The sequence below is a fragment of the Corythoichthys intestinalis genome, chromosome 7 (genome assembly GCF_030265065.1).
Source record: "Corythoichthys intestinalis isolate RoL2023-P3 chromosome 7, ASM3026506v1, whole genome shotgun sequence".
Lineage (NCBI taxonomy): Eukaryota > Metazoa > Chordata > Actinopteri > Syngnathiformes > Syngnathidae > Corythoichthys > Corythoichthys intestinalis.
This window is the reverse complement of record NC_080401.1, coordinates 10,050,230-10,162,474: the sequence shown is the minus strand read 5'-3', so window position 1 is coordinate 10,162,474 and position 112,245 is coordinate 10,050,230. Positions and strand designations below refer to the sequence as shown.

Sequence of the window (112,245 nt, the reverse complement as noted above, 5' to 3'; positions counted from 1 at the left end):
AAAAAGCCTACAAATTCACCTTTTATCAAGTATATATACAGAATGTCTTAATCATGAGTTTGAGTTAAATGAGAATGAAAATGGAAAAATATTGTCTAGCCTGGCAAGCCACCCTGACTTTTGCCATGAACAAAATACAAATCACTCAAAAGGTTCTTGGGTCAATTAACAATCACAAAGTTTATTCAGGCATGAAAATGGGTCAGGGGTAAAAAAGGTGAGAAGGGTGTGGGGGAAATATGTTGCGGTACACTGTACAACTAGGGCTGTCCCAAACGACCAGATTTGTCAGCCGACTGTTTTTAGGATTAGTCGACTAATCTAAACCCCCCCCCCCCCCTTTTTTTTTTTTTTACTACTAATTTAGCATTTTTGATGACGCTTATTAATTCACAATAACATTTTGGACCACTTAAATTCTTTATTAAAGTACAAATAAACACGTAAATAACAATAAATTGCAAATAAACAATGAGATCAAATGCTCATAGCATTAACTTGTGCAAAAGATGGAATGTAAACAGATTCAGAACACTGACTTCGCCTTTCCAACATGATTGAAAACAATTCTTAAAAAATATATATCTAGCATTAATATTATAATATACTACTATATATAATCATACTAGAATAATTATTCATTGCAATCTGATTTTTCATAAAGGGTGTCATTTTAAAGCTACTTAGTGTAGAATCTGAATTCTGAAGTATGTGGAATTACCTCCAGAAATAGTTATTTACAGTGCCTTGCAAAAGTATTCGGCCCCCTTGAATCTTGCAACCTTTCGCCACATTTCAGGCTTCAAACATAAAGATATGAAATTTAATTTTTTTGTCAAGAATCAACAACAAGTGGGACACAATCGTGAAGTGGAACAACATTTATTGGATAATTTAAACTTTTTTAACAAATAAAAAACTGAAAAGTGGGGCGTGCAATATTATTCGGCCCCTTTACTTTCAGTGCAGCAAACTCACTCCAGAAGTTCAGTGAGGATCTCTGAATGATCCAATGTTGTCCTAAATGACCGATGATGATAAATAGAATCCACCTGTGTGTAATCAAGTCTCCGTATAAATGCACCTGCTCTGTGATAGTCTCAGGGTTCTGTTTAAAGTGCAGAGACCATTATGAAAACCAAGGAACACACCAGACAGGTCCGAGATACTGTTGTGGAGAAGTTTAAAGCCGGATTTGGATACAAAAAGATTTCCCAAGCTTTAAACATCTCAAGGAGCACTGTGCAAGCCATCATATTGAAATGAAAGGAGCATCAGACCACTGCGAATCTACCAAGACCCGGCCGTCCTTCCAAACTTTCTTCTCAAACAAGGAGAAAACTGATCAGAGATGCAGCCAAGAGGCCCATGATCACTCTGGATGAACTGCAGAGATCTACAGCTGAGGTGGGAGAGTCTGTCCATAGGACAACAATCAGTCGTACACTGCACAAATCTGGCCTTTATGGAAGAGTGGCAAGAAGAAAGCCATTTCTCAAAGATATCCATAAAAAGTCTCGTTTAAAGTTTGCCACAAGCCACCTGGGAGACACACCAAACATGTGGAAGAAGGTGCTCTGGTCAGATGAAACCAAAATTGAACTTTTTGGCCACAATGCAAAACGATATGTTTGGCGAAAAAGCAACACAGCTCATCACCCTGAACACACCATCCCCACTGTCAAACATGGTGGTGGCAGCATCATGGTTTGGGCCTGCTTTTCTTCAGCAGGGACAGGGAAGATGGTTAAAATTGACGGGAAGATGGATGCAGCCAAATACAGGAACATTCTGGAAGAACACCTGTTGGTATCTGCACAAGACCTGAGACTGGGACGGAGATTTATCTTCCAACAGGACAATGATCCAAAACATAAAGTCAAATCTACAATGGAATGGTTCAAAAATAAACGTATCCAGGTGTTAGAATGGCCAAGTCAAAGTCCAGACCTGAATCCAATCGAGTATCTGTGGAAAGAGCTGAAGACTGCTGTTCACAAACACTCTCCATCCAACCTCACTGAGCTCGAGCTGTTTTGCAAGGAAGAATGGGCAAGAATGTCAGTCTCTCGATGTGCAAAACTGATAGAAACATACCCCAAGCGACTTGCAGCTGTAATTGGAGCAAAAGGTGGTGCTACAAAGTATTAACGCAAGGGGGCCAAATAATATTGCACGCCCCACTTTTCAGTTTTTTATTTGTTAAAAAAGTTTAAATTATCCAATAAATTTTGTTCCACTTCACGATTGTGTCCCACTTGTTGTTGATTCTTGACAAAAAATTAAAATTTTATATCTTTATGTTTGAAGCCTGAAATGTGGCGAAAGGATGCAAGGTTCAAGGGGGCCGAATACTTTTGCAAGGCACTGTATATGACAAACAGGGATTAACTCCAGAAATATTTATATGACGAACATGACGTGCTATTATATTGATATTATATTTATATTCACCGGAAGTACGTTCGCTTAACCACTAACCTTAAGCTTTAGACTCTGCAAAAAAAAAAAAAAAAATTTTCATTGCATGTGGTGTCAGTAATACATTTTTTTCATTTGCAAATGCTGTTAACCAGCAATTATTCGTGTTTGAAGTGTCACCTTTTAACCGCAAGTTTGCATTTTGGAGAAGACTGCCAATGTTTTATAGCAGGCAGATTGTCTTTGTTAGCCTCAATGAAGCAATGCTAACATTTCCAGTGTTTAATATTGATGTGTCTCCTTATTTTGTTTTTTAAACTTTAATTCTACAGCGTGTTGATGACCAATAAACATCTGTGAAAAGACCTGGAGTCTCATATGCCACCAACCCTCATGTGTACACGCATGCACAAATGTACGCATGCGACGATAAAATGCAGCCGTGAAAATTTTTGCCAGCTTGTCTCCTGTCGTCTTCCAAAATTACAACTGGGTGACGGAGCTTTAGGTGTTCATTCACTGCCGACTTGCAGCCAAGCTTGGCATTGAAGAGACAGGACACAACAGTGTACCCTCCATTGTTTAGTTGAAAAAAGTCAATGTTTGGCTTTGTGCCGCTTTCCCCGCTTGCATACCAAGCGTCTGACATTCAGTGGCGCCTCCAGAAATTTTTCATAGGGGTGGCCAGATGGGGCCACTTAAAATCTTGGGGTGGCACACCAAAACTAAGGTGCCGTTTTACATGGTGACTCTCCGAGAATACGAAAAATTTCAAATATGCATTTGCATTTGCGTCTCCATTTGAACAATGTCGCAATTTTGCATGAAAACGATGTAGTATTCATGCCAGACCCTAGGGGGCAGTGCAGATTTACAGGGTGACAGAGAATGATGCACTTTGACCCCACCAAGCTCCCTCAGCCCGGAAAAAAATATGCCCGCCCACTCGACGCAATGTCATTTTTCTTTTGTTCAAAGAGGCAAAACATTTGAAACGTTCAACATATTTCATTTAAAGCAGTAAATAAAAGCAGATATTCCACCATATTTGCTGTTTTTAATGTTTAGTAGCACCACTGCGCACGCCCAACGTGACGTGTACGAGTGCTGACGTTACGGCGCGACACAAGAGCAAGAGCCTTTGATACGCATGCCGAGGAAGCCCCCCACAACCGGATTCTTCCACTGTGGAGGCAGGATTCAGAATTTTTCGTCTTCGCCGACACCATATGCACGCGAGGCAAGTCCGCTACTCAGTCATTGCGTCTTTGTGTCGCAGAGTCGCCATGTAAACTGCCCCTAAAAGCCATGATTTCAGGTTTTCATTATATTATTGCAGTAAAAAGGTCAGGGGAAAACTATCAGAAAAATTTAAGGACACGGCTACTGTACTGATATAGTTTGGTGTATTGTGTAATATTTGATGTTACTAATGATTTAATGTGCATTGTCCATAACTGTCCAGTCAACATTTTGAGTTCCACAACAGTTCTGTTTTACTGTGTTATGTACGTATATATTAGGCATAAGGTGTACATTTAACAAAACAAAATAATTACTGGGGAAAAGCAGGTGCTGGCAGATTTGCATTTGGGATGAAAATGCATAACTGATGCTACAACAATCTAACGATATACTGGCAAGCGGGGTGGCCAGTGGGGTGGCCAACAAATTTATAGGGGTGGCTGTGGCCACCCCTGGCGGCGCCACTGCTGATATTAAAAAAAAAAAAAAAAAAATCTCCCAAACCCCCTCCCCCCTTAAAATTTTCTCCTCGGATCTACACAATTCACATAGGTCCCCCTTTTTTGACTTCAAAACGGCGAATTTTGCCGCAAGGTGAGAGATTTTCATGCCTGTTTATTTATCAACAAGTTCAATGTAACACTTTGCTCAGAATCCATTTGAGAACAATTCAACATAAAAAAATAATAAAAAATCACATTATTTAATCTATAATTCCCAATTCCTATCTATGGGTCATATAGAAATAAAAATCATTAAAAGGTTTCTTGGGAAAATGGCAGAGCCCAGATGGCATTTGTCCACATAAATTACATTTCAAACATTCAAATAACAACACTAAAAACTACAAAAACATAAATTGTGCTTCATATTTGTCAATACTAAATTGTTTGGATATATTTCAAAGGACAGTTTTAACATTCTTGACAGGATACGGTCCACCAGTAACATCGATGCATCCAGTAGCAGCAGCCTAAAAATGTCATAGATTAATTCAGATATAATCCTACTAAAATTCGGATGGCATTCTTAAATTACTGTGGGTGTATTTTTTGAGTATTCGCATTTAAAAACTGAAATGTTTCATCCTGAATATTCCAAATGCAGGGAGGAGCAGAAGTATTTGCACCCCTTGTGAGTTTACCCACTTAGAAAATTTGTAAAGGTCTGAAATTTAAATCAGAGATGCATTTCCACTTATAGAGACATAATCCCCCCCAAAAAATCCGGAACTCACATTGTATAATTTTTCAATAATTTAATTTAATAATAATTTATTGTAAATTACTGGGTTCATAAGTATTTGTGCACCAGAGAATCAGCAAAGAGCTGTGAGTCTACCTTAAAAAATGTCCACCTTTACCCAATGAATAACCACCCACCCACCACCCGTTTCAGCTCAATATTGTCACCTGTGCACTCCAGAGTCAGTCATAATCCAACTGCTACCATGGGTGAGACCAGAGAGCTTTCGAAAGACACCAGAGAAAAAAACTGTTCGCTCCACAAAGCTGTAATGGCCGTATGGGCCATTCGGAAAGCAGCTTAGTGAGAATAAATTAACAGTTGCAGCAATTGTTAGAAAATGGAAAAGGCTAAACAGGACATAATCTACCTCGGTCTGGGGCTCCATGTAAAATCTCTCCTTGTGGGGCATCACTCATGATAAGAAAAGTGAGGGCTCAGCTTAGAACTACATGGCAGGAGCTGGTCAATGACCTGAAGAGAGCTGAATGCACAGTTTCAAAGGCTACTGTCAGTAGAACACTACGGTGCAATTGTTTAAAATCATGCATTGCTCAGAAAGATCCCCTGTTGAAGGCCCATCTGAAGTTTGCCAGGGACCATCTGAATGATGCAGAGGGGTCATGGGAAAAAGTTATGTGGTCAGATGAGACCAAAGAACTTTCTGGTGCAAACTTTACTCGTCATGTGTGAAAGAAAAAGACAGATGAGTATTCAAGAACACCATCCCTACTGTGAAGTATAGGGTGGAAACCTCATACTTTGTGGCTGCTTTTTGGCAAAGGGGACAGACAACTGTACCTCATAAAGCAGAGGATGAATGGTGAAATGTATTGTCTGATTTTGAGCCACAACCTCCTTTCCTCAGTCAGAGACCTGAAGATGACTCGTGGATGGATCTTCCAACATGACAATGATCAGTAGCACATGACCAAGTTGACCAAGGAGTGGCTCAGTAAAAAGTATATCAAGGTTCTGGAGTGGCCAAGCCAGTCTCAAGACCTCAATCCAATAAAAAAATCTTTGGATGGAGTTGAAATTTTATGTTTCTCAACGACAGCCCCGAAAGCTGACAGATCTAGAGAAGATATGTGTGGAGGAAATCCCTGTTTCCATAAGTGGAAACCTGGTGAAGAACTACAGAAAGCGTCTGACCTCTGCGATTGCAAACAAAGGCTTCTGCACTAAATATTAGCACCGATTTTCACAGGGGTACAAATAATTATGAACCCCAGTAAATTACAAATTATTGAAAAATCATACAATGTGAGTTCTGGATTTTTGGGGGGACTATGTCTCTATAAGTGCAAATGCATCTACAGGTCCTTCTCAAAAAATTTGCATATTTTGATAAAGTTCATTATTTTCTGTAATGTACTGATAACATTAGACTTTCATATATTTTAGATTCATTACACACAGCTAAAGTAGTTCAAGCCTTTTATTGTTTTAATATTGATGATTTTGGCAAAAAAGTCGTGGTAAACCGTAAACCAAAAATCTCTATCTAAAAAGATTAGCATATCATGAAAAGGTACTCCAAAGAAGCTACTAACCGAATCATCTGAATCAACGAATTAACTCAAAACCCCTGCGAACGATTCCTGAGGCTTTTAAAAACTCCCAGCCTGGTTCATTACTCAAAACCGCAATCATGGGCAAGACTGCTGACCTGACTGCTGTCCAGAAGTCCATCATTGACACCCTCAAGCAAGAGGCTAAGACACAGAAAGAACTTTCTGAGCGAATAGGCTGTTCCCAGAGTGCTGTATCAAGGCACCTCAGTGGGAAGTCTGTGGGAAGCAAAAAGTGTGGCAGGAAACACTGCACAACCAGAAGAGGTGATCGCACCTTGAGAAAGACTGTGGAGAAGGGCCGATTCCAGACCTTGGGCGACCTGCAGAAACAGTGGACTGAGTCTGGAGTAGAAACATCCAGAGCCACCGTGCACAGGCGTGTGCTGGAAATGGGCTACAGGTGCCGCATTCCCCAGGTCAAGCCACTTTTGAACCTGAAACAGGGGCAGAAGCGCCTGACCTGGGCTACAGAGAAGCAGCACTGAACTGTTGCTCAGTGGTCAAAAGTACTTTTTTCAGATTCAGGAAATTTTGCACGTCATTCGGAAATCAAGGTGCCAGAGTTCGGAGGAAGACTGGGGAGAATGAAATGCCAAAATGCCTGAACTCCAGTGTCAAGTACCCACGGTCAGTGATGGTCTGGGGTGCCATGTCAGCTGCTTGTGTTGGTCTACTGTGTTTTATCAAGGGCAGGGTCAATGCAGCTAGCTAGCAGGAGATTTTGGAGCACTTCATGCTTCCATCTGCTGAAAAGCTTTATGGAGGTGATTATTTCATTTTTCAGCATGACCTGAACCCCATAGAGAATCTGTGGGATATTGTAAAGAGGAAGTTGAGCGACATCAGACCCAACACTGTGGATAAGCTTAAGGCCTTTATTGAAGCATCCTGGGCCTCCATAACACCTCAGCAGCGCCACAGGCTGATTGCCTCCATGCCACACCGCATTGAAGCAGTCATTTCTGCAAAAGGATTCCCAACCAAGTATTGAGTGCATAGCTGATATAATTAATTCAAGGTTGACTTTTTTTGTTTAAAAAAAAAAACTCTCTTTTTGTATTGGTCGGATGAAATATGCTATTTTTTTGAGATAGGGATTTTTGGCTTTTCTTGACTTTTTTGCCAAAATCATCAATATTAAAACAATAAAAGGCTTGAACTACTTCAGTTGTGTATAATGAATCTAACATATATGAAAGTCTAATGTTTATCATTACATTACAGAAAATAATGAACTTCATCACAATATGCAAATTTTTTAGAAGGACCTGTATGATTGAAATTTCAGACCTCTACCTAAGTGAGTGAACTCACAAAGGGTGCAATTACTTCCCTCACTGAACGGGAAGTACCTGAGAAAATTCTCAGAATGTGAAGTTTTAATGAAATTATTTTGACTCACGTCTGTGCTCTGGTAAATTTGGGGTTGGTCCTGGCTGTCATGTGGATTATCGCCCTCTCGGCAGCTCTCTCTCGTTTTCTCCTGACATATACTTTCTCTTAAAGGAGTAAAGAAGAATGCCCAAGCGCTCACTCATTTAGCTTTAATTTTTTTTTTTAATGTGATCATCTTACCTGTCAACCACAACCGTCTCACTTGATGTCTGGTAAGAGAGCAATTTAATTTTGTGTTAAGCAGGAATGGAGTATTACATCATCAAACTGTGCACACAGGACGGAGGTGGGTAGTAACTAGTTACATGTACGTACTCCTTTACATCTACTTGAGTAACTTTTTGAAAAAAATGTACTTCTATGAGTAGTTTTACCAAGCCATACGTTTTACTTTTACTTGAGTACATTTGTGAAGAAAAAATGCTATTCTTACTCCGCTATTTTGGGTTACACAAGAGTCGTTTCTTCTTTATATTAGATTTATTTTTTTGCCAGCAATGACAAGAGTAGCTCTAATATTTTCATCAACGAGATGTCGCAACAATGATCACATGACTCCATTACACCAATCTGACGCAAGTTCGCCGGTCTATGATCACGCCAGCCTGTTCAATCACGAGGATTCTTTAAAGCACTGTAAAAAAAGAAGTATTTGAAATAAAGCGCTGCCCTGGACATGACTCGAAAGCGCGGACTTAAACCTCTTTCCCAGTTTTTATTTGGCACCGATTAACCACGGAAAACCGAGATATGAGCCTTTTAATTTCATGATAGTAACTATGAAGGAACTATTCACTATTCAAACTAGGAACTATTTTCTCCACTAGAGGGCAATCATGCTCTTTGGACAAATAACGCTTCATTTTTTTTTCTCTCGCCGGAATTCAATAATTTGTTTTTGTATTTCTTTTGCTTAATGTGGTTATTGAATGAGTTATTGTACAGTATCATAACAACAGTTCATGTAAATATTTTTGGTATTTTTTTTCTCTCAGCACATTGGTTACAAAAAAAACCAACAACAAAAAAACAGTTACAGTATTACTCATTACTTCAGTATTGTTTTCACTGGATACTTTTTTTACTTGTTCTTGAGTACATTTTTTGGATGACTACTTTTACTTGAGTAATATTATTTTGACGTAATGCTACTCTTACTTGAGTACAATTTTGGCTACTCTACCCACCTCTGACACAGGATCATATTGTAGTGGCTGATGATTTTGTCAATGGGACTAAAATGGAATATAGCCAAGAACAAATACACAATAATTAAATGATTTTAAAAATGTAAAAATAAAAACCTGCAAGTGGTCATGGTGACTGAGAATATACAAGGAACCCTGTCCTGAGATCCTGAGGACCTGCTCTCCAGTCCAACCTTCCGCAGGTGTGATTGGGATGAATAGAACCTGCTGTATGCACTGTAAAACATTGTTTAAACTTACGAGAATTTTTTTACATACAATTTGCTACACCACAGTTTCTGTAAGAGAAAAATTCCATTATTTCATTTGTTTTCTTTTTTTACTTCAAAGAGTAGAGGTCAGTATAACACCTCTTTAAAAACTTTACAAAAGTTATTTTCTATTTGTCAAAAAATGGTAAAAAAACGAAGAAGAAAAAAACAAATCTACACAATAGAGGACATCCAGTAAAACACAAGACCTGTAAATATGTGAAGGAAAACTTTTGTCCATCCTCTTTTGCAAGTCGCCCTTGGAAAAGCACCACCAAGCGGCTCTCCATCTGTTTGGCTGACCATTTCCGATCAATGGTGATCCTGGCGGTCATTCCCAAGGCTGAAAGAGCTGATTGCTCTTCCCCTTGTGGTGCAATGTTTCTGTGAAAACAAAGAGGCATTTCTGTATATTGTTGTTCCTGGCAACCAGAGATGGGTAGAGTAGCCAAATATTTTACTCGAGTAGCGTTACTTCAAAATAAGCAAAAGTAAGTCATTCAAAAAATGAACCCAAGCACAAGTAAAACAAATATTGGGTGAAAAGAATGCTCCAGTAATGAGTAACATTGTGTGTAAATGATTAAGATACAGTTATCTCTCATTTTTTGTGGTTAATGGGGGCCAGAGCCTGCCGCCTTCAGTGTAAAACAGCGAAGTAGCGCCCCCACCCCAAAAAAAACAAAAAATTTTTTTCACTCAACACTCAAATCCGCTCACGCTGCTCACTTACACACAATGAGTTGCCACAGCAAGTGTTTAACAAGCTAAATGATGATTGACACATGCGGCGCCTTGAAATTTCGACTTCCAAGGTTCTCTGGCAAGATCAAACATGAACGCCTGTCAATCATCGTTAACTTTAACAAGCAACTCCAGTGCACTGCCTGACCAAGAAAAGCAGCAGGAGGGAGGGTGAGACTAAGTGATCGGATCGGGACAGCTCAATAAAATACTGCAGAGTGATCCCGTGCTACTTCATGCTTCAAACTTTGCGCCCTCAGTCCATCGCAGATTTTTTTTCTTTTTTTTTTTTTTAAATACAGATAAGCTGTCCTGAGCCGATTGCGTAGTCTCACTCTCCCTCTCCATGCTCTTTGTTAGTCCGTCGTGCAGTGGAGTTGCTTATTAAAGTTAACAATGATTGACAGATGTTTGGGTTTGATGGTGGCAGAGACACGAAATTCAAAGCGCCGCATGCATCAATCCTCCTTTAACATGTTAAACATTATGTGTAAGTAAGCAGCTTGAGCGGATTTGAGTGGACTCACTCAATGAAGCATTTAAAAAAGCTACTTCGCGGTTTTTCACTTATCGCGGCAGGTTCTGGTCCCCATTAACCACGAAAAACGAGGGATCACTGTATTTTATTTATTTTTCAGTTGAAAAAAAAAATCCTTGATGGACTGAGGCCGCGACGTTTGTAACGCTAAGAAGCGAGGGATCACTGTATTGCATTTTTTTTTCTTAAACAATTTTTTTTCTCAGCATAAAGTTATCTATATGAACAGTTATTATTATATTGTACTCTAACCACATTGTCAAAGAAATTAAAAAAAAAAACTGAATTCCGGCGAGACAAATAAAATGTATAGAAATGAAGCATTATTGATCCAAAGAGCATGAGTGCCCTCTAGTGGAGACAGTATATTTCCTATTATGGAATTAAAACGATCATCTCCGGTTTTCTGTGGTTAATCTGTGCCAAATAAAAACTGGGAGAGAGATTAAAATCCACACTTTCGAGTCATGTTGACGGCGGCGCTTTATATCAAATACTTAAATTTCTTATGGTGCTTTAAAGATGGCAAGTGATTGAACAGGCCGGCGTGATCATAGAACAGCAAGCTTGAGTCTAATTGGTATAATTGTGTCATGTGATAATTGTTGCAATGTTTCATTGGTGTAATTGGTAGAGCCACTGTTGGAGTCTCCAGCAACAACAACCAATAAATAAATAAATAAATCTTAATATGTAGAATAAAGAGGAAAAATGTAACGACTAGTGTATGCCAAAGTAGCGGCGTAGGAGTACCGTTTCTCCTTCACAAATCAACTCAAGTAAAAAGTATGGCTTGCTAAAACTACTCTTAGAAGTATATTTTTCTCAAAAAGTTACTCAAGTAAATGTAACGGAGTAAATGTAATGCATCACTACCAACCTCTGCTGGCAACATATAGGCTACATGCAGCCAATTTGAGTCTAGGTCAATGTTGTGGGTGCTTTGCTGTTGTTCTTTTAAGATTTGGAATAACTCAATTTCGTGTCTTCTGGTAGTATGGATACATAACAAGGGCGTAGGTTTGCATAGGAAAGGTAAGGAAATAACACTAGCAACTTTTCAGGATGCTCAAAATGTCCCTACTAAATTTTAAGCAACCTTATACGCAAGATATAATGAGTTCAGTTATATAGGTAATTTCGATTGTCTTCCCAAATGTTGTAAGGATAGAACTGACCCTACCATTATTAAGTGAACCATTTCAAACTTACATTTACCCTATTTCACTTGCTGAATGCGCCGGTCCATATACATGTCAAAAGCATGCCACCTCCACCACCCCCTTCGAAGAGGAGGGATATTAGAAGTTTTTTTTTTCGGCCAGCAGCACCCACTGTAATTGTTTTAAAAAGACGCCAATGTTGTGGAGGTGGGGAACACACCACTAATTTTGCTTCTGAAAGTCCAACCTACATCAGAGTTAGCATGACATTAAACTGTGTGAACTTGCTAACCTGCATAACACGAGTAGGAAGCTGCTGAGAGAGAAGTGTCGTTCTGTTTGTGTTTTCTACAGTTAACCTAAATTTAACTGTGAGGAATGTAATGAACTATGCGGCACTATACAACTAGAAGAACATGAGCAAGAAGCTGCTTAGCGAGAGAGGGGTGCTGCATAACCTCATATGTAGCTCACACAACACAACATACACACAACAATCATAATTATGTACATTTTAAAAATGTGGGGAATTCTGCGAGCTACCCAAACTAGATTTGCGATTGACTGGTCGATCGTCATCGACGTCATGAGCACCCCTGATTTAGCATATCAATTAATTAGGTTCATGTTTGTGAGAATTGTAGCTCTGACACCGGTTCACCCAATTTGTTTGGTCTCATTAATGTCCCATCCCGAGCAAAAAGTGAACATGTAGGTTATGCTGTTATATCGTCCCTACCAATGTTGAGACCAAACCCACGCCCTTGATACATTATGAATGTGGCTTAGACAGTGGGGGCAAAATGACATGACTTCTAGTTGCATGACAGATAGAACACATGAAGCCAGATGTTAAACATGATACAATACAACAAATGTTTTATGGATTTTAGCAAACAGAAACAACAGCTCTCACTTTACATCTTCTCACCTCATGATTTCTTCATTGTAGTAGCCTCTTGGTAAACAGAGAACGTCTTTAACCACCAGCCCAGTCTGCTGTGGAGTCAGTCTCTTCCATTTCATTCGCCTTGCTTTGTGTGAGGTAGCTTCATGAAATGTCTTCAAAGTGGATCAACATTGATTGGACCATTAGTAAGAAGCTGATTTTGATTCTGATGTCGATATTCTAACAAAGTCTGGATAGAGGTTCAAAAATAAAAATAAATGTATGACTTATATGACCAATATAAAATAACTAATATTCTTGCAATTATTGAAATCTCTTGCTTTGTATAGTATGGGATGACAGGCACTTTGGCATTCATTAAAATGCCTTCATAAACATTCTAATTCAGTGGTTTTTAACCTTGCTAAAGATATCGAACCCCACAAGTTTCAGATGTGGATTCACCGAACCCTTCGGAGTTAGATAATAAAGCAATTTTTTCAAATTCGAAACCGATATGCCGTTATATTTGGACTATAAGGCACACCTGACTATAAGCCGCCACGCACCAAATTAGACACGAAAACGATCGATAAGCCGGACTGGACTATAAGACAGCTGTCCTCACTGTATTATGGGATATTTACACCAAAAGATATAAACCGGTAACACTTTAATCAACAGCGGAATCATAAGATGTCATAAAACCAAATGAACCACCATGAAGCTTTGCAGCCAATTGGTTCAAATCATTCATTGCTTCAAGAAGCTTCATTTAGCCATCACTGCTCGCTTGAAGGACACAGTCAATCTCTGCTGCCAGCTGCTGTAAACACTATTGTCGTCCAACATGCCTTCTAGCATGCATTGCATCATTACAGATGTAAATAATCAAAATTCATGTTCTGTGTTAATTATTTCTTCAGTTACTGTTCTAGTTGTTTCATTCATTGTAAATTGGGGTATTTGGTAACATTTTATTTGACAGTGCCACCATGGAACTGTCATAAGACCATCTTAATTATTACATGACACTGCCATGAGTATTAATGGATGCTTATAACAGATGTCATTTTGTGTCATCTGGCAAATTATCTAACTTTTTGATGGATGTAAAAGATCTGAGCCTGACATAAATGGAGTTAGTATGACGTGGCTGTCAAACAAAGTGTTACTTATTAACCCAATAACCTGCACTGGACTGTAAACCGCGGGATTCAAAATGAAGGAAAAAAAGTAGCTGCTTCAAGTCCGAAAATTACCGTATCTAAGCTAGCAAGCTAATAATTTAGCAAATTCCAGTTCAAAATTCTTCATATTTTGACAGAATATTTTATAAACAGGTCAAAATTTGAGACCACACTGCCCTTTGGTCTGTTGTATTCCCTCATAACAAGTGCGAGTCAGCCTTCCACTGAGCAAACCAGTTCCTCTTCCTATCCAATCGAGGACTAGCAGTTAAAACAAATGGATTAAGCCTGTAAACTGGGACCAAATCAGTCCAAAACCTGGTCTAAAAAGCCACTTTGCCTAAATTTAAGCGTAAAAAAATAGGGCTCTGCGTTTCTTTACCTTCGCCGAACCCCTTAGAACATGGGTGTCCAAACCTGTCCGCAAGGGCCGCTGTTGGTCCTGGTTTTTGTTCCTACCAATCGAGCACAGACAGTTTAACCAATGAAGTTTGTGCTAAAACAAGCAGCACCTGACTGCAATCAACTGATTACACTTGTGAGACACCAGATTGGTGAAAAAATGTAATCTTGTTTTGTAGGAATGAAATCCAGCACCCACTGCAGCCCTATGTGGAATAGTTTGGACACCACTGCCTTAGACTTACTCACTGAACCCCCGGGGTTCGATCGAACCCAGGTTAAGAACCACTGTTCTAATTCTAGAAATCAATTTGAAATATGAATTTATTTGAGAACTACACTTATTATATATAAAACAAATTCTAAATGAACTTTAATTATGGTATTTACCATGCTAGTCTTTTTTTCTTGATTATATTCTTTTTCAATATATAAATTAACCATCACTGACCAACTGAAGGAAATCACTCTCCTTTTCAGGTCCAAGGAGGCTATTAGGTATGTATTCGATTTACAAAATCATTCAACAAGGGACAATTATGCTACGTCTACACTAGGATGGATAATGGCCTTAAAAGTGTAATTACTGTAGTTGGACTATACGGCATGCCGGCTACACTTATGGGCCTCTTATCAGTGCAAGAACTTACACAGATAAACTAGCCGGCTAGTATTACCCGCCTCTTAATATAAACTAGTGTCTCTGTACAACAATCAGATACCGGGGAAGTGACGTCATGGAGCGTACCATTGCCATTTTTAGTGCGGCATGACGGCATTCTAAATAATGGAGGCGGATGATCGAGAGGTGGCATTCCTGCTCCTTTTTTTTTTTCTACAGTCATTGTTTACAGTTTATCATCTAGAGCGTAGAACTGGTATTAGGAACCTATGTCTTCGCGAGTAATTTCTGGCTCTTTTGATGAGTGCATCTGCCTCTCAGCCAACTCGTAATTTTAAATGTGGTACCGGCCGGTTCTCTGGACTTGAACGAGATGTGAAGAGCTGATAATGCAGTCACACATTTTTCTTCAACCTTCAAAAGTCACTTAGGAGCCAAATATTGTTGTGAAACAGACAACAGTTTGAAAAACAATTTGCATTGATTGATTGATTACATCACATGCACAGTTGTGTTCAGATAACAAGCAAGACAAGACCTTAAAACCTGTCCGGTTCAGCAGTTTGACTAGGAGAATGGAAGTTCAAGTGTCCGGTTGGTCTGAACAGTTTTGATGTTTCACATTGAGAGCATGACATACTCCTAATTGTGATTATTCAACATGCCTCATTTATTATGACAAAGCAGGAAGGGGTAATGAGGGGACAATAAAGGAAACACAGGAAAATAAACACAAACAACGACAACAAGAAATATATTGAACCCCTACACTAACTATGAATATGTTGGTGGTATCGTCAGCTAGATGTATTTCCGGTTGACACTATGTGGGGGGGGCACATGACCAGTGAAAGAAGGGGAGGGGTGGGGGAGTCTATAAGCTAGGTGATTGGGAGGGGTGGAGTGTACAAAAATCAGCTCTGTGATCTAGAAACCAGTAATCGCGTGAACCCCCTTGTGAGTGTAAGCCTGTCGGCAACCTACCCTACGGCACCCCACCGCCAATCCCGGCACCGGGGCCCCCCACCTTAACGCGCCCAAACACATCCGGCTGTTCGCGAGCCCCACCAAACACGCGACTGCCATGCAGACGGGGGGAAGATGCCGCGCGGGCGCCTCCCCAGGGCCACAGCCCCCACCCAGCCAGCCCCTTGGGGGGGGGGGGGGGGGTGAAGCCCATCACTCCTCCTGGAGCCCAGCAAAGGAGCCATTGTATTCCTCCCGGTATCCATTTAAAATAGGAGAGCTCGGCTTGTGGCAGTGAGACCGCTGCATGGAATTTCTACCCAGCCGCCCGTCCCACCGCCCTTTGCTCGAGCTCCCCCTTGGAGCATGATGTGTGTGGTGCGTTAAAAAAGGTGTGGGAATGGCTGGGCCTGCCGTGAGGAGGTAACCGTGAGAACCCCGCCCTAACAAGTCGCATCCCTCCCACAACCTTGGTGTGTGAGGGGGAAGCCGGGCTTGGACTGTATGGCCCCTTCCCAACTCTCCCTGGAGGAATGAATGAGTATGTAGGTGCCAGGGTGAAAGATATTTACAGTGCAAAGTGAGGAGTGCGTGAATTAAGATGCAGACTCCGCAGGCGTGGACCTGTCCGCCAGAGCCACCAGCCGCAGGGCGGGTGAAGCGGCAGGGCCCCAATCAACCCCCGCCCACCGGACCACCCCGGGCGCACCCGCATCCGGCCACCCCTCCCCCCACCGCCTGAGCACCCACCCCGCACCCTGAACAGGTGCTACACCAAGCGCCGGAGACCAGGGGATGTCCCCCCTACTGGCGAGAGACAGCAAGTCCCACCCAAGGCCCCATGGGCCCCAAGAGGCCCCACCGTCAGGAGGACAGTGGCAGCTGCCGCGTCCAGAGAGGCGGACAGGGCCGGAGACAGACCAAGGGGATGGAGGCGCGACCCCCCCCCAACCCTCTTTGGGAATCAGCGTGTCGTAGCTACTAGGGAAGGGAACTTCTGGGTACCATACAGTACGATTTGATTTGCAGAACAAGGCTCACGATCACGATTATTTCACTGTATGGCGAGATAACAATTATCGATACATGGGTCAGGAAATAATTTTACAATACTTTACAAATAATAAACAGAATAAAACATGTTCTTTTCATCCTTCTGCTGTGAATTGAATTGAGTTTATCACTAGTAGACGTCCAACTCGTTTGAACTGGAAGGGTGGCAACGAATGAACATTCATTCGCTGCCACCCTTCCAGTTCAAACGAATGAACATTCATTCGCTGCCACCCTTCCAGTTCAAACGAGTTGGACGTCTATGGCGGTCAATGGCAACCAATGAGTTTAATTTTATGGCATTTCAGATCTAGTGCCGTCAATGGGAGAAAATGAGTTAACAGAGACAATATTCTAGTGGAATATTTTGGTAGCAGCTTGTTGTTTCCTTTTCTATTTTAAACTGTACACCTTTTGAAACGATGTATGGATTCTTGGCAGGAGCATATCGATAACTTTTTGGGATACAAAGTAGCACAATGTATCACCATTGTGATATTTTGTTAAACCCTTAGTAGCTACAGTAATCATGCTGTAGTATTCAGTGAACATCAATAGGTTTAAAAATAATAATTTAAAAAAAATTGTAAGGAGAATTACCGGAGTAGTAAGATCCACAAGCCGAGCCTCAAACGTCATAGGGAGAGGAAACTCCTGAGACAGAATAAGCAAATCAATGTTGGTTGGTTTTATGCATAGGCGGGGTTTGACTTTTGGGGCAGGGGGGCACAACATGTTGATGACCCCGAAACGCAGTGACAGCAATAAAATTAACTTACATTATATATATATATATATATATATATATATATATACATATATACATATATATACATATATATATATATAATATTTTCTTATATTTATAATAATAAGTTGACAATGAGCATGTTTTGGTTTCCCATCATTCTTGAGGGGAATTCGAAATCAGGCTGCTTAGGCAATACTTTTCACCAAGATCATCATCCATTGAATATGGTACACCCGCCGGTGTCGTGCCAATGTAGTTACTGCAATCAAAAATTGTATCCCCTGGACGGAGCCACATGGAGGTAGATTTGTGTCTTTATTATTCAATCATTCAATCAAAATATATATTTTCAACCCCAAAAAAATGTTGCTTCAATCAAAAAAAAAAATGTTTGAATGCACAACTAAATCTGAAACTCCAAAAAAAAAAAAAAAATGCATGTGAAAGCTATTATTCTTTGACTGATTTTTTTTTTGTTTTTTTTTTTTTTTTTATTGAAGCAACTTTTTTGATTGAAGTAATGGTGATTTGTGTTTGGGCCACGTTTTGGCTAGGACATTTTTGTCTTTATTATTCAATCAAAAAATATGTTGCTTCAAAAAAATATATAGATTTTCAAAAAGAAAATCAATCCAAAAAAAAAGGAAAATTTCAATCAAAAAAAAGTTTTTGAATTAATTTTTAATTAATTTTGAGTTAATTTTTCATTGAAATTTTCATTGAATTTCCTTTGATTGAAGCAATCCTTTTTGTGTTTAGGCCATATTATGATTAGGACATTTGTGGCTAGATCATACAATCCCCAAAAAGTTGATTCAATCAAAAAAAAAAAATCGATATAATATAACGTATATTTATAATATATTTTTTAAATATTTTTTTTTCTAATTTTTTTTTTTATTATATGCAAAGCAAATGACCGTCTAAGGTGCTCGAAAAATAATTTGATCCATTATAAAAATATATTTTTTTGTTCATTTCATTCATTTCTGTTGCAGTTTTATTGCTTTACAACTTTTATATTTACTAGTATAGGCAAGTGAGTTACATGCAATGACACTTTTAGGCCACCGGGGGGGCCTGGACCCCCTGGCCCTCCCTTAAAATCCGCTTATGGTTTTATGGGAAGGAATTGAATTTTGACAGAAGAATTATTGAGGGAACAAAAATAAGACGCACTTCTTAAATAGAATATTTGCTTCAGCTCTCAAGTTTGTTATTACATTGTGCAGGTGGTCATCCTAGACAGTGTCTTACCTCCATTTCTATTTCTATGTCCTCCATGAACACTGGAGGAGGGGGACGGTGGTCAACGTTTTTATTTACCCTGGAAGGGGTCACTGTGTTGGGTTTGACCTTCTGCAATGTGTCTTGCATCTCCAGAGTTGGTTCTTCCTCACAAATAACTAGAGGATGCTCCAAGTCCTTCTCCATTAAAAAAATAAGGAAAAATATAACCATCATTGTTAGTTGTAAGAGTAGAAACACCACTCTGATATTGGTTGCCTCTTTGCACTAATATGAAGGCATGGTGGACACTACTCAAATAGAAATGCATAAACACATACTTTTAATTCTGGTTATCAATTATAGTTGGAGTGGGAACCTCTTGTCACCTCATGATACGATACGCGATACAAAGATCACGATAACGATGATCTGACGATATGGCAATACAACGATTATTGATACGTTGCTCAGGAAATCATTCTAGGATATTCAACAAACAACTAATATACAGAAAAACAAGCTTCTGCTGTGAATTGGAATGTGTTTATCACTAGTAGACGTCCAATCCATCTGGGAGGGTGACAGCGAATGACCATTCATTCATTCGCTGCAACCCTCCCACTTCAAACGGATTGAACGTCTATGGCTGTCAGTGGCAGCCAATGCCAGGCAATGAGGTAATTTTGGACCATTTAAGGTCATTAACCGGTTGATTTTCAGTTCAACCTGTTGATTTGGGGGTATTTTATGGGTCACTTCCTGTTTATTTTGAGTTACAGAACAGGAAGTGGCCTGGGAATCACCCAAATAAATAGGCAGTGACTGAAACTCAAAAGGAATGTCCTGTAAATGCCCTGAAAATCAGACAGAATGACTGCGAATGCTCTGGTTTCGAATGAACGAATGTTTCCAGTCTAAATGGATTAGCCGTCGAGCACCGTCACTGGCAGCCTTAGAGTTAACTGAGATACTATTATGGTGTAAGATTTTGGTAGCCATTTGTTGTTGTTGTTGTTTTTTTTTTTTTAAAACATTGACACCTTTTTAAAATGATATCTCGATTCTTGGCAAGAGCATATCGATAAGGCGGAAAACAGACAAGACTGAAAAAGCAGTTTCTGCTCTTGCACCCTTTAAAAAAAAAAAAAACTGCTGTATTTTAAGCCAAAAGAACTTTTGCGTTTGATAGAACAATATGTCTATATGCTACCATAGCAGATTAATGGCGCACTAAGCCTCTAAACTATTTTTAATTTGTCTATTTCATCCTGAAAACCCCCGTTTACAGACGTCGCACAACCACTTTTGTCTCAACCTAGCCATCAAAAGAAGTAATTATATTTATCATTTAAAATGTCTGTGATTTTTAGCTTAGAATCATTAATTGATGTCTAATTTTTAGTTTAAAAAAAAAAAAAAAAAAAAAAAAAAGACTTTAAAAATTATTCACTAACATATTTTAAACTTTTAAACAAATTGCGTCACAATGAAAAATTTGGCGTCTGTAAAAAAGTCAGGGATATCTACCTCATAACTGTCGCTTAATTTTTTTTTTTTTTTTTTTTTATGTTATTGTCACATTTTCCCTGATGTTAGATGATGAATAATTGATCCAAACAAAAAAAAAATGTGAAAAATAACGTTTAAAAGGGTAACTATATGAAAAAGAAAATCTCAACCACTCCTTGTTGTCTGCGATTTCTGCATTGCAACTCTTGTTTTATCACCATGTTTCACCCATAAAATCCCCCCAAAATCCGGCTGTGGCCATTCACAGCTGTGTCTTGACACACGGTGATACATGCTACATGGAGTTGTTGGATCAAAACAAGGCAAGTACGCGATCTCATTAAAATCGTGGCGTCTTTAATTCTGCTCTCGCCTCCAATTAGGGCTTTGCTGTTTAAAAAAAATATATATATTTTTTTTTTAAAATGCCCTCCTATTCAATATTGTTGTTCCCACAGAAAATTGAGATTTTTAGCTTTCCAATGATATATCACACATGCATATAGGAGAATTTTGAAATTTGGCCAAATTGGGGGTCTCAGAGCAAACTTCAAGTCACCTGAGTGTTTTCCGCCAGAACCTTTTGGGATACAAAGTATCACGATATATCACTATTTCGATATTTTGTCACACACCTAATTATAGTAAATTATACACTGACATTTTGAAATGAGTATCATTCTGTTATTATAGTTGCATCTAAGCTTTTGAACCATCTACAAATGACCCTATGATTCGCTCTTTAGTAATCGAAATGCAGTAGTAATTATTTAAAAACAGTTTTAGGGGTAAGCCAGGTATTTAAATGTATGGCTGACGTGATTCCCAAAACAAGATCTAATTTTGAGGGTAGGAAAGATCACCACATACCTTATAAAAGTAATTGTCTTCCTTCAGCTCTCCCGCCGAAAGCAACTCACAGGATTCTTCAGAAGAAAACAATTCCATCTCAATGTTTTCCTTCATCGCCAACAAAGTCTTCCTTTCATTTGGCCTCATTCTATTTGCAACAATGGCAATTTACTAGCATGAGAGATACCTTTTTTCATTTACTTGTCAGGACAATGTATTTTATCCTTACACAGACAGGAATTTGTGATAAATGCTCAACATGTTTTACTTTACACTCTACTTTTCTATGAAGTTGACATTCCAAAACTATGGCCAGCTCATTATTTCAGCTGAGCTCTATGACAGGCTCCAGTCATAATTGGTTCAAATTTGCACTCGTGGACTGTGATTGATTGGCTAAGAGAATGTTAGGTATTCCTTTAAAGGGAGGTATTCTAAAACTGATTGGACAATGGTGACATTTGACTAAGCAAACAATGCAATATTGAGTAACGGCATCTTTGATGACTGTTACTGTTTAGAGTGACCTTTGTCACTCATCTGTTTGGCCCATTGATTTCAAGAATCATGACTAGTTCAGTAAGGCAAGGCAAGGCAAGGCAAATTTATTTATATCGAACAATTCAACACAAGGCAATTCAAAGTGCTTTACATCACATGAACACCATAAAAATCACATTTAAATCAACACAACGTAAAAACCAAGACAAAAGATCGCATTTAATCACAGAATAAAAATAAATAAATAAAAATAAAACAAAAATAAAAATAAAGCAAAAACTACTACTAATAATAATCACTGAAATCAGCAATGGAGATAAGCACAAGAGGAATAGAAGGCAGGTAGATTGAAATATATAGACAGTTATGGATATGCAGTGCTAAACAAAAGCGTTTTTAGCCCTGATTTAAAGGAGCTAACAGTTTGAGCATACTTCAGACGTTCGGGTAACTTGTTCCAGAGGTGAGGAGCATAATAACTAAATGCTGCCTCACCCTGCTTGGTTCTTGTTCTTGGAACATGCAGAAGACCCGTTCCAGACGACCTTAGGGGTCTAGATGTCTCATAGGAATCTAACAAGTCAAGCATGTATTTTGGTCCAAGGCCATTAAGTGTTTTGTAGACGAGCAGTAGTATTTTATAGTCTATCCTTTGACTCACTGGAAGCCAGTGTAGCGATTTCAAAACCGGTGTAATGTGGTCCAGCTTCCTTGTATATGTGAGGACTCTGGCTGCAGCATTCTGTACTAGCTGCAGCTTCCTGATTTTTTATCAAGATCTGTAAATATACCGTTGCAGTAGTCCAATCTGCTGAAAATGAATGCATGCATAAGTTTTCCCATGTCTTGTTGAGTCAGAAGCCCCTTAATTCTGGTTATATTTTTTAGGTGGTAATAAGCGGATTCAGTGACGGACTTTAGATGGCTATCAAATTTTAGGTCTGAGTCAATAATTACGCCAAGGTTTCTGACTTGATTTGTAGCTGTAAGTGACATTGTGCTAAGTTGGCTGCTTATCTTTGACCTTTCCTTTTTTGGCCCAAAAATGATCACCTCTGTCTTCTCCACATTTAACTGGAGAAAATTCTGGCACATCCATTCATTGATTTGATGAATGCATTTACTCAGGGAGACTAAGGGTAAGGGACTATACTCATGTGGGGACACAGAAATGTACAGTTGTGTGTCATCTGCATAGGCGTGATGTCATACTGTTCCATTATCTGAGCTAACGGAAGCATATAGATGTTAAATAACAGTGGTCCAAGAATTGACCCTTGAGGGACTCCACACGTGAATTTGATTCGTTCTGACTGATAGTTTCCAATTGACACAAAGAAATCCCTATCATGTAAATAGGATGTGAACCACTGAAGAATAGTGTCAGTAAGCCCTACCCACTGTTCCAATCTGCTGAGTAGTATGTTGTGATCAACCATGTCAAATGCGGCGCTGAGATCCAATAGTAGCAGAACAGATGATTTGCCTGCATCGGTATTCCGACGAATATCATTTAGGACTTTGATAAGCACGGTCTCGGTGCTGTGTTGTGGCCGAAATCCAGACTGAAATGAGTTAAAAAGATTGTTTTGCATCATAAAAGTCTGGATCTGTTCAAACACAACCCTTTCGATAATTTTCTCCAGGAATGTCAGATTTGATATTGGCCTGTAATTACTAATGGTTGAGGCATCCAGATTAGTTTTTTTTTAGGAGAGGTTTTATTACTGCAGTTTTTAAAAGTCTGAGGAAACTCTCCTGTTTGGAGGGAAGTATTTATAATCTGAAGTATGTCTGGGGCTATGCAATGAAAAACAGTTTTGAAAAAGTTTGAAGGAAGGATGTCAAGGCAGCATGTTGTGGGCTTTAATTTCTACAAAATTTCTGTTAAAGTGGCATAGTCCAAGAGGCTAAACTGTCTAAGATTGACGTGGGGGACATTTTGGGAGGCGTTTAGTGTAACATTTGTTAATCCGGAGTTGCACACAGTCTGTCTAATCTTTAGTACTTTGTGTATAAAGAATGCTGCGAAATTATTACAGGACACCTCAGATGCCAATTCCTGAGGTATTGATGCATGTGGGTTTGTCAGTTTGTCAACAACAGAAAATAGTGTGCGAGTATTGTTGGTGTTTCTACTAATGATCTCTGAAAAATATGATTGTCTAGCATTTTTCAGTTCCTGGTTGTATTTGCGAAGACTCTCTTTGTAGATATCATAAAAAACTAGGAGTTTGTTTTTTCGCCATCTGCGTTCTGCTCGTCTACAAACTTGCTTTTGTTTTATAGCTAGTATGGCATTTCTCCAGGGTATAGAACACACTAATAACGCATATGGTATGAGTCAAGCACGGGTATTTTACCCCAGAAATAATTTTAAAATAAAAAAAAAAACATTCTTGATTGAGAATTAGAAGCTCAGATAGCGGCTCCATTGTACATTGCTGGCCAAAAGTATTGGCACCCTTGCAATTCTGTCAGCCAGTGCTCAATTTCTCCCAGAAAATGATTGCAATTACAAATGCTTAGCTAGTAATATCTTCATTTATTTTGCTTGCGATGAAAAAACACAAAAGAGAATGAAAAAAAAAAATCATTTTCATTTTGCACAAAACTCCAAAAATGGGCCGAACAAAAGTATTGGCAGCCTCAGCCTAATACTTGGTAGTACAACCTTTAGACAAAATAACTGCGAACAACCGCTTCCGGTATCCATCAATGAGTTTCTTACAATGCTCTGCTGGAATTTTACACCATTCTTTGGCCAACTGCTCCAGGTCTCAGAGACTTGAAGGATGCCTTCTCCAAACTGCCATTTTCAGATCTCTCCACAGGTGTTCCATGGGATTCAGGTCTGGACACATTGCTGGCCACTTTAGAAGTCTCCAGTGCTTTCTCTCAAACCATTTTCTAGTGCTTTTTGAAGTGTGTTTTGGGCCATTGTCCGGCTGGAAGACCCATGACCTCTGAAGGAGACCCAGCTTTCTCACACTGGGCCTTGCATTATGCTGCAAAATGTGTTGGTAGTCTTCAGACTTCATAAATTCACAGTCAAGCAGTCCAGTGCCAGAGGTAGCAAAGCAACCCCAAAACATAGGGAACCTCCATGTTTTGACTGTGGGGATTGTGTTCTTTTCTTTCAAGGCCTCGTTTTTTCCCCCTGTAAACTCTATGTTGATGCCATTTCCCAAAAAGCTCTACTTTTGTCTCATCTGACCAGAGAACATTCTTCAAAAACATTTTTGGTTTCTCAGGTAAGTTTTGGCAAAAGGTAAGTTTTGGCAAACTCCAGCCTGGCTTTTTTATGTCTCTGGATCAGAAGTGGGGTCTTCCTGGCTATCCTACAATAGAGTCCCTTTTCATTCAGATGCCGACGGACAGTACGGGTTGACACTGTTGTACCATCTGACTGCAGGACAGCTTGAACTTGTTTGGATGTTAGTCGAGGTTCTTTATCCACTATCCGCCCAATCTTTCATCGAAATCTCGCGTTAATTTTTGTCTTCTGTCCACATCTAGGGAGTTTAACCACAGTGCCATGGACGTTACACTTATTGATGACACTGCGCACGGTAGACACAGGAACATTCAGGTCTTTGGAGATGGACTTGTAGCCTTGAGATTGCCCATGCTTCCTTACAATTTTTGTCCTCAACTCCTCAGACAGTTCTTTGGGTCTTCTTTTTCTCCATGCTCAATGTGGTACACTCAAGGATAAAGGACAGAGGTTGAGCCAACTTTAATCCATTTTAACTGGCTGCACGTGTGATCAAATTTTTGCTACCCCCTCTTATGTGCCACAGGTAAGTAACAGGTGCTGTACTTACACAAATTAGAGAAGCATCACGATTTTTCAAAGGGTGCCAATACTTTTGACCAGCCCAATTTTGTAGTTTTGTGTAAAATTATATTTTCCCCCCCATTCTCTTTTGTGTTTTTTCATTGCAAGCAAAATAAATGAAGATATTACTACCAAAGCATTTGTAATTTCAATCCTTTTCTGGGAGAAATTGAGCATTAGCTGACAGAATTGCAGGGGTGCCAATACTTTTGGCCAGCAGCGTATGTGCCAAACACAGGTATTTTACCCCCAAAATAATTGATTGAGAAGTAATTAGTATCTCAGATCACAGATCCATTGCAATACAACAATTTAACGGCTGGTTTTCTTTTTCATGACACCTGTATTGAAATAAATGAAATAATCTGTATACAAAACTACTTACTCCATCATTTGTAATGAAAGAATACCAACAGTGGATAATCAGTGATTGCTAATTTATACACAAAAATAATAGTAATCCAGCAACCCAAAATCTACAAACAGTTTAAAATAGACAAAGACAGCTTTTATTTTGATTAGTTGAGTGTATGTGAAATAATTTGTTGTTAGTTCCAGTCCTATCTGATTGTGTTTCTACATAACAATAGATATAAAGATTTCAATTATAAAAACAAACAACACTATTAGGCAATAGGGGTTGAACTTTTGACATGTCTGCCTGACTGAGGAACCCCAAAAAGGTTCAAATTAAATAACATTTTGAAATAAAACAGACTTTAAAAAATGACATTGTGTAATATGGCCCTTAAATTGTAAAATAAGGCAATAGTATTATGAAAAAGATTTTACTATATAAAAAGCGTTTTTCACAAAGTATTGTTTTTTTTTTCTTTTCAAAATGACAGCCAATAGCAGTTGACGTTATTTACCGTTTACATTGACTGACGCTGGGCTAATATAAGTGTGTAAACAGACCAGTAATGGCGGCCAACCACTAGAGGGCGACATACACAAATCTCTACTTGGATTAGTCAGTACGTAAGAGACACACACCATAATCGTGATAAAAATGTTTGGATCAATAATGAGTGGAAGAAGAAGAATATTCACATCACAAAACACAATCAACATCACTTCAATATGTTGTAACAGTACAGCAAATGGCCAGATAATTCTTCAAGCATGTGGAAATATCCCAATCATTTGTGAAATACAGAAGACAAAAAAAAACTGTGAAACAAAGAAATCTAAATTTTTTTGGAACCGTGCTAAAATGTACCATCGTACAAGATGATACCATTTGATACAGAACAAGACACCAAGATAAAAACATGTAAAGGGTTCCAACTAATTACAACTATGTTCAGCACAATGGTAGTCTGTATCTATATTTGTTTTTATTTATTTTCTATTCCAGTTTATCGAAACAATAATCACCATCCATTGCAGGTATTACGCATGTCCTGCAATGAGTGTAATACGCAATATAGAAAGACAATATCTGTTTTACCGAGACATAGCTGACAATTTACATAGATCATGCGCAAATATATACATTATAACACTACAGTCGTTGCTTGGGAAAAAAATAATAACAATAATAATTTAATTATAATAATAAAATAATAATTTGCACGATTGCAGGTCTGTAAATTTGGAATCTGTGATGGATGTTTTTACTAGGGCTGTCAAAACTATCGTATAACGGGCGGTAAATAATTTTTTAAATTAATCACGTTAAAATATTTGATGCATTTAAGGCACAGGCCCGCTCAAACAGATTAAAATGACAGCACAGTGTCATGTCGACTTGCTACTTGTGTTTTGTCGCCCTCTGCTGGAGCTTGGGTGCGACTGATTTTATGGGTTTCAGCACGCTCTGCTGACGTGATTATACAGTGCCTTGCAAAAGTATTCGGCCCCCTTGAATCTTGCAACCTTTCGCCACATTTCAGGCTTCAAACAAAGATATGAAATTTAATTTTTTTGTCAAGAATCAACAACAAGTGGGACACAATCGTGAAGTGGAACAACATTTATTGGATAATTTAAACTTTTTTAACAAATAAAAAACTGAAAAGTGGGGCGTGCAATATTATTCGGCCCCTTTACTTTCAGTGCAGCAAACTCACTCCAGAAGTTCAGTGAGGATCTCTGAATGATCCAATGTTGTCCTAAATGACCGATGATGATAAATAGAATCCACCTGTGTGAAATGAAGTCTCCGTATAAATGCACCTGCTCTGTGATAGTCTCAGGGTTCTGTTTAAAGTGCAGAGAGCATTATGAAAACCAAGGAACATACCAGGCAGGTCCGAGATACTGTTGTGGAGAAGTTTAAAGCCGGATTTGGATACAAAAAGATTTCCCAAGCTTTAAACATCTCAAGGAGCACTGTGCAAGCCATCATATTGAAATGGAAGAAGCATCAGACCACTGCAAATCTACCAAGACCCGGCCGTCCTTCCAAACTTTCTTCTCAAACAAGGAGAAAACTGATCAGAGATGCAGCCAAGAGGCCCATGATCACTCTGGATGAACTGCAGAGATCTACAGCTGAGGTGGGAGAGTCTGTCCATAGGACAACAATCAGTCGTACACTGCACAAATCTGGCCTTTATGGAAGAGTGGCAAGAAGAAAGCCATTTCTCAAAGATATCCATAAAAAGTCTCGTTTAAAGTTTGCCACAAGCCACCTGGGAGACACACCAAACATGTGGAAGAAGGTGCTCTGGTCAGATGAAACCAAAATTGAACTTTTTGGCCACAATGCAAAACGATGTTTGGCGTAAAAGCAACACAGCTCATCACCCTGAACACACCATCCCCACTGTCAAACATGGTGGTGGCAGCATCATGGTTTGGGCCTGCTTTTCTTCAGCAGGGACAGGGAAGATGGTTAAAATTGACGGGAAGATGGATGCAGCCAAATACAGGAACATTCCGGAAGAAAATCTGTTGGTATCTGCACAAGACCTGAGACTGGGACGGAGAGTTATCTTCCAACAGGACAATGATCCAAAACATAAAGCCAAATCTACAATGGAATGGTTCAAAAATAAACGTATCCAGGTGTTAGAATGGCCAAGTCAAAGTCCAGACCTGAATCCAATCGAGAATCTGTGGAAAGAGCTGAAGACTGCTGTTCACAAACACTCTCCATCCAACCTCACTGAGCTCGAGCTGTTTTGCAAGGAAGAATGGGCAAGAATGTCAGTCTCTCGATGTGCAAAACTGATAGAAACATACCCCAAGCGACTTGCAGCTGTAATTGGAGCAAAAGGTGGCGCTACAAAGTATTAACGCAAGGGGGCCGAATAATATTGCACGCCCCACTTTTCAGGTTTTTATTTAAAAAAGTTTAAATTATCCAATAAATTTTGTTCCACTTCACGATTGTGTCCCACTTGTTGTTGATTCTTGACAAAAAATTAGAATTTTATATCTTTATGTTTGAAGCCTGAAATGTGGCGAAAGGTTGCAAGGTTCAAGGGGGCCGAATACTTTTGCAAGGCACTGTATGTCGACGCGAACTCATACCAATACAGTGATATACAGACCAGCTAACGTCTGCATCCAGTATTCAGTGGCAGTTCTCGCTGTCTCATCACACTGTCTCTTATACATGCATCACTTGTGAGTTCTATTCTTTCTTTGTATATATTCATGAGCATTGTGTAATTATTGGTGATGTACATTTCATTTTGTTTACATATATGGTACAATGTAGTTACATTATTTGTTGCTTGTGAGCTAATTGGCTAGTGCTACTGCTAAAATGGAAACGTGTGTGTATATTTTGTGTTATTTTGTGACTTGTGCAAGTTATTGGCACAATGTTTATTATTTTCAGTTTTACAATAATCAGAAACGTTCCCCTGTCAAGAGAATTGATGACTACAGTAAAGCCCATTCAACTTTGCCTCAACGTCTGATTCCTCTTTAGAGCTTCTGCTGTTCGCTATCTGTCAATTTGTGTACTCACACACATTGAGGACAGAATACAGAGCAAAAATAGTATTTCTATCTCTCAAAAAAATAATGTTCACAAAAAGAAAAGTGCTTCTATCTGTATTAATGATGCTCAGACTTTGGAAAAACTATTCAAACATTTCGTTTAGCTGTTGTTTAGCTCGACAAATTCACTGGATGGCAATATTCAGTCACAATATACAAACGATCAGAGGTCTCGTACGTTGTGAAGCCAGCACTCAAATGATGTACAATGGGTGGACAAGTAAACAGGGAACTACAGCGTCGGTCGAGGGACAAAACACACTCATTGGCTTGATTTCCAAGTAATTTAAAACTCGCCATTGACACCTTGTGGTATATTTCAATCACTACCTTATGTAGTTAAAGACACTGTGGAAGAACGGCAGGGAGCCCATGTGACGCTACCGCTCAGCGACGTCAACAATGGCGAGCTACTAGTTTATTTTTTTAATTGAAAATTTTACAACTTTTATTAAAACGAAAACATTAAGAGGGGTTTTAATATAAAATTTCTTTAACTTGTACTAACATTTATCTTTTAAGAAGTACAAGTCTTTCTATCCAGGGATCGCTTTAACAGAATGTTAATAATGTTAATGCCATCTTTTTGACTTATTGTTATGATAAACAAATACAGTACTTATGTACAGTATATTGAATGTATATACCCGTCTTGTGTCTTACCTTTCCATTCCAACAATGATTTACAGAAAAATATGGCATATTTTATAGATGGTTTGAATTGCGATTAATTACCATTAATTAATTTTTAAGCTGTGATTAACTCAATTAAAATTTTTAATCGTTTGACAGCCCTAGTTTTTACCTGCAGAGTTGTCCTACATTAGTCTCCTAAAATAAATATTTAGTCGCTCAATGTTGTATGTTAATATAGTTGCATAAAGTAAAACACTCTGCGCGCCTTTTAAGCCAGTAAGTGTTTCTGGCTGCAGGTCAGCAAGTGAGGTAAGAAGTAAGAAGCTGTGCCATCATCGGGTATCAGCTCGAGGAATTGTGTAGGACTTGTCTCCATGGCAACAACGACCAGAGTCTCTGTTGGAAGAATTTGTTAACATGCATTGCAGCTAATGAACAGAAAAAAAGAAAAACTGACTTTATGTTTACTGACAGAATTTGAGTTAAAGCTTCTACCTTTGAGAGCAGCCAAAAGAATGCTATTGTCTGATGCAGATCTTGTGCGATTGCAGAGTTCTGGGAGCAGCTTCTGCCACCACAAATCCTATCAATTTAGACAAAAGGGGAAATTATTAACTAGCAAGACACATAAGAGACCAGTACCGTAAAGGCATTACAGTGGTATGAAAAAGTATCTGAACCTTTTCGAATTTCTCACATTTCTACATAAAATCACCATCAAATGCAATCTGATCTTTGTTAAACCCACACAAATGAAAATACAGCGTCTGCTTCAACTAAAACCACCAATACATTTATAGGTTTTCAAATATTAATGAGGATAGCATGCAAACAATGACAGAATGGAGAAAAATAAGTAGCGAACCCTCCGCCTAAGGAGAATTAAAGAGCAATTGAAACCAACTTTTACCAAACATTTTAAGTCGGGTGTCTGCCCAATCAAAAAGCTGACCTGCCCACTATAAAACACACATCTGGTAAGAAATGTCTTGATGAGAAGCATTGTTTGATGTGCATCATGGCTTGGTCAAAGAGCTGTCTGAAGACCTGCGATCAAGGGTTGTTGATTTGTATAAAGCTGAGAAAGGATACAAAACCATCTTTAAAAGTCTGAATGTTCATCAATATCCAGTCAGAGAAGTTGTCTACAATTGGAGGGAGTTTATCATATATTTTAGCAAATATTTTGTGAACTGATGAAACCAAAGTTGAATTGTTTAGGAGTAACACAAAACGTCATGTGTGGAGGAAAAATGGAACAGCTCACCAACATCAACACCTCATCCCCACTGTGAAGCATGATGGAGGGAGCATCATAAATTTGGGGCTGTTTTGCTACCTCAGGGCCTGGACAACTTGCAATCAGTAATGGAAGAATGAATTCAAAGGTTTATCAGGATGTTTTGCAGGAAAACCTGAGGCTGTCTGTCAGACAGTTGAAGCTAAATAGAAGCGGGATCGTGCAACAAGACAATGATCCAAAACACAGAAGTAAATCAACTTCAGAATGGTTTAGAAGAACAAAATACACGTTCTGGAGTGGCCAAGTCCAGAGTTGAACTCCATTGAGATGCTGTGACACGACCTAAAGGCAGCAATTCATGCCAGACATCCCAGGAATCTGACTGAACTACAGCAGATTTGTAGAGAAGAGTGGGCTAAGATTAGTCCTGATCGATGTGCCAGACTGATCTGCAGCTACAGGAAGCGTCTGGTTGAAGTGATTGCTGCGAAAGGGGGGGCCACAAAATATTAAATGTGATGGTCCACTTACTCCCCCCTCCCCTTCTGTCATTGTTTGCATACTATCCTCATTAAAATACGAAAACCTATGTTTTGGTAGTTTTAGTTAAAGCAGACACTTTTTTCATCTGTGTGACTTAGACAAAGATCAGATCACATTTGATGGTGATTTTATGCAGAGATGTGAAAATTTCCAAAATGTTTAGATACTTTTTCATACCACTGTACAACCAAAAATTCAATACAGGGAACTCTTGAAATGATCTGGGGTATGCAAACTTTTTCCTATCACTGTAGTTTCAAAGAGTGAGGTACTTTCTGCTATCGGTACACTAAACAATAAATGTCGTGATCTTTTGAGAAATTTCAAACCCACACAATTAAAAAACCCCACACTTCCATGTTGGGTAAAACAAAGAAGCAGTCATTTTCATGTACAGACCATGTATTCATCTTGCAAGTGATGATTGGCATAGGCTATAATAGCCTGCGGGCATTGGTCCAGAAGCTCTTCAATGCTGGTATCGTACTGGCCCTTTCTGGTAGCACAGAGAAGGTGCAGGCTGAAGCCCCATAATGTTTTGTCTGACAAACTTTCCAACAATGGCGTGACTGAACCCACAGAAAGGGATGGTCCACAAAGGAGAGACTGTTGAAAATTCACATTGTCAGCCACACAGGTGTACAAAAATATGGTGTGAGTGTGCAGTAAACACCATAAATAATAATAATAATACATTTTATTTGTACAGTGCTTTTACCAATGCTCAAATACGCTTTACAGTTGAAACAAAAAACAGCAAACAAAGTGAACAAACAGAACAATTAAGAAAATAATGATAAGTAGGTACAGCTTGCCATAGCAATGATGTGTATGGGCCTAATTCTTACCTGCATTTTGTGTAAAGCCTCCTGGTGTTGGAAGCCGGTACTGTAAGGCGGGCAGAGAACAGTCAGCCACGGATATAGAGCACCATAATGGGAGCAGGAATTGATCTGAAACATAATTGACCAGACATTAAATATTCATGAGGAAATTTAAACGCAAAATGATTCATTCCTGAAAATTAAATATGGCTTCCCCACCAAATGTAAAGCTTATTAATGACATGCATATTTTACAAAAACTTTGTTCAGCCACATTACCAGATCGTCAGCACTCTTTAGTGACTTGCGTGCTGGAGGTGCAGGCACATGTTTGTCTGTGCTGGTGTGCATTAGACGGTCAATATAGACAGAAGACAATCTGAAAAGAAGCTCTTGAATGACCGCTTCCTGCGATGAGGCCATTAGCATTGCTTCCCAGAAATCTACTTGTAAACTGTTTTCACAACCCAGCACCTGCAGCACATACACATCTCAATGTCAATGTCATTCATTTGCAGACTAAAAAATATTAAATGTTCATTGATTGATGACGTACTGTATGTACTGTATTTGTGTAACAAATTTTAAATTTTTTATCATGCGTTACAGTGATCCCTCGTTTTTCGCGGTTAATGGGGACCAGAACCCGCCGCGATAAGTGAAAAACCGCGAAGTAGCGCATTTAGCATTGGCAAGAGATACATATAAGACATGTTTTTTCACTTTTTTCCCGCCAAAGTATAGTTTAAAAAAAATATGTACAGTATATGTACATGTATTTTAATAAATGCTTTTTCAAGCACTTCAAATGTAATAATTAGTTTAAAAATTTTTAATCGAATCGAGTTAATCACAGCTTAAAAATTAATTAATCGTAATTAATCGCAATTCAAACCATCTATAAAATTTGTCATATTTTTCTGTAAATTATTGTTGGAATGGAAAGATAGGACACAAGACGGATATATACATTCAACATATTGTACGTAAGTACTGTATTTGTTTATTATAACAATAAATAAACATCAATGCGTCAAATATTTTAACGTGATTAATTTAAAAAATGAATTAACGCCCGTTACCGCGATAATTTTGACAGCCCTAGTTTTAAACATGTTATTGTCCCACTGAATTATTTTTAAACAAGAATAAAGTAGGAGAAAAATGCTTGGCTTTATTAAATGCTTCACTGAGTGAGACTACTCAAATCCGCTCGGAGATGCTCACTCACAAAAAATGAGTTGCCACAGCAACTCTTTAACAACTTAAACGATGATAGAAGCATGTGGCACTTCAAAAATTCGTGACTGGCAAGATCAAACACATTCATCTGTCAATCATCGTTAACTTTAATAAACAACTCCGGTGCACGTGCACTGCCTGACTGACAAACAAAGAGCAGGGAGAGGGAGGGAGCGAGAGGTAGACAGCGTGATCGGCTTGGAACAGCTCATCTGTATTTCTTTTTTTTTTTTTTTTTATTGAAAAAAAAAAATCCGCGATGAACTGAGGGTGTGAAGTTTGAAGCGTGAAGTGGCGAGGGATCGTTGTACGTGGAAAAAGAGGCTAGATGCATTAAAAAAAATGATCAAACAACGACTTTTTACACACATGAACGTGGTCAGTGGCGGTTTTAGGGTTGGGGCCACAGGGGGACTATAATGATATAACATACAATAATACATATACATACAATAATTTTCGCACTATAAGGCGCACCCAACTACAAGCCGCCACCCACCAAATTTGGCACGAAAATGCCATTTGTTCATAGAAAGCCGCACTGGACTATAAGCCACAGCTGTCCTTATTGTATTATGGGATATTTACACCAAAAGATATTAACCAGTAACACTTTATTTGAAAGCAGCATCATAAGACCAAATGAACCACCATGAAGCTTTGAACCAATTGACTACAAAGCTTCATTGCTTCAAGAAGCTTCATTTGGCCATCACTGCTCCCTTGGGGGAGACAGTCAACCTCTACTGCCACCTGCTGTCAACACTTTTGTTGTCGAACATGCCTCCTAGCATGCATTGCAGCGCTACAGGTGTATTTATCAATCAACCTTCATGTTCTGTGCTAATTATTTCTTCAGTTACTGTTCCAGTTGTTTCATTAATTGCTAATTATGGTATTTTGTAAGAGAGACTTTCATTAGACCATCATAATTATAACATGACACTATCATGAGCATTAATAAATGCTTATAACAGACGTCATTTAGTGTTATCCGGCAAATTATCTCACTTTGAATGGATGTAAATGATCTGAGCTGGGCATAAATGGATTTAGTGACATACGTAATTTGCCCAATGATACATTAATGACATCTGTCACAAGCATTCCTTAATGCCCATGATGGTGGCATGTCATAATTACAGTATGACAGTTTTATGGCACTACTTGAGTAATTTTATTCTTAGATACTTGCACTTTTACTTAAGTATTTTTTTCCCCCGGCATCTGCACTTTTACTGAAGTAAAAAAGTGAGTACTTCATCCACCACTGCCCAGAATTAAATCCACGCACCACAGAAAGAAAACGCAAACTTGTTTGTCGCTCAATTTATTCACTGAGAAAACTGAGTTTCCCCATCGGAATCAAGATAAATGCCTTAATACCACTGTATTTTATTAATAAGAAAAGAAACCTGTACATGTACTGTACAAAACGCTAACAAAAACAATCACCAGGTATTTGCCAACAATGAAACGAAAAACTCCTCAAATGGGCCCCAGCACATTGATATACTACAGATGACAATAATCTTTAGAATGACTGAATTAAAACATACCTGAAACATGTGGTCTACTTGCTCAAGCTGAACTTTGTTGTTCTCATGGAGACCAACCATGGCAGCCACCAAAAGGCCAGGCTGGGACTTGGCCATTTGTCGGGTTAATGCTGTGGGACAGATGTTTGTGTGCTGGCCTCCACCTCCACCATGCAGCAAGAGCCTTGGCTCCTCAATGAAGCCATAAACGAATACCATCTAAAAAGACAAAGCAAGCTGCAGATTTGATATCAGAATTTGTGAAGAAACAACTTTTAAATGAATGGGATATGCCAATTGCTGGTAAACGTAAATGCTGCTGAATCTTTTTTTTTTTTTTTTTTTCTTCAAACACATAAAATCATACTCATGTGTTAACATTTTGAACACTTTTGAAATGTATGCTGAAGATGCTGTCATCTTCATTAGCGCAAAAAATATTCAAGACGCAGCATGTGCTCTCACATTAGCTATGGTTCCTATAAATGAATGGCTTTACAAGTCTTGCCCACTACTAAACACAACTAAAAAAGTGTATGATTTTCACAAAATTGGGGACATCAAACATTCAGTTGTATTTTTGGGAGGACAGGAACTACAAATTGTCTCAGTACCTGACACTTGATTCCACACTGTGTTTCCACACGGTGTTTTAAGAGCCGCATTAAAAGTATACAGTGGTACTAAAAAGTATCTGAACCTTTTGGAATTTATCACATTGCATAAAATCACCACCAAATGTGATCTGATCTTTGTCAAAACAACACAGATGAAAAAAACAGTGTCTGCTTTAACTAAAATCAGCCAAACATTTATACTGTAGGTTTTCATCTTTTAATGAAGATAGTATGCAAACGACGACAAAAGGGAGAAAAATAAGTAAGTGAATCATCACATTTAATATTTTGTGGCCCCCATTTTGGCAGTTATAACTTCAACCAGACACTTCCCGTAGCTGCAGATCAGTCTGCAGCTACGGGAAGTATCAGAACTCATCTTGGCCCATTCTTCTCTACAAAACTGCTGTAGTTCAGTCAGATTCCTGGGATGTCTGGCATGAATCCCTGTCTTTAGGTCATGCCACACCATCTCAATGGGGTTCAACTCTGGACTTGGCCACTCCAGAACGTGTATCTTGTTCTTCCGAAACCATTCTGAAGTTGATTTACTTCTGTGTTTTGGATCATTGTCTTGTTGCAGCATCTATCTTCTCTTTAGCTTCAACTGTCTGACACACGGCCTCAGGTTTCCCTGCAAAACATTCTGATAAACCTTTGAATTCATTCTTCCATTAATGATTGCAAGTTGTCCAGGCCCTGAGGCAGCAAAACAGCCCCAAATTATGATGCTCCCTCCACCATGCTTCACTGTAGGGATAAGGTGTTGATGTTGGTGAGCTGTTCCATTTTTCCTCCACACATGACGTTGTGTGTTGCTCCCAAACAATTCAACTTTGTTTTCATCATTTCACAAAATATTTTGCCACAACTTCTGTGGAGTGTCCAAGTGCCTTTTTGCGAACATTAAATGGGCAACAATGTTTTTTTAGACAGCAGTGGCTTCCTCCGTGGAGTCCTCCCATGAACCCTATTCTTGGCCATAATTTTACATATAGTTGATGTGTGCACAGAGATATTGGACTATGCCAGTGATTTCTGTAAGTCTTTAGCAGACACTCTAGGGTTCTTTTTTTACCTCTCTGAGTATTCTGCGCTGAACTCTTGGCATCATCTTTGGTGGACTCCACTCCTTGGGCGAGAAGCAACAGTGCCAAACTCTCTCCATTTGTAGACAGCTTCTCCGACAGTCGATTGATGAACATCGACTTTTAGAGATGGTTTTGTGTCCTTTCCCTGCTTCATACAAATCAAAATTCCTTGATCGCAAGTCTTCGGACAGCTTTTTTGAACGAGCCATGATGCACATCAGACAATGCTGCTCATCAAGACAATTTTTACCCGGTGTGTGTATTATAGTGGGCAGGGCAGCTTTAAACCACTCATCAGTGATTGGGCACACACCTGACTTAAAAAATGTTTAATAAAAAATTGGTCTCAATTGCTCTTTAAGTCTCCTTAGGCAAAGGGTTCAATTACTTATTTTACCCCCTTCTTTCATTGTTTGCATGCTATCCTCATAAAAATATGAAAACCTATACAGTAAATGTTTGAGTGGTTTTAGTTAAAGCAGACACTGTATTTTCATCCATGTGATTTTGACAAAGATCAGTTTACATTTGATCGCGATTTTAGGCAGAAATGTGAGAAATTCCAAAAGGTTCGGATACTTTTTCATACCATTGTATGTTATACAATAAAATTTAACCTGAACAATTTTATACAAATACGACATTTCGTAACACTTGGTGCTAGAGCGTTTCAATGATTTTATCACACATTGAATATTACATTAAATGTTGGCAACTGGCAGATGTAAATACATGCTATACCATAGAATCACTCTATTAAAAAATTGTTAAAGGTCTTTGCCAGAAAACCAATGTAATTCCATGTTTGTCACATTAAAAAAAAAAAAAAAAGTACAATTAATCGACCCTTGAGAATTTTAACATTTTTTCAAATGGCTTGTCTCATATACAAGGTCTCGCCCCACCTCCCATGTCGGACTCTTAAAAAAAATAAATAAATAAACTCACAGCGGTCTCAGGAACAGGTTCTGAACTAGAGGCGAATGTGAGGTCCCATTCAGAAAAAAAAGACTTTCGGTCAAAACTCTATCCCTGTAAATGCCAGTAAAATCTGGAACAGTCTACCCCTCACCATCAGGGAGTATCCTTCATTACAAACCTTCAAAACTCACCTCAAGCAGTGGTTGAAAGTAAACCAGTCCTATATCCACTAACTTTTAACTTCTTAGTAATTTACTGTACTGTGCTGTGTTTTATTGTAACCTCTTGTTATTTCTTGTGTCTTTCTTTCTGTTCCGTTTTACTGCCTAGGGAATGCGGATGTAAATTAGCAATTTTGCTATAATCCGACATATTTACATCTTTGAGATGCATCTAAAAAGATGTTCATTAATGTGCACTGTCCCTATCGTATAATTTGAAATACATATAATTTCAATTTTAAAACTTTAATGATTCACAGGAAGTATGATTAAATCAATAAGTAATTAAATTAATGCTGTGAGTGCTAAACACTGCACCACTGTTACCTTCTAGCTTAATATTTGTAGAATCTGACAAAAACATGTCCTAACCGCTAACCTCAGCATGTCTTTCCATCAGCTGTGTGTACTGTGGCAGATCATCCAAGCGCAGCAGCAGGGTTGCCATGGTGATTGTCATTGCAACAGACACACCGGCACTGTCCTCCAGATGTTGCAAGATTCTGAGTGTCCGGGTAGGATTGACATTTTTCATGGTTGGGCTGGCACACACGCTGATAAGTTGGGAGGGCTCCGATTGGCTTAAAATGTCTATGACCTCATCCGCTGCTTCCTAGGGAGAGTAAGAACAGATATGGCTTAACAGATTACTCTGAAAACAATATAGTTATAAAACACAACAGGTGTTTTACAGCAATGCATGATTTCACTCGACACAATTTGCAAAGTTTGGAACTCACATCTGCAGTTGATGGATTAGCTAGGTCAGCTACTGTATTGGCCCGAATATAAGACTGTGTTTTTTGCATTGGAATAAGACTGAAAAAGTGGGGGTTGTCTTATATTCGCGGTCCAGACATTATACCCATTCACGACGCTAGATGGCGCCAGATATCATTGAAGCGAATGCTGAACTTGAGGAGTAATGTTCTGTCATGACAGATCTCAGCTACTCTCAAGTTTAACCAGTTTGCAGTATTTTATTGCAATGATTTTCCTTATTCAGATTTGTTTCAAGACTACAGTTACAGTTAGACCTCACTTTGATGGTTAATGCAGTTATTGCAATTTTTCTGTTTTATCACAATGGATTGGTTTATTTACATTTCAAAAACCAGAAGCCATTCATTTACGAATGTGATTGCATTTTAGTTTACATATTTAAATGTGCAGATATTAAGATTTGAATGAGGCAAAATAGCATGCTTTTTCTCACAAATATATTGTTATAATCATTTGTTTCAGATGTACTGTAATTATTTTCTGAAAATTTCTTTTTCTTTTTCTTTCATGAAAAGTTGTTAACAATGACATTGGAACGAAAAACTAGGCTTTAGCTGCCGTCGCTAAAAGTGTACCAGGTAAAAATACAGTATTTTAAGTTTTAATATTTTCAAATACTAAATTATTAGTTTTTCCAATCGCTATCAATGCTGTTGTGTGGAGTCGAGAGGCGTAAATGTAAGATAACTACCACTCAGGCACCTGAGATCGAGGTGAATTTCTGCCTCTGGTTTAACTTTTATGGTCAAATCTCCCCGGAATCACGTTCTTCGGGATTTACTTCCTTCTGACGCACTTTCAATTACTGTAATTTTCGGACTATAAGCCGCTACTTTTTTCCTTCATTTTGAATCCTGCAGCTTATAGTGCAGTGCTTATTTGTTAAATTATTTGGGTTCATAGGCAACACATGCTTCCTAGCATGCATTGCAGCGCAGCAGATCTAACTAACAATCAAAATTCATGTTCTGTGCTAATTATTTATTCAGTTACTGTTCCAGTTGTTATGGTATTTAGTAACACTTTATTTGACAGTGGTGTCATAAAACTGTCATAAGACGGTCATATTTATGACATAACACTATCATGGACTTTACTGAATGCTTATGACAGATGTCATTAAGTGTCATCTGACAAATTATGTTACTAACTTCATTTATGTCCAGTTTGGATCTTTTGTATCCTTTCAAAAGTGAGATAATTTGCCGGATAAAACTAAATGACATCTGTTTCGTTAATACTCATGTCATAGCAATGATTTTCTAATGACAGTCTTATGGCGCCACTGTAAAATAAAGTGTTACCAAATACCATAACTAGCAATTAATGAAACAACTGGAACAGTATCTGAATAAATAATTAGCACAGAACATGAATTTTTGATTGTAGCACTGCAATGCATGCCAGGAAGAATGTTGGACAACAAGTGTTGACAGCAGGTGGTAGCAGAGGTTGACTGTCTCCCCAAAGGGAGCAGTGATGGCCAAATGAAGCGTCTTGAAGCAATGAAGCTTTGCAGCCAATTTGTTCAAAGCTTCATGGTGGTTCATTTGGTTTTATAACACTCTTATAATGCCGGTGTCAAATAAAGTGTTACCCGTTATTATCATTTGGTGTAAATATCCCATAATACAGTGAGGACAGCTGCGGCTTACACTCCAGTGTGGCTTATCTATGAACAAAGGCCGTTTTCGTGTCACATTTGGTGGGTGGCGGCCTATAGTCAGGTGCGCCTTATAGTGCGAAAATTACGGTACGTATTGAGACCCGTTGCAATATAGTCAACGTGTCTTTACTGTATACTATTTATTCCCATGTCTTCTGCCGGAATCCTTGCCTTTGACTGGATCATCGGTCACAACAATGCGAAGACAAAGTTATTTTTATTGCACAATTTCAATAGTAACGGTTCTGTGTGAATCTTGATCATTAATTTTTGAATACCTGTTGAATACTTTTAGAAAATATTGAATCATTTAATTAGTGAGAAAAAAACAGCGATAGGGGGACTTTAAGCATAGTATCAAGTGCCAAGTGTTGGGATTACCTGACTGAGATGCTGATCAGTCTCTTCTAGAAGGTAATGCTTCAGGTAAAACAAAAAGCCAGGGCCATAAGTGTGTGAGGTTCTTGAAAGGGGGCGATTCCTGGCCATGACTTCAGTGACTGCCAGGCCAGACATTCTGTAGTAAGGCAAAGCCTGATGACAATGTCTCTGGTTCCCCCTTTTAAAGACAAGAACAAGGTAATTACCATGCTTTTCATGCTTGTCAATTTTATTTAATAACACATTTCCAATAAGAATTGGTAAATATTTAGCAACAACCGACAGCATATTGGTTGGATGACTCAGACCCACTTATTAAGCCGACTAATATCAGCTAATCAGTTGATTTGCAAGGCTTACACTCGCATTGTATTCAACTCCAATATAAGAAGTCAATCAGGCCCGCCACAATGATCATACTCCGGTAACATGCACCCAACTTAGATTCAACTATACACTAGAGGTGGGAAGCTCCGGGTCCCTCACAATACGATACTATTTGCGATACGAGGCTCACGATAATGATTATTTCACGACATAGCGCTACAAGAATTATCGATACATGGGTCAGGAAATCATTGTACAATATATTGATTTTTGGTCACTTTCTGTTGATTATAAGCATTTTGGGTCATTTCCTGTTGATTTTGGGGCATTTGCAGATCACTTCCTGTTGATTTAGGGTTACTGAAAAGGAAGTAACCTGGGAATGTCAGCAAATGAATAGGAAGTGACTCAAAATCAACAGGAAAAGGCCTGTAAATGCCCTAAAATAAACAAAGAGATCTATAAATCACCTCAAAACCGGGAAGACTTGCTGTGAATGCTGTTTCAGTGCCACTGACGGCACTAGACAGCCAATCAAAATGGATTGTATATCTAGCGCCGTCAATGGCAGCCAATGAGCAAACACGGACACTATTCTAATTAAAGATTTTTATTAGAAAGTTGTTGGTTGCTTTTTTTTTCGTACAGTCAAACCTTCTTAAAACAATATATCGTGATACATAAGCATTTTGATGTATTGTCACACTCCTACTATACAAAATAGCATTTAATACCTGAGAAATTATGGTAACTAAGGAATTTTTACGAAACTGAGCTGACACTTCTGTACATGTTGAAATTAGATTAATGATGTATTACTTGCTGAAACAGTCCCCCAGTTGAGCACAATTTTCCCGGAATGCTTCCTCCATCTTTAGTCTGTCTGTCTGAATAGCGACCTGTCCCTCAGAACGAACGTCTGCGGCGCCGCCATTGCTCCGGCAGTGCTGCACTTGTGAAGGACGTAGCAAGGCTGCGCGGAGGAGGAGGTGAGCCTCACTGAGGAGGTGCCAAAGACTCTGGGCCTGCTGGTTGTTTTGTGCATACTGTTGGCTGTATTCAACCTTAGACATGGACACATTCAAACATATCTCATTGAAAACGTTCATATTCAAACATTTGTTGCACTAAGGCAAAACTAAATGAAGTAACTAAGTCTGTATTACCATCTCTTGGTAGAGCGTTAGCAAAGGAACAGTATCAACCACGTAGAGGTTCCATCCATGTCCCACAGCGCTGGTCTCCTTGGGAGAAGACATTGTCCACTTCCTGCTTCTGAGGTCAAAGCCACACAGACAGGAAATTGGAAATACATTCAAGAAGAAAATACCGGCCCCTGGTGTCTGCTCTTATATCAAAAAAGCCTGAAACAAGGTCTCTGATACAGAACATACTTTTAAGTTTTTAAGAACATACCCTTTAAAAAGAGAGCTGTATTTGGAAGCACTAGGGAATCTATATTTCGCGAGCCATATCTGGCTTTCTGCCAAGCAGTCATCTTAAATATGGAACCTGCATGCTCGCTTGACATGAACGAGCTGTGAAGACTTTATGGCGCATTCGCACATTAGCGCATCTAACCCTAACGCACATTAAACGTGTGTTGCAATAATATGCTTCAAAACAATGCAGAAAAATTCACGCGTTCGTTACATCTAGATTGGATTACTGTAACTCCTTACTCGCAGCTTGTCCTAAAAGTTCCCTAAAAGATCCAGTCCAGAACGCAGCAGCAAGACTTTTAACAGGAACTAATAGAAGAGAGCACATCACGCCATTCACTGGCTTCCAGTCGAGTTTAGGATTAAATTTAAAATCTGTCTTCTTTCATTTAAGACCATGAATGGTTTGGGGTCATCTTATCTCACAGATGCTCTGGTTCCATATGACCCCAACAGAACACTTCGTTCTCAGAATGCAGGTCTACTGGTAGTTCCTAGGGTCTCTAAAAGTACAGTAGGAGCTAGAGCCTTTAGTTACCAAGCTCCTGTCTTATGCAATCAGCTTCCAGCTAATATTAAAGAGGCCGACACAATCTGTATATTTAAGATTAGACTAAAAACGTTTCTATTTGACAAAGCTTATAGTCAGGGTAGTTGATAACAGGCTGGACTCACAGTTCAGTCTAAGCTGCCCTAGGAGCTATAATGCTGGGGGGAAGCACAACCACTGAGTCCTATCCCGTTTTTCATTATACCTACTACTTGTCTTTACTTTATTTCTCTTTTCTAATTCTAATATCTAGTTAACTAGTCTCTTCATTACTAGTCACCTGGTGTCCCCTTTCCCCCTCCCCTCTGGGGGAGAGGCTCCTTTTTCAGCCGCAGCCACCTGACTATCCTGACCCCTGGCTGGATGGACGTCCTCATTGCCCCCCCCCCCTCATCTGGCTAGTTGGACCCCCTCATGTTCTCTCATCCCATTGCATCTCTACAAACTGGAACACCTTCTGCTAATACCCATCATCAGTCCCGGTGCATCTATAGCCTGTCCATCCTGGGAGTGAATCTCTCCTGACTGTGGTTCTCCCCAAGGTTTCTCTTTACTCACTGGGTTTTTTGGCGTTTTTCCTTGCCACGATGGAGGGTCTAAGGATGGGGGATGCCCAGGACATGAACTCATCTCATTCATCTACTGTATCTGACAGTGTATCAAATCGACTCTGTTAAGCCCTCTGAGACAACCTTGTTGTGATATAGGGCTATACAAATAAAATTGAATTGAATTGAACTCTGTGCCCATAGGCCAGAGGTCGGGAACCTTATAGACAGAGTGAGCCAAAACCCAACATATTTTAAAATGTAATTCCACAAGAGCCATACAGTGTTTGTCTATGTGTATGTATGTATATAAACACACGCTGTATATTCTATGTTCTTTTGCCAGCTTGTTCGAGTCCGTTTTGTGAGCAGTGTTTCTTTCGTGAACGCATTTAAAGGCATTACACGGGTGGCAGAAAGTGGTCACGCTCTTCTTTTACGAGCAGTCCCTGAGTTGCGATTGAAATAAATCTTGAGAAAACGACAAAGAAAATCTGACATCGTTACTTGGGTTGTTACAATCGTTGCACAGGTGTGCACTCACCACAAGGAAAATAATAAATATAAACATGGTGTGGTGCCGCGTATATTTCCTGAAATAGGAAACCACAATTGGGGACCACCAGGGGGACGTGTGCGTGACAGTGGCCAAGACAGGCGGAGCCTTTCGGGGTGGTCATTTCGTGAGCTCTCCTGGAAGTGGCGACAATTTGACATTCCAAAAAGTCACATAAGTGAAGCGCCAGTGTGACTTGGGGTACCAAGCGGTTCCCTTTCGTGGTTTAATTTTCCCCTATGTATTTTTTATATACTCCAGTTCGCTCTGCATCAAGTCGGGAGGGGCTGACCCCACCACTGGCTGAGTGGTGACTTAAGGCATGTGGCAATCTCGCCCATCTCCACATGACCCGACTTGAAGCATTTTATTGCGAGGCACATTCGAAGTGTCCAAGATTAATGTGCGAATGCGCAATCAACTCATCATAGCTGGCTCATGTCAGGTGATCCGGCGGGTTCCACATTTAAGATGACGGGTTGGCAGAGAGCCATAAGCGCTCATCATAAGAGCCATATATGGCTCGCGAGGCATAGGTTCCCGACCCCTGCCGTAGGCGGTCATCTGTCATGGGTCATGCAATGATAGGCGAGATCGCCTTGCTTGTTAAGTCGCCGCTCGGCCAGCGGCGGGGTCGGCCTCTCCCGATTTGATGCCGAGCGAACAGGAGTATAAAAAAATGCATAGTGGAAAATTAAGTCACACAGGCATGCAATCACTTTCATGACTTTGTGGACTGTCAAATTCTCGCCACTTCCAGCAGAGCGAGACTCACGAAATGGCCGCCCGAAAGGCTCCACCTGTCACGGCCACCGTTAAGCACATGCCCCCCTACATAGGCGATGCCACACCATGTTTCAATTTTGTTATTTTCCAAGTGGTTAGTGCGCAACAATTCTAACATCCCAAGTAACGATGTTAGACTTTCTTTAACGTTTACTTAAATTCATTTCAATCGGAACTCGGCAACTGCTTGTAAAAGCAGAGCGTGACCACGTTCTCCCTTGCATGTGTTGCATTCAAATGCATTCATGAAAGAAACAGTGCTCACAAAAAGAACTCGGACAAGCTGGCAACAGATCATAGAATGTACAGTGAGCAAGTATATATTTATGTATATATATGACATAGACACACACACGCACACACACACTGTTTGGCTCTCGTGGAATCACATTTTAAAATATGTCGGGTGTTATGGCTCTCTCAGTAAAAAATGTTTACCTGCTCTACAGGGTGACCCAAAAAAAAAGTTTACACTCAGTTGACTGCTTGTTTAAAAGCCATTGAAACATATCTAAATAGGTTGTCATGCTTAAGTGATTCATTAAGGTCACTCAATGCAGCTGGTAATCTCTCGTCTCTACAATTCCTGTGCTTCTGCTGAAAATGAAGAAAACTTTAGCTGTACCTGAATTGCTGCGTGCCGGTCTGACACCTACTGAGATTGCAGCAAATCTGAGAATATCCAGATGTTAGAAGTTAAAAAGAAGCTGAAAGATACTGGAACAGCCTCACGAAAACCTGGGTCTGGAAGTGCCCGATCTGTGGGGACCAAAAAGTTGATTGACAAAGTGATATGTGGCCACCCAGAGTCCAGATTTCAATCCCCTGGATTATAGCATATGGGCAACTGTGGAGGACAGGGCCTGTAAGAAGCCACAAACTTCTGTGGCAGCCTTGGAGAGGTCCATTGTTAGATCTTGGGAAAAGATGACAGCATCCTACATAAAGGAGACCTGTCAAGCGTTCCGCAGGCGCCTGGAGACTGTTGTGACACTTAAGGGAGGACACATTGAAAAATAGAGTGTACTGCACATGTTCTTTACAATAATGTATAATTTGTGATTAAATTATAATTCTAAACTGAATAAACATGGCATTTAACTTGTATTATGGCAGTGTAAACTTTTTTTTGGGTCACCCTGTAGGTGAATGTCTATGAGTGGCCTAAACAAAGCATTGACCTGAATACGATTGAATATCTCTGGAGAGAGCTCAAAATTACTGTGCACCAATCAATGGCTGCCATTCAACTTCATGAAGCTGGAGTGCTGCCATAAAGATAAATGGCCGAAACAGTCCAAATATGTGCCAAACTTGTTGGATCATAGACTTTAAACTGTGATACAGGAATTGTCAAAGCTAGAGCAACACACGCTACAAACACTTAATGTATATACTTGATGTTCTTGTTTTTTTAGCATTAACAAGTTTGCAAAGCAAAACTAACAAGCAAAAATATTGTAAAACTGGGATGTCCCGATATTATCACTTGATCAGAATTTTTCAGAGGATCGGAATTGGGTGAAAAGGATCAGGTTTTTAATTTAAAAAAAATATGTTTTTCTTCTTAATGCTCGTACAGCGCCACACCCTCCCTCCTGCTCAGCAGTGCGCCCAAACTGTCCAATGTAGCTTGGGTTTGGTACTTAATGTTAGCGATGATTGACTTGTTTGTAACTTGCCAGAGAAGCTTGCTAGCTCTACGATCAAAGGTGCAAATGTGTCAATCATCGTGAAACTTGCAGCCCAGTCATAAGTGGGCTGTGGCAACTCATTGTGTAAGTGAGAGGCTGTTTCTTAGCCGCGTGAGGGGATTGGAGTTGACTCACTCAATGAAGGATTTAATAAAGACAAGCATTTTTCTAAGTTATTCTTGTTTAAAAAATAATTCACATTACGAAAGCACCGCTAGTCATGCAGACACATTACTAAAGATTGAGATATGATAATGTAATGTCTGTAACTATGTGAGGCTCCTTTAAGAGACGCTCGGGACATGAGGGCTGTGATGTAGGGGGAAGCGAGCAAGTGGAATGAGAGCGAATGGGCTGGAAGTGACAGCTAGTGATAGCAGTCGCACTCCGCAGCAGTGCAACTGTATTATTGTTTTCATTGTTGTCACATTAAAGTGAGTGAAGCTATTCCCCTCTCCTCTGTCAGTCGAGGGCATTATAGTATATGGTATAATATATTTTTCGTACAGACACTGGTTGTGTGCTGGTTGTCACGTTACATCTACTAATTGATATAAGGCGAGCGGCTCGCTTAGCTTGTTAAACAGGTGGGACAGGGCATTTGGCTAATTTAGAGAGTCGCACAGAGACAAAGGCTACTTCACGAGACATAGTTAACTGAGGTTTAGGAGGGCACATACACACTATTTGTTACCTCTGTGTAGGGGCTGCAGGCAGGGGTGAGGAGAGGAGGTGGATGGAAGCAATTGTACTGTGCTGTGGCGTGTTACCACATTTGGAGGACAGAGGGCGCTGTCACAGCAATTATGGCTGCGGCAGTTGGGGGGCACATGCATTACTAACATATTAATGATCATGATTTAATAACCTTGATATGGGTTAGGGTTTTTTTTATTGCTCAGTTAAAAGGGAAAGGGCCAGTGCTTGAGCACTACCTGGACCTGGCGTGTATGTGTGCCAGATCCAGGTAGAGCAGGTACTGGCGTGTATGTATGAATTCCGGATTCACTGTCTATGAGTGAAATGTTAATCTACTATTCAAGACGGGGAAAAAAGATTGAATTTCTAACTTTATACTCCATACTATGAAGTCTGGGAGTACTTTATGCAAAATGTATGCTGGGTGCTGTAGCTGAACAGCCCAAAAATTGAAAACTAAAATTTGCAAGAAAACAATACTCTTGATTAAAATATATTTGCATGATTATCAAAAAACTTTGGGAGTGTAATCCATATCTCCTATAGCTTACTTATACATCCTGTGAAGTTATGTTTTTTTGTGTGTGTGTCGAGACATACCTTTACCTGTATCAAGCCAAAAAGTGCAAATGATATGTTACTGTATGTATTGATGCTATGTATTTCTTGATCACTTAGTGAGCAGAATTAGTAATAAAAATGATTGCACTGATTTTCATGTTAATTGTAGAGCACTGACAAATGAGTTAAAAAGAACCAATTACTGTAATTTTCAGTATATATGCCACTACCCCCCCCACACACACACACACACACACACACACACTTTGAAGCTTGCGTGTTATACTCTTAGTCCAGTGCAGCTGATTTATGGATTTTTACACGCTAATAAGCTGAGTATTTTTGGTATGTTTACCATGAGACAATGTGGACATATTCGACTTATAGTCCATTGCGGATCATATATTAACAAATATGCTTTTTTTGAGCGGCTCATACTCGAGTGTGCCTTATAGTCCAAAAATTTGGGACACACATTAAGTGTGTATAGAGGGGTCTACCCGACTGTATTTTCAATTATGATGGCTTAGTGCAAGTGCTGCTGAATTAGAGTATGTGTGTAGAGCGGTCCAAAATGCACATTAAGTCCTCAAATGGCCAGTTAGTTCCTGGAGCAATTAACTTATTGTCACCTCCACAGCCAGCAGGATTTTTTGGGGGGCCCTTCTAAAGGAGGGATTTTCTGGCATGCTACTCCCACTACTAAGGACATCATACAATTAGCAAGCAAACTATGTCTAAAATTCCAAAGTAATGTTACTTCGGGAGGTAGTAGCAAGGGATATGTAAATTGTGGCTGAGAGAAGTGATTCTCCCCGAACACGTGCTTGCGAAGCCTCACTTGCATGGAAGTGGGGGAGAGGCGTGCCAAAAATGTGGCCGGGAGAGTAGCTTAACCTTGTGTCCATGCACTCAATAACCCCCGCTGGCATGGTAAAGTAGTTGTGTTGGCATAGGAAAGTAAGGGTAAAAAAAATGTTACATTTTAGTTGAAACTATTAGTCTGTCAAGCTAAGGCACATAATCTTGAGGTCGTTAAGGTTGTTAAGGTTCAATTGGTTTAGGAAAGAAAAAAAAACTGCTGTCACGATAAGCCAAAGCTGTAAGCCAAAGCTTCCATTTTGTGATGTTTCGGGCGATGCAATTTAATTTTGATGTTAAACTAGTACTATGATTATGTAACTGGAGCCAATTTTGTCAGTTTATTATCCCATAAACTAGTGCAGTGGTTCTTAACCTGGGTTTGATTGAAACCCAAGGGTTCGGTGAGTAAGTGAAGGTTAAGACACACAGGGCCCTATGTTCATACTAAAGGCCAAGTGTAGTTTTAGACTAGGTTGCCGCCAATTTACAGGCTATTTTCCATATCTTTGAACTCCTAGCCCTATATCTAATGGGAAGAGAAACTGGTTTGCTCAGTGGAAGGTTGACTCGCACTTCATATGAGGAACTATACCAGACCAGGCAGCATGCACTGCGCAGATAATTAAAAAAAAAAAAAAAAAAACATGCATCACATTTTATGCCATGAAAATAGTATACAAGGATGCGACCATAAAATGAGTGTAGAAATATTTAACAACCACAATGGGCGTATATCAAACTCCCATGTGATACATTAAAGCTGTTCAGACCAAAGGACACTTTGATTCCAATTCTCCGTGTCTAAGCAGATGGACAGGTTAAAAGTAAAATAAATAAATATAAAATAAAAGAATGTAGACAAAAAAAATATTTAAATGCAAAATACCAAATTTATTTGTAGTAAATTTGAATACATTTCAACACGGATTTGCTTGCTAGCTTAGCTATATCCGTTTTGAATGGGGGGGGGGGGGGGGGCTTCATTATTAATTTTCAAAGGGTTCGGTGAATGCACATGTGAAACTCATGGGGTTCGGTACTTTTAGCAAGGTTAAGAACCATTGAACTAGTGTTTATTAATTCCATTATTAATAATGTCTGTCAGCACTTTAAAGGATTTGACATTGCAGCTTAGACTAGAAGTGACAGCAAGTGGCAGCTAGGGGTGGAGTAATCTTACAGTAAGGGACGTGATAGAAGGCTCTCCAGAGCTGGTGTGGTGGTGGGATCAATTCCCACCGCAAGGAAAATACCAGTCAGCACGGTGTGTTCTTTCAACATGCTAAAACGTATAACACACACACATTAAACAGTTTGACGCACACATACTAAAATTTCTCCATTGTTCTGTGACTAAAGGATTGACCATGTAGCTGCATTTCTTTTTAAGTATAGTGTTTTGCTTCAGTGTGACATACAGGCCTCGGCGTTGTGCGTTGCGTTCAGTCTCCTCAGGGGTCTCAGTGTCAGCGGTAGACAACAGAATGACGTGACAGCCGCACACGCACAATGAGCGAAGGCCAATAAACAACTGCATCCTAAGGGCACACACCTCAAGGCTGCTGGGCGGACAAGCCTGTAAACACACACACACACACATCATTATTAAATTAATCCTTAATGGGGGTTTGAAACAAAATACCAGTAGCTAGGCTACTAGGGGTGGTAACCTCTGGGTATCTCACGATGCGATATGATTTGCGACACAAGGCTTACGATAACGATCTCACAATATGGCAATATTATCTATATTCTACAAAAGAACTAATAAACTGAAAAAATAGCTATTTTTATCCTTCTGCTGTGACTTGGAATGAGTTTATCACGACAGTAGTAGGCATTTAATCCACTCCAATTCTGGGAGAATGGCAGCCAGTGTTGTTTTCATCAACAATGATGATAATAAAAATAATTCGTCGACGAACAATTTTTTCATGACGATGGCATCACGATGACGAGCTACAAACGTGGCTTGGGAGACAAATGCCAGTCTTCGCCTGACGAGACGAAAATGCAACATAGTTTCTGTCATATGTTCACAATGCGTGACATTTTCTTTAGGGGTGTGACAAAATATCAAAATGGTGATATATCGTGATACTTTGTATCCCAAAAAGTTATCGATATGCTCCTGTCAAGAATCGAGATATCGTTTTAAAAAGGTGACAGTGTTTTAAAAAAAGTAAAAATAAAAAGAACCATCAAGTTGCTACCAAAATCTTCCACCATAATAGTGTCTCAGTTAACTCTAAGGCTGCCATTGACGGTGCTCGACGCCCAATCCATTTAGACTGGGAACGTTTGTTCATTCAAAACCAGAGCGTTCACAATCATTCGGTCCGATTTTCGGGGCATTTACAGGCCACTTGCTGTTCATTTTAGGGCATTTACAGATCATTTCCTGTTGAGTTTGAGTCACTGCTTATTTATTTGGGTGATCAACAGGTCACTTCCTGTTCTGTAACTCAAAATAAACAGGAAGTGACCCATAAAATACCCCAAAATCAACAGGAAGTAAATGAAAATCAACAGGTAAATTACCTTAAATGGCCCAAAATTACCCCATTGCCTGGCATTGGCTGCCACTGATGGCCATAGACATTCAATCTGTTTGTCAGCGGTGTCAGCGATGAACATTTGTTCATTCGCTGCCATCCCTCCCACTTCAAATGGATTGGACGTCCACTAGTGATAAACACACAGCCCAAGGATGAAAATTGTGGTTTTCTGTTCATTCGTTGCTTGTAGAATATCCTAGAATGATTTCCTGACCAATGTATCGATAATCATTGTATCGCCATATCGTCAGTTCATCGTTATCGTAAGCTTTGTATCGCAAATCGTATCGTATCATGAGGTACCAAGAGGTTCCCACTCCTAATTTTCATATTGTACGTGGAGTACGTCAGCTTGCGTCGTAGCAGTGCTTGGGTCGTGTCACTGACAGCGACTGATCATCACCACTATTCATTTGCATCTTTCTATGGATTCATATTCCAGTCTTTCAAAAGATTCAGGCTGCTTTGAGCATTATAAGCAATTAGGCTGCAACAACTAATCGATTAATAAATTAGTTACCAACGAACTTTATAATGAATTTTTGCGGGCAGCAGTGCGCAGTCCCGTTTGGGTCCTTGTTTGCGTGTAGTGCAAGGCTGCACGAGTGCCAATGATTACAGAAAGACAGAGAATTCACTGCTAAACTTAGGTTTAGTTGCTGAATGAATAATATTTAAACAAGAGTTAGATTGTCTTGAGTCGTGTGGGTTTTTAGATTCAGTGTGTCTCCGTCTGAGGTGAGTAAATGAAACCAACTGTATTGTTTGTAATTCTTTGTTGATGAGCGATTATGCTAATTAGTGTCTTGAGTGTCTGTTTATATTGTGTTTTGGAGAAGCATATCAGCACTTGAGTTGTTAGATAGTAAAATTGCCTCATTTCTTTTTATACAGAAACCACAAGCATAAACACAATCATATAATAGTCTCCTTTCAATACAAACTCAAACGGTAAATTGTCATACAAGAGAGTGTGCTTTGAAATTGGATTGGATTTATGAACAACTGTTTGATAAAGAAAACTGACATTACAGACTGCCACCCCCTTATTCGATTTTGTTGCTTAGTTTGTTGGAAGAAAATGAATGTGTCACTGACACAATTTATATCAGCGCTTTGCCCATAAGAAAAAAAATTTCAATCAGCAGCACTTTATTGTAATTTCAATGAAAAGGTCTTTTGTCTGATTTGTGAGCTGAGAAAATATTTTTATGTTTATACTCAGAACCCTTTTTAGAAACTTTAAACAAGTTTTATGTACTTAACAGTACAGTTGTAGGCCACAGCTAAGTCAGGAAGCTTTAATAAAATATTATTTTTGAAGGCAATAAGCAACCATTGCCTTCATTGTTACTTTCCATATGCCTAAAACAACTTCAAGGTAAATTGTTAATGTAATTGAAAACAGTTCAGTTTAAGTAATCGATTAATAAATCGTCCCATTAATCAATTACAAAAATAATCGTTAGTTGCAGCCCTATTAAGCAACAAAGGTTATGCTGTCTCCAATGTAAAAATTGTCTCCAGTGCCTCTGCTTACATCACACCAGTAGACCACATTTGTTGATTGTGCCAATGAAAACAAGCTGTTTTAGGCATTAGTCATTATTTACAGATTGCTTCAAAGATGATTGATGAAAATAAATACCAATTTTAAATCCCTAAACAACAAATGGATATGGTGAGTGTCAGTGAAAAATGGACAATTTGGGTAACAAGGGAGGTATTTTCATCATTCATACCCTCATTGTGGTATCGATGTAGGGGTCCTCAAACCTGGCTGCAACCGCTGCACAACGAACCGTGAAGCATTGCAGAGCATTCCTAATAATCAATCAGACAAAAATACACAAATAATTTAATAGTTGATAATCAAAGTAGCATGATTAAATTTGATTACTTCCATCACTATGCAGTAGGGGTGGAAACCTCTGGGTACCTCGCAATACCATACGATTTGCGATACAAGGCTTACGATAAGGATGATCTCACGAAATGGTGATTAAACAATTAAAAAAGCTTTTCAAGTGATTTCGAAGGGCTTTCGCAGTTTACAATGTGCTTGTTGTGCCTTGTACCAATCAATATTTTAAGGTAACTTTTCATAGTGGTTCAAGAATCATGCTGCACAAAAAAAATATGCCTGGCTACCTCTACCGTATTTTCCGCACTATAAGACGCACCTAAAAGCCTTCAATTTTCTCAAATGCAGACAGTGCGCCTTATAATCCGATAAGCCTTATATACGGAACAATATTGATTCATCTTGGTATGACATTCCCTTTAGCGCAGCTTCATCCAGTGGTGGCATAACATAACCCCAACCAACACCACTACTACTACTATTGCGGTGCGTCCTATATACGAAAAACCATTTTAATATAGGCCATTCATTGAAGCTGCGCCTTATACTCCGATGCGCATTATAGTGCGGAAAATACGGTACATGCCGTTTTATACTTCATTAAACAGTTTTTATTTAAGTGTTTTACTAGCTTATTCCTTCAAGCCCGTTCAAGTGTGATGCATGCGCACTAGCTCGCAGTCTAACACATGCTGAGCAAACTGACCCGCATGCGCAGAAACATAAAAACAAATTATAAGCACACATGCTGGCTCTACGTTATTCTAATGCAGGGGTCAGCAACCTGCGGCTGCCCCAGAGGCTCCTTGGAGCTATTTAAACCATTTGAAACCATTCATTTTATTTGAAAATGGAAAAAGATTGGGAGAAATATATTTTTTGTTTTAATATGATTTCTGTAAGAGGGCAAACACTTCACTAATATTGTAATGAAGTTAAATTTGAGGCGGCATCATACAACAGAGTAGTCACGTGGCACGTCATTCTCGATAGGATACACTGCAGGGAAAATAAATATTCAATCATGAAGACTCATTACGTATTGTGTTGTGCATCATCAGCCATACATCATCAGTAATATGACAATTACAATGCCATACAAATACATACAAGAAACAGTACAACTATTCAGAGATTGAGGCAGCTGTTCTTTCTCAATGCTGTAATGTCAGACAGTCCTCCACAAACAGGCAGCCCTGCCCTGCAAACACTCAAGATGCTAATTGGAGCAATCCAACCGTGTGGTTTTGAGAGTGTGAATGGGAATGACTAATGAGGACCTCAATGCTCACAAAAGTTATGCTGAGTAGAGTCAAATGACCCTTCGCTGGATACAAAAGTGATTTGTATCAACTAAAGTTGCACCGATACCGATACCAGTATCGGCAGGGGCACCGATCCGGCCCGAACTGGTGGTATCGGTATCGACGAGTACCAACATTTAGGGCGCCGATACCATCTACTGGCATCACTTTAGAACTGTCCTCCCCACGTGAGCCAACTTCCCAAATCCCGATGCATGATATCTGTATGTCTTTGTCTCGAAATTATTAAACGAAAATAACATCTTCGTTTTGTAACGCGTGGCAGGGCAGGATGAGTGCATAAAAGGTAAAAAAGGGAGTAGACGTCCACTTATGCACTTTTAATAGACAAAAATAAATAAATCCAGCTCAACCACTCGTCACTCGGGAGTGCAACGGACCATGCACACATGATCACACTTTACTCCCCAAAAAGTAGGTAGCAACTGAAGAAGAAAGTAAACATACAACATAAAGCGGCGCCACCGTGTGGTGGAGGTCCAAAGGAAGAAAGAGGATCACAGAAGTGACCGTTACATAGTCCCCCCTGATGAGAAAAAGGCTGTCCACAGCCGTACACAGCTGAAGATGAACCATAAAACAGCGAATACTATACATAGACGACTGTAAAGGCTGAAAGGCACATAGGGCAAAGACTATATGAAAGATAAGAAAAACAAATGCACAGTGGTTTTTACTCTTTGAACTTCAAAAGCTTTGAAAAACATGAACCTCAATTTCAACAACAAACATGGGCAAATATGGTAACCAAATCAACACATGACAAACAAAGAGCAGCACAAAACATGGCCAACAACCAGAAACGGCTCACTCCAGGCCAAGTCTGTCAGTGTGAAAGGCATCGGTCCATTTATGATTAGCCCAACCAGACGCCATCCTGGGGCAACGTCTGGGCCTGAGGTCGTATCGCCTTGACGATCCAGGAAATAGACGGATCCCAAACCAATGTCGAAACAGCGGTCGGACCATCACATCCAAGAAATAGACGGATCCTTCTCACGATAATATCGCAGCCGCGGTCGGGAAAACTCCGATCCTCAGAGGCACAGGAATCGCCAACCACCATCCACGTGAGGCAGTCGATGTCACCTTCGAATCCAAAACACGATTGAGGTCCAAGGAAAAAATGTTCGGGCGCCATTTGTAACGCGTGGCAGGGCAGGATGAGTGCATAAAAGGTAAAAAAGGGAGTAGACGTCCACTTATGCACTTTTAATAGACAAAAATAAATAAATCCAGCTCAACCACCCGTCACTCGGGAGTGCAACGGACCATGCACACATGATCACACTTGACTCCCCAAAAAGTAGGTAGCAACTGAAGAAGAAAGTAAACATACAACATAAAGAGGCGCCACCGTGTGGTGGAGGTCCAAAGGAAGAAAGAGGATCACAGAAGTGACCGTTACAGTTTTCAATATTAAGGATGTCCACTACAACGCATATCCGCAATGTTATGCTGCTTTTCTAACATAGCATTCACAAACGATTAGCATGCTTAAGCTAACGCATGCTGATGTAGCGCCAATGGGATCAGAAAGATTAAGACCGTGAGAGACTAAGCAAACTCATGGTTTAATGATGAACAATGAGTGGCAAATTACGAGCGCCGTACTTCAAAATCGTCCTGTTTATGAAAGTCGATTGCCATATGCTGGTGTTGTGCTTGTGCAGTAATGAGGAGAAGTGACTTCTGTGGGCAGAAAACACTCAAGCGGCGCAGCGCGCACACTAAATATCATCAGATAGCAACCTAGATGTCCTATGTTAGATCCCATGCCAACCCTCGCGCGCACACACTAGATATCATCAAATAGCAACCTAGATGTGCTACAATAGATCCCATGCCATTAGCTGTGTGAGCCCAGAGCGACGCGTAGTCCATATACTACATTGATGAATTAGAAACCGCCATGACTGTATGGAAGTTAAGCAGGCCAAATCAATCCATATCAGTGACTATAGATAATGCTGCAAATACTGTTAATTCAGCACGTTACAGATGGACTTGGACCACAAATAGGATGTTTAAATATAGCTGCTAAGAGAGCTGCAGCAATCAACAGTGTGCCCCACTTTACAAACAGTAAAGATTGTGTCAGCACTTACAGTATATACAAAATTTCTTCAGGTCAGTAAGAAGTAAGCACATAAATATTATGCACTAAAATGCTTGTTTATATGATGGCACTGTTATTTTTGCTTGTTAGCAAATAAAAAAAAAATTAAATAATAATAATAATAATAATCAGTTGTATTTTCTGTTTCAGAGCATTAAATGTATTGAATTTTATCGAAAATCGTACCGAACCGCGACTTAACTGTATCGTTGCATCCCTTATACATACACATAAATATATATATATATATAAATATATAGATATATATGTGTGTGTGTATTTTTTATTTATTTTTTTGCAAACAGAGTGGTATCGGAATGGTATCGGTATCGGCCGATACTGCACAGCCAGGTATCTGTATCGGTATCGGGCCCAAAAAATGGTATCGGTGTAACACTAGTATCAACTGATCCACCCTTGGTAGTTGTTGCGGTATGAACCTAGCCTTACAGTAACTATAACCTTTTAAACAAAACTTACTGTGTAATGACATGTAGCAAGTGGTCTGTCAGCACCGCTTCCAAGACCTTCTCTGGATATTGATAAATTGAGATAAGCTCAACTCCGCCTTTGAGGCTGTACAGGTAGCCAGTGGTGGGAAGAGAAAAGAAGCAGAACACACAAGTTGGTTCTTCGACCGGTGACTGGCAGCCTGCATAGACAAAGATACACATGTAGTACAAATGACACTGATAAATATCCTCACAGGTTTTCTGGGTATTTAACTACACCTTTCACAGTTAGTGACTTAACCGATACTCCATTCAATTCAACTCACTTGTAAATAATGGTTGGAGTTTGAGGGAGTGAAGGTGCGTCTCCTCCACACTGCAACCCTGTAAGTAATCTGGAGTAAAACGCCTAAGGTAGGGTATATCACCAGAGGAAAAAAAAGATAAAATTATTTTTTTTCTGAAGAAGAACACACATACACACACGTACCTGAACAAAACATAGGAGAAAGTATTTTGCCCTCTCTCCTCAAGCCCCGCTTTCTCGATGCTGACAGGTATGTCACAGTCTTTAGCTCGCTCTCCGAGCAATTCCTGGTGTCTTGGAAGAATTAGGAAATCAGCCTGGTCTTCAGTAACATCTGCGCACAACATTGTTTAATGGAGAAAAGAAAAGAAGCATTCTTAATTTTACAATACTGTACGTTTATTAATGTGGTTGAATTTAATATCTCTGGTTCTTGGACTAAACTTAAAACAGCAATAGCAGCAACCCACTTTTAAACAATTTTAGCTAGTGTATCAAAGATAACCCACAGAGAGCTTTGTATTTAATCACCATCTTTTGGTTCCTCCGATGACTCTTCCAGCTCCAGTTCATTTTGCTTATAATTAGCTTCCAGTTTAAGGACCAGCACCTCCAGGTCTGTTTGCACAGCAACATATCCTGCACAGAGTGCCACCTTGAGGGGTGCAGGAAATATTTAAATTAATCAAGCTGTAGCACGCACAGACCAACATAAGTACATTTCTTTTAGCTCAGAGGCACACTTGACTAAAAGAGACCTGCCCCATGTCTGCAATCTATGGTACCAAAGCAATGTTGTCATTGAGAATTTGTCTTTTTCTATTGACTGGTGATACTGCATACCCCAGGGGTCTACAACCTGCGGTTCCAGAGCTGCATGTGGCTCTTTTATTCTTATGCTGTGGCTCTTTGTGACTTTTAAAATGAACTCTTTCATTGCCATTGACAATACATATCATTTTTCTTGTTCTGTGAAGTTCATTGAGCTGATCACTAGTAAACAGACGTCCAATACATTTCAATCTGTGTTCTGTTTATTTGAGATCCTTTTCGAATTAAAAATTTGATAATCATCTTAAGTTTGTCACTAAATCTGCTTATTACCACCTAGAAATATAGCCAGTATTAAGGGGCTTCTGACTAAACAAGTCTTTGACAAACTTAAGCATTCATTCATTTTCAGTTGGTTGGACTATTGCAACGGTATATTTACAGGTCTTGATTTTTTTTTTAAAATCAGTCAGGAAGCTGCAGCTAGTACAGAATGCTGTTGCCTGAGTCCTTACAAATACAAAGAAGCTGGACAAATTACACTGGTTTTGAAATAGTTACACCGGCTTCCAGTGAGACAAAGGATATACTATAAAATACTACTACTCGTCTACAAAACACTTAATGGCCTTGGACCAAAATACATGCTTGATTTGTTGGATCCCTATGAAGCATCTAGACCCTTACGGTCGTCTGGAACCAGTCTTGTATGTTCCAATAACAAGAACCAAGCAGGGTGAGGCAGCATTTACTTATTATGCTCCACACCTCTGGAACAAGTTACCTGAAGGTCTGAAGTGTGCTCAAACTGTTAGCTCCTTTAAATAGGGTCTAAAAACGCTTTTGTTTACCACATCATATTCATAACTGTCTATATATTTCAAATTTCAAGCTATTGTCTTTTTATTCATTTTCTGTTTTATTTCCATTTTTGATTTCAATTATTATTAGTTTTTTAATTCAATTAGTGATTTAATGTGATTTCTATCCATAATTTAAAATTTTGTTAGACATATATATATATATAAAAAATAATAATAACAATCGGGATTTTATAAGGGAACGACTTTGAATTTTTTGATGCCGCTGCTCATGGAGACTCATATATGCCTAAGGTAGGTGCCTGGTTTGGTTTTAGGTCGGTAGCAGCTTTGGTTTCGAAAATATTTGAATTTGAAGTTTATTAACATTGGTCCCCCACGGATCGGCCCTGCGCCCCGTGTCATGTCAATATATTATGAAGTCTATGCTCTGTATGTAGAGGTACCGCTGTATATAAAACATTGAGCAGGGTAAAATTAAACAAAAGTGAGCTGCATGGTACCCCAAGTTACACAGATGCACTATCAGCTTCATTTTCATGACTTTTTCGCCTGTCAAATTGTCGCCACTTCCAGGAGAGCGAAACTCACAAAACTGCTGCCCTGAGAGGCTCCACTTGCCTTGGCCGCTGTTATGCACACGTCCCCCTGGTTGTTACACAGCACCTCACCATGTTTCTATTTGTTATTTTCCAAAAACATCCCAAGTAATGATGTTATGCTTTCGTTGTTATTTTCTCAATATTTATTTCAATCACAACTCGGTGACTGCCCGTAAAAACCGAGCATGACCTCACTCTCGCTCATGTCTGATGCGTTCAAACGCATTCACAAAAAAATAAATAAATAAATGAAATTACATTTAAAAATAACAATGCTTACAATCTTGACAAGCTCTCAACAGAATACTGTATACTTAGAAATATATACACGGACAACCACACAAGCACAGTCCATGACTCTAATGGAATAACATTTTAAAACATGCTGGGTGTTTTGGCTTTCCCGACCCCCTTGTTTAATGATTGATTTAAATGCTATTACACTTAGAAGTTGTTCCTAAGAAGCAGTTGTAAAACATTAATTGTGAATCTTTTGTACATGAAGTTGAATACAACTGAACTACGCTTGGCTTAAAAAAAAAAAAAATAATAATAATATTTTCTTCAATCTTTCGCGTACCACTGGTGGTACTCATACCACATTTTGAGAACCACTGATCTAAGATAACAAAACTATTTTAATAACAATAATAGAAAACAAATGCCACAACACCTGTACAGGTTTAGTTGCAGGAAGATGCAGGATGACAGAGCGTTCAAAGTCAAGAAAGTTGTGGTTTGAGGTCTGATCTGGAAGTAAAACATGAGATGTTAGAGTGAAAAACATCCTGACTCATTAGATATAGACTATTCAACATTTTATTTGAGTTAGGGTTGCGACAAATGATCAGTTTGATAGTCGACTGATCACTCATTATTTTAGCCACTGGTCGAACATAATCTGACAGCACATAAAACAACACATCATCGTGCCAGCAAACAGCTGTTCGCATATAACTATAATTAGCTTTCAGCTTGAGGTATTTCAGGTAATTTTGCGCACACTGTAAATCAAAACACAAATCATAGTTCAATCCATTTTTATTCAACTTTTCTTTTCCTGGACTAGTATTTCTGAAATGTTTATAAATGAAGATGCACATTAAATTCAAAGTGATACTCCAGCCTAGCTGTAAATGTGCATTGAAACCAAGAGCTCTGCATTATGAAAAGTTGTGCTATGCTACTATCTATAATGTGAAAAATACATACTTTAAAATCTATTTCACTCTTTTAAGACATAAAATAGTTTTTAAATGAAGGAATATACAGTATATAGTGCAGCAGAAAACTAAAATTAACACGTGAAGTTTAGTTTTGCTTTTTATTTTTCATTCAAATATATGCAGGGATGGCAATTGAGAATATTTTAATTTGTAATAGCTTTGATTTCCTTCGGTTGTGCATTGACTATCGCAATCACTATCTGATGGTGAAGTCTATGAGTTGTCTGTATAATTTAAAATAGTAAATTAATTCATCAAACTTCAACGTATTGATAAAAATGAAGATGAAGGTAGTTTTAACTAGTGTTATAACTCACAAGACAAGTGTTGGTCTAAAGATCATATTTTCAAGTTCTCCATTTTTTTTCAAGACCAGCACTTCAACTTCACTCATGTGATTTTCAGCAAACACACTTGGTCAAACAAAGAATACAATAAATGTTTTTTGCTTATATTTCAATGACTGAAATGAATGAAATGAAAGAAAAGCACGGAAACATAAACGGTGATAACACTTATAATATTAGTTATCGACAGGCCTATCGTGATAACAAATTTTAGCAAATTATTGCCAAAATTGTCAATTTTTTTTTACCAACTCAACCACTAATGTAGTGACAATACTATGTGATAAATCACCCATTCAAATGCAATAAATTGTTATTCTTAAATAAAACTACTGTATATTAAAAGTATATTTTTTAAAAAAACAGACACAATCCATAACAAGTCATTTGAAAGCTAAGTGCAGAATATGAAATAGATGAGAAATCCAATGCTATTCTGTTCTCTGCCAATCAGAGCCAACCAAATGTGTTTATTTGATCCCAAATGACTGTCATCTTGTCGTGCAAAGTGCGCATGTCAGCAAATTTGAAGCCAAATTATTGATTGCCAACCGTTTTTTCATAATTGATGTCATTTTAAAGCTATTTTACTTTAGAATGTGAAGTATGTGAATTTCAGAAATCTTTACATGTTGCACATGATATGCTTTTATTTTTAAATGTACACCGGAAGTACATCTGCTAAGCTGCTAACTGCTTTACACTAAGTTTTTTTATTTTTTTTTTTAAAGTGCACTTGTCTTCGATTTTTGCCATGCATCTGGTGTCAGCAATAGATTTTTTTTTTTTTTCGCGTCGTTTGCAAATGCTGTAAACCAGTGAGTTTTCGTGTTTGAAGTGTTACCTCTAAACCGCATGTTTGCGTTTTGGAGAACCCTGCATATGTTTTATAGCAGGCTAAAGAGGGTAGTACGTTGTCTTTTTTCTATTGGCCTCTATGTAGCAATGCTAACATTTTACAATTTTTAATATAGATGTGTTTCTTTATTTTGAATGTCTGAAATCACAGCCAGAAAAATTACAGACCTCATTTTAATTTACTGTGAGATAAATTAACTTATTGCATATCATGTCAGGCTTAGTCATCGACGAATTTGATAGTAACTGTTTTTGGCAGCCCTAATCTGAATAGGGGAATACCACCTCTAAAAGCATTCAGGATGGAGCCGTGAACACATCCCGAATAAAAGCTAACCATTTCTTGTGAACTCAAAACTGTGTTTATATATTTGAGTGTTACCTGGATTCTGACTGGAACTCTGCTGAGTGTTTGAAGGTGCTTGTATGTTATGTTGGCTCTGAAAATGACAGTTTTAACATTGAAATCCAAAAGGAGTAGGGATGAAGGGGGGGGGGGGGGGGGGGGTCAGAAATATTATTAACTCAATAATCAATTTCATTAGGAAAGTACTGTTTGAATCCATTTGGGAGATTTTTTTTTTTAATTTAAAGTAATTTAAAAAGGAAAAAAAGTACAGTAAAAAGTAAAAGTAAAGTAAAAACAGCTTACATGAAAAAATTTGGAGCCCATGAAATGAGCATATTTACCATGTTTGGATGGTTCTGTCTTCTCAAAGTAAACAGAACCAAGGTTTTGTCACAGCCAACCAGGAGGTCCCCTGTAACTGGACAACACGCAACAGCAACAGGACGCTCTGACAGGGGAATCTCAATGATCTCCATTTGTACTCCACCCCGTTGAGATGCTCCTCGAAGTAGGTGACCCAACAAGCGTACTCCAACACGAGCCTTTTCCTCAGCCTGGAGAAGCAATCAAAACAAATAGTATATATACTGTACTGTGCTATACACAACTTATGACTTAGAAGCAATTTCATATTAACATAATCATAACATAATCATATCATAACTAACAGCCAAACAGATATGTTGATCCCTCCGCATTGCATTTGAAATACTATTATGTCTAAACATGGACTGGAGGTCATTTTGTTACCATTACTTAAAATATGCAAGCTGAACTGGACATTTTATGTTGTTGTAGTCAGAGATAATCCTGGTGTACAGAAAAAGTACAGGTAGTCCCTGGGTTACGACGTACCCAACTTATGGATTTTTTTTTTTTTTTTAAGTTACGCGACTTAAACAGCGTAACAGTGTCTTGTCCGCTACCTCTCAGTATTGAAGGTTAGTACAGTAAATTATTTGTCATTTAATTTTGTTTTGTATTAGGTCTAATTAATGTAAATGGTTGATTTCTAATTGTTATACATATCTGGTATTTTACTATACTATAGTGATATGAAAAAGTATCTGAACCTTTTGGAATTTCTCACATTTCTGCATTAAATCACAATCAAATGTGATCTGATCTTTGTCAAAATCACACAGATGTAAAAACTGTGCCTGCTTTAACTAAAACCACCCAAACATTATAGGTTTTCATATGTTAATGAGGATAGCATGCAAACAATGACAGAAGGGGGAAAAATAAGTGAGTGAACCCTCTGCCTAAGGAGATTTAAAGAGCAATTGAAACAAATTTTTACCAAACATTTTAAGTCAGGTGTGTGCTCAATCACTGATGAGTGGTTTAACGCAGCCCTGCCCACTATAAAACACACACCTGGTAAGAATTGTCTTGAAGAGAAGCATTGTCTGATGTGCATCATGGCTCGGTCAAAAGAGCTGTCTGAAGACTTGCGATCAAGGATTGTTGATTTGTATAAAGCTGGGGAGGTATACATAACCTTCTCAAAAAGTTGGGATGTTCATCAATCAACAGTCAGAGACGTTGTGTACAAATGGAGAGAGTTTGGCACTGTTGCTTCTCTCCCAAGGAGTGGCCGCCCACCAAAGATGATGCCAAGAGTTCAGCACAGAATACTCAGAAAAGAATCCTAGAGTGTCTGCTAAAGACTTACAGAAATCACTGGCACAGTCCAATATCTCTGTGCACACATCAACTACGTATATGTAAAATACATGGGAGGACTCCACGGAGGAAACCAGTGCTGTCTGAAAAAAAAAACATTGTTGCTTGTTTAATGTTCGCAAAAAGGCACTTGGACACTCCACAGAAGTTTTGGCAAAATATTTTGTGGACTGATGAAACCAAAGTTGAATTGTTTGGGAATAAGACAAAGCGTCATGTGTGGAGGAAAAATGGAACAGCTAACCAACATCAACACTCCATCCCCACCGTGAAGCATGGTGGAGGGAGCATCATGATTTGGGGCTGTTTTCTGTCTCAGGGCCTGGACAACTTGTAATCATAAATGGAAGAATGAATTCAAAAGTTTATCAGGATATTTTGCAAGAAAACCTGAGGTCGTCTGTAAGACAGTTGAAATAAAAAAAGAGGATGGATGCTGCAACAAGACATTGATCCAAAACACAGAAGTAAATCAACTTCAGAATGGTTTCAGAAGAGCAAAATACACGTTCTGGAGTGGCCAAGTCAAAGTCCAGACTTGGACCCCATTGAGATGCTGTGGCATGACCTGAAGACAGCTATTCATGCTAGACATCCCAGGAATTTCGCTGAATTACGCAGTTTTGTCGAGAAGAATGAGCCAAGTTTAGTCCTGATCGATGTGCCAGACTTATCTGCAGCTACAGTCTGGTTGAAGTTATTGCTGCCAAAGGGGGGGCACAAAATATCAAATGTGATTGTTCATCCTATCCTCATTAAAATATGAAAACCTATATATGTTTGGGTGGTTTTAGTTAAAGCAGACACTTTTTTCATCTGTGTGATTTTGACAAAGATCAGATCACATTTGATGATTTTACAGAAATGTGAGAAATTCCAAAAAGGTTCAGATACTTCCTCAAACCACTGTATATGTGCAATCGGCTTTACTTTGTTAAACTCTGGCTTGTTTGACGTCACGCCAGTGCTACTTTCTGTGAGTTTTGAGGGTTGCTTTCACGATGGGAAGCAGTGGTAAAAACCAGTTAACATTTTAAGAAGGCAGAGAAACTGTAAACGGTGCGGGCTCGGTGATGCCCTCCTCTGTAAGCTTGCTATTAGCCTGCGAGCTTATTGAGCAGCATTCGGTTTCACCGCTGGACCGGTGCCACCAATAGCTGCCATTTTCCTTGTTGAATTGTGCATTATTGTGCAGCTAGTGAGGTCTGAATTTGTAAGCAAATATGTCTCCATTTATTTACTTTATAGCATTATTTTACGGTCTTTGTCTATTTTATTTTTGAATTGTGTGTTCATAGTTTGACGGTGACAATTTAATAAATGTCAGTTCTAAGAAGAGCTATGCTTATTTTTTTATCATTGTTTTCACTTTATTTTATTAATATGACGTGTAATACTTGTTTTTGGATAGTAATTTTGAAATTTAGGAGGTACTTAGCTGTGCTTAAAGGGTTAATTCCGATTTACAATGAAATTTGGTTTACGTCGCCAGCGTAGGAACAGAATTCGTTCGCAACCCTGAGACTACCTGTATTTGTTTTAAATCACCTGGTAACGCCAGTTGGTGTAGGCTCTCAGGTAGGTGGCGCTGTTCTTTTCTTCAATTGTGACCAGATAGTCTCCTACATGTGATTTGCGGGGGTGGGGTGGGGGGGGGGGCACAAGTTAGCCCTTTTGCTCATACTTGTGATGGGGAGACAGGAAGAAAAAATACTGCATACCAATGTTGCTGTGCAGGATGCTCCTCACATTGCCCATGGTCGCAAAGCGGCAGATAAGTGGGCAGCCTTCCTGATCCAGATTGTATGCTTCCACCTGAATTTCAAACAACATATTTACTGTCCCACCACCCACCCATCACAATGCATTGCTCGGCACTAGTAATGGGCGCTACAATGCGCTTGGAAGGTGTGCCTATTTAATAATAATGTAAGATAGATCATATTGTTGTTGTCCAATAAAATAAATTTGTTAATACCCCGCCCTGCAATGTGGGCAGTACTTGCACGGTATGGCTGTCCACCAGACTTTGTCACCTTAGTCCGTGGCCTCCATGATGGAATGGTTGGCAGAGTATGCCACCAAAACTTTCTCTCAGGCCCATTCCCTATCAACAGTGGCCTCAAACAGGGGCGTGTACTAGCGCCAACTTGTTTTTCACTGTACACAGCAGCCATGATGAATGGGATACCGCCAGACGCACCTACAATCAACTTGCGTTTCCACATGGATGGAGAAGCCTTCAATCTCGCCCGGCTGCGCGCAACTAATAAAACCACGATCACAACAATACGAGAATTGCAGTATGCTGATGACAATGACACCCCGTGCCAGGCTGCAGAAGATCTTCAATTAACAGCAAATGCATACAATACCGCATACGAAGGTTTTGGCATGCAAGTTAACACTGACAAGACCAAAATAATGATTCAAAATGCACCTGGCCGGGCACTCCCAAACACAAACACCACAATTAATGGACATCTCCTAGAGGAAGTGGACCAATTTCCATACCTAGGCAGCATCCTTACTTTGACTACTACATGTAAAAAGGATGTTGAAAATAGAATCAGGGCAGCCCACACTGCCAATGGGCAGCTCGGTAATCGGGTGTTTAACAATAATGCACTAACAGTGGCTACAAAAATCATGGTCTTTAAGGCAATAGTCCTGTCTACTCTCTTGTATGCATGTGAAACGTGGACCCTCTACAGCAGTGACATTAAAAGCCTAGAGCGCTTCCAGCAGTACAAGCTGAGACAAATTTTAAAAATACCGTGGGAGAGCCACACCACCAACATAGATGTCCTGAAACGAGCCTCGGTGACCAGTGTTGAAGCCACCATTATCTACCACCGTCTCCGCTGCGCAGGCCACGTTCAGAGAATGGATTCTTCTCGACTCCCCAAAACAATGTTGTACGGCGAGCTCGCAAATGGCACTAGACCACGAGGCGCCCCAAAGATGCGCTACAAAGACCAGCTCAAGCGCACCCTGGTACCCACTGACATCGACCCCTCGTCGTGGGAGCAAACTAACATGGACCGCTAAACATGGAGGGGAACTATTCACCAAGGCATTGATGCTTTCGAAAAAAAACGAACAGAAAACAAAGAGTCAAAACAGAGGAGAAAACAAGAGCGACAACAACAACCCCGTCCTCCACCGACCCTCCCTTGTACACAATGCCAGCGATTATTCCACCATAGACTAGGCCTCTCAAGTCATATGAGACATAAACACCCACCACGAAAATAGGCTGACAAACGACTGAAACTAATACTCGGACACGAGTGTGAAGCTGACGAAGATAGATCATATTGTTGTTGTCCAATAAAATAAATTTGTTCCCTTTATTGTAATTAATATTCATTTTGTATTTTTTGGCTTATGTTTTTCTGTCTCGGTGCAGGCTTATAAATGTCATAATATCTCAATACAGTATTGTTTTTTTTATTATGAAATTATTATTATTATTATACGATTTACATGAGTTAAATTGACAGAAAAAAAAAACCTAAATTCTTTTTAAGAAAATATGCTGCAGAGGGAGGAATAATGAATTTCTCATTTCCTTCTCCCTAATAATTTGTAATTGCTTATATTTTAACATGTCCATATCAGAATAATAAAATTAACATCATTATTCATTCAAAATATTTTTAAAAATCTTCAAGCCTCTACTAAACAATGATGAAAATTAGGGTAAATTGGGGGCACTTGGTGGGAGGTGGCCACTTACTATGATGACTTTTTAATTGAGCTGTGAAGAAATGCCATAATGGGTATGATTGATGAATGATGATTGATATGAATGATTAGCATGTCTACCTCACAACTGGCAGATCAAGGATTCAGACCTGGGCCCAGCCGTTCTATGCATTGAAGTGTCACAGTCATTGTACTGGTAATACCACAACATTGTTACATGCATCTAAGTGATATGTTCTCAGACATCTGTCTCAGGATTTGAGTGGACTCACTCAATGAAGCATTTAATAAAGACAAGCTACCTTATTCTTGTTTAAAAATAATGCGGTGGGACAGTAAAATGTTTCAAACTTATCATAATTATTACATTTAAAGTACTTGAAACGCATTTATTAATAAATATATATATGGTGGAAAACACTCATGTAACTTGAAGTTCCGCTCTGAGACCCCCAATTTGGCCAAATTTCAAAATTGTACGATGTGCACTTGTGATACATCATTGGAAAGCTTAAAATCTCAATTTTCTGGGGTAAGAAACATTTTGAAGAGGAGAGCTTTTAATAAAAAAAAGAAATTTAACAGCAAAACCCTAACGGGAGGTGAGAGCATGAGAGAGCATAATTAAAAACGCCACGATTTTAACAAGATATTATCGATTCGTAAGTGCTCTTTTCCATTCAAAAACCCCATGTAGCATGTATCACCAAGTGTGAAGACACAGCTGTGAATGGCCACAGCCAGCTTTTGGGGGATTTTATGGGCGAAACATGGCCAAATAACAAGGGTCGCGATGCAGAAGTTGCAGACATCGAGGAGTGGTCGAGATTTTCTTTTCTTTTTCATGTATTTACCCTTTTTAAACGATTTTTTTTTCCTCAATTTTTCTTTGTTTGGATCGATTACTTATCTAAAATATTCGGGAAAATGCGACGTTAACAAAAAAATACAATTAAGCGACAGTAATGAGGTAGATATCCGTGATCTTTTTACGGAAACCATTTGTTTCATTGGGACGTAATTTGTTTAAAAGTTTAAAATATGCGAGTGAATAATTTTTTAATGTTTTTTTTTAATAACTAAATATTAGACATAAATTAATGATTCTAAGCTAAAAATGACAGACATTTCGAAGAATAAATATAATTGCTAAGCTTCTTTTAATGGGGTTGAATCAAAAGCGGTTGCGCGACGTCTGTAAACGGGGGTTTCCAGGGTAAAACTGACAGATTAAAAATAGTTTGGGGGCTTAATGCGCCATGAATCTGCTATGGCAGCATATAGACATATTGTTCTATCAAACAACAGTTATTTTGGCTTAAAACACAGCAGTTTCTTTTAAAGAGGAGTGCAAGAGCAGCTTTTTCCAGTCTTTTTCTGCCATATATATATATATATATATATATATATACATACATGAGCTTGTTTTTTAACTAAACTTTGGGAAAAAGTGAAAAAACATGTCATATGTTTTTCTTTCCAATGCTAAATCCTAACAAATACATCGAACATAAACAAGAACAAAAAAAATTGGGGGGCGGGGCCACTACTTCGCGGTTTTTCACTTATCGCGGCAGGTTCTGGTCCCCATTATCCGCGAAAAACGAAGGATCACTGCATAGCATTTTTGCACTGTGACATCAATATCAATGCCCAAACTATCATTTGGACTATCACATCAATTCATCAGCCATCTGCCTCCTAGTCAGATTACTGTAAATTGTCACATACACACTGTTATATTACCACTACATAAACAATTGTTTCTAGTCACTTTTTCACTTTATTCCCAATCTTTGAACACTGTAACTTGTGTTTTTTGTTTTTATTAGCCTAATCGTACTTTTGTTCCATGAGGTGCACCTTATGGCTAAGCTTTAAATCTCGTACTTTGTACAATCACAATAAGGGCTCTCTATTCTATGTGAGGTTTACATGTTCTCCTTGTGCCTGCATAGGTTTTCTCTGTATTGTGGTTTCCTCCCGTGTCCCAAAAACATGCACGTTAGGTTGATCACGAACTCTAAAGCTACAGACAAAGCCTAATTCACATTTTTGGGATAATTTTGACTTTGTGTGTGCAGCCGTTCATAGTGCAAAGTCATACTGTACATGGCTCACAGTATAAAAGGAACATAGCTGGGATAGGCTTTAGTCACCCCGTGACCCTTATGAGGATAACGGACGTTTGAATGGATGGCTAAATGAATGAGAAGATTAATCGTATCGTCACATCATCTATGTAGACTTCTCCCACCAGACTGTGCCAGTTATCTTAATTCTATCACAATAATGATGATGAATGTATATAACCTTGCATCCTCCAATGGTGACCACAAACAAGGCACCACCTCCACAGCAGACCAACCCGGGCTCCTGTTCCACCTGGGCCAAAGGGATATTGGTTATTAAAGTTAGTAGATGACTAGCATTTAGACTGGTTGTCTTGACATACAAAGGTGTGCTCAATTTACCTGTACTATCTGCTGTGAGGCATATGGATGGCAGTTGTATACGTGCACCATGCTTCATCCACTTATGAGACTTGATTCAATTAAGCAAGTAGGCGTGGAAATGTTTATATACCTTTGATGTCTGTGTTGAACTTGTCATCAGCAGATGACCTAGTACCCTCTAAGAACATAGATAAATCACAATGCAGTTCTTAAAACTTAAATTACTCAATAGAATGTATACAAAATGTTATAAGAATTAATTTAGTCATTAATTCTGGCACAATGTCGCAACTTCATTACGATATTATGGAGTTACACCATGTAAATCAATGTTTAATTGCCATTTTGTCGTAAATGTGCACTAGTTAGTCGACCAAAAGCAGACAACGGGAAAGTACGCTCCATTCCTCTAATCAATATCACATGCTCGAGTCTTGTGAGATGAATCGGGCTGAAAAAACTGACTTCAGGTCATGTTTCAACATCTCGCCGTCAACACTCGACTTGCACAGTTTGTAAACAAATAAGCACAAAATGTATTTACGCTACCTGTTTACTTGCGAAAAGCCGTGTTTATCCTCTCTTCATGATCGAAAGCTGCCGTTGAACACTTTCACGCCGCAAAGCAGGAAGTTGTCAACCACAACATCGGTGGCCACGCCCCCTTCCTCTCAAATAGGCTCATACCCCCCCGCCCCCCCCCCACCCCCGTATTTATGAATGTCAAACCCAATACTTTTCATTGATCCCTTAATAACAGTTCCAACTTTATACAGTATTAGGCTATCAGCTACACAGTAATCATACTACGTGGTCTTCGAAGTACTTGCAAGAGGTATTTCGGATTCCTTTCCATACCAGAAAACTGCACGTATCGGTATCTACGCTAGAGGGCGCTTTGACCAAGGACAAGTTGTGATGGACAGTCCGTCAACAGAAAATTAAACAATTTTTAGGGCCTGATTTTCAATGATGCCTGCAAGTAAGTGATTTATTTAGCATGCGGAAAGGCAAGGTTTTTTTTCTGGAAACGAAACAAGGAAGAGAAAAAGACTGAAATCTGTTTTTCTGGCCGTCAGATAGACATTAATGGACCAGGGGCAGACCTTAGGGAGCGGTCGAACACGGGCCCGGGCCTCCAGGGGGCGAGAGGGAGGGGTTAAAATCATGTATCATAATACCCACACCTATAATATAGTGTTTAAGCGTGTGTACATATCACAGCTGATATGGTTATAAAAATAAAATCTAATTTAGATCTGATTTGTTTTAGTCTTGTGTATTTCAGAAGTAAAATGTTCTTGGATATGAATCAGGGAAAATGACAGCAAATATGAGAAATTTTAAGTAGTTTTATTTTTAAATACGTTTTTTTTTTTTTTTTTTTTCAATCGCATTTGCCACATTTTCATGACAGTACTTTGGTTCGAGTCTTATTAGTTTTGTGTATCTCAGAAGTGGAATGGTTCATGAATAGCCCAGAGTTTCTGCCAAATATGTTTTTCAGTGAGGCTAAATGAGAGTAGCAGAGAAGTGTGAACAATTTTCAAAGTACTTTTATTTTGAAAAACCCCATCAGTTTTTCATTAGAGTCATTTTGTTTGAGTCTTGAGGTAGTCTAGTGCAGGGGTGTCTAGCTCAGACAAAAAAAATCTCAAATAGCATTATTATTGGAAGGAAAATCATATTTTGAGATGATTCAACTATAAACAACAATTTGGCAAAGACCAGATGACGAGAAATGAGTCTTTTAATCTGCCGTTTAGCCCCGCCTGTCATTATCGCCCTCTGGCGCCTCCATCTGGGTGATGACGCCGGCGGAGTAGTGATTTCAGAATCCTGCCCAATGGAGGAGGAAGCGTTTTTCAGTGATTCTGGTTCAAGTATGGATCTTTCAAGTGATATTGTTGATCCAGAGGAAGCCTGTGTCATGCAGCAATGTATGTTTGAGTCGTATTTGGAGGAGGGGGAAGATTCAGAACGACAACAATCATGAAGCTGATGACTACAGCATACTGTAAAATGTCATCATTGTTTGTTCTCTCAACTCCAATATTTTACAGGATATTCTTTGGCTCTAAGTATTTTTCCCCGATTGGTAAATGAATCGAATGATCACGACAAATAACAGTCTTGTGCTAAATGGAATATGAAATATTAAAAATGCATTTATTCAGTATGATAGGGCTGAATTGCCGCATAATGGTCAAAACTGCTGACTTCTTAAACCTCCCGAACGATGTTTTATGCCGCTGGAGTTAGTGCAGCTCTTGTCATTTCCCTCCCGGCGACTTGGAGACGGAGAAACGAGTGTAAACAAAAAAGGGACGCGTAAGAGCTAGGCTACATGCTAATCCGAACTTAGCGACTCTTCGAAGTCTCTTTTTCGCCTTTTGAAAACGAAAAATCACACAAAACTACCCCGACTCACGTCACACACGGCGGCAGGGATGACAGCTTTCAACGATCGGCCAGCCCCCGGCTCGTCGTTCCCCTGCTGCGGCCCTGGCAGTTGGGGAGTGAATGCTGAAAATGGCACATTCCCTTTGGAACAAACCGGCCTATGTCGGAGCGCGTGGCTGCCCGACCTCAAGCCAAGGATAGAGCTCTCTCGGCGGGCACACAAAGAAGGCCAAAAGGGGTGGAAGTCTCTACACAATCGAGAACCGCAGACGAGAGTGCGTGGCTGCCCGAGCATGGGCGCTCATGTTTGACAAGCCCCCTGTCGTCGGCCGAGGAGGCGGTCACTCCCGCCTTTTCGGTGGACAGGGATCATTGTCGCCCACAAAACGCAAGCCACCTCCTTATTAAAATGTGTGCCATGTTCCCAGTATTTAACATAATGTAAAACATGTACAATGAGGCAAATAAGTATTTAGTCAACCACTCATTGTGCAAGTTCTCCCACTTGAAAATATTAGAGAGGCCTGTAATTGTCAACATGGGTAAACCTCAACCATGAGAGACAGAATGTGGAAAAGAAAAAAAATAGAAAATCACATTGTTTGATTTTTAAAGAATTTATTTGCAAATCATGGTGGAAAATAAGTATTTGGTAAATACCAAAAGTTCATCTCAATACTTTGTTATGTATCCTTTGTTTGCAATAACGGAGGCCAAACATTTTCTTTAACTCTTCACAAGCTTTTCACACACTGTTTCTGGTATTTTGGCCCATTCCTCCATGCAGATCTCCTCTAGAGCAGTAATGTTTTGGGGCTGTCGTTGGGCAACACGGACTTTCAACTCCCTCCACAGATTTTCAATGGGGTTGAGATCTGGAGACTGGCTAGGCCACTCCAGGACCTTTAAATGCTTCTTCCGAAGCCACTCCTTCGTTGCCCAGACTGTGTGTTTGGGATCATTGTCATGCCGAAAGACCAAGCCACGTCTCATCTTCAATGCCCTTGCTGATGGAAGGAGATTTTCACTCAAAATCTCTCAATACATGGCCCCATTCATTCTTTCCTTTATACAGATCAGTCGTCCTGGTCCCTTTGCAGAAAAACAGCCCCAAAACATCATGTTTCCACCCCCATGCTTCACAGTGGGTATGGTGTTCTTCGGATGCAATTCAGTATTCTTTCTCCTCCAAACACGAGAACCTGTGTTTCTACCAAAAAGTTCTATTGGGGTTTCATCTGACCATAACACATTCTCCCAGTCCTCTTCTGGATCATCCAAATGCTCTCTAGTGAACCGCAGACGGGCCTGGACGTGTACCTTCTTTAGCAGGGGGACACGTCTGGCAGTGCAGGATTTGAGTCCCTGGCGGCGCATTGTGTTACTGATAGTAGCCTTTGTTACTGTGGTCCCAGCTCTCTGTAGGTCAATCACTAGGTCCCCCCGTGTGGTTCTGGGTTTTTTGCTCACCGTTCTTGTTATCATTTTGACGCCACGGGGTGAGATCTTGTATGGAGCCCCAGATCGAGGGAGATTGTAAGTGGTCTTGTATGTCTTCCATTTTCTAATAATTGCTCCCACAGGTGATTTCTTTACACTAAGCATTTTACCTATTGCAGATTCAGTCTTCCCAGCCTGGTGCAGGGCTACAATTTTGTCTCTGGTTTCCATCGACAGCTCTTTGGTCTTGGCCATCGTGGAGTTTGGAGTGTGACTGACTGAGTTGTGGACAGGTGTCTTTTATACCGATAATGAGTTAAAACAGGTGCCATTAATACAGGTAACGAGTGGAGCCTCGTTAGACCTCCTTAGAAGAAGTTAGACCTCTTTAACAGCCAGAAATCTTGCTTGTTTGTAGGGGACCAAATACTTATTTTCCACTCTAATTTGGAAATGAATTCTTTAAAAATCAAACAATGTGATTTTCTGTTTTTTTTTTCCGCATTCTGTCTCTCATGGTTGAGGTTTTCCCATGTTGATAATTACAGGCCTCTCTATCTTTTCAAGTAGGAGAACTTGCACAATTGGTGGTTGACTAAATACTTATTTGACCCACTGTAGCTTACTTACTTCCTCATCCGTCCAATGGTCCCACACTTGTCGGATTTGTTTTACCCATTCTTCACGGTGAACAGGATCTTTTTGAAACTCAAAAAGGCTCACACGCCTCTTCCTGGAGCAGCAACAGAAGCCAGCAGCACATTGGGCTGGCGTGATGCGAAAAATAAACGAATTAATCCACAAAATCGGCTGAATCTGCAGTCGTTCAGCATACTATAGTTATAGCTGTATAGAGAAGATTAGTCCGCTGACGTCACATTCGCCTTCAGCCTCAATCAGGGCCAGCCCAGCCTATAAGCAGACTATGCAGCTGCTTAGGGCCCCTGACCACTAGGGGGCCCCCAGTCTGGCAATTGTTTAATTTATATTCTATTTTGTTTACTACAGTTTGCTTTATTGACTTTTGTGAGTTTTGATACTTGATTACAAGCTTAAAAAAAATAAATGTTCTTCCTTAACTTCTTTCTTCTCTCTTTTAGAAAAAGGTTTGGCGCTATGTACTGTAAGTACTGACAATCATTTGGGGTGAGAAGTTTGAAGTATGCAGCGGAACAAAATCTGATTAATATACAAAATATGGACGTATGGGTTGGATTGCATGTATGGGTTTCACAGTACACTGTGACAAAATGGTGGGCCAAAAATATGGGCCCCTTTGCTTTATTTTGCTTAGGGCCCCCAAATGGCCTGGGCCGGCCCTGGCCTCAATTCAGACTCTGGCGGGATGTCACTCATTTTCATAGCGCGGGATTAAAAAAATTAAATATATCGATCACTTCCACACACATCCAAGCGGTCCATTTCATTCAGGTGCATAAAATACTGCGTGAAATATGAAATAAACATGCTTTTTGCTGTTATCGGCACTTTAAACATTTAAGAGTAACACTTATTATTTAGAAATAAATATTTAAATTGCAAAATATTGTTTTAAATGTGCAAAAAAGAGTGGCAATAAAATGTTCATTTTTTTTAAATGCTGCCGTTATCTTTAGCATGTGCCGCTTTACAAATGGTGCCCCGTATGTGAATGCTCATCTTTCAGTGTTCATCATGAATATTTGTTCATTCGCCCCACCCAGACAAAATTAATTAGACCTCGAGCACTGTCAATGGTAGCCAATGAGTTAAATGATGATGATGTTCAAGAATTAAAAAAAAAAAAAAAGTCACAATTTAGGCATGATAGGGTTAAGTGAGAATTTATGGGTCGGCTTTGTGGGTAGCCAAATAAAATCAGCAAGCCAGCATGAAACAGTGATTGGGCGTTTGAAGAGTTATGCACTTTGAACCTGCTGCAAGACTGCATGCAACTATTTACTTAATTCCTATTTTTACAATAAGACAATAGTGGCGTCAGAATGGCCTGAAATGCATGTCTCACACTTAATTCATGAGTTGCATGCGACTTGAAAAATTAGCTTGATTTTTCCCCATTTTGAAGGTTTATTAACAGTGACTAATTTTGGTATTTAAAAAAAAACTTACTTGTACATTATCAATCTTTATTATAATATTGTATTCATATTTTTAAAAAAATATATTTTATAGAGAATAAATATATTCATTTATAAAATGTGAATGACAATATTAAATCAAAATGGGAAACATACTTTAGCTATGGCCCAAACAACACGACAGTTTTCAAATTAATCAAATCTTAATAAAACAAAATTAATTAAATTAAAATGAATAAAAACAGAAATACACTCTTTATGACCCCTAACACTAAAGTTGGTCTTTTTTTTCATAGTATTGGCATGCCATTGACAGTGATAATAGTACAGTTAAACTGGGTGGACTTGCTGTGCATGCAAATCTTTGAAGGTCAATATTTTCAAACAAGACCAAAAACATTCTGTTACACATGCCAATGGAAATTTATTTAGTGAAATACATAACTATATACAAAAATATATACAATAGCACATTCGCCCAAAAGTACAAAAATAAATGAAAAGTTGACTTTTGGGACAGGTACCATTGTCCATCATGGAACCCAGGTTCCCGAGAGTGGATCTCTTCACCGAACCGTGACGGCGTAGTGGTCCAACAGTGTCTCATCGTACTCTTATCCTCTTATATCACAACCATTGTGGTATTTGTTGCCAGCCGCCTTACTCATGACTGACCTATTTATGGCTTCGCCACGACACGCAGTTCCTGAGCCACTTTTGCCAAGTGGGACCTAGAAGACAAAAACATCCGTCAACTCAGTTTGTTATGACATTATTTGTTTTTTCCAAAGATTTTATAGGTGGTATCGTGTAATCTACCTGTTCCTTTCAACTCGAGTTTCTGACCATGCTTGAGTGTACGACATGATCTTGGCAACATGTCCGATGTAGCAGTAACCATGCCCAGTTGGACATTCTTACTCTAACAAACGAGAGACAGAGAGGAATTTATTGTTTTGAGTTTGTAATATGCTGTATGATTTTTGCAGTCTTAGAAGTTTTAACAGTTCAGTCAGTCAATACTTGTTGCAATATCCCCTATTATGTTTTTGCTAGTAGCTCTTAACTTATTCACTGCTGTTGATGGTGATAGACATCATAGTTTGGACACCCCTTGTGTAGCTTGTACACCATTGAAAAAGCTTCATAGCCGGTATCATTGTCAAATTAGACTTACTCACCAAGCTGCAGCGGTGGTTTTCCATTCGTAGTTTTAAATCCTGGTAGCACTGGTCAACTGCCAAAAGACGTTTTTTGATCTGGCCGGCATGCCTGTGACTTTTGGCACAGTAGCCGTCTGCCAGTCGGACGAGCAGCTTCATGCACTCTTCCATTTGCTGTGGGGGAGCCAATAAGAGCATTTTTGAATGCTTGCATCAAAACATTTGGATGAGGGTGTGACGCGGAACCTACCTTGCTGATGATCTTAAAGTCGTCTTCCTCCTTCAGCAGCTTCTTCCTGAAGCAAATGCTCGAACCAGTGGAGCAGTGCATGGACAGGTAAATCTCACCCAGGTCTCGAATTCTCTCCTGGACCTAAAGACAAAAACTTGTTATGTTTTTGGTCAGTTCACACAATTCTGGCTGTTAAAGACTAATGATTTCTAACTCTGTCACCTGTATGGCACTGCGTTCAAACGCCACATACCGCTGACACTGGTCCAGGTCTTGCTTCCTGACATTCCACAAACAGAGAACACGGTTCTCTCTCTCACGGAGATCATTCAGGATGCCTGTAAAAAGACAAAAACACACACCCATTAGGGAAAAATTTTGTAAATGCAAGATGTTCCATTTAAATCATTACTGTAAAATTCAGCGAATATACTGTATACCTGAGTGTTAACGTTAGAGAGTTATCGTAGTGTTATTTTAATGTTTCTCTATTCAAAAATATTTAAAGTGTCATTTATTAAAGTTTTAAAGTGCTCAGTGTTGACAGTTTGGCGACTTTCTTTCTAAATCTGGCAACTTTTTTTGTCAAAAGCAGCAAGCGACAAATCTAGTGAGAAGTTACTATCATTTTTATTTTTATAATTGTACTGTATTGTATTTCTGGTCCATTTAGTTTGGCAATGTTAAAAAAAAGTTAGGGTTCATTTTTAGGTCTACACATATTTAGGGGGCTTTTTTTACTCACGTTTAGCTTCTCTTCTGGCGCTGTTTGCCTCCCCAACAGCATCCATTACTATAATATGCAAATTACCTGTTATGCAAATTAGGTGATGACATAATCTAGTGACTTCTACCTATTTTTAGGGCATCCAATAGCTACTTTCCTTACTGGGGAGTTGGCAACACTGAAAGTGCTACACTCTTTAGTGATAACTGAGAGAAAAAATACAAACTATTTTTTTTTTTTTTTTACGTCTATTAAATAATCTTTAAAATCGGTAAATCCTCACTTTGGCCAATGACAGCATTATTTGTCCATTCCATTTGTGATCTGTTAGTTATGCCAATAAATATTTATAGGAGATCAAACTATTAATATCAGGTGTTTCACCCACCCCATCAACTTTGAGTGCTCTTTAGAGCTATCTATAGATAAGTTAACGTTAACCCCTAACTGACTTGTTACGTGATGTTCTTGGTCATGACTCAGCGGTCCCAATGTAGAACTGTTCCTCTCTACATACTGGAGGAAGATATCCGCGATTCCTTTGGTTAATGCGCAGGCCTGAAGGACAGAAAACAATTACGGAAGATTAGACATGTAAAATTGTATGAACTCTGCTTATATATATTATGGTATGATTTCAACCTTGAGGAAGAATTCCTTCTGCTTCAGGTGTTGACTGCTCATGTAAGTCACATGATCCATCTGACCGCTGGAGCCAGGTTTGTCCGTTGCGCCACAGCAGTCCTCCATCCACTCATACTCATCCTCCAGGCTTTCCAGCAGACGAAACACCTGTAAGTGGGAAAAAAAAGTATGATTGTGAATAGCACGTGAATATACAGTAGTTTGAATGCATTAAGCATTTCAGAGGGGAGCCACTTCCAAAACAGTCTACCTACCTGTGCCCAGGTCTTGTGGAAAGCTAGAGAGGCGATGACAACTTTGCGTTTACCGTCTGTTTTGCGCAAGAGCTGCAGCCAGTTAGCTGTCGTACTCCCAGCGTTTTCTCTTTTTAACTCCATATCATAAGAAGTGGCCTTCCCCATTACAGAGCCTCGGCCTTCTGATGAACCAGCAGTCAGCTCTGGTGGGTACTCTGCAGACAATAAGAAAAACAAACATGGATGAGCAACCAGTGATGGACACATTGAGTGATTTGATTGACCACTGATTGTCAACTGTAAAACTATGAAGTACGATCAAGTGGGGTACATGAAAACATACATTTGCACAAGTCAGATGATTATTTATTTACTTAAAATAATATTTTACTCCCCACCCATTCGCATGGTTTTTGGTGGAAGGCAAAACCACAAAACGCTTTTCCATAAAATAGGAGTGATGTTTTCATGATTTCGCAGGGTTTTCTTTAATTTTTTTTTAACGGACGCTTGCGGCACAAAAATCCTGATTAGGTCGCTGCCTGTTCGCAAAAAACTGCATTTTGTTGTGAGTTATACAGTCAACGTGTAGACATGAATGACGTTCACGTTCATTAATATGAACTTAAGCGGACAACCGCGATGCATCGATCTAAAAGCTAGGGTTAATGATCACCCATGCGCCGAAAAAGAAGAAAATATACATGTATATTGTAATATTATAATGTTGTAAGCGTGCAAACGGTTTAACATGACGCCATATTCCAGGTGTTATTTTTGACTCGGCAAGTCTGAATGACAGTTAAAAGTTTGCTAAATGTTAGCCGTCAAGCGTTAAGTTATTGAAAAGTACAATATTCTCCGTCAACGTATGACAACCAAAACGCTAATTTCCACGGTGCAGTTCACAATAATTTGGCACGATGCAAAACGTTATGGCAGATAAAACAAGTTCAATCAAACTTACCTCCCAGCCATTCAACGAATGCAGTCAGTTGAGATGTGAGGTCTTCCATTGTAGAAAAGTCTCTACCAGGTAAGTTGCGTGCCTTCCGATGTATCGCGTGCTCTCGAATGCTGCAGCATCTGACCGATTCACATGTGCTCGTTTGGATGCTGTTTAGCATCTCACGTGACATCAAAGGCCACTTAATTCTCTTTGTGACGTCACAATGTTTTGGCGCCACCTCCTCCGGACGTCTTCATGTGTAGGGAGAACTTCGATTCAACTAATATATATTATATATATTTTTATTTTCATTTTTCTTTTATTTATTCTCATTATCAACCATAAAAAGTATTTCTTTTCCTTAACCCTTTCAGGGCAGGTGGCATTACAGTGGACAGCCATTCGAAAGTTGTCATTAGCTTAACTCATTCGTCTATTGCCATCTCTAGTGGTGCTCCCATTTCTCACATATTAAGGTGTGGGGAAACAGTTATAAATCTACCATTAATCTATTAGTCATACTGCAGAAAAGAGCGGTATGGATAAGGCTGGATTTCTTGATCGCACTCATCTTCTATTTGCTCACTTACGGGTAACACTTATTATTTAGAAATAAAAATTTAAATTCCAAAATATTGTTTTGAATGTGCAAAAAAGAGTGACTCAAAAATTTTCATTGTTTGAAATGTTGCCGTAATCTTTAGCATGTGTTCTTCATGAATATTTGTTTATTCGCCTTCCCAGTCAAAACGGTTGCCAATGAGTTAAATGATGACAATGATGTTGAAGAATTAAAAAAAAAAAAAAAAAAGTCATAACTTTGGCATGATAGGGTTGAGAATTTATGGGTCAGCTTGGTGGGTAGCCAAATAAAATCAGCAAAAAAATGTGAAGCAGTGCTTGGGCATTTGATGTGTTATGCAATTTACACCTGCTGCAAGACTGCATGCAACTACAGTGGGTCAACTACAGCGGCGAATAAGTATTTAGTCAATCATCAATTGTGCACGTTCTCCTACTTGAAAAGATTAGAGAGGCCTGTAATTGTCAAAATGGGTAAACCTCAACCATGAGAGACAGAATGTGGAAAAGAAAAAAACCTGAAAATCACATTGTTTGATTTTTAAAGAATTTATTTGCAAATCATGGTGGAAAATAAGTATTTGGTCAATACCAAAGGTTCATCTCAATACTTTGTTATGTACCCTTTGTTGGCAATAACGGAGGCCAAACGTTTTCTTTAACTCTTCACAAGCTTTTCACACACTGTTGCTGGTATTTTGGCCCATTCCTCCATGCAGATCTCCTCTAGAGCAGTAATGTTTTGGGGCTGTCGTTGGGCAACACAGACTTTCAACTCCCTCCACAGATTTTCTATGGGGTTGAGATCTGAAGACTGGCTAGGCCACTCCAGGACCTTGAAATGCTTCTTCCGAAGCCACTCCTTCGTTGCCCAGACTGTGTGTTTGGGATCATTGTCATGCTGAATGACCAAGCCACGTCTCATCTTCAATGCCCTTGCTGATGGACGGAGATTTTCACTCAAAATCTCTCGATACATGGCCCCATTCATTCTTTCCTTTTACACAGATCGGTCGTCCTGGTCCCTTTGCAGAAAAACAGCCCCAAAGCATCATGTTTCCACCTCCATGCTTCACAGTGGGTATGGTGTTCATCGGATGCAATTCAGTATTCTTTCTCCTCCAAACACGAGAACCTGTGTTTCTACCAAAAAGTTCTATTGTGGTTTCATCTGACCATAACACACATTCTCCCAGTCCTCTTCTGGATCATCCAAATGCTCTCTAGCGAACCGCAGACGGGCCTGGACGTGTACCTTCTTTAGCAGAGGGACACTTCTGGCGGCGCATTGTGTTACTGTGGTCCCAGCTCTCTGTGTTACTGTGGTCCCAGCTCTCTGTAGATCAATCACTAGGCCCCCCGTGTGGTTCTGGGTTTTTTGCTCACCGTTCTTGTCATCATTTTGACACCACGGGGTGAGATTTTGCATGGAGCCCCAGATCGAGGGAGATTATCAGTGGTCTTGTATGTCTTCCATTTTCTAATAATTGCTCCCACAGTTGATTTCTTTACACTAAGCGTTTTACCTATTGCAGATTCAGTCTTCCCAGCCTGGTGCAGGTCTACAACTTTGTCTCTGGTGTCCTTCCACAGCTCTTTGGTCTTGGCCATAGTGGAGTTTGGAGTGTGACTGACTGAGTTGTGGACAGGTGTCTTTTATACCGATAATGAGTTAAAACAGGTGCCATTAATACAGGTAACGAGTGGAGCCTCGTTAGACCTCCTTAGAAGAAGTTAGACCTCTTTAACCGCCAGAAATCTTGCTTGTTTGTAGGTGACCAAATACTTATTTTCCATTCTAATTTGGAAATGTGATTTTCTGTTTTTTCCACATTCTGTGACTCATGGTTGAAGTTTACCCATGTTGACAATTACAGGCCTCTCTAATCTTTTCAAGTAGGAGAACTTGCACAAATGGTGGTTGACTAAATACTTATTTGACCCACTGAAGCTTACTTACTTCCTCATCCGTCCAATGGTCCCACACTTGACGGATTTGTTTTACCCATTCTTTACGGTGAACAGGATCTTTTTGAAACTCAAAAAGGCTCACACGCCTCCTGGAGCAGCAACAGAAGCCAGCAGCACATTGGGCTGGCGTGATGCGATAAATATATGAATTAATCCGCAAAATCGGCTGAATCCGCAGTTGTTCAGCATACTATAGTAATGGCTATATAGAGAAGATTAGTCCGCTGACGTCACATTCGCCTTCAGCCTCAATTCAGACTCTGGCAGGATGTCGCTCATTTTCATGGCGCGGGATTAAAAAAATTAAATATATCGATCACTTCCACACACATCCAAGCGGTCAATTTCATTCAGGTGGATAAAATACTGCGTTAAATATGAAATAAACATGCTTTTTGCTGTTATCGGCACTTTAAACATTTAAGAGTAACACTTAGTATTTAGAACTAAATATTTAAATTGCAAAATATTGTTTTAAATGTGCAGAAAAGAGTGGCAATAAAATGTTCATTTTTTTAAAATGTTGCCGTAATCTTTAGCATGTGCCGCTTTACAAATGGTGCCCCATATGTGAATGCTCATCTTTCAGTGTTCATCATGAATATTTGTTCATTCGCCCCACCCAGTCAAAATTAATTAGACCTCGAGCACTGTCAATGGTAGCCAATGAGTTAAATGATGATGATGTTCAAGAATTTAAAAAAAAAAAAAAAGTCACAATTTAGGCATGATAGGGTTAAGTTAGAATTTATGGGTCGGCTTTGTGGGTAGCCAAATAAAATCAGCAAGCCAGCATGAAACAGTGATTGGGCGTTTGAAGAGTTATGCACTTTAAACCTGCTGCAAGACTGCATGCAACTATTTACTTAATTCCTATTTTCACAATATGACAATAGTGGCGTCAGAATCGCCTGAAATGCATGTTTCACACTCAACACATGAGTTGCATGTGACCTGAAAAATTAGCTTGATTTTTCCCTATTTTGAAGGTTTATTAACAGTGACTAGTTTTGGTATTTTAAAAAAAATAACTTGAACATTATCAATCTTTATTATAATACTGTATTCATTTAAAAAATATATTTTTTTTAGTGAACAAATATATTCATTTATAAAATGTGAATGACAATATTAAATCAAAATGGGAAACACACTTTAGCTATGGCCCAAACAACACTAGTTTCTTTTGATTTCATAAGTTTTCAAATTAATCAAATCTAAATAAAACAAATAAAATGAATAAAAACAGAAATACACTCTTTATGACCCCCAATAAGCATGAACACTAAAGTAGGTCATTTTTTTCATAGTATTGGCATGCCTTTGACAGTGATAATAGTACAGTTAAACTGGGTGGACTTGCTGTGCATGCAAATCTTTCAAGGTCATTATTTTCAAACAAGACCAAAAACATTCTGTAACACATGCCAATGGAAATTTATTTAGTAAAATACATAACTATATACAAAAATATATAGAATAGCACAATAGCCCAAAAGTACAAAAATAAATGAAAAGTTGACTTTTGTGACAGGTACCATTGTCCATCATGGTACCCAGGTTCCCAAGAGTGGATCTCTTCAACGAACCGTGACGGCGTAGTGGTCCAACAGTGTCTCATCGTACTTTTATCTATCCTCTTATATCACAACCATTGTTGTATTTATTGCCAGCCGCCTTACTCATGACTGACCTATTTATGGCTTCGACATGACACGCAGTTCCTGAGCCACTTTTGCCAAGTGGGACCTAGAAGACAAAACATCCGTTAACTCAGTTTTTCTGATATTGTCTGTTTTCTTCCACAGATTTTATAGGTGGTATCATGTAATCTACCTGTTCCTTTCAACTCGAGTTTCTGACCACGCTTGAGTGTAAGACGCGATCTTGGCATCATGTCCGATGTAGCAGTAACCATGCCCAGTTGGACATTCTTACTCTAACAAATGACAGACAGAGAGGAATTTATTGTTTTGAGTTTGTAATATCCTGTATGATTTTTGCAGTTTTAGAAGTTATAACAGTTCAGTCAGTCAATACTTGTTGCAATATCCCCTATTATTTTTTCATATTAGCTCTTAACTCATTCACTGCTGTTGACAGTGATAGACATAGTTTGGACACCCCTTGTGTAGCTTGTACACCATTGAAAAAGCTTCATAACTGGTATCATTGTCAAATTAGACTTACTCACCAAGCTGCAGCGGTGCTTTTCCATTCGTAGTCTTAAATCCTGGTAGCACCGGTGAACTGCCAAAAGAAGTTTTTTGATCTGGCCGGCATGCCTGTGACCTTTGGCGCAGTAGGTGTCTGCCAGTCGGACGAGCAGCTTCATGCACTCTTCCATTTGCTGTGGAGGAGCCAATAAGAGTATTTTTGAATGCTTGCATCGAAACATTTGGATGAGGGTGTGACGCGGAACCTACCTTGCTGATGATCTTAAAGTCCTCTTCCTCCTTCAGCAGCTTCTTCCTGAAGCAAATGCTCGAACCAGCGAAGCACTGCGTGGACAGGTAAATCTCACCCAGGTCTCGAATTCTCTCCTGGACCTAAAGACAAAAACTTGTTATGTTTTTGGTGAGGTCACACAATGCTGGCTGTTAAAGACTAATGATTTCTAACTCTATCACATGTATGGCACGGCGTTCAAACGCCAAATACTGCTGACACTGGTCCAGGTCTTGCTTCCTGACATTCCACAAACAGAGGACACGGTTCTCTCTCTCACGGAGATCATTCAGGATGCCTGTAAAAAGACAAAAACGCACACTCGTTAGGGAAAAATTTTGTAGATGCAAGATGTTCCATTTAAATCATTACTGTAAAATTCAGCTAATATACTGTATACCTGAGTGTTAGCGGTACGAGTAATCGTAGTGTTATTTTAATGTTTCTTTATTCAAAAATATTAAAGTGTCATTTATTAAATGAAATGAGTTTTAAAGTGCTCAGTGTTGACAATTTGGCGACTTTCTTTCTAAATCTGGCAACTTTTTTTGTCAAAAGCAGCTAGCGACAAATCTAGCGACAAGTTACTATCATTTTTATTTTTATAATTGTACTGTATTGTATTTCTGGTCCATTTAGTTTGGCAATGTTAAAAAAAAGTTAGGGTTCCTTTTTAGGTCTACACATATTTAGGGGGCTTTTTTAACTCACGTTTAGCTTCTCCTCCGGCGTTATTCCCCTCCCCTACAGCATCCATTACAGTAATATGCAAATTACCAATTGTGCAAATTAGGTGATGACATAATCTAGTGACTTCTAGCTATTTTTAGGGCAGCCAATAGCTACTTTCCTTACTGGGGAGTTGGCAACACTGAAAGTGCTACACTCTTCAGTGATAGTTGAGAGAAAAAATACAAACCACTTTTTTTTTTTTTTTTTTACGTCTATTAAATAATCTTTAAAATCGGTAAATCCTCACTTTGGCCATTGACAGCATTATTTGTCCATTCCATTTGCGATCTGCTAGTCATGCTAATAAATATTTATAGGAGATCAAACTATTAATATCAGGTGTTTCACCCCCCCATCAACTTTGAGTGCTCTTTAGAGCTATCTATAGATAAGTTAACGTTAACCCCCTAACTGACTTGTTACGTGCTGTTCTTGGTCATGACTCAGCCGTCTCAATGTAGAACTGTTCCTCTCTACATATTGGAGGAAGATATCCGCGATTCCCTTGGTTAATGCGCAGGCCTGAAGGACAGAAAACAATTACGGAAGATTAGACATGTAACAGTGTATGAACTCTGCTTATATATTTTATGGTGTGATTTCAACCTTGAGGAAGAATTCCTTCTGCTTCAGGTGTTGACTGCTCATGGAAGTCACACGATCCATCTGACCGCTGGAGCCAGGTTTGTCCGTTGCGCCACAGCAGTCCTCCATCCACTCATACTCCTTCTCCAGGCTATCCAGCAGACGACACACCTGTAAGTAGGGAAAAAAAAGTATGATTGTGAATATCACGTGAATATACAGTAGTTTGAATGCATTAAGCATTTCAGAGGGGAGACACTTCCAAAACAGTCTACCTACCTGTACCCAGTGGCCTATACTACGAAGCCGGTTTTCTGGCTTAGCAGGGTAACTTCGAGAGTAACTTTATCACGTGCGACGTAAGTTCGCGGCTATGCGAGACTACGAAAGGTGGATATGTTGGAACCGAGAAGTGTTGCCATGGCAACACACGCCAAACCTGGTCGTGTCAGAGTTAGATCTTGCTTAACATCATGATTCCAATTAACCACGCTCTATTTAAACAGCACTCCTCCGCGGACGTGTCCTCCTGACAATGACAGCGTACTTGGACGACCCATACGACATTGGCGCGCGGATTGTGAGGGGCTCTCTCCGGAGGGCACGGGTATTTCGGGACCGCCAGAATCCGCTGGCGTACCCGGAAGATGTTCTCCATGAAAGATATAGATTTTCAGCTGAGGGAATTCTTTACCTGTGCCAACTGATCTAGGCAGACGTCACTAATGTAACCCGCCGAGTCTGGCCCTCACAACCGCGCAGATTGTGTGTGCCTGTCCGTGCGCTCTTTCGCCAGGGACAATATATGTATTCCATCGGTGATGCTGAATATCTGCGTAAGAACACTGTATGCCGTGTGATTCGGAGTGGGGTATGGAAACGCTTCAAATTGATGCATTTATAATAATCATAGAAATATGTAGACTATTTAAACATTGAGAAAACTTGCGTTTTTTTCTGCCAACTGGAGGAGATTAAATTAAATGTCAAATCCACTGATAGGACAGACGCACAAATATAAAAGATATAAATGTTTATTGAATATGCATCTTACAGTCTTGTTTAACTGTGAAAAATCGTTACAAAAGACGGGCTTTTATTTACGCAACAACGCATGGCATCCCCGCATTTCCTTCTTCTCCTGAGTCCTCACAAATATGACATAATTTTTTTTTTTTTTTTTGGGGGGGGGGGGTTGTCGGGCTCGGGCCTGCAAATCAAGTTTATTGATTGGACTCGGCTCGGGTCGGGCTGGATTTTTTAGGTCCAAACTAAAAAAAAGAACATACGTATTCGTACAGTCAAGGGGACTAAACATACAATCATCCTGTTTCGTGTGGTGATGCGTGACAATTATTTCTTACTGTTAATGTCCCAAATCTTATTTTATTGTCCTGACAGCAGGCTTTATTTCTTTTCATGGACATAAGTAAACTGGCATATTGACGCATTCACAAATCACACGATCTGTAAATTCGCTGTCAACAGACCCGTTGCGCTCTACTCGTCGAAGCGGTGTTGGATTTCGCGGTGAGGGTGGATTTTAATTCCTCATAATTCCGCATGATCATCGCGCATTCCTCCTCCGTGAAGTAAGGTGCCCGTGCCGTCGTCACAAGTAGTGTTTGACTCTGGTCACCGCCCCCTTTTATGTGAACGCGCAGTAAAACTCTGACTGGGTTGACACAGGTTCGACTAATCAACCTCATAATCAGCGACGTAGCACCGATTGACCACAAACTAGACAACCAGGTTTTGTCAACTCCGGTTACCCGATGGTAAACTGGATTACTTCTGGGGAGGTTGAACTCGGTTCGTAGTATAGGCCACAGGTCTTGTGGAAAGCTAGAGAGGCGATGACAATTTTGCGTTTACCGTCTGTTTTGCGCAAGAGCTGCAGCCAGTTAGCTGTCGTACTCCCAGCGTTTTCTTTTTTTAACTCCATATCATAAGAAGTGGCCTTCCCCATCACAGAGCCTCGGCCTTCTGATGAACCAGCAGTCAGCTCTGGTGGGTACTCTGCAGACAATAAGAAAAACAAACATGGATGAGCAACCAATAATGGACACATTGAGTGGTTTGATTGACCACTGATTGTCAACTGTAAAACTATGACGTACGATCAAGTGGGGTGCATGAAAACATACATTTGCACAAGTCAGATGATTATTTATTTACTTAAAATAATATTTTCATCTCCACCCATACGCATGGTTTTTGGTGGAAGGCAAAACCACAAAACGCTTTTCCATAAAATAGGAGTGATGTTTTCATGATTTCGCAGGGTTTTCTTTAATTTTTTTAACGGATGCTTGCGGCACAAAAATCCTGATTAGGTCGCTGCCTGTTTGCAAAAAAACTGCATTTTGTTGCGAGGAAATATTTGCATTTAAAAGTTTTCTCTGGATTACAGTAATATGAATGTTAACCTGTAAATGGTTGTACAAATGATCGTAGATATAACACAATACCTCCTCATGAATTTCATTTATACTGTCAACGTGTAGACATGAATGACGTTCACGTTCATAAATATGAACTTAAGCGGACAACCGCGATGCATCGATCGAAAAGCTAGGGTTAATGATCACCCACGCGCCGAAAAAGAAGAAAATATACATGTATATTGTAACATTAAATTCTACAATGTTGTAAGCGTGCAAACGGCTTAACATGACGCCATATTCCAGGTGTTATTTTTGACTCGGCAAGTCTGAAAGACAGTTAAAAGTTTGCTAAATGTTAGCCGTCAAGCGTTAAGTTATTGAAAAGTACAACATTCTCCGTCAATGTATGACAACCAAAACGCTCATTTCCACGGTGCAGTTCACAATAATTTGGCACGACGCAAAACGTTAAGGCAGATAAAACAAGCACAATCAAACTTACCTCCCAGCCATTCAACGAATGCAGTCAGTTGAGATGTGAGGTCTTCCATTGTAGAAAAAGTCTCTTCCAGGTAAGTTGCGTGCCTTCCGATGTATAGCGTTTGCTCCAATGCAGCATCTGACCGATTCACATGTGCTCGTTTGGATGCTGTTTAGCTGCTCACGTGACATCAAAGTCCACTTAATTATCTTTGTGACGTCACAATGTTTTGGCGCCACCTCCTCCGGACGTCTTCGTGTGTAGGGAGAACTTCGATTCAACTCATATATATTATATATATTTTTATTTTCATTTTTCTGTAATTGTCAACATTGCCTCTCTAATGTTTAAGTAGGAGAACATGCACAATTGGTGGTTGACTAAATACTTATTTGCCCCACTGTAGTTGCATGCAGTCTTGCAGCAGGTGTAAATTGCATAACACATCAAACGCCCAAGCACAGCTTCACATTTCGTTGCTGATTTTATTTGGCTACCCACCAAGCCGACCCGTAAATTCTCAACCCCATCATGCCTAAATTATGACTTTTTTTGTTGTTTAATTCTTGAACATCATCATCATCATTTAACTCATTGGCAACCATTGACAGTGCTAGAGGTCTAATCCGTTTTGACTGGGAGGGCGAATAAACAAATATTCATGAAGAACACATGCTAAAGATTACGGCAACATTTCAAACAATGAAAATTTTTGAGTCACTCTTTTTTGCACATTCAAAACAGTATTTTGTAACTAAATTTTTTATTTCTAAATCATAAGTGTTACCCGTAAGTGAGCAAATAGAAGATGAGTGCGATCAAGGCCTGTAGGCTTGAGAGGCCTGTAATTGTCAACATTGCCTCTGTAATCTTTTCAAGAAGGAGAACATGCACAATTGGTGGTTGACTACATACTTATTTGCACCATTGTATTTACTTTATTTCTATTTTCACAATATCACAATAGTGATGTCAGATGGCCTGAAGTCCATGTGTCTCACACTCAACGCATGAGTTGCATGCGACCTGAAAAATCAGCCTTATTTTTCCCCATTTATAAGGTTTATAAACAGTGACTAATTTTGGGATTAAAAAAACAACTTATACATTCTAAATTTTATTATATTACTGTATTAATATTAGATTTTTTTAATGAATAAAATTTATTTTTAAATGTTGATAATGTTAAATCAAAATGAGAAATACACTATTGTTATGGCCCAAACAACACTCTAAACTTTGTTTTAATTTCATAAGTTTTCAAATTAATCATATCTTAATAAAACAAAATTAATTATATTAAAATGAATAAAAACAGAAATACACTTTTTATGACCCCCAATAAGCATTAACACTCATGCTTGGTCTTTTTTTTCATAGTATTAGCATACCATTGGCAGCGATAACAGTCCAGTTAAACTGGGTGGACTTGCTGTGCATGCTCATCTTTCAATGTCATTATTTTCAAACAAGAACAAAAACATTTTGTTACACATAACAATGGCAATTTATTTAGTAAAATACATAACTATATACAAAAATATATACAAAAGTAAAACAGCCCAAAAGTACTAAAATAAATGAAAAGTTGACTGTGGACAAGTACCACTGTCCATCATGGAACCCAGGTGCCCGATAGGGGATCTCTTCACCAAACCAACAAAGGTGTTGTGGTCACGACCATTCTTGTCTTGGCTCCCAGCCGCCTTATTACTGACCGATGTATTTATGGTTTGGCCAGGACACGCATTTGCTGAGCCACTTTTGCCAAGTGGGACCTAGAAGAAAATACATCCGTCAACTCTGTTTGTTCTGATATCATTTGTTTTCTTCCAACGATTTTATAGGTGGTATCATTTAATCTACCTGTTCCTTTAAAATCCAGTTTATGACCACGCTTGAGTGTACGACACGATCTTGGCATCATGTCCGATGTAGCGGTAACAATGCCCAGGTGGACATCCTTCCTCTAACAAATGACAGACAGAGAGGAATTTATTGTTTTGAGTTTGTAATATGAGATTATAACAGTTCAGTCAGTCCAGTCACTTTTAGTTATATTGGTGGTGTCCAAACTATGGCCTGTGGGCCAACTGCCCTGTTTTTATTCACCCACAGCAAATTATGAAAATATCATTGAATATGGCCCGGACAAGAAGCTTAAATTCAGCCTAAATTCGGTTACACTTGTTAGCGTCCACACTAGATGGAGCTAATTGATCAAACAAAGTTTTTCTGAGTCGTGTACATATACAGTAGCACCCGTTAAAATCAAATTATCTAGTAAAAATTGTTGAATTTTTTAAATTTAACATGGAAGAAAATGTTTTATTCATTTAATATGTCAAATTCACCTTTTAAGTTGAACTGCAGAGCTACAAAACCTTTTTCAGGATATTCATTAGAACGACTATAAATATATTTGTTGCAATATCCCTATTATCCTATTATTTTTTGCTAGTAGCTCTTAACTCATTCACTGCCGGTGACAGTGATAGATATCATAGTTTGGACACCCCTTGTTTAGCATTTACACCATTGAAAAAGCTTCATAGCTGGTGTCATTGTCAAATTAGACTCAAGGCCCAAGTATACCGCATGCGTGATCGTTGCATTTCCGGTCCGACTCCGGTAAAAAATAGCGCCGGAGCCAATCCGTTCCCATTATATTCTATTGTTCAACTTATACCGGCCGCGTCAGTGCTCCGGCTTGACTGCGAACCACCTCCGGCGTGCCGCATGCCCGCCGGATGGTATAGGCTATTTTCTATTTTTGCCGGACACGCATCCAACAAAATGGGCGGAGCTGGGCCTGGACGTAACAGCCCAGGTGCCTAATCACGGTTTAAACACGAGCGAAGATGGATGATGAGCGCTTCATCATGGAGGTGGAAACCCACAAAATCATTTATGATGCAGCAGATCCTTTCTATAAGGACAATATAAAAAAGGAAGCTGCAAGGTGTCCTATTATGTGTGTTTTTCTGTCCTGATCTCACCATGATGCAGTCATGTCTGTCTCTTAATTCCAGATTAACTAAAATATCAATATGCAAAGAAAATATGTGCTCTCTCTCTGCTTCTTTGATGAGTATAGACTCCGTGTGTTTTTCGTTGTTTTAAATGGCACATTATCGCGCGCGATCACGCGAGAGCTCACGGGGGGGACGAGGTTGGCGGACCGCAGCCGTGCAGCAGCCGGTATGATTTGCCTGTTTTTGACGGACTGCATGGCACGCAGGCAACACTGAACCGGACCGGAACCGCAACGGTCACGCATGCAGTGTACTTGGGCCTTTACTCACCAAGCTGCAGCGGTGCTTTTCCATTCGTAGACATTGGTCCAGGTCCTGCTTCCTGACATTCCACAAAGAGAGGACACGGTTTTCTCTCTGGCACAGATCATTAAGGATGCCTGTAAAAAGAAAAAAACACTCACCCATTAGGGAAAAATTATACAGAGGCAAGATTTTCCATTTAAATCATTACTGTAAAATTCAGCTAATATACTGTCGACCACAGGTGTCAAACCGGTCCTCAAAGGGCCGCAGTGGGTGCTGGATTTCATTCCAACCAAACAAGATGAATACCTTTTCACCAATCTGGTGTTTTACAAGCGTAATCAGTTGATTGCAGTCAGCTGCTGCTTATTTTAGCAGAAACCTCATTGGTTGAACTGTCTGTGCTGGGTCTGCTGGAACGAAGACCAGGACCCACTGTGGCCCTTTGTGGAATCGGTTTGACACCACTGCTAGACCTAAGTTAGGGTGACCATATTTTGATTTCCAAAAAAGAGGACACTCGGCCCGGCCTCGAGATACTTGAATTTTACTCGAAGATCACTCAAAGATGCGTATATCTCCCACTTTTTTTTTTTTACTCAACAGGCTTTATTCTTCCTAAAAAAATAAACAATAAAAAAAAATAATAAAAAAATAATAATTATTAAAAAAATAATATAATGCAGACTCATGGAAATGTAGTCCAGTTAATAAACACACACAGTTGGCTATGTGCCAACTCAACATTTTTTAAAATTACGATCACGACAATTGTCGTTGACAAAATGTTATTCCCACTCAATTTTTATTCTCATACAATGTTCTAAATTGTACGCAAACAATAACTGAAATAAACTGACAAGCAATTCAACCAGCATGTTTCTAAACGCAGCAGTTCAAATTCAAAACTACATTGCCCATAATGCCTAGCGCAGCTGAGCTCACTGATGGCTACCCTATAGGGAATGGGACGTACTACGTCACTGTTTGGACGCGCCTCCATGCTGGCAATATGATTTACTTCCGGTTCGGCAGAGTCAATGCGGATTGTAACGTGTGGTAGTGCTAAGCTAACTCCTTCGGTGTTTTAGAAAGAAAATATGGGCGTTTATTGTTGCGTTACCGGGTGCAGCAGCGTCTCCCACAGACAAAAAGGGGTTAGGAAAAATGGACTCACTTTTCACCGTTTTCCTGCATGGAGGACCAAATATCAGATCACGAAGGTACGACGGATGGCTGGATTGCAGCGGTTCGTCGGAAAAGCATTTCTTATGATCATATTTCTGCTGGAATGAGAGTGTGTTCCTGTCATCTCTACTCTTGTAAGTTGAACGATTTATCCACTTTTGGTTTCAATACGTTTTTCTTTTTTTACACCGTTGTGTAAATCTGCCTCGGTAGCAATGCTCGCCTACTACGACTCACCTACCTGTTGTGTTCCTAGGTAAACCTGCTGACAACACATCCCGATTGGTCACCATCTCTCTTCTTGGATCATTTGACAAAGAAAATTTGTTCAATGGAGTGGTTCCATTTGTCCTGTGTCGGACTCAAAGACACGTTTCATTGTAATGTTGAATTTATATATTCTATTATTATTTTTAATTTATAATATTCTTATTTGCACTAATGTAGACTTTAGACTGTCAATTCAAATAGTGTTGGAAAAGTTGCAATACCTAAAATAGAAATGCAAGAACTGTAAAGTACATATTTATACACGTTTATTTACCTAAGGCCACTGGATGTTTTTTAACTGCTTTGAAAAATACAGGTTTTGTTGTGATCTTGTATTTATATAGTATATAGCTTATTATAATGTATTATGTATTATAATATTTGCTGCCCCCTGCCAGAGTGTGGGCCATTTTGTACTAAAAGGATTTTAAACTGTCAGTTCAAATACTGTGTTGGAGACTAGTACTTGCAATACTTAAAATGGAAATGCAAGAACTTTAAACCACATATTTATTCTGTCTGGCAATTTACCCAAGGCCAGTAAATAGTTTTTAAACTGCTTTGACAAAGACACATTTATGTTAAACTTGTATATATTACTTATAATTATATAATATTTGCTGACCCCGTCAGAGGGTGGGCCTTGTTTGCACTAATTTAAAGATTTTAAACTGTCAGCTCAAATACTGTATTGGAGAAGTTGCATTACTTGAAATAAATCTATTGCAACTTATCAGTCCCAGTTCTTGTCTACAACACTGTCCACACATTGTCAATGCATATTCCAAATAGAATAACAAAATTAAGTCACCTGACTTTGTAATTATTACACCTGTTTATTATGAAGACCTGAAGTAAACAACAAGCAGTTACAGTTTGTCAAGAAGTTGTTCAAGTCATGTTTTGGTATTCATATTTTATTGACTTTTCACAACAACACTTGGGATCGTGTTTGTAAGAGCAGAGCAAACTGAAGTTTCAGCGTGCACTCTTCGCCTTTCCAACCTCTCATAACGCTCCGATGTGGTGCGCTTGACCTCAGAATAACCCAAGAAGAGATATGGTGACCAGTCGGGATGTGTTGTCAGCATTTCATATGCAGGTTTTCCTAGTAACACAACAGGTAAGTGAGGAGGAGGAGTAGGTTAGCATTGCTACCGAGGCAGATTTACACAACAGTAAAAAAACAAAAAAACAAAAAAAAAAACGTATTGAAACCAAAACGGATAAATCGTTCAACTTACAAGAGTAGAGATGAGGGGAATACTCTCATTCCAGCAGAAATATGATCATAAGAAATGCTTTTCCGACGAACCGCTGCAATCCAGCCATCCGTAGTACCTTCGTGATCTGATATTTGGTCCTCCATGCAGGAAAACGGTGAAAAGTGAGTCCATTTTTCCTAACCCCTTTTTGTCTGTGGGAGACGCTCCTGCACCCGGTAACGCAACAATAAACGCCCATATTTTCTTTCTAAAACACCGAAGGAGTTAGCTTAGCACTACCACACGTTACAATCCGCATTGACTCTGCCGAACCGGAAGTAAATCATATTGCCAGCATGGAGGCGCGTCCAAACAGTGACGTAGTACGTCCCATTCCCTATTAGCGAATACGGGAACCGAGGCAAAAATCAGACTTTGCTATAAAAGTTTACTACCATCGGCAGCGCAAAGATGCGACAACAAACGGGATTTTACAGATTACACCAGTACAAATCTCCGACAGAAGTCAACAGCCATTATATACGTATTTATCGTAAAAAAAACTCATAAGCAACACAGCTATTTAGCTATACTAGCATTCAACCACTAACTAACGCAGAACAATTACAAGACTCATACATTATATTGCATCTCAGTGTACACATATAACCCTATGTACAACAGAAGACACGTGATCGACATTAAAAGGAGAAACTTACAGAAAGGAGTATGGAGCCACGTCTTTTAGAACTTCTTATTGAACTCCTTACTGTAGTCTGAGCTCTCGCCAAACCGTCAGTAGATGGTGGTAATTCCCCATGAAACAAAGGGTGAATTGCCAACAAAAAAGAAGAAGAAGATCTACTCCTTCTCCCGCCCCTACTAGTAGGAGCAACGTCAACGCAGGCAAACGCTGCCCCCTAGCGGCCGGAGAAATTCTCTTCAAGTTGGTCCCGTGAAAAAAAAAACAAAAAAAAACGACATTTTTATGAGTTTATAAAACCCGCCCGGACAACAAGGATACTGCGTGAAAGTAGGACTTGTCCGGGCAAAAGAGGACGTTTGGTCACCCTACCTTAGTGCCTTTGGTAAGCTGTTTGAGCGTTAGAGAGTTATCATAGTGTTATTTTAATGTTTCTCTATTCAAAAATATTTAATTTGTCATTTGCTAAAGTGAGTTTTAAAGTGCTCAGTGTTGCCAACTTTCTCGCTAAATCTGGCGACTTTTTCTTTGGTCAAAAACAGCTAGTGACAAATCTAGCGACAAGTTACCATCATTTTTAAAAAAAACTGTACTGTATCTATTGTATTTCTGGTCCATTTGGTTTGGCATTGTTTAAAAAAAAAAATTGGGTTTATTTGTAGTTCTACACATATTGAGGGCGCTTTTATAACTCAGGTTTAGCTCCTCCCACGGTGTTATTCCCCTCCCCTACAGCATCCATTACAATAAAATGCAAATGACCAATTATGCAATTTAGAAGATGACATAATCTAATGACTTCTAGCGATTTTAAGGGCAGCCAATAAATACTTTCCTTACTGGGGAGTTGGCAACACTGAAAGTGCTACGCTCTTCAGTGATAGTTAAGAGAAAAACTACAAACCATTTTTTTTCTTTTTTTCATAAATGAAATCATCTTTAACTTCTGTAAATCCTCACTTTGGCGAATGACAGCATTATTCGTCCATTACATTTGTGATCCGTTAGTTATGCTAATAACATTTTTGATCCGTTAGTTATGCTAATAAATACTTATAGGAGATAAAATTATTAATATCAGGTGTTTCAACACCCCCATCTACTTTGAGTGCTCTTTAGAGCTATCTATAGATAAGTAAATGTTATCCCCCAAACTGACTTGTTACGTGCTGTTCTTGGTCTTGACTCAGCCGTCCCACTGTAGCGCCGTTCCTCTCTACGAATTGGTGGAAGATATATGCAATTTCCTTGGTTAACGTGCAGGCCTGAATGACAGAAAACAGTTACGGAAGATTAGACATGTAACATTGTATAAACTCTGCTTATATATTTAATGGTGTGATTTCAACCTTGAGGAAGAATTCCTTCTGCTTCAGGTGTTTCCTGATCATAGAAGTCATTTGATCCATCTGACCGCTGAAGCCAGGTTCGTCCGTTGCGCCGCACCAGTCCTCCATCCTTTCATACTCCTCCTCCAGGCTTTCCAGCAAACTACGCACATGCAAGAGAAAATAAGTATGATTGTCAATATCAGCTGAATATACAGTAGTTTGAATGCACCAAGCGTAGTGGGGAGACACTTCCAAAACGGTCTACCTACCAGTGCCCAGGTCTTGTGGAAAGCCAGAGAGGCGATGACAACTTTGCCTTTGCCGTCTGTTTTGCCCAAGAGCTGAAGATAGTTAGTTATCTTCCTCTCCGCGTTGTCTCTTTTCAATGTGTCATAGGAAGTGGCCTTCCCCATTGCAGAGCCTCGGCCTTCTGATAAACAAGCAGTAAGCTCTGGTGGGTACTCTGCAGACAATAAGACAAATAAACATGGATGAGCAACCAATGATGGACCCATTGAGTGTCTTGAATGACCACTGTTTCTCAACTCTCAAACAATGAGGTACCATCAAGTGGGGTGCAGGAAAACATACATTTGCTCAAGTCATATGATTATTTACTTAAAATAATGTTATCTTTATCTACACCCATTCTCATGGCATTTGGTGAAAGGCAAAACCACAAAACGCTTTTTCAAAAAAAAAATAAATAAATAAAATAAAATAAAGCAGTGTTTTTTTCTGGATTTCGCAGGATTTTTTTTCTTTCTTTATTTTTTTAACGGACGCTTGCGGCACAAAAATCCTGATTAGGTCGCAGCCTGTTCGCAAAAAACTATATTTTGTTGTGAAGAAATATTTGCATTTAACAATTTTCTCTAGTTAACGGTAATATGAATGTTAACCTGTAAAGTGTTTAAAAAATGATCGAACATATAACACAATATATACCTACCTATAAATTTCATTTATGCAGTCAACATGTAGACATGAATGACATGCACGTTCTTAAATCTGAATTTAAGCAGGTAACCGCGATGCATCGATCGAAAAGCGAGGATAAATGATCATCGCGCAGAAAAATAAGAAAATATACATGTATATTGTAATATTAAATTCTACAATTTAGTAAGCGTGCAAACGGTTTAACATGGTGCCATATTCCAAGTGTTATTTTTGACTCGGCAAATCTGAATGACAGTCAAAAGTTTGCTAAATGTTAGCCATAAAGCGTTAAGTTATTGAAAAGCACAAAATTCTCCTCAACGTACGACAACCAAAACGCCAATTTACACGGTGGAGTTCACAACAATTCAACACGACGCAAAACGTTATAGCAAATAAACCTAAGGGATCATTCTGTTTGTTACCTTCACTAGCATATTTGTGTTTGTTTAGACAAGGTGATTACTACCTTGCATATTGTTATCATTGCGTGACATTTTTGCACTAATCATTGATTTATGTATGTAGGACATGAGAGTAATGTGACAGCACATCACCCTGAGCCTGGCTGCCTACCTATCTACTTCACCTAACTGGCCTGATTGATTGACTGGTTGGCTAGCTAGTTGGCAGACTGACTTGCTGTCAGACTATTTTGTTTAAAGACTGACTATCTTTTCTCATGTTTGATTTTTTTCCAACTGCACTTTCTTCTTTCATTTTTGCTTTAAATAAGAACAGATCTTACTGTTCTGTCTGTATTAACAGAGTTAAGTTCACTGGAACTTTCAGTTCATATAAAAAATAAATAAGTTCAAATAGAAGAACTTCCAAATACCGTATTGGCCCAAATATAAGACAGTGTTTTTTGCATTAAAATAAGACTGAAAAAGTGGAAGTCGTCTTATTTTCGGGGTCTAGACATTATACCCATTCACGACGCTAGATGGCAGCAGATATCATTGAAGCGAATACTGAACTTGAGGAGTAATGTTCTGTTATGAAAGGTCTCAGCTACTCTCAAGTTTAACGAGTTTGCATTATTTTATTGCAATGTTTTTCCTTATTCAGATTTGTTTCAAGACTACAGTTACAGTTAGACTTCACTTTGATGGTTAATGCAGTTATTGTGATTTTGTTGTTTTATCACAATAGATTGGTTTATTTACATTTCAAAAACCAGAAGCCATTCATTTACGAATGTGATTGCACTTTAGTTTACATATTTAAATGTTCAGATATTAAGATTTGAATGAGGCAAAATAACATGCTTTTTCTCTCAAATATGTTATTATAATCATTTGTTAAATGTAAAAAAATAAAATGTATTTATTTGTTTTGGATGTACTGTAATTATTTTCTGTATAAAAATTAATTTGGTGTTCAAAAAGTCAACTGTTAAGACCAATAGGACACTCAAATTCCCATTCTCCATGTCAAGCAGCTGACCAGATAAGACCAGATTAAAAAAAAAAAAAAAAAAAAAAAAAAAAAAAAACAGGAATTGAAACCAAATCAAGAGGAATTCACCTCGAAATGCCCGAAAAATCAACAGGAAATGAATGATCCAAAATTACAGAAAGTGAGCTGTAAGTATCTTAAAATTACATGGCAGTCATGTAAATTAACTCACTGCCTGCCATTGACAATGAAGACGTCCAATTAAATTATGCTGGAAGGACTGACTGAAAATGCTCCTTTTCCAGTGCCATTGAGGGCGCTTCACGTCCAAACCATTTTGACTGGAAGGGGCGAATTCACGAACATTCATCTACCTCCTCTCAGTCAAAATGGACTGGGCGTCGACCCAGTAAATTAATTTATTTGGAAAAACAAAACAAAAAAAGAATGTAATTTACATATGCCTTACACAATATTATATATGTATAATATTTGACAAGATGTTTGATTTTTAATAGTTTTAAGTGAGCAAATAGATGATGAGTGTGATCAAGAACCTTATCCGTACTGCTCTTTTCTGCAATATGACTAATGGATTAATGGTAGATTTATAACTGTTTCCCCACACTTCAACACAATATGTGAGATATGGGACGACAACAATTGATGGCAATAGACGTCCAATCCATTTTAACCGTTGAAATAGATTAGCCACAACACATACTTTATGACCTTGTTTGGCAGTGAATGAGTTAAGCTGAATTAAGTTAAGCTTTTGAATGGATGTCCACTGTAGTGCCACCTGTCCTGAAAGAGTAAAGGAAAAAAAAAAAACTTTTTAAGTTTAATAAGTAGAATATATAAAAGAAAAAAGAAAATAAATAAAACAACAAGAATTTTTTTTTTGTTGAATCGAAGTTCTCCCTATAGACCCCAATCACCAACGTCACACAATCACGTGATCGTTGTATTGTGCCGCCATATTGTCCGTCATTGTGTGTCCGTATTGTCAATGGTAGTAGTTTCTAAAGATGGATTCAAATTATGGAAGCCCCGGCCGGTGCTTTCAGACGCTGTAAACTCATTGGATAAGTTGCATAAAAGTCGTTATTTGGAAAAGCTTCGGTCGATCCAGCCACCAGATCCATATTTGATGCCCGAACCAATGTTTCCTCCCGTCTGGTCCCGTCCCGTGCGTCAGAGCTCGTACTGAGACCACAAAATTTCCAATCATACTCCAGTTTATGTCACGACAACGGGCCGGTGAATGCCGAAAAATAGCTGCCCGCGTGAAATGTCCCCCCTGACAGGAGTGCTTATTTATAACGCTTTATTGACGTTAAAACATCAAATGTTTTCATGGACTCATTACAGTAATGGATTTACGACTGTAAATAGATCAGTTTTAAATAATTAAATTACACAAAATATTAGTACTGTATTTTAGTAACAAATCGTGGACTGGGCCACATAACTCATCTTTGAACAGAAATGTATTAGTCTACAGGTTTTCACGACCATATCCCAATGACAATCACACAGGTATGACATTTATTAGTTCAAGCAGAGTAAAATAATACATATTCACGGTTCAAGAAAGTCGTTTCCGTGTGGGCGCTCCCAACAGGGGGGACATTTCACGCAGGGTGGCTATTTTTCGGCACACTGTTGTTGCGCTCACCTTCTTGCTGCGCAACCGTGGCGACGAGCTTCGTAGTCTCCGTCTGATGATGTCTCCGATCGTGTTGGCATCATATTTATGTTTTCGCCGCTGTCTGACGTACTTTGAAAATTGTTCACACTTCTCTGCTACGCTCATTTCGCCTCACTGAAAAACATATTTGGCAAAAACTCTGGGCTATTCATGAACCATTCCACTTCTGAGATACACGAAACTAATAAGACTCGAACCAAAGTACTGTCATGAAAATTAGTTAGTTAAAAAACAAGCTCATGTCTACGGTGAATGGTGTTACACTTGTATAAGGCCTTTCCATCTTTTAAGGCCCTCAAAGCACTTTACACTGTCTCCTCATCTACCTACTGGTGATGCAGCACCAGGAGCAACATGAGGTTCAGTATCTTGCTCAAGGATACTTAGAGTTCATCGGGGGGGGCTCGAACCCACAACCTCAGGGTTGGGGAACGACTACACTACCACTGAGCCACATATATGTAGAGTGCCCTTCATAATTATTGGCACCCCTGAAAAAGATGTATTTTTTTAGCTTCTAATATATATATTTTTTTTTAATTCAAATAATATGGGACTTTAATGCAAAAAAAGAGAAAAATCCAACCTTCAATACAAGTGCATTCATTCAGTGGGGAAAAAAATCCCACATAAAGAAAAAATTATATGACATCAAATAATGTCACAATTATTAGCACCCCTGGTGTTAATACTTTGTACAACCCCCTTTTGCCAACAAAACAAGGTCTGGGGACTGAGATGGCCATGGGAGGAGCTTGATTTTGTGTCTGGTGAACCATTTCTGTGTAGCTTTGGCCATATGTTTAGGGTCATTGTCTTGCTGAAAGACCCAGTGACGACCCATCTTCAGCTTTCGGGCAGAGGGCAACAGATTTTGATTTAAAATGTCCTGGTATTTCAAAGCATTCATGATGCCATGCACCCTAACAAGGTTCCCAGGGCCTTTGGAAGCCAAACAGCCCCACAGCATCACTGACCCACCCCCATACTTCACAGTGGGTATGAGGTGCTTTTCAGCATGCGCATATTTCGTGGCACGCCAGACCCACTTAGAATAACGGAGGTCAAACATTTTCTGTAACTCTTCACAAGCTTTTCACACACAGTTGCTGGTATTTTGGCCCATTCCTCCATGCAGATCTCTTCTAGAGCAGTGATGTTTTGGGGCTGTCGTTGGGGAACACAGACTTTCAACTCCCTCCACAGATTTTCTATGGGGTTGAGATCTGGAGCCTGGCTAGGCCACTCCAGGACCTTGAAATGCTTCTTACGAAGCCACTCCTTTGTTGCCCCGGTTGTGTGTTTGGGATCTTTGTCATACTGAAAGACCCAGCCACGTCTCATCTTCAATGCCCTTGCTGATGGAAGGAGATTTTCACTCAAAATCTCTCGATACATGGCCCCATTCAGTCTGTCCTTTACACAAATCAGTCGTCCTGGTCCCTTTGCAGAAAAACAGCCCCAAAGCATCATGTTTCCACCCCCATGCTTCACAGTGGGTATGGTGTTCTTCGGATGCAATTCAGTATTGTTTCTCCTCCAAACACGAGAACCTGTGTTTCTACCAAAAAGTTCTATTTTGGTTTCATCTGACCATAACACATTCTCCCATTCCTCTTTTGGATCATCCAAATGCTCTCTAGCGAACTTCAGACGGGCCTGGACGTGTGCTTTCTTCAGCAGGGGGACACGTCTGGCAGTGCAGGATTTGCGTCCCTGGCAGCGCATTGTGTTACTGATAGTAGTCTTTGTTACTGTGGTCCCAGCTCTCTGAAGGTCATTCACTAGGTCCCCCCGTGTGGTTCTGGGTTTTTTCTCACCGTTCTTGTTATCATTTGGACGCCACTGGGTGAGATCTTGCGTGGAGCCCCAGATCGAGGGACATTATCAGTGGTCTTGTATGTCTTCCATTTTCTAATAATTGCTCCCACAGTTGATTTCTTTACACTAAGCGTTTTACCTATTGCAGATTCAGTCTTACCAGCCTGGTGCAGATCTACAATTTTGTCTCTGGTGTCCTTCGACAGCTCTTTGGTCTTGGCCATAGTGGAGTTTGGAGTGTGACTGACTGAGGATGTGGACAGGTGTCTTTTATACCGATAATGAGTTAAAACAGGTGGCATTAATACAGGTAATGAGTGGAGCCTCGTTAGACCTCGTTAGAAGAAGTTAGACCTCTTTGAGAGCCAGAAATCTTGCTTGTTTGTAGGTGACCAAATAATTATTTTCCACTCTAATTTGCAAATAAATTCTTTAAAAATCAAACAATGTGATTTTTTTTTTCCACATTGTCTCTCATGGTTGAGGTTTACCCATGTTGACAATTACAGGCCTCTCTAATATTTTCAAGTGGGAGAACTTAAATATAGGGTGTTACAAAATGTTTGACCCCTTTTTGTAGGCCGAGAATTCCAATTTTCTTTGGAATCTTCACAGCTTGTGTAGAAACGTTTTAAGTTTTTGTGTGTAACGTTTGGCATTTCTATCTTTTCAGGTTGAGAAATGCCGTTCACTTCAAAAGAAAAGGTATTTTGCGCGTTAGAGTATGCTCGGATTCAGTCACCAAAGACAGTGCAGCGTGCCTCCTTCACAAATTTTGCAAAGAAGTTACCTACTAAACAACAAAACAGATTTACAGCTGCACTGGAAACTGTTACCGAAGACATGCTACAGCGAGTTTGGCACAAGCTCGAATACTGACTCGACGTCTGCAGAGTCACATGCGGCGCTCATATTGAACATTTATGAAAATCTGTCATAGAACCAACAAACATTTTACTTTTCTTTGTAAATTTAACCAATAAAACCTATGACCTTCAACATCAAGTGTATTTAGTTTCCTTAAGATCCATCAAGTAGTTTCCGAGTTATGGGCATTTAAGAATGGGGTCAACCATTTTGGAACACCCTGTACAGTGTATACTAGTATATATTCATTCATTCATTTTCCATGCCACCTTTGCTTACGAGGGTCGCAGAGATGCTGGTGCCTATCCCAGCTAACTATGGGCAGTAGGCGGAGTACAGGCGTGGTATTGGTTGCCAGCCAATCACGGGGAACAGCGAGACAGACAACCACACCTATGTACAATTACAGGAAGGCCGGAGCCCAGGATTGAATCCTTGATCTCAGAACTGTGAGGCAGACGTGCTAACCACTCCTGCCACCGTGCCATCAGATATTATGTATGTATGTACAGTGGGGAGAACAAGTATTTGATACACTGCCGATTTTGCTGGTTTTCCCACTTGCAAAGCATGTAGAGGTCTGTAAGTTCTCTTCAACTGTGAGGGACGGAATCTAATACAAAAAAACAGAAGATCACGTTGTATGATTTTTAAATAATACATTTGCATTTAATAGCATGAAATAAGTATTTTATACATCACAAAAATCGAACTTAATATTTGGTACAGAAACCTTTGTTTGCTATTACAGATACCAAACGTTTCCTGTAGTCCTTGACAAGGTTTGCACACACTGCAGCAGGGATTTTGGCCCATCCCTCCATGCAGATCTTCTCCAGAGCCTTCAGGTTTCGGGGCTGCTGCCGGGCAACACGGACTTTCAGCTCCCTCCATAGATTTTCTATCGGGTTCAGATCTGGTGACTGACTAGGCCACTCCAGGACCTTAAGATGATTCTTACGGAGCCACTCTTTAGTTGCCTTGGCTGTGTGCTTTGGGTCTATGTCATGCTGGAAGACCCAGCCACGACCCATCTTCAGGGCTCTCACTGAAGGAAGGAGGTTGTCAGCCAAGATCTGGCGATACATAGCCCCATCCATCCTCCCCTCAATACGGTGCAGTCGTCCTGTACCCTTGGCAGAGAAGCAGCCCCAAAAAATGATGTTTCCTCCTCCATGTTTCACGGTTGGGATGGTGTTCTTGGGGTTGTACTCATCCTTCTTTTTCCTTAGATTTCACATTTAGATTTAAGATTAAATATGTAGTTCTAGATTTAAACATTTAAGTGCAATACTTATTATTTAGAATTAAATATTTAAGTTGCAAAATATTGTTGTAAATGTGCAAAAAAGAGTGACTCTAAAATTTCCACACCATTTTAAACACTGTGTAGTGCTAAATGTGACAAAATGTTGCGTAATCTTTAACATGTGCGCTTTACAAATGGCACCCAATATGTGAATGCTCATCTTTCAGTGTTCATCATGAATATTTGTTCATTCGCCTCTCCCAGTCAAAATGGATTAGACGTCTAGCACTGTCAATGGCCAGGTAACAGCTTTGTGGGTAGCCATATAAAATCAGCAACCAAAGGTGAAGCAGTGCTTGGGTGTTTGCTGTGTTATGCACTTTACACCTGCTGCAAGCCCGCGTGCAACTACACTATTTACTTTTTTATTTCTATTTTTACGAGATGACAATGGCTGCGTCAGAATGGCCTGAAGTGCATGTCTCACACTCAATGCATGAGTTGCAGGTGACCTGAGAGATCGGATTATTTTTCACCATTTTAAAGGTTTATTAACAGTGACTAATTTGGTATCTTAAAAAAAAAACTTTACTTGTACATCCTCAATTATTTTTATATTATTCATATTTTCCTTGTATGTATAAATATATTTTTAATAAATATTCATTTATACAATATTAATGACAATATTGAATCAAAATGACAAATGCATTTTTTTTATGGCACAACCAAACACTCTAAAGTTTGTTTTAATTTCATAAGTTTTCAAAGTAATCAAATCTTAATAAAAACAGAAGTAAACTCTTTATGACCCCCAATAACACAAAAGCTGTTTTTTCCCATAGTATTGGCATGCCATTGACAGCGATAATAGTACAGTTAAACTTGCTGTGCATGCTTATTTTTCAGTGTCATTATTTTCAAACAAGACCAAAAACATTTTGTTACACATAACAATGGCAATTTATTTAGTAAAATACACAACTATATACAAAAATATATACAATAGCGCAATAGCCCAAAAGTACAAAAATAAATGAAAAGTTGACTTTGGACAGGTACCACTGTCCATCATGGAACCCAGGTTCCCGACAGGGGATCTCTTCACCAAACCAACAAAGGTGTTGTGGTCATGACCATTCTTGTGTTGGTTGCCAGCCGCCTTATTACTGACCGACGTATTTATGGTTTGGCCAGGACACGCATCTGCTGAGCCACTTTTGCCAAGTGGGACCTAGAAGAAAAAACATCCGTCAACTCTGTTTGTTCTGACATTATTTGTTTTCTTCCAAAGATTTTATAGGTGGTATCATGTCATCTACCTGTTCCTTTAAAATCCAGTTTATGACCATGCTTGAGTGTACGGCACGATCTTGGCGTCATGTCCGATGTAGCGGTAACCATGCCCAGTTGGACATTCTTCCTCTAACAAACGAGAGAGAGAGGAATTTAATGTTTTGAGTTTGTAATATGAAGTTATAACAGTTCAGTCAGTCCAGTCACTTTTACTTATATTGGTGGTGTCCAAACTATGGCATGTGGGCCAACTGCCACGTTTTTATTCACCCACAGCAAATTATGAAAATATCATTGAATATGGCCGCACAAGAAGCTTAAATTCAGCCTAAATTCTGTTACACTTATTAGCATCCACACTAGATGGAGCTAGTTGATCAAACAAAGTTTGTCTGAGTCGTGTACCTATACAGTAGCACCCGTTAAAATCAGAATATCAAGAAAAAATGTTTAATTTTTTACATTTAACATGGAAGAAAATGTTCTTGAGTTAGAATAACTTACATTTTATTAATTCATTTAATATGTCAAATTCACCTTTTAAGTTGAATTGCAGAGCTACAAAAACCTTTTCAGGATATTCATTAGAACGACTATAAATATATTTGTTGCAATATCCCTATTATTTTTTGCTAGTAGCTCTTAACTCATTCACTGCCGTTGACAGTGATAGATATCATAGTTTGGACACGCCTTGTGAAGCTTGTACACCATTGAAAAAGCTTCACAGCTGGTGTCATTGACTCACCAAGCTGCAGCGGTGCTTTTCCATTCGTAGACACTGGTCCAAGTACTGCTTCCTGATATTCCATGAAGAGAGGACACGGTTTTCTCTCTGGCACAGATCATTAAGGATTCCTGTAAAAAGAAAAAAACACTCACCCATTAGGGAAAAATTATACAGAGGCAAGATGTATCATTTAAATAATTACTGTAAAATTCAGCTAATATACTGTATACCTTAGTGCCTTTGGCAAGCTGTTTGAGCGTTAGAGAGTTATCATAGTGTTATTTTAATGTGTCTCTATTCAAAAAAAATTTAATTGTCATTTGCTAAAGTTTTAAAGTGCTCAGTGTTGCCAACTTTCTCGCTAAATCTGGCGACTTTTTCTTTGGTCAAAAACAGCTAGTGACAAATCTAGCGACAAGTCACCATCAATTTTTAAAAATTGTACTGTATCTATTGTATTTCTGGTCGATTTGGTTTGGCATTGTTTTTAAAAAAATTAGGGTTTATTTGTAGGTCTACACATATTAAGGGTGTTTTTATAACTCCTTTATAACTTATAACCTTTATAACTTTTTTAGCTTCTCCCACGGTGTTATTCCCCTCCCCTACAGCATCCTTTACAATAATATGCAAATGACCAATTATGCAAATTAAGTGATGACATAATCTAGTGACTTCTAGCGATTTTAAGGGCAGCCAATTAATACTTTCCTTACTGGGGAGTTGGCAACACTGAAAGTGCTACACCCTTCAGTGATAGTTAAGAGAAAAACTACAAACCATTTTTTCTCTTTTTTTCATAAATGAAATCATCTTTAACTTCTGTAAATCCTCACTTTGGCGAATGACAGCATTATTTGTCCATTACATTTGTCATCCGTTAGTTATGCTAATAAAATTTGTGATCTGTTAGTTATGCTAATAAATACTTCTTGGAGATGAAATTATTAATATCAGGTGTTTCACCACCCCCATCAACTTTGAGTGCTCTTTAGAGCTATCTATAGATAAGTAAATGTTATCCCCCAAACTAACTTGTTACGTGCTGTTCTTGGTCATGACTCAGCCGTCCCACTGTAGCACCGTTCCTCTCTACGAATTGGTGGAAGATATATGCAATTTCCTTGGTTAACGTGCAGGCCTGAATAACAAAAAACAATTACGGAAGATTAGACATGTAACATTGTATAAACTCTGATTATATATTTAATGGTGTGATTTCAACCTTGAGGAAGAATTCCTTCTGCTTCAGGTGTTTACTGATCATGGAAGTGACATGAGCCATCTGACCGCTGAAGCCAGGTTCGTCTGTTGTGCCGCACCAGTCCTCCATCCTTTCATATTCCTCCTCCAGGCTGTCCAGCAGACTACGCACCTGCAAGGGGAAAATAAGTATGATTGTCAATATCAACTGGATATACATTAGTTTGAATGCATCAAGCATTTTAGTGGGGAGACACTTCCAAAACGGTCTACCTACCAGTGCCCAGGTCTTGTGGAGAGCCAGAGAGGCGATGACAACTTTGCCTTTGCCGTCTGTTTTGCCCAAGAGCTGAAGATAGTTGGCTATCTTACTCTCAGCGTTGTCACTTTTCAAGTCTGCTTCATAAGAAGTGGCCTTCCCCATTGCAGAGCCTCTGCCTTCTGATGAACAAGCAGTGAGCTCAGGTGGGTACTCTGCAGACAGTAAGACAAAGAAACATAGATGAGCAACCAATGATGGACCCATTGAGTGGCTTGAATGACCACTGATTCTCAAATCTCAAACAATGAGGTACCATCAAGTAGGGTACAGGAAAACATACATTTGCACAAGTCAGATGATTATTTTTTCCCAAAAATAAATAAATATATAAATAAATAAATAAAGCAGTGTTTTTTCTGGATTTCGCAGGGTTTTCTTTCTTTATTGTTTTTTTTAACGGACGCTTGCGGCACAAAAATCCTGATTAGGTCGCAGCCTGTTCGCAAAAAACTATGTTTTGTTGTGAAGAAATATTTGCATTTAACAATTTTCTCTAGATAACGGTCATATGAATGTTAACCTGTCAAGTTTTTAAAAAATGATCGAACATATAACACAATATATAGCCTACCTACCTATAAATTTCATTTATGTAGTCAACATGTAGAGATGCATGACGTGCACGTTCTTAAATCTGAATTTAAGCAGTTAACCGCGATGCATCGATCGAAAAGCGAGGATAAATGAGGATAAGCGTGCAAACGGTTTAACATGACGCCATATTCCAGGTGTTATTTTTGACTCGGCAAGTCTGAATGACAGTTAAAAGTTTGCTAAATGTTAGCCGTCAAGCGTTAAGTTATTGAAAAGTACAAAATTCTCCGTCAACGTATGACAACCAAAAACGCTAATTTCCACGGTGCCGTTCACAACAATTTGGCACGACGCAAAACGTTATGGCAAATAAAACAAGTTTAATCAAACTCACCTCCCAGCCAATCAACGAATGCAGTCAGTTGAGATGTGAAGTTTTCCATCGTAAAAAAAGTCTCTTCCAGGTAAGTTGCGTGCCTTCTGATGAATCGCGTGTGCTCGAATGCAGCATATGACCGATTCACATCTGCTCGTTTGGATGCTGTTTAGATGCTCACGTGACATCAAAGGCCACTGAATTCTCTTTGTGACGTCATAATGTTTTGGCGCCACCTCCTCCGGACGTCCTTCATGTGTAGGGAGAACTTTTTTTCTTTTATTCTCATGATTAACCAGAAAAAGTGTTTTTTAAATTTTTTTTTATTTATTATTATTTTTTTTAACCCTTTCAGGACAGGTGGCTCTACAGTGGACATCCAATCAAAAGTTATCATTAGCTTAACTCGTTCACTGCCAAACAAGGTTATTTCTAATGACATTTACTGACAAATCGTGTTGCTGTCCTTGTACAATTGGTGTATATCGGGGCCGGATGTATGGAGGGGGGCACGGCCCACCCAGACATGAGTCGTGCCCACCCAGTCAAAATGTCCGTGTTCTGTTATGCATAAAAGATTGATGGGTTTTGTGATTGAATACCTGAGTTTTATTGCTTTTACGTCTTATTAGCATCATCTAGTGGACGTCTTAATTTACTGCATCTCATGCGAACTTTATTTGAAAGCAACTTTAGTCTGCTACACGGAAGTGACGTTGTTCAGTAGCAAATCACACGCCGCAGTCAGTTCGCGCCGTCTCTGTGACCACTTTGCCTTAAATTTGAGGTTGCATCGCCAGTATGTATTGTTTAAATGTGTTTAAAACTGTAAATATGTGAACTGTGTGTACTTCAGTGCAAAAAAGTGAGACAGATTCACTTAGCATGAAACTTGTGATATGCTAATGGAGGAAGTCGGCGTGATGTCACGATTACGTCACCTCGCTTAGCAACGTGTCGCCATTTTGTGAAGGGGGTACGCACAGAGGGAAACTCCGGATTTTTTGACATCAGGCTTAATCATCGAGTTAGGGGGGGTTAATTAGTGGAGTAGATTTCAAAATATTACGTAGCGTTTGTTAGTCTTTTATTATTTTTCAGGGCTCCGGAGTGGCTATGCTAATGCAAGTCAATGTGCCCAATTAGCATACCAATAAAAAAAACATATGCACGCAGGAGAATCACCGATGACCAGTGTTGTTAATCTTACTGAAAAAAAGTAATTAATTATTGTTACAAATTACTTCTCCCAAAAAGTAATTGCGTTAGTAACTCAATTACCTAAATGTAAGAGTAATTAGTTACTTGGCAAAGTAATTGGTGATAATTACTTTTTTTTTTTCCCTCAAAAAAAAAAAAAAAAAAAACACATTGGCCACACTATGTGAAGTTTTTTGTGAAGGTTTTTGGTACAATTGGCCCGAGCCCAATTCTTTACCCTAATTTACCCTTTACCCTGAATCAACTGTTAAAAGTTGTTAAAATTGCTCCCATTATTGCATTTGTTCCTGTCTCCCTACTTTCGACATATGAAAGTTTTAAAACTGTTTCATCATTTAAAGATGGATTCAAGTCAAGATTTTGCCGATTTAGAAGTATTTTAGATAAAAAGTTACTTAGGTTCGCTAGGAAGGTTCTCTACAACAGAGCCGTCCTAAAAAGTCTACTGCTTTAAGATGGCGGCTGTCTACTAACGCATTTAGTGCCATGCAGTGTTGTTAATTTTACTTTAAAAAAGTAATTAATTACAGTTACAAATTACTTCTCCCAAAAAGTAATTGCGTTAGTAACTCAGTTACCTGAATGTAAGAGTAATTAGTTACTTGGCAAAGTAACTAGTGATATTTTTTTTTTCCTCAAAAAAAAAAAAAAAAAAAAACCACAGGTCACACGATGTGAAGCTTAAAGGGTTTGGGGGACAATTGGCCCTAGCCCAATTCTTTACCCTCCACTTAACTAGACACAAGGGTATTGCGATAACTAGCTAGTAACCTTTGCTATGTGTGGAAGTC

The 112,245-nt window shown here is 39.2% G+C and overlaps 4 protein-coding genes and 1 long non-coding RNA gene across 9 annotated transcripts; all 5 read right to left on the bottom strand.

Moving 5' to 3' along the window:
• Nucleotides 1–4,285: 4,285 nt before the first annotated feature.
• On the bottom strand, nt 4,286–21,552 carry LOC130919479 (uncharacterized). 2 transcript variants are annotated; one of them, XM_057842234.1, is made up of 9 exons: nt 21,270–21,552; nt 18,918–19,088; nt 17,510–17,563; nt 12,719–12,849; nt 9,552–9,726; nt 9,188–9,307; nt 8,064–8,092; nt 7,891–7,987; nt 4,286–4,639 (listed from the first exon to the last, which is right to left on the bottom strand). In XM_057842234.1, the coding sequence occupies exons 1-9, from the start codon at nt 21,396–21,398 to the stop codon at nt 4,568–4,570; spliced, it is 978 nt and encodes a 325-aa protein (XP_057698217.1). In that variant the 5' UTR covers nt 21,399–21,552; the 3' UTR covers nt 4,286–4,567. The 2 variants fall into 2 exon arrangements, with proteins under 2 accessions (XP_057698217.1, XP_057698218.1); XM_057842235.1 differs by having other exon boundaries at nt 18,918–19,085.
• Nucleotides 21,553–28,987: 7,435 nt separating this feature from the next.
• On the bottom strand, nt 28,988–71,406 carry hps3 (HPS3 biogenesis of lysosomal organelles complex 2 subunit 1). Of its 4 annotated transcripts, XM_057841986.1 has the most exons (25): nt 71,291–71,406; nt 70,760–70,919; nt 70,599–70,670; nt 66,296–66,389; nt 66,123–66,196; nt 63,227–63,439; nt 62,919–62,976; nt 60,779–60,855; nt 58,443–58,566; nt 58,095–58,245; nt 57,931–58,013; nt 57,633–57,804; nt 53,587–53,668; nt 50,705–50,862; nt 50,467–50,568; nt 42,753–42,861; nt 42,406–42,650; nt 41,260–41,437; nt 38,809–39,042; nt 35,601–35,798; nt 33,079–33,273; nt 32,824–32,928; nt 32,375–32,581; nt 30,685–30,772; nt 28,988–30,585 (listed from the first exon to the last, which is right to left on the bottom strand). In XM_057841986.1, the coding sequence occupies exons 2-25, from the start codon at nt 70,808–70,810 to the stop codon at nt 30,458–30,460; spliced, it is 3,198 nt and encodes a 1,065-aa protein (XP_057697969.1). In that variant the 5' UTR covers nt 70,811–70,919; nt 71,291–71,406; the 3' UTR covers nt 28,988–30,457. The 4 variants fall into 4 exon arrangements, with proteins under 4 accessions (XP_057697969.1, XP_057697970.1, XP_057697972.1 ...); XM_057841987.1 differs by lacking the exon at nt 50,467–50,568; XM_057841989.1 differs by lacking the exons at nt 70,599–70,670; nt 70,760–70,919 and having other exon boundaries at nt 71,291–71,380.
• Nucleotides 71,407–87,028: 15,622 nt separating this feature from the next.
• On the bottom strand, nt 87,029–89,964 carry LOC130919339 (uncharacterized). Its single transcript, XR_009063944.1, has 3 exons — nt 89,822–89,964; nt 88,808–88,951; nt 87,029–87,103 (listed from the first exon to the last, which is right to left on the bottom strand). It is a non-coding gene; the product is annotated as an uncharacterized LOC130919339 (long non-coding RNA).
• Nucleotides 89,965–91,334: 1,370 nt separating this feature from the next.
• LOC130919269 (triple functional domain protein-like) lies at nt 91,335–97,933 on the bottom strand. The gene is made up of 5 exons (XM_057841834.1): nt 97,797–97,933; nt 97,607–97,712; nt 93,106–93,215; nt 91,667–91,769; nt 91,335–91,578 (listed from the first exon to the last, which is right to left on the bottom strand). The coding sequence occupies exons 1-5, from the start codon at nt 97,902–97,904 to the stop codon at nt 91,511–91,513; spliced, it is 495 nt and encodes a 164-aa protein (XP_057697817.1). The 5' UTR covers nt 97,905–97,933; the 3' UTR covers nt 91,335–91,510.
• Nucleotides 97,934–106,794: 8,861 nt separating this feature from the next.
• LOC130918461 (triple functional domain protein-like) lies at nt 106,795–110,375 on the bottom strand. The gene is made up of 7 exons (XM_057840166.1): nt 110,252–110,375; nt 109,279–109,475; nt 109,024–109,173; nt 108,834–108,939; nt 107,817–107,926; nt 107,095–107,197; nt 106,795–107,006 (listed from the first exon to the last, which is right to left on the bottom strand). Exons 1-7 carry the CDS (start codon nt 110,298–110,300, stop codon nt 106,939–106,941), a joined length of 783 nt encoding a protein of 260 aa, XP_057696149.1. The 5' UTR covers nt 110,301–110,375; the 3' UTR covers nt 106,795–106,938.
• Nucleotides 110,376–112,245: the final 1,870 nt, after the last annotated feature.

What these genes read in the sequence shown, in the direction of transcription:
- LOC130919479 (XM_057842234.1), bottom strand. Translation starts at nt 21,398, where the DNA reads ATGAGGCCAAATGAAAGGAAGACTTTGTTGGCGATGAAGGAAAACATT. An exon ending in AAGACAATTACTTTTATAAG is followed by an intron (nt 19,089 to 21,269) that starts GTATGTGGTGAT and finishes TTTTTAATGGAG; the next exon opens with AAGGACTTGGAGCATCCTCT. An exon ending in TTTCCTTCACATATTTACAG is followed by an intron (nt 9,308 to 9,551) that starts GTCTTGTGTTTT and finishes AATGTTTTACAG; the next exon opens with TGCATACAGCAGGTTCTATT.
- hps3 (XM_057841986.1), bottom strand. Translation starts at nt 70,810, where the DNA reads ATGGTGCACGTATACAACTGCCATCCATATGCCTCACAGCAGATAGTA. An exon ending in TTGCTACATGTCATTACACA is followed by an intron (nt 53,669 to 57,632) that starts GTAAGTTTTGTT and finishes ATTGATTATTAG; the next exon opens with GAATGCTCTGCAATGCTTCA. An exon ending in AAGTAGACCACATGTTTCAG is followed by an intron (nt 33,274 to 35,600) that starts GTATGTTTTAAT and finishes TATGTGCTGCAG; the next exon opens with GTGCTGGGTTGTGAAAACAG.
- LOC130919269 (XM_057841834.1), bottom strand. Translation starts at nt 97,904, where the DNA reads ATGGAGGACTGGTGCGGCGCAACGGACGAACCTGGCTTCAGCGGTCAG. An exon ending in AGAAGGAATTCTTCCTCAAG is followed by an intron (nt 97,713 to 97,796) that starts GTTGAAATCACA and finishes TCTGTCATTCAG; the next exon opens with GCCTGCACGTTAACCAAGGA. An exon ending in CCAAGAACAGCACGTAACAA is followed by an intron (nt 93,216 to 97,606) that starts GTCAGTTTGGGG and finishes TTCTTTTTACAG; the next exon opens with GCATCCTTAATGATCTGTGC.
- LOC130918461 (XM_057840166.1), bottom strand. Translation starts at nt 110,300, where the DNA reads ATGGAAAACTTCACATCTCAACTGACTGCATTCGTTGATTGGCTGGGA. An exon ending in AAAAGCACCGCTGCAGCTTG is followed by an intron (nt 107,198 to 107,816) that starts GTGAGTCAATGA and finishes CTCGTTTGTTAG; the next exon opens with AGGAAGAATGTCCAACTGGG. An exon ending in ACTGGATTTTAAAGGAACAG is followed by an intron (nt 107,007 to 107,094) that starts GTAGATGACATG and finishes TTTTTCTTCTAG; the next exon opens with GTCCCACTTGGCAAAAGTGG.